This window comes from Cylas formicarius, unplaced genomic scaffold (genome assembly GCF_029955315.1).
Source record: "Cylas formicarius isolate icCylForm1 unplaced genomic scaffold, icCylForm1.1 PGA_scaffold_4__25_contigs__length_36172078, whole genome shotgun sequence".
NCBI lineage: Eukaryota > Metazoa > Arthropoda > Insecta > Coleoptera > Brentidae > Cylas > Cylas formicarius.
The window spans coordinates 23,319,495-23,441,390 of NW_026844334.1; the positions used below are offsets into that span (position 1 = coordinate 23,319,495).

General features: G+C 32.2%; 11 protein-coding genes and 1 long non-coding RNA gene across 16 annotated transcripts; 5 read left to right on the forward strand and 7 right to left on the reverse strand.

Moving 5' to 3' along the window:
* Positions 1–29,818: 29,818 nt before the first annotated feature.
* Positions 29,819–36,316, reverse strand: LOC132700663 (trypsin-1-like). The gene is made up of 7 exons (XM_060668139.1): positions 36,070–36,316; positions 35,155–35,200; positions 34,904–35,066; positions 31,845–32,056; positions 31,586–31,791; positions 30,545–30,602; positions 29,819–30,471 (listed from the first exon to the last, which is right to left on the reverse strand). Exons 1-7 carry the CDS (start codon positions 36,163–36,165, stop codon positions 30,335–30,337), a joined length of 918 nt encoding a protein of 305 aa, XP_060524122.1. The 5' UTR covers positions 36,166–36,316; the 3' UTR covers positions 29,819–30,334.
* Positions 36,317–48,964: 12,648 nt separating this feature from the next.
* Positions 48,965–50,393, reverse strand: LOC132701225 (uncharacterized). The gene is made up of 4 exons (XR_009618737.1): positions 50,128–50,393; positions 49,539–49,818; positions 49,328–49,480; positions 48,965–49,085 (listed from the first exon to the last, which is right to left on the reverse strand). It is a non-coding gene; the product is annotated as an uncharacterized LOC132701225 (long non-coding RNA).
* Positions 50,394–51,525: 1,132 nt separating this feature from the next.
* On the forward strand, positions 51,526–53,555 carry LOC132700676 (snRNA-activating protein complex subunit 3). The gene is made up of 6 exons (XM_060668157.1): positions 51,526–52,232; positions 52,315–52,525; positions 52,578–52,826; positions 52,879–53,022; positions 53,092–53,222; positions 53,280–53,555. Exons 1-6 carry the CDS (start codon positions 52,033–52,035, stop codon positions 53,521–53,523), a joined length of 1,179 nt encoding a protein of 392 aa, XP_060524140.1. The 5' UTR covers positions 51,526–52,032; the 3' UTR covers positions 53,524–53,555.
* A 10-nt stretch (positions 53,556–53,565) lies between these two features.
* LOC132700678 (exodeoxyribonuclease) lies at positions 53,566–56,342 on the reverse strand. The gene is made up of 4 exons (XM_060668158.1): positions 55,068–56,342; positions 54,188–54,845; positions 53,776–54,085; positions 53,566–53,724 (listed from the first exon to the last, which is right to left on the reverse strand). The coding sequence occupies exons 1-4, from the start codon at positions 55,098–55,100 to the stop codon at positions 53,607–53,609; spliced, it is 1,119 nt and encodes a 372-aa protein (XP_060524141.1). The 5' UTR covers positions 55,101–56,342; the 3' UTR covers positions 53,566–53,606.
* A 128-nt stretch (positions 56,343–56,470) lies between these two features.
* Positions 56,471–57,590, reverse strand: LOC132700680 (large ribosomal subunit protein eL24). Its single transcript, XM_060668160.1, has 4 exons — positions 57,436–57,590; positions 57,236–57,311; positions 56,903–57,150; positions 56,471–56,657 (listed from the first exon to the last, which is right to left on the reverse strand). The coding sequence occupies exons 1-4, from the start codon at positions 57,438–57,440 to the stop codon at positions 56,522–56,524; spliced, it is 465 nt and encodes a 154-aa protein (XP_060524143.1). The 5' UTR covers positions 57,441–57,590; the 3' UTR covers positions 56,471–56,521.
* A 190-nt stretch (positions 57,591–57,780) lies between these two features.
* Positions 57,781–58,865, forward strand: LOC132700679 (signal peptidase complex catalytic subunit SEC11A). The gene is made up of 4 exons (XM_060668159.1): positions 57,781–58,030; positions 58,120–58,379; positions 58,431–58,608; positions 58,659–58,865. The coding sequence occupies exons 1-4, from the start codon at positions 57,980–57,982 to the stop codon at positions 58,707–58,709; spliced, it is 540 nt and encodes a 179-aa protein (XP_060524142.1). The 5' UTR covers positions 57,781–57,979; the 3' UTR covers positions 58,710–58,865.
* A 138-nt stretch (positions 58,866–59,003) lies between these two features.
* LOC132700938 (N(6)-adenine-specific methyltransferase METTL4) lies at positions 59,004–60,193 on the reverse strand. Of its 2 annotated transcripts, XM_060668537.1 has the most exons (3): positions 60,129–60,193; positions 59,323–60,053; positions 59,004–59,274 (listed from the first exon to the last, which is right to left on the reverse strand). In XM_060668537.1, the coding sequence occupies exons 2-3, from the start codon at positions 60,032–60,034 to the stop codon at positions 59,018–59,020; spliced, it is 969 nt and encodes a 322-aa protein (XP_060524520.1). In that variant the 5' UTR covers positions 60,035–60,053; positions 60,129–60,193; the 3' UTR covers positions 59,004–59,017. The 2 variants fall into 2 exon arrangements, with proteins under 2 accessions (XP_060524520.1, XP_060524519.1); XM_060668536.1 differs by having other exon boundaries at positions 59,323–60,174.
* A 474-nt stretch (positions 60,194–60,667) lies between these two features.
* Positions 60,668–66,536, forward strand: LOC132701415 (putative esterase F42H10.6). Its single transcript, XM_060669296.1, has 5 exons — positions 60,668–60,843; positions 60,906–61,093; positions 61,217–61,394; positions 64,032–64,219; positions 65,910–66,536. Exons 1-5 carry the CDS (start codon positions 60,772–60,774, stop codon positions 66,070–66,072), a joined length of 789 nt encoding a protein of 262 aa, XP_060525279.1. The 5' UTR covers positions 60,668–60,771; the 3' UTR covers positions 66,073–66,536.
* LOC132700711 (acyl-coenzyme A thioesterase 13-like) lies at positions 61,397–62,596 on the reverse strand. Its single transcript, XM_060668206.1, has 3 exons — positions 62,280–62,596; positions 62,036–62,223; positions 61,397–61,962 (listed from the first exon to the last, which is right to left on the reverse strand). The coding sequence occupies exons 1-3, from the start codon at positions 62,349–62,351 to the stop codon at positions 61,797–61,799; spliced, it is 426 nt and encodes a 141-aa protein (XP_060524189.1). The 5' UTR covers positions 62,352–62,596; the 3' UTR covers positions 61,397–61,796.
* Positions 66,537–66,543: 7 nt separating the features above from the next.
* Positions 66,544–120,405, reverse strand: LOC132700710 (xaa-Pro aminopeptidase 1-like). Of its 3 annotated transcripts, none has more exons than XM_060668203.1 (11): positions 120,195–120,405; positions 77,062–77,279; positions 76,739–76,929; positions 75,142–75,362; positions 73,041–73,308; positions 71,094–71,373; positions 70,543–70,756; positions 70,237–70,467; positions 67,025–67,099; positions 66,799–66,974; positions 66,544–66,748 (listed from the first exon to the last, which is right to left on the reverse strand). In XM_060668203.1, exons 1-11 carry the CDS (start codon positions 120,244–120,246, stop codon positions 66,554–66,556), a joined length of 2,121 nt encoding a protein of 706 aa, XP_060524186.1. In that variant the 5' UTR covers positions 120,247–120,405; the 3' UTR covers positions 66,544–66,553. The 3 variants fall into 3 exon arrangements, with proteins under 3 accessions (XP_060524186.1, XP_060524185.1, XP_060524187.1); XM_060668202.1 differs by having other exon boundaries at positions 70,237–70,470; XM_060668204.1 differs by having other exon boundaries at positions 70,237–70,470; positions 77,047–77,279.
* Positions 95,615–98,731, forward strand: LOC132700409 (catalase-like). Its single transcript, XM_060667711.1, has 7 exons — positions 95,615–95,683; positions 96,325–96,596; positions 97,112–97,285; positions 97,369–97,583; positions 97,638–97,940; positions 97,992–98,256; positions 98,316–98,731. Exons 1-7 carry the CDS (start codon positions 95,615–95,617, stop codon positions 98,545–98,547), a joined length of 1,530 nt encoding a protein of 509 aa, XP_060523694.1. The 3' UTR covers positions 98,548–98,731.
* Positions 99,459–109,257, forward strand: LOC132700384 (catalase-like). 2 transcript variants are annotated; one of them, XM_060667658.1, is made up of 8 exons: positions 99,459–99,490; positions 99,785–99,871; positions 100,776–101,047; positions 103,430–103,603; positions 103,654–103,868; positions 106,205–106,507; positions 107,509–107,828; positions 108,399–109,257. In XM_060667658.1, exons 2-8 carry the CDS (start codon positions 99,797–99,799, stop codon positions 108,582–108,584), a joined length of 1,545 nt encoding a protein of 514 aa, XP_060523641.1. In that variant the 5' UTR covers positions 99,459–99,490; positions 99,785–99,796; the 3' UTR covers positions 108,585–109,257. The 2 variants fall into 2 exon arrangements, with proteins under 2 accessions (XP_060523641.1, XP_060523640.1); XM_060667657.1 differs by lacking the exon at positions 99,459–99,490 and having other exon boundaries at positions 99,725–99,871.
* Positions 120,406–121,896: the final 1,491 nt, after the last annotated feature.

Sequence of the window (121,896 nt, forward strand, 5' to 3'; positions counted from 1 at the left end):
TATATTTGGACCAAACGGCATCATGAGACCTGTATAGCTAATAAATAAGTACCTCAAATTTAAAACATGTTGCCGCTAGGCTGAACATGTGGATTTTGAGAATTTTTCTTATTTCATATTGAAACTTTGCAAAATTATTTATATAGTTACATTAAAAAGAAAAAACTGTTAGGTTGCTAAATGTATGAGTTACACGTCTTTCCCTATGTCACATTTTCAGTCAGTGCTTGGTCTATGTGCCAGCGGTGTCGGATTTTCTGTATTAAAATAAATAAAAACTAAAAGTTCAGATTTTCACGAGATTATATATTTTGACATGACAATTGTTTCCACAACACCGTGTCTTTATCAAATGTCACATCAATCAATGTTGCATTTTATTCAAAAATCAATTCTAAGAATAAGTAAATTTTACTATATTGATTACAGTGAAAGCTAGGATTTTTGCGGAACATGTATAAACAACCCATTGTAAGTACATTTAAGTTTTGAGATTAATTTTAACTGCTCTGCTACATTAGTTAATGTATCTTATAGTTTAAGTAGGTCCTACTTAAAACAATGTTAGTTTGTTGCTAAATAATTGGTGGGACATGCTGTATAATGAAAGTGTTGTTGCCCATTTAGCAGAAACTAAAATAAGTTTTCTAATCCTAATTTTGTTTTGAGTGGAAATCTAATAATCAAATTATTTATGTTTACAAGTCATTGAATGTTTAAAGTCTATCAATGTATACAATTAAAAATTGAAATATAAAAAAGCATAAAAATTAGTTTCACGGAGTGATTTAAACATTTACATTAAATTGTTCATCTTTGCCATACTCCGTAACGGTTAGGAGAACTTGTCTACAGTTTTTTTTTTTGTGAAAAATTGTGCATACCAGAAATAAAAGCAAAAAATATATATTTTTCTACTCCCATCTGTAAAATACCTAATTGCACACCTTTCTAGCATGCGGGAAGCGTCACTTGACCACGTCAGTTTCGTTTCCGACGGATCCGACCCACTTCCGACATTTCCGCGATTTTATCGTACGCGTTTGGGAGTAATCGGATGTTTTCGGAGATATTTCCCACGCCTTGAATTTTCACGTTTGTCAATTCTGACAGCCATGTCAATGAATGTATTCGTGTTGTTTTGCGAAAATATACCCAAAATCTAACGGTCGTAGAAAAAGTATAATATGGAACACGTTCGGCAAACTTTTTAAGTCACTCGTTTATTAAACACTCGCTCCGCTGCGTTCCGCTAGTGTCAAATAAATTCGTGAGTCAACCGCACTTGTTGCATAATATACTATTACTGAAAATCTTGGCCAATTGTAATATCTAACTAACCCACTAATCAAAACTATTATTATTAATATCTGGAAAAAAACAAAAAAAATTTAAAGCATATCTACAAGAAGTAGCTCCAGTGAGTCTCGTCAGTAAATAACAAGTTATTTCGCTCTGCTACATTAGTTAATGTATCTTATAGTTTAAGTAGGTCCTACTTAAAACAATGTTAGTTTGTTGCTAAATAATTGGTGGGACATGCTGTATAATGAAAGTGTTGTTGCCCATTTAGCAGAAACTAACATAAGTTTTCTAATCCTACTTTCGTTTTGAGTGGAAATCTAATAAACAAATTATTTATGTTTTCAAGTCATTGAATGCTTAAAGTCTATCACTGTATACAATTAAAAATTGAAATATAAAAAAGCATAAAAATTAGTTTATTATTTTATTATTTTTTATTATTAAGTGAGTCTCGTCAGTAAATAACAAGTTATTAAACTTTTATGGGACTTTATTTCGGTTTCATTAGAATTACATAATTCATACATTAATACATTAATATGTCAAGTTTTCACACCGACATAAATATTGTTATTATTATTATATGCTATGAGAAAAAACAAATTTTCAGGACGGGCTGATAGATGCACTTTATGAATTCATATAAGAATAGTTTTATCAATTGAAATGACGCTGGGATTTATAATAAAAAAAGTATACTTTTGAAGATGTATTCACTACCTGCTCCTCCAGATTAAAAAAAATAGTTCTTTTTTTAGCTCACAGTATACAAAAAAAAATTCACTTCGAATTCTGCGAAGAATACGAAATATCTGAGTGGAGGCAAATTTAAACGAAACGTACCCTACTCGAAACATTTTATTTCCGACGCTCGCACGCTTGAAAGCCCTAAGGTTATTTGTGCTTAATATATTGAAAGGAAGGATTAATTGCACACTATAGTGGCATCCATATTAGGTCGAGGAAAAGTAATAAACCCATCAAAGAATGACGAAAACGACCAAATTTATAGTTTTTTTATTATAAATTTTTAAAAATTGATCGATAAAATTGTCCAACATCTTCTCATATTTTGTCGCACGTTACACAATTATCAACTTTCATTTTAAATAATACTGTTTATTTAATTCGTTTATACTACCCAATTGTGACTGGTAGGCTAATACTAAATTAAGAACTCAGTAGTAAGCACCCCAAAATTAACTTTAAAAAAGATGTATCCATGTCTCCAAAATGTATTAGAACCTTAATTACTATGAAGTAACTTGATATTGGAACAGCAATTTAAATTTTCTATTTCTTCGAATTAAAAGACTAATGTTGGAAATACAAAAGTATATGAACCTACCGACAATGGTCCAGGAAGTTCACTCCTTCTATTTTAAAATGTAAACAATCCCCCTATAAAGATTTTTGTTGGAGATTGGACAAACAAAAAGCTACTATGGAAAATCCCTAACGATATGAATGTTGTCTGCGAAAAGCATAAACGCAATTTTTGTTTACTTCAGATAAAACTGTTTGTTCGTAAAAAAAATACTTATAAAAACGTAGTACGTGGAAACGTTCTACCTACTAGGAAACAAATTCTTATCTCAATTAGTGGATTAATGAGGGTTATGTAGTATCATAAATGTATCAAAATAAAAATATTAAAGTATCATCGGGAAAAGGCAGAATAATTGAAAACTGTATACACATGAAATTGTATATGGTCCCCAACTTCATTTAAAAATCAGGAATTGGATTTCAAGAAAAATACTAGCACACGTCCAAAATAATTTTTCTTGCGCATTCTTTGAGGTAAACAGAAAAAAATACGGGTGGTACAAAATGTTGACACCAAGTTCCTTTTTTTTGAATAAAACGCCACTTTTTGAAATCCATTTTCGAATTCTGCGTCAAATTTCATTCGTAACAAATTTTTGTCAGTAAAAAAAGTGAATATGGCTCATCTAAATATAACCCGGAGAATTGATTTTTTTTTTATTAGATATGGAAACAAAAGACGAAGTTTGCAATTTGTTTAACACAAGATATCCAGAAAAATCCTTAGAAAGATCCACAAAAAGTAATATTGAGAGAATATCTATAGAAACAGGCCATGTAAAGGATGGTCTACGCACAGGTCTTTTAATATGTAATAGGAAAACAAGATTAAACATGTTATTAGAGGTGGAGGATAATCCCCATCGTGCATCTGCTGAAGTAGCTTCGAACAATCACGTTAGCCAACGAATAGCTTTGTATCAAGAGAAAAAAACAAACCTGTAGGTAGTGGAGTACAAATAATTCCCGATCGATCGATTAACCGATTAACGTATTGTCAAGAAGTTAATGGTGGACATTTTCAATAGCTAATGAAATAATTTCTTTGACATATCCTGATTCTATAAATTTACCCTCACTCACTGTGGATCTTGTAATGGATCTTTCTGGATATTTTGCGTCAAACAACCAACAAACTTCTTATTGAGTTCTCGTTTTCACTTTCCTTACTGGCAGAAATATAACAATGCCAATTTAAGGACCAGCTACTTACCTGTTCATTTTAACATTTTTGTTTTTTATTCTTTTGCTCATATAAAGTAAGGGATAGGTATAATGCATGAAATTTGACGCAGAATTCGAAAATTGATTTTAAAAAATGATGGTCCATTTAAGAAAAGGAAGTTGGTGTCGACATCTATTTTTTGATCCACCATATTTACTGCAAAAATGCACAAGAAAAATTGATGATAGATCTATGCGCGCATTTTTCTTAAAATCCAATACCTGAGTTTTAAATGAATTTATTCTATATTTTAGCCGTTCACTGTTTAAAGCGCTCATTACTAATAACTAGACATATCACGGGTAAGATGGATTTGATGAAGCAATAAATGCTTTTCCAAGCTAGACCCCGTTTGTTCAAATCCTTTTAGTCGTTTAGGAGTTATTTATTTAAATAAAAACATTTAATCAACCTACACCAGTTTGTCTTAGTAGAACTGTTAATTTGTACATTTTCAAGACGTAATAAAAGTATTTAAAAAATTGAAATTTCTTGGTTACTATTGAAAATAGGTGTAAAACGTCTAGCAATAATTTTAGGTTTTTAAATCCTAAATGAATTGCGAATATTTCTTAGCGAAGTTAGATATGACCCTAGTTTGCATTCATACCAAATATCTACAGTATTTCATAAAACATTTCAATTTCATGAAAATGCTAAATGTTACCGCAAGATTCGAATAATTTAATAATTATCAATGAAATCAAATCAAACGAAAAATAAATGAAAAACAGTATATTTCATTGGGAAAATCATACATTTCACGTAAATTCATAATTTCGAAGCAGTTAAGGCACTCGGTACGTGAATAGACACTCCCTCCTAAACTTGCCCTACTTAATCGGATCAACATGAGTATGAGCTAACATAAGAAAGCGATATTTAGTATCATTTTCCAAAACCCCGTATAACATAAAGGCAATTTTAAATTTGTGCGTTAAATGAATTGCGCAGTGTAGTCCAACAATTAATATTTCAAGTATTCTGAGAACAACAGTCATCGAAATCAAATTTGTCTAATTTGTATTGCGATCAAACACATTCAAATCGCTGGGACCTTCGCAACATTTTAAGTTCAACGAGGACTATAAATAGCCAAAAAAATAACACGACGGGGTCAATTCCGTTCTCATACACCACCTCTATCATTAGCAATTCAAGTGACATTTTTAAAATTGGATTTCGCTATTTCCTTTATCTGGGCACCAGATCTTTAAACTCGTTTCGTTTTGCTCGCAAAAAATTTCTAATCACATAAATGGCCGAGGCGCACCCTGAAGATGAATGTCAATCTAGTTTTACATCAGCAAAAATGGCGTGTCTACTCCATTTAAATATCCTTAAATTTCTCGTTAATTCGTTTGCGTCAATATTTGTCAATTCTCATTAGAATTTCTGTAAGTTGTGTAAAAAATTCAACGGGCGTGCTAAAAATTCTATTCCATTTAGTCGATAAAATTTTTATTATACTGAAAGCTCACGAATTTTGCCGCAAGACGTGTTACATAAACTTCACGTGACGTTATTTCACTTATCCGCTCACTCTCCCACACCCCTTATCACCCGTAATCCCGTTTTTTTCATCTCCTGCTGCACGAACCTTCTGCAGAATTTATGTGCCTCCTGCGCGTCGCGTCGACACGTCCTGCAGGCTGTCAGTCTGCCACCGCTCCTGCTGTCTCCTGCGTAATTCGATACCTAGTCGCTCTCGGTGCTGCCTCGGCAGGATCTTTGTTGTGCAGGACCTTCCCGAGAATAGAGCAAAAATTGCAACGGACAGTGGTGGACCAATTTCGTCTCTTTTTTTACTCTGCGTTGATAAAATATTAACGAGAGGTGACTCTTCGCATTGGTTTATTTTGAGGAAAGTTGTATTCAAGGCGATATTTGGCAAACTGTGATTGTTTTAAACTGAACTAAATATCAACCATCACATTCAAAACGGAGGATTATTAGATTTTTGACTAATAACACAAAATAGACAAAATGTAAAATCGCGTTGAGATTCTCCTGAAAATCATAATATTGCTAAGTAAAAACATATAGTTAGATATGGACCTGTTTTCAGGGAACAACTAAGAAGACAGAGAAAAAACCATTACCGAAAGTGTTTTTTGTAGATTATTTTTATTCTATTTATTTTATTCATTTTTCGACTGTATTTAGGTTAAACTTTCTACCACTATTATGTTTTATATTTTTTCTGGATAATTATACTCAAAATTACCAGCGAATTTGTCAAGTCACGACTTTTACAACCAAAGGACATTAGTAGTATATTTGAATCACGAGTTGATTTGGCACAAGCGGAGCGCAGCGGACCGAATGTTTAATAAATGAGTAACTTAAGTTTACCAAACATGTTACATACTATACTTTTTGTACAACCGTTAGTTTTTGGGTACATTTTTGCAAAACAACAGGAATACATTCACATTCACATGACCATCAAAATTGACAAACGTCAAAATTCAAGCCGTGCGGTAAAGTCTCCGAAAACATTCGATTGCGCCCAAACCCATGCGGTAATATCCCAAAAATGTCCGAAGTGGCTTGAATTCCTTGGGACAAAAAACTCACGTGGTAGAGTGGTGTTTCCCGCACTCTAGATCAGGGTATAATTAGATATTTTATAGAAGGGAGTAGAAAAAATAAGTTTTATTATAATGTATTGCTACGGTTGTAGATTTTTACATTGTTTTATCTATTTTTGTCACCACAGAGGACTCTTCACTCAACTGGTCATTGATACTTGTAGTTTGTTTTCTATTCAAATAAGTGAGAATGACTTCCAATATAAGAGACCTCCACACGATCAAGGAACACTCAACTATGTGCTAAGATAATGAGTTATCTGGATCTGTGAGAAAAAGACATTGCTCAAGTGTCAAGGTAAAATTCCACAATGAATTTTATGGTTTCGAGTTCTTATTTCATCCATCCCTGACGCTATTTTATTAAAGTTTTACGTATTTATTGATCATTGGCATTGAGAATGCTTATTTAATTTTATATTGGATATAGTTTATTCGCATTAGAACTCTTAATAGTTGGTTTACCCATTTTGGAGAGGAAATCTTTGCTACAATCAAATAATAACTTCCCATTAGTTGCGGACCAACTCCTACCGATTGCAGTATATGTGACCCGATAGTTTAAATTTTTCTCCGCCTATGATATCCTCGACGCGTGTTCCACCGCACCCGGAGAAAAAGCTTAAAATGAAAAAAAAAACGGGGCGTTCGTGGCCTGCGAGCGAATTGATTTATTTGGACGATCGCATCATTTCGCCAGTACGTACAGGCGCCCCAGTTCATTGCAGCTCGTACGAAATAGGTTTAGGAGTTTGTCCCGAGACAACATTATATTGTATATATTATATTTATTTAGCCTTAATAATATGCACATTCGTAGAAGTCACCGAAATAAAATCAAGTCAGTCATATTTAGTTAGTTTTGGTTAGTTTTCTAAATCAATATACGCCCCAACTATTCATATAAAAACTGCAGAAATTTTGGTATAGAAAAAAGAACTAAAATCGAAAGAATTATATCACTCCAAACATCGAAAAAAAAATTTAGCCTATTGTTTTGACACTTTCCGACATTTCTTTGACAATTTACACATGCTAGGACACTTTAAATACAAGCAACAGTGTTTGCGTTAGAGATATTTTCATTTCAATCTTATTGCTAACTTAACATGATTGTACCTGTACCAATTAAGGCCATCCTAACCGGCTATATCCTAGTTACTACGTACAAATATTTTATATAAAAGTTGATTTGAATGATATGATGGAAGATTCGCAACAAAGAGCCGTCTTTTAGTCTAATTTAATGTAAGTAAGGCCATACCCGTTTTATTATTCAGCACAGAAAAAGCCTTTTCGAAGAATTAGTTTTTCACAAAAAAATGTGAATGTTGAATCAGTTAAGCTATAAGTAATAAGACCCTAGCGCCATATGAAAGGGCATCTATTCCACAAAACCATTTAAAATGGAAGTAGACTTTTGAAGCCTTTGGAATAGTTGTTCCCTGATTATGAAATTTTCCTCAATTGGTAGATATAAATTACATTACATTACATTCTCAAGCATCTTTGAGACTTAACACAAAAAAACAAAAATTTCCAGCTTTTCTCAATTCTGAATTATTATCGCATATACAGTGTAATCGCTTATTCTCTCTAATATAAAAATCAAAGTTTTGTTAAGTTAGGGCCTACAACCTCTTCGTTTTTGAACACCCTGTTTAAGGCCTGAACAATATTTTTGTAAATATTTTCTAAACCTGTAAAGACATTTAAACACTGAATATTTGCTAAACTTTTTAGACTTTGACAAATGAGGTGAAACTTTGTATCGGATTGTCTTCTGGACAGTCTGACTGAACTTCCATTTAATATGGTTTGGGAGTATTGAAATTAATATAGTAGTTTTCATAGTAAGTGCTAAAATCTAAAAAAGTTTCTTACTCCAATAACCACCGACCATCCTGTAATGCCTGGTAGTATTATCTCCACAACTCTTTGCTTCTCGTTAACCAGTGTCAGAGTGGTAATAGTTGACTGTGCATAATTTTATGCTCTTACGTTGTTTTAGGCCAACCCTAATAGAAAAGAGTCAGCTTTAGTAGACTTTTATTATAGCAGCTGGCTTTTGTTTATTTAATAGATTCTTGCTTCAAAATTATTTGAAATCCGTATTGACTGAAAAATGTTGAACACGTCACTGGAATTATGGACATGTGATTATTTAAACTCGTTTAATATTTTAGTACCCGGTGTACAATATATTAAAGCAAAACCACGGGCAGTCTCGGCAATAACACAACTAATCTCCCTCTCTAACGCAGACCTGTCCCGAAGTACCCAATTCTATGAAAATTTGCGACCTAACCCTCGCTCATCTCCTTTGTGCAACGTCGTTCGGCGCGACGCCCGACGCAGATAAAGCGACGCCCGACGTCGTTTTGCACCCGGAAGAGCGTCTTCGACGTAGGAAAGAGCCATTCGAATGCGCCGGAGGACCCACTCGTTCGGAATTAACGACGGATTTAAAAGAGATAGCTTTGGCTCGGCGTCGGTTGTTTGAAAATGGAAATTTCGTTGGGATAGGTTTTACAAAAATTACTTTTTTTGTTTGTTTAACCTACCATGAGTTAAGTTCAATCCACCTAGATGCAGTTTTTTATTAAATTTAAATATTGGAAATGCAATTGCAAATGAAATGAAATTGCAACTTTTGCTGTACTAAGCAGGAACAAGGGGCAATGTTGGTTTCCATAACGTACATTCCAGAAATAAAAGCTTCATAAATCCAGAATTCAGTCATCTGAAATTAGAAAAAATCAAGTTAGTAATTTAAAACGATAGTTAAGGTTTTATTATCCTGATTTTAAATTAAATTTTTCTAACGCAAAATATAGTAAAAATAAATAAGAACTAAAAGTTCCGATTTTGATATTTTGATAAAGAAACGGTGTTGTCGAAACAATTGTCATGTCAAAATATATAATTTCGTGAAAATCTGAACTTTTAGTTCTTATTTATTTTGATAAATGGATTTTCATCAAGTAAAAGCCACCTCAGTTCAAAATATAGTAACATGGCGGAAATAAAAGTACCCATCTTTCAATCTGGGAGACAAAGTTTCGTTATTGAACCTAAAGGAACTTCGAACTTCCTTCGAACTAAAAGAACTAACCGGAGAGTAACACTTTTTTAAGACTTTTTTAAAAATTAATGATGTTTTTAGTTTTTAATGAATCTGGTAGACAATAGTAAATTTTCGAGTTCTAATGAATGAATCATCGTTTCAATGTATGTGCCTGGAAAATATTTTTGCATTATTTCTGAAGTCACAATTATAAAAATTAGCAGTAGAATTAATTAGTTATTTTTGTATTGTATTGAATTATGTGGGTTTAGAGACTGATTATAACTGATTAGTTTTTCATAAGAAACACTGCCAGTGGGATTAAGAAAACTAATTTTACCTAACAACCTCTCTAAGCTAAGTGACGCATTAAGTCTCTACAATAAGGGCGGTTCCCTTTCTACTCTGTAACCCATAGAGACGCTTTAGTGTTAAAGTTTGATGTACTTCGATAGGATCAATAATTGTAAACTTAGATACAGTTTCTAGTAAGTACACTTCTTAAAATACCTTAGCGAGATTTTCACCATTCTCATAATGTTCGCAAAATTGGTAACCTCATTTTGGATGGCAGATATTATCAGTCAATAGCGCTCGGGATGTGACGTATGATAATCTAGAGCAGCAATCTAGAGGATCTCCAGCATCGTTCATGCTACCAACAATAACGAAGATAAAATTATAGGAGTACTAGGAGCATGTCCAAAGGCTAGTAGGGCTAAAATGTTTGTCTTAAATTGTTTTCAAATATTTTGAAGTTGAAAAATATTTTACTTCAATAGTTTGACACGCATGGAACATTATTTAATGGATGGTCAGAATCTTTCGGTAATTGTACAACGGCTATAAATAGAAGGAAACCCGGATTCATGTAGCTTTCTGCAGATGGAACTAAATACTACGGGTGGACCATTTGAATTAAAGTCGAAAATACTCGCAGACATCGCAACCTATAGACCACCCCTTTATAACACATATACGGGGAGTGGGCGTCGTGCTAAGAGATGTGTATCGGATGGCAAGCAACGCTGATTTGCATGCGGGGGCTTCCTTCGTGACTTCGATACGCGGTACAGCCACTCGCCACAGAGGCATAGAATTAAGCGACTACCGAGGATAATTTTTTCTCCTTTGAATGTGTAGAGCAAGAACGGTTAAAAATATACTACCATGTACCAGGTCACATTTTTTTGCATTAAAACATTTTGCTTTTGCTGCGTGCTTTATAAACTCCGATTTGTTTGCAGTTAAATAATTATAATTAATCTATTTCACAAAAGACAATAGCAACAGAAGCTAGAAAGCAATTGAAAAAACTGCAAGCCTATCCTCTAGAAAAATTATAACAACTTTTCTGAATGCAGCGCTCTCTATATTCGGCTGCTAGAGAAAAAAAATGTATGTGCTACCTATGGGGTTGTAGATTAGCATAATCTTCTAGAACGCGTAAATGTTATATGGGAATAACCCTTTAAAATAGAATATTTGAAGTTCAGCTTATTGCAATTGTTCATATTTCGCCATAGCTAGTTAATCAGATTATGTGAGACTAACTAGTGCCTCCTTATGCCAAAAATCATTTGATCACTCGATACAATCAAAACTCCAAAAAAAATCAAAATGACTCAATACCGTGCGAAACTATGTGTCTGCAAGGACATAATAATTTTAGCACCATATTTTTTTTATACAGTTGTTCACATGTTGATGAAAGCGCCAATAAACATCAGAAATTTCTGTAGTATACATTTATACCGCAAAACATCTACTACAGATAACATCTTATTAGTATAACGTGATGACCGGAAGAGGAAAAATTCCTGACAGAATCTGTATTATGTTATATTAAAGAGAAAAGTGTGTGAAATAGAAAAGTAACAAATAATTGACCTGTATACTATCTTCTTTTCATAAATATTATGGCAGAAGATAGAGAATCAGTCCGAAAAACAATTTTTGATAAAAAAAAAACAAATTGATCATTAGAGATTTCAATTGATTGAATAAAATTTATAATTATAACCTGTACATTTTATCCGAAGAAAAACATGCTACATAAGTAATTTTCTAGTTATATGTCAGCTTTGCTAATAAAAATTTGCTTTTGGAACTTGAAACTTACTTGAAACAAAATTTAATCTATGCTTTAAATTGAAGGTGTACATGTAATTATTTAGTTACTCTTTTAATTCGATTTTTTTTAACGGAATGATAACGAAAGATTACCCAAAGAAAACAACAAACGATATAAATACCAGAAACCTACTTCCCGACATCACCACTTTTCTACTTGAAAGAGCGATAAATAATGTTATTGTTCCATGCTGCTCCTTGCACAGGACTGGATGGCCAAAAGATTCAATCTTCGGGCATTAGTTTCTTAGAACACAGAATGGCAGAAAGCAGGATAATGGAGATACGACGGGGTCATCAGATATCGCACAGCAGTACGAACGGTAGGTACCACTTGAACAAATCATATTAATGGTTATTCAGGGAGAATGCAAATCTTGTTAATGGTGTAGCTTTATGACTCTATTGTTTTTGCATTATACTGATGCACATAGGAGCGCTGTTTTGTTGGGGAGTTTACGATGTTACTTGGTAAAAATTCTCTATTGCTGTTTCGTCTATTATAAGTAAATTTTAAATTCTACACGTGGTGAGTTAATAAAAAGTGAAACATCAATGTAGTCAAATGTAATACAAAATACAGAATGCGTCTATATGGCAAGAGGTGATGTGAAACTTTGGAAAATATGACATGATCTAAAACACTCGTGCTCGTCATTTTCTCAACCGTAATCAAATTTAAAAAATTTCGATAGGTCTAAGTTTGAAACCCAAAAGTTTCCGGAAAAGGGAGAAAAGCGACTTTCTCTGTTTCTCTTAGTTTAATAAAGAATAAATATGCACGGAGTAACTGGCAGGATTAGAAGATTTATCATATAAGGGTTTTTAACATATTTTCCATTTTCGCAAAATTCATACCAATACGCTTCTAGGAAATTTCTTGAAATTTTCTGTTTTTTAAGCTAAACCTCTGTATGTACACTTTTTGCCTGTTATAACAAAATTGAATAACATTTCTCTAAATATATCTGAGTGTATCTGCTCTCTGCTCTTGGAAAAAAAAAGTCTAGTGTTAACTAGCTGTTTAAAAGATATGCTACTAATGACCTATAGAAAAGCATTGAAACAGCTTCGTGGACTTTTTAACCATTGAAAAATTTTTAGTTTTTAATTGATAAGGAAGGGACATCTAACTATTTATACAAAACATTTTTCCTATTTACTAGTAACAATATTGTTTCGGTAATTAAGAAAAGCGAAATTATTGATTGTGCAGCCAGAGCAAGTTTCGTTTTGCAGTCCTACTTGAAACATTTTGTGTTCCTTGTCATATAAAGGGTTTTTTATTGAGTGTAAAATATTTCACATGGTTATTTCTCAAGTATCTTTTAAGTTAAATTTGGAAAAAATTCAAATTCCTCGTGTCAAAAAGAAACTTTATCAATTTTAGGGATAATTTTGAAAACGCATAAAACAAAAATAAAATTATTTAGCGTTTTATTGAAAAAATATTATTTGAAAAATCACCCTGTGAAATATCGGTCGCTACGTAAAATAAATGAATCGGTGGAAGAATTGCTTGCTTGACCGTGGGCCTTTTTATCAAATATCTCATATTCATAAAAAAAAAGTTAGAAAACAGACGACAGCATGAATAACCAATAAGCAATCTTCCTCTATTTTAACGCGCATGCGTTAACTTGCTACTCAGATTTGCCAGGTCTCTCGAGGAACAGACTAAACCAGTTTTCCAAAAAAATCCGAACAATATTATTATTTCACGTCCAGTTCGCATATTCGTAAATTTTCTGCGTAATTTCTTCGTCGAACTAGTTTACCAGAAACAAATAAAACGCAGTGCATTGCAGTGCCCGATCCTCCGAAAAACAAATCGACTTGTTTGTTGCAGGATAACCTGGGTGGAAAAGGGTGTTAGGGGAGCAAGCGGGGACTCTGAAATTAATGGATTCCGATTACGTCCCTGCAATTCGGGCAATTGCAACGTCGAAAAAGGCTTTTTGCCACTTTCGAAACGGAAGCTGATTTATTGGGCTCCAGTCCGACCCGAAAATTTATCGATCCCCCCGTTCCGACTCTGTAATGGTCGTGGGAGTCACAAATAAGACACGACACATCGTTTGACATGTTTAGTTTTCTGGAGGAAGATAATGCATTGCGGAAAATATCAGAAAAATAGATCGAGCTAAAAATATTGAATGTCTTTGTATTTCACCCACACGAGAAACCGATAAAAATGTCGCGTAAATTTTACGTATAATAAAAAAATATTACCGATGTTTGAAAGTCGAGTGTTATAGAAATAGACGCATTCAAAAAATACAGCATGCTTGCTCCCGCTTAATATTCAGTTTAAGACGGTTTGACCATACTTTATATACATTCCGCGAGCTGATTCGGTTGAAAATGAACGTTTTGATATTTACACATATAATTCTTAAAACACTTAAAAAATTAAAACCGGAATCTCAATATCATAAAAGAAATCTTAGATTTCTTCATTTACACCATCTACAAAAACATAAAACCACATTTTTTAAATTAAGCTTTTCTATGGTGCACCTAGTCTATATCACTACTACTATTACTCGCAAAAAGGTATAATAGGAAAAGTATATTTCCTATTTTAAATGGTGAAATTAGTTTTTATTATTGAAATCATTACTAGTTATTCCCTTTGTTTTGTCTCACTATGTATTTAAATATTGTTTTGTATTTGGAAAATTACTCATAGTATTATAACGGGTGATTCAATTAGAGTTTCCACATTACAATCTGAAATATTTTTGAAACGTCCCTGCATTTGTTTATTATCCTATGAGATTTCTAACCTCAAAACATAAACAAAATTAGTCATAGAGCAATATACGACTGAACAACGTGTAAAAATTGTGCAAGCCTATTACGAAAATGGTGGATCAAGAAAAAATGCATTTCGGGCTCTATGTGAAGTTTTCGGTGCGCAAAATCGACCTTCTGAGAGGACAATTTGGAATGTGGTTCAAAAATTTGAGCAAACTGGATATGTAACTAACCTCAAAGTCCCTCAACGTGCTCGTGCAGGTCGGTCAGATCAAAATATTGCCATTGTTCGCGAAAGTGTAATGTAGTGTAGTGTAGGTCCAAGCACATCGATTCGTCATCCATCGCAGCAAGTGGGCCACGTATTCAACCACACAGCGAATTTTAACAAAACACTTGCATCTATACCCATATAAAGTCCAAATAACTCAGGAGTTGAAACCTCGAGATCATCAACAGCGCCGCGTGTTTGCAAAATGGATACGAGAACAAGGGGTTCATTTTTCAACGAAAATCGTCTTTAGCCATGAGGCACATTTTCACGTTGGTGGCTTTGTAAACAAACACAATGCTCGTATTTGGGGATTAGAAAATTCAAGAGAGATTGTTCAAAAAGCAATGCATCCTCAAAAAGTGATTGTTGCGCATTTTGGTGCGGAGAAATAATTGGCCCTTTTTTTTTCGAAGTTAATGCGGAGAACGCTGTTACGGTTAATGGTGTTCGCTATCGAAACATGATATCTGATTTTTTATGGGAGCAGTTGGAAGGTATGGACATTGAAGATTTGTGGTTTCAATAGAATGGAGCCACTTGCCACACATCCAGAGAAACGATGCAATTGCTGCGGGGCAAGTTTCCTGGTCGGATTATCTCACGTAACGGCGATATCAATTGGCCGCGGCGATCATGTGATCTTACTCCCCTAGATTTTTTTTGGGGTATCTAAAAAGCAGAGTGTATAGAAATAAACCAAACACTATTCCAGAGCTGAAACAGGTGATTAGACGCGAAATAGCCGGCATAGAACCTGAATTCTGTCAAAAGTTATAGGAAATTTCAATAAACGAATTACGTCATGCCAGATGAGTCGCGGGGGTCATACCTAATTGTAATACACTAATCCAAAATGGAAAATAAAAATGTTTGTATATTTTTATATTCTTCCGAGTTTTTTTTATTATTTTAATGTGGAAACCCTTATTGAATCACCCTTTATAAAAGCATATCAGTTGTTCTGTGAATAACAACTGATTATCGCCTTATTGATGGAAATTTATATATCAATCATATACAATTAAGCAATTTCCATTATACAATTTACTGAGTCAACCAAAATGCTAAATCACTTATTTCTTATCCTATCCATATTTATAAAGAAAACCATTTTTTCGAAAGTTTTATCTGGTCTGATCGACCTTACAAATGTTTCTAAGATTATGCGGTTATAGTTTAAATCACAAAACCGATTTCAATTAATTAGAAATCTGAAATTTTAACAAATTTTCGATGAATGAGCCAATATATTTTTTAATGTATTTATTATTTTAAATCAGTATCTGGAATTCAATTTAACCATTACCGGATACTTGCGTGTCTTTGTTTTTAACGCAAAATCAGTTTAGCAAATATTTGTTTCATCTGTTTAATTTTACTCTTAAGACAATTTTGTCGTATGTGCCTTATTTTCTTGAACTGTTTTGAGTTAAGGGTTTCTAAAAATGTAAAATCTAAAGCAGTGTTTGAAAAAAACACATAATTGCATAAGATACATCTGTTAAAATTAAAACTTTGCACTTTTTATTCTTCAGAATTATTGGTCGTACTTGGGTGCGATAGTCGACAGTTCCTTGCTATATTAAAAACTAGCAAAATTTTATTGCTGCTTTTGGAGTATTCTGTGTAATACCAGTATTGTTGTTCAATTTTTCATGGGTCGATAATTTCTCATACCAAAGTTAGTTGTGAATCTGGGTATATTGCAATTTATTTCAGTTCTGTCAATGATTAAAAAATCACTTACTGGACTATTTTGTTTACTACCACCACACCATTTCAATACGCGAAAAGTTCGTTGCAAAATAACGACGTATAGAAGAATTATTAGATCTAATTAATTCAGAGTAAATGTTACTAAAATAACAGTTTCGGTTGGTTTCCTAAACCAAAAATTCTCCTTACTTGGCTAGTTTATGAACTGACCTGAATAAATTATGATGGTTTTTATGGATATAATATTGCTTTCATTAAAAGAAAACTATAGTAAATTTGCATCTATTTTAATAAAACGATCGCTAGTTCTGATTTTCATCAAAACTATGAAGTTTACAAATTGTCTTTATTCCAAGAAATTCTCTTCATTTTGGTTAGTTTATGAATTGATCTGGATATGTTATGATAGTTTATATGAATATCACTTTTTATATCATATCATCTAATTTAATGCATGGAACTAATAGTGATTTGTACATATTCATTGCTTGCTTTAATTTGTTGTCATGTAAAAATATTAAAAATCCCAAAGTTCTATTTGGTATACGCCCAAAAATGAATTAAACGAAAAACAGAAAACCGCATTGTGTTGATCGCAGAAACTGAACGGGAGACAGGAGTGCGGAGTTTAAAAACGAAACGACTTCACTGACCCGCAGCGAGAACAAAGCAACGCATTGTGATGCGGGTGAATAAACAAATTCCTGCCACATATATTGTATAATATAAAATAAGAATTTATAAATTTATGCTGCCCGTACCTCATACTAATGGCAACAGCACAACAATCATGGAAAATAAAGTGCTTTGTACAGAGTGTTAAATAATAATACTTCAGCAATGCCTTTACATTAAAAATGAATATAAACTACGGTGCTGAAGAAATGCCAATAACTGAATATCATTAAGGCACAGCTTTTCACTGCCTTCCAAATCAAAATTTAATCGTGATAATTACTTTAGCAGCTGCCCTACTGTCGGTATTTTTTCTATTAAACTAAATACATTTTCTGAGATCGATAGAAGAAATTTTGACCACTTGTAAGTTAAGTCTGATTAACACCGCAATAACATGTATTACAAAAAAGAACAAAACATTTAATAGAAGTAACTTTTAAAATTTTACAAATTCACAAAATAGGGGTTCGTCTGTAGCACGCCACGATATGCCGTATACACAGCAATTTTTAACAAATATCCGTTTTTTAAATATTTTACATTGTTTGCAGTTTCCACAAGTCTAGTGGCAACTTCTCACCTATTGACATTTCGTTGAAATTGCTTTCAAGCAAGATCTTTTTGCAAAAAGTAACTTCATATTAAATAACAGGACACGACAAATTGACATATTCAGCTATTTTCTAAAACTACATCAAAATGATCAGTTTCCATAAGCTCGAGAGGTATTTACCGCGAATTCTGTGATTTAAAAATAATAATAAAATGTGAATAGCATATAGAGCGGCCCAGTAATGATTTCTACCAAGCTTTCTTATATTATTGGGTGAGTACCGTTTTAAAGCTGCGAAAAAAATTTTTTTTTGTTTAATGCTCTTTGCTCTATTTCATTCAGGTCTCGTTAATAACCCGTTAAAAAGAACTTTTCCTGTGCTACAACTGAGACGATTGGGATTGCGTTGCCACCAGATCGCGCTTTCCCCAAAAATGTTTTTGCTAAAAAAATATATTCCACTTTACACTTTATCTTTATCCTAACCTAAAATGCCAGTAAAAGATCTTAAAACTCAAAAAAAAGCTGCATTTTGGGAAGCATTTTTACTTAACCAATAATTATGAATATCTAATTTTTCCTAATTTAACATGTAAAACGTATAATTATTATTTAGGATGGATAATTAAGTAATCCTCGAGTATATCAAAGAATGAGATTTTAACAAAATTCTGATTCAAAATTTTAAGAACTTTTAGATACTTATAGGAAGATCTATTTAAAAAACAAAGCCTTCAGGACTTTTGATATAACCTGTTAGATTATCATAAAACAAATTGTATATATGATGCGAACATTTTGAAAGACGTTTTAAAGGATAAATATACTTTTATACCAAGGTTTCGAGTTTCGGGATCGAGAGTCCACTTTTCTGTTACGAATGTGAATTCTATTTGAAGTATTTAATAATTACACCCTTCTGGTAGATCTAACAAAACCCATTTTAGTCCCACCCACTTCTATTTTCTCGCTCTGGAATTATAATTTTCCGTTCACTGGTCCAAAAGTTCGTAATTTGATAATGTGAATATCTACACCACCGCAACTGACTTTATCTACAGAGCGCATTATTAATCGGTGCACGGTGCATCCCTAACTGCCAAAGTGCCTAACAAGCATAACCATATATACCGATTCTCAAAATCTAAAAAGCTGCTTGCCCATAGTCGAAACGTAATCGACAAAGCAGCGTTGCTGTCATCGCTTTTCGAAACGAAATTGCTCTTCAATCCAACCAAAAGTTTCCGACTCAACGACGTCGCGATGCAAATTATCAGCCGCGACGCCGCCACCCGCGTCCTCTATTCGAAAAACCGCGGTTTTCTGCTGCAATGACTCATCGGTCCCTTCCGCAGACGGCGCCACTGAAGCGAAGCTTGCACCTGCAAAAAAACCGTCATAGGACGAAAAAGTGTAACCGAGGCCATGTTTGATGCGATGCGCTCGAATCTTTTGTCTTTGTGCACACAAAGAGGCCTTTTTTACAGGCAGAAATTTGATTACGTTGTCGTCTTGAATTTGCTGAACTTAATTATAGGGGTAGTTAAAATCGACACAGTCCTTCCCAATCAACGAATACTAACCCTTCACAGGAAGACGAAAACGAAACTAACAGAAACGTTTAAATCTTGACGACAGAAATGTTCGATCCTGCTACTTGGTTAATATTTTGGTATAGTTTAATGGTCACCAAGCGAGGAGCTAAAGGAAATTATTGATTTTTCAAGTTGCATGTGTGAAATACCGTCGCTATAACCAAAACTAACTGGTCTGGATGTCTCTTTATTTATTTGAAAAAAAAAACAACTTATTGAAATTAAGTTAGTAAAGAGCCTTCTAAAAAAGTGTGAATTACTTTTTGTCTTAAATATGCCTTCCTCAGTTAACAATAAAGAATTAATTAAATTATATACAATATTAATTTTTACAAAACTTCTGGATTCCTCCTGCGTCGGTTTTTGCTGAGTCGAAATTGCTGATGTTTCGCCAATGTAAAAAGTATTACAGTAAAGTACAGTAGCCTGTGGAAGCTTCTTTGAAAAAAAATATATATACAATATTATTAACGTCACAGCTTAATGGTGCAAAACAAAATGTAACCAAATCAATAGAGAAAAACAACTGCATAATTTGAAATACTCCTGCTAATGTTTAGTCGTGCCTCCCTCATTATCGATAACAGCTTGTAGTCCTCTGGGTATTGATTCAACTAATTTTCTAGTATACTCCGTGGAAATTGTGTTCCATACTTCAGTAATTTTTACTTTTAATTCATTCTTGTTAGATTTAGGGGCACTATTTCCTTTGTTTTTTAATGTCAACCACAAATTTTCAATCACATTTAAGTATGGTGACTGGGCTGGTGTCTTAATAACATTTAGGCATGTGTAAAAAAACCAACTGCACTAGCAACCAGATGGTGTTTTAATATATCCAACTACACATATTGGTTCATATTACCTTCAATGAAATGCATATTACCTACTCCTGCAGATTCCATACAGCCCCATAACATCACTCTACTTAGACCGTGCTTTACCGGAACTTGTAAATTTTTCAATTTTAATTCTTCCTTTGGCTTTCTCCATAATGATACTTTTCCATCGGATCCAAATAATTTTATTTTGGTCTCATCGGCAAAAATTACTGAATCCCAGCGAATGCCAAGCTCACACGTCCATTTCTTCGGCTAATAAAAGGCTTATTTCTGGCAGTTCGACCATGTAAATTATTTTTTCGAAGGATTCGTCGAATTGTTTCGGGGTTACACCTTTTTCCAAACCTTTCACCTCGACACATATCTAAGGAGCACTTTTTTTTTGATAATTTGATACCTCCCTTACAATCTGTCTTTCCTCACGTTCATTGAAGATCTAACCTTGACTTATTCTTGAGCCATATTTTCGTTCGCTCTATGCTAAACAGTTGATGGACATTTATTTTCCATTTTGGCTACGTGTCTTTGGCTGTGTCCATTTCTGTGATGAGTAATAATTAAATTTCTCTCCGAAATTGTAATCCGACGACCCTTAAAATGTTTTACTGAACGAACACATGTTTTAAAATGTCAAACTAAACAAAAAACAATTGCAGTAATAAATAAAAGCCTTGGTAAATTTCAAACTGATAAGTTTTGTCCTGATTATTATTTTTGCATCATTTAAGCTGTGACATTAATATAATTTATTTAATTCTTTGTTGTTAACTAAGTACGGCATATTTAAGACAAAAAGTAATTCACACTTTTTTAGAAGGCTCTTTACTTACTTAATTAACAATAAGTTGTTTATTGCCAAATAAATAAAGAGACATTGGGACAAGTTAGTTTTTGTTATAGCGACTGCATCATTTAAGCTGTGAATCACTGTATATTCTGACAAGTACAGCTTGCGTAACAGGTCCCAGATCTGTTCTGACATCAGAAATTATCAAAAGAATCGAGGGCCAGAACCCTCAGATTTGAGAATCCAAGTAAGTCATCTCCTCACAGAATAACGGACTTTGTATGAGGGCTGAGTCTGATGGAGGAGTGAGCACTTAGGAGTGCCACAATAAATCGTCAAGTCGCAGCGGAAGGCCGGACCAAAGGGCACACACAATAAATCCTAAATACCAATCCTAATAATTGGGTTGAATGTCGATCATTGTTGAAGATGTTATCTACAACTGGAAATAATACACAAATGGGATATTACCTCTTATTTCGACAGTTTAGGTCTTCTAACTACAAGGTGTATGGAAAGACAACACCATGGAGCTTCTGAAGGGAATAGTTATAAAATATAAGATCAAGGGCTTTACTAATGGTTCTAACCAGCGCAGGTACTAGAAAACCAAGACTACTTATTACATTAGAAGCAGAATATTACTAACAAACCTTGCTACCATTGCATTGTAGCAAGCCGAACATGACGCTTACCGACAAACTAAAACGTGAATTTTACTTAATTGCGAAACATAAGAAAGTCAACAGATGCATTGGCCGAAGTATAGAACTAAAATATATTTCTAATAGGAAAAGGGTTTATACTTTGCAACAAAACCTGTTGTGCTATGGAGTCACAGTATAAATAATGAAAAATAATATATGTTTTATTTATTTTTTATTTTTAACAGACAATCTTTGCCGTGGAACATTGAGGTAGTGTTTTTAAACATTTCTATCACGGCTATTTATACAAATTAGAATAGTATCGATTTCACTAAACCACATTTCATAATTAATATTTATTCGAAAAGTAGACGGTCAAGTTTACCATTAAATTGTTTAAGAATATATCATGGGGTCCCTTGTCAAACATATGTATCTAGACGAAATATGGTAATGACACAATATTTAGCGAAATATTAAAAGTTACCTCAATCTAATTGAAACTAAGTATTTAAGATTTCATCGTCATCAAAATGCAAATAATCTGAATTTGACTAAAAGACACACTAACATTAATATTCTGGAACTGACAGGCATTTAATAATACATTCCATATAGACGTGATGTTTTTCTATGTCTTTGTGAGTACCATACCTTCATTTCTTCTAACTTTCTTCTTAGACCCTAAAGTGTGCAAATAAACCAAGACTGTTCTTTACTAAGTGTTATTGTTACTGTAATTTCGGCACACACAATTTATCTAAAGCGACGGCAAAAAAACAAAGGAACTAAAATTTTCACTAAACAGTTATGCCAACTTGCGCAACCATGGTGTCAAGAAACCAAGAGTCAATCAATTTCAAAATTGAAAATCAAAATGCCGTTTTCACTATTATCATCATTTATTTACACAAACTGAGTAAAGCTGGGCATGTGTCTCGGATAATACTGTGATTTGTATAGCATATATATTTTTCTTATTTTTTGTGAATTATAATCTATATGTACAATTAGGGACGCGATTGATATATCCTAGAGGGACAAATTGATAGCAGCTTATTTAGGTGCGAATATATACAAAAGCAGGGACGTGCCTTGTAATGCGGAATAGAAATAGGTCATAAACTACACAACTGCTTTAAATACATTATGTCAGAAAATAATTCTCCGAGATGGCACACTGTTTTTAAAGGATATAAAAAGGTTCGCCCTGGTTTTAAAAAGACTGGGTCGCGTACCGCCGTTGAACCGCGTAGGCGCCATATTTGAAAAATGGCGACTGCATTAGCATGTCTTGTGTGGGGCGCCCGTCTGGGGGCGGCGTGGGAGCGTCGAGACGCGCCCTGCAGGAAGCGAGAAAGACCTTCGAAGACCGTCGGCAAAGGAATAAATCACAAAAAAGCTGACTGTGAGCCGGCTTTATGTTGTCTTGACCTACCCTTCTCGTGTAATCCTTGTCTGTTGACCGGTTTGGATATAACCTATAGTGATGCATCTAAATTCGCGATAAGTAATTTTCTATCCGTGATTTAAAAGCTCCAACCGACATAATACGCGTTTCTACGTCCTTAGTACTTCCCTTAACGTTTAACTACAATTAACTGCGTTGGACAATAGTTTTTAAAAATCGAATTTACCAATCAGCCAGATGTATAGAGTTTTTCACGGTACATTAGTTTTGGTTCAAATTTAAATTTTTTGATCTAATATATTGTTCAAGATGATCTTTCGATTTAAAATATTTTCAAACAATTTCATTTTTGAATGAGAAAATTTAAAGGTAAGTTCCACCAGAGTTATACTTATCTTTATTTTGTATATATAGTTTTTTAAATATCTTGATTATTTTTGAAAATTTAGGAATACACAAGGATGATGCCAATCAATTATATCATATTCAAATCTGCAAAATTTTGTTTTTTAAATAAGACACCAAGCAGGAAAGCAATAATAAAAGTCATTGTCATATTTTATGAGCAAGACAATGAAAAACAATATATTGTGTGTTCTATTTGTTTTTTTTTCTCACCACTGTAATTTTTGCAATTTTGCATATATGAACCATTTCTCTCTATGATCCCATTAACAACATCGTTAATATGACATATCACAATGCATAGAAATATCAACCCCTAAAGTTCACATAATATATCAATTAGAAAAGATAGGCAATGGTGTTGTATATTTTCTAAAGCCCCTAAAGGGTTTCCTTCTCGATTATAATCTTGCTGATATATGCAGAAAAGCTCAAACATTTTATTACAATGTAAATTATAAGCTTTTATTTCCTGAAATTCCATAACTGTGGTCTTTCTTTAAAGTCGATAGCGAAAAGCATTGCTCAACCTCTCAGTATTTCGGGTCTCCTGGTCTTCAGGACAAGATGAACGCTACTACTGTTGGCTTAATATTATTTAAATTTTATAAATGTTATGCTAAAGAAGAGATGTAACTGATGACTAATGTTTTCAGCAGAAGCAAATGTCACGTTAGTAGGCATCAATTAATTTAATTTCAACAAAATGGCACATTTTGTATACAATTGAAAAAAATAGTTTAATCGCCAAGGAGCTAAAAAATATTTAATAATTTTAAATAATATTAAAAAAATATTTTATGCAAAAAAAAATTTTTTTTTTTAATTTTAATTATTTACAGCTTTGGCAAATGTCCTGAAACCTGAGATAAAGCAGGGTAATCCCAGCAATAGCTATACCACTACTTCGCCTTGTTGTATTTTTTACAACAATATAGCAATATCGGAGGACAATACCAAAAGCTACTTAATAGACTTATTTTTAGAGATCAATTGCTGTAACGCATTTTCCTGTTCAATAACCGACCGCCTTTGAGAGAATATTTTATTTTACGTATTTGAAAGTCATCGCCGAGACATACTTTACTAACAAAAAGTAAAATAAATTGCAACTTTGTTGCTAACAACTCGGCAATATTAAATGCAGTGGGAAGCGAAAAAACGCGTGGCCATCCAGAACCGAACTGGTTTCAATTTTTAACCAATATTCAAGGCATAGAATACTTGCCAACACGTGGGTTTACAAACGTATTCTTGAGGTTGGTTGCGTAAACCGTATCGCACATTGTATATGATGATTTTTGGTATTGTCAAAAATGATTTTCAAAATATTATCACTGAGATTTGGTACATTAAAAATTTAAATAAATTATAATATAGTAACGATGTAACAAGTTTCATACACGGGATTTAGAGACTGTAGAAATTTATCACCGGGTTGAGAGTAAAATAACACAACTACATGAGTGAGGTGTGACGTGATCATCAAAACTAACAAACCATCAATGGCTAAAATCAACCGGAAACATCCGATCGCTATCAAACCCGTGGCCAAAGTACCGGTAAAGTCTGAAGTGGCTAGTTGATACCGCTGGCGCCATCAGTAACATTTTGCACACGCTTGTCAATGCACAATCGGGTATATTAGATTAAGTAATAGAACAAAATATTTATTAAGGGATCATAGTTTATGTAGGATTTTTCAAATATTTCAAGGTAACGTTTAATTGTTCACAACAACCTAAGCGTAAACATCTTAAAATTATATCCTCATATGTAGTTAAAATTGCCAACCCAGAAATAGAGATAAAAAGGATTTTCTTCAGCTTCAGCTGTGCCTAAAAAGATTTGGGTTTAAAAAAATTATTTCATACCGAAGCAATGTTTTGTGCAACTAAAAATAAATATCACAGTAATGATTTGTAACATTGCAGTTGCTACGGTTTATCGCATAAATTATCTCGGTAATAGTCGTAATGTTGATAATACATTATTTGGAAATCATTTTTCAATTCGGAGAGATATCAAGAAAACAATTGTGTACCTCCTATTTTAAAATGCCTCTATTCTCTATTCTAATTATGCAATGGTCACTTTAAAATGTCAGTTTCGTTAAACAATTTCGCGAGCCAATTCGAGCATATCCGGTCCTTTACTCACGCATTGAAAGCAATGAGATGTGTTCGGTAGATATTTATAAGAGTAAAGGTGTTTTGATATTTTGATGTTATTTTGACGTTTATAAGTTTTGATGTTTGTCATAATATATTTTGCAAAATATTTTTTGAGACAAGTGACGAATTTACTTCGGTATAAATAAAAATGTAAGTAATAATGTATAAGGTCAAAGAAACAAAAAGTTGACATTGAGATTTGACTACAATAACAACAAAAGAATGTAACTTATTCCGAACCCCGTTTCTTGCTATATAGATAAAATATTTCAAATTCTAAAGAGTAATCAAGTAACTTAGACACATTAATTTTGTTACTTGCGAGATTCTCGGAAATTCTATATTTTTTTAACTTCTCATACTAAGAACAACGGCGAAAGAAATAATGCTGTTTCTGTAAATTTATAAAATCACTGAAACAGAAACTGAACAAATCGGTTCGATTTCTTCAGGATTCCCCGTCGGGTTTTTGCTAAGCTCAAATTAAAACTTTCCCAGTCAGGAATTGGAACTAAAAAAAAGTTAAAACAATGCGGGAAATACTGGTTAATTTCGATTGTCATACAACGTTAACTGTTAAAAATGGTCGAAGAACGGTCCAGGCGAAGCCAATGTTTGCCTAACACCTAGAATTAATCGATCAGTTTTGGTTAGTTAATTATCTATGCTGCAGCTATTATTTTCTGTATCAAAACTAGCTTGATGTGAGTATAATACGAAAACGAATACCGCGAGAACTGACTTAAAGACGCGGGTTTCTAATGATTTTGTTTTTAGATTTGCACTTTATTATGAGCGGATAGGCTTTAAAATATTTTGCAGTCGCTTCAACATAAATGTGACAAAATAGTTCATTTCCTTAAATAGCCCACCCCGTAAATCGTTCAATACATAATACACAAATACACAATTTAGTTAGTTTTAAGAGTAACTACCACTCACTGCAAGAAAATTCATTGATTTTCGAATTCTGTGCACTAAGCTAAAGAAATTTTGTTCAAATTTTTTCAATTTTTGGAATAAAAATCATGAAGATCTGATTCATTCGATTAATCCACAGTGTGCTTCACACATGCATGCGTTAAAATGTAGATCTTAATTTTCGTTTAGCTGCAAATTACGTCCAACTACAACTACCTCATCGGAATTTTTCGGAATTCACTTTTGAGTTTGAGAGGTAGCTTTTGTTATTGACTTGGAAACGAAGAAAAGAAAGACCTATTTGAAACGCGAAAGTAACATAACTAGATTTACCTAATACTTTGAGCCACATTAATTGGAAGTTATATGATTCGTTCCACTTCCATACACACACATACGTTATTATTCCAAATTGAATTGTTCTGTCTTCTGAACCAATAGCCAAAATATGCACTATTACAAGAGCTTCTTTAATTTTATTTATTAAATGCCCTATTCTATTATTAGGGTTTATATTTAGTGTTAACTTTGGTAAGTTATAAAAAGATGAGGTGAGGATAGTTACAGTGTCTTGTAATCAGTTTTATGAGTGTGCTTTTATTCAATTTTTCAATGTTTCTTGTACCTTGATTGTACTTTTTCTCTATGTTAATATGTTTACGAGTATTTTGTTCGGTTTGCATATTTTTTGCAAGATAATCTGGGTTTAGCGAAATATATTTTATTAATACGAACATTTTCACGCCAAATATTTTTATCTAAAAGGTTTCTACACCTTCTTACACTTACATAAATGAACCGATGACCGATGTGAGTTATTTATTGGTAAAGCCAAAGTTAAGAACAATCCAAAACTAACATGCATATCTTCAAATGGTGTATGTGTTGTCCATCGCCTGGTATTATTATTTTTCACTTTAAGGAGAAATCTACAACAACATAATTTGAAACTTTATTCTTACTTTTTGATTTGCCACTACGCAGCACTTATGTTTATAAATGTAAATATTTATGTATATGTAAACACCGGTACCGGTACGGCATCATTTATGCAGGATGTCCATAAAAACTATGGAGCAGTTTAGAAAAACCAGAAACTACAAGTGTGACATATGTCTTTGATTTAATTTTATTTTATTTTTCAAGTTTTAATTTTGGTAATGTAAAGAAAGTATTTGATAGTTGTGGCAAGTATCCAAATTATTTTTTAATTATTTTATTTCCTAACGTTATTTTGTGAATGTATAATTTTCAAGAATTAAGAAAAACCCCACAATGCAATGTTACCCAATCAAGTAAAGTCATTGCTAAAAAATGGAATATTATACAAGTGCGGCAAACGGCATTTGAGTCACGAGTTTATTTGGCACGGAGCGAGTGTTTTTTAATAAACGAGTGACTTACTATACTATATTTTTTCTACGTCAGTTAGTTATTGGGCACATTTTTGCAAAACAACCCGAATACGTTGACTGACATTATCATCAGAATTGACAAACGACACAAATTAAGCCGTGCGGTAAAATCTCTGAAAACATCCGGTTGCGCCTAAACCTGAGCGGTGATATCCAGGAAATGTCCGAAGTGACTCGGATCCGTGAGACAAGAAACTTAAATTTTCAGTAAAATGACACTTTCCGCAAGCTAGATTGGTTATTTTACGAAAGGAAGTAGAAAAATAGATAAAACATTGTAAAAATCTAAAACTGCATCAATCAATTATAATAAAATTTATTTTTTCTAGCCGCTTCTGTAAAATACCTAATTAAACACTGATCTAGCTTGCGGGAAGCGTCACTTTACCACGTGAATTTCTTGTTCCACGGCTCCCAACCACTTCGTAAATTTCCGGAATATTACCGCACGGATTTGGGAGCAATCTGATGTTTTCGGATATTTGTCAATTGTGATGATCATGTCAGTGTTGTGTTGTTTTGCAAAAATGTACCGAAAAACTAACGGTCGTAGAAATGCGCAACACGTTTGGCAAACTTTTTAAAGCACTCATTTATTAAACACATGCTCCTCTGAGCTCCGCTCGCTTCAAATAAAACTCGTGACTCAAATGCCGTTTACCACACTGGTTGCATAATACGAGGTGTGTTCAAAAAGTATCGCGAATTTTGAATTTTCGCGGGTTACGTATATTCGAATTTCGAATTTTTTGTGGCGTTATGTTGGTACTCATGTCTCTCATTTATGCCGACAAGCTCGACCATTTTGAATGTTCATTTAATTGTTGACAGCTGCTTTGCTTGCACGTGTTTTGGATCGTCTTCGATTTTTACCTATTCAAAAAAATGGATCAAAGAACCTGTATCAAATTTTGTGTGAAAAACGAAATTAAGTGCGCGGATGCATTCCGAATGTTGACTGTGGCATACAGAGAAGCTACCTTGGACCGAAGCAACGTTTATCGGTGGTACAAAATGTTCTCAGAAGTCCGAGAAGATGTGAACGACAAAGAGCGTGCCGGACGCCCGAGCACTTCAACAACCGACGAAAAAATTAATTAAGTGGAGAAAATGGTATTGGCCAATCGTCGAATCACCGTTAGAGAAGTTGCTGAGGACCTAAACATATCGATTGGCTCGTGCCATTCGATTTTTATCAATGATTTGGGCATGAGACGGGTTGCCGCGAAATTCGTACCAAAATTGCTCAATTGTGACCAAAAACAGCATCGCATGAACATTGCTAATGAGATGTTAAACTCTGTCCGCGACGACCCAAATTTGCTCCAGAGGGTCATAACTGGTGACGAATCGCAAGGCTTGAATTTTAACGTTTGTCAATTCTGACGGTCATGTCAGTGAATGTATTGGTGCTCCCTTGTTAAACACTGGTTTCGCTGCGCTCCACTCGTGTCAAATCAGACTCATTACTACAATGATGGGTATCAAACTTGTTGAATAATATACTATTACTTATATCTTGCCAACTATCCGTTCTTCCCCTATACCCAGACCAACTCCACAGTTTTTAGTATCTAGCTTGAACCTAATAAAGAAACCAAAATAAAAAAATTGTCTGTGTAAAGTAAATATAAATTTGTACGATATCACAATTCACAAACAAAAAACACCATAAAATATTAATAATTTTAAAATGTTACTTAATTAATATTAATATTCGCTCATAAAACTTCTAATTGCAATTTACAGTTTTCCGCGCCATCTATTTGAAAGTGGATAAAACAAATGGAAGAAAGCAACTGACTTCGAGCAGAAATTGGAAATGGTAAATCAATTGCTTTTTCATGTCCGCCTCAAGAGAGGTCGCCACAATTTACGAGATTTGCCAGGAGCCACTCATCAAGTAGATACTGAAACTACAAAAACCATAAATAAAGAACTTCATATTTTAAACCTATTTATTTCAATAAATAATTCATTCACTCATTCTTTGGCATAGATGTATAATATTTCTAATAATCTACAGCTAAAATGTTTGGCACAAATAGAATTTTTGGGTTTATAATAACAAGCAACTTAAACGAACGTTTAAACATTAAATAAGGGCGTATATATAAAGCTTCAAAAAAATAAAGCAAAACAAAACCCTACTTTGATATTCTAGCAATAACACTAAAAAGTACGCAGTTTGGTGAGCCCAATTTAATGTATTGCCAAAAATTAAAACAATATAGTGAAATAAGCCTTAAAAAAACAAAGTGTTAAAACATGGCCAGAATGCAAAAGAGAACTATAAAAAAGCGACATTGCAAACATAATGGTGTGATCGATACGTAAGGTATGCAAATTCAAATGAAAAATTTGGACTGATTGACCTTTCCTTGAACATATGGCAAAAAATAAATACTATGCATATAAAATGATTGGACAATACCGAATAAATTGTTCGAAGAATTATTAGTATTCACGAATAATTGAATTAAATAACATGGAACCGGGACCATTAAAATCTTCTAGCCGCGTTGCGACATAAACACTCGTCTTCGATACTTTCTTCTACCCAATGTAGGTAGTTCACCACTTTGGTGTAAACTCCAGGTAAATTCTTTCGAGCACACCCTCGTCCCCATGAAACCACCCCTAGAACAAAAAAGAATCTTCTGGTTAACAAAAATTATGTGGAACAGAATTTATTTTTCCATTTATTACCTACCTATAATTTCCATGTCTCCAAATGAGTTACTTAGTTGCAAGGGTCCACCACTATCACCCTGAAAAATACATTTGCTTAGATATTCTTCTGTTTCAAAATTGATTTCATTACTAAACTACAATACAATCTTTAACGAATTTTTTAGACTCACTCGGTCACTCTCTGTTGTTAAATTCCCAAATTGTCGAAAAGAGAACTTGCAACAGGTAACTGTCAAAAAGCCAACAACAATATGATATTTAAAGCGAACATAAATATCGTTGTTACTGAAAATTTACTGATATAACCTTCGAAAGATGCAAAGCTATTTCTTTCACGTAGAATCACGCGAAAATATTTTGAAAATTTTTATTTTTGGATGTGGTTGATAGCCAAATAGTTTTATTTTCAAAACGTTTTTTTTATGCTACAATTATTTCCACAGCCATAAGTTTTGTAAGATCTCAAACTGAAAAGGAATAGAAACGATTAAATAATAATGAAATAGAAGTTGTTTTTTATGAGATAACTTCAACAGGCTACTGTAATCATATTTACAAATCTTCTAGATTCTTTCTGCGTCGGTTGTTGATTAGTTTAACTTTATTTAAGTTTAATTTTATTACAGTTTTCGATTTCTGAGAAAATGTCATGATAGGTTTCTTCCTCCCTATGCTTAATCTCTAATTTTTGATTCGTTACAATCGCCTATAATACAAGAACCGTCCCTTAGAAATTACCATTGAGAATTTACTTATCAATTACATTATTTTCAAAGATGCCAAACTTCGATTGTTCAAATACAACCAACCAGCACAAAATAATAATAATATTGTATGGTGTGATGCACAAGTTAATTCTACAGCGATTGTTATCTCATATTTTCTATCAAAATTCAGTCAAAGTCCTTTCTAGTTGGTTAGAATTGATGTTGATCAAGACTCTGGAACATTATTTCAAACTCAGCAATAATCACAGAAGCACCAGAATGGCAATTGGTTTATCCTAAATACTGTACATATTTTGTTATGGATATATTAATAATTATGTTAATTTATTTACCTGACAGGCATCAATCCCACCTTCGGGGTACCCAGCGCAAAACATATTTTCGGAAATTTTCCTCTCGCCGTAACCGGAATTGTAGCAATCCCTCCTAGACCACACGGGAACAGCAACTTTCCTCAAAACTGTAGAAATCTCCCCCTTTTCCTTAGTTTTGCCCCAACCAGCGATAATACCAATCCTTCCGGCGTAATCTAAAAATTCTGCAAATCGCGAAAGTTAAAAAAAAATCATGCAAGCGGAACACGCTTTTCACCGTCGTTTGGTAGACAAACTGGTTGAATTCTGTGATTAAAATCGACAGGAGAATCCATTTCTAAAATGGCAATGTCGTTGTTAAAACTTGCTTTGTCAAAGTGCTCGTGTTTCCTCACGCTTCTTAGACCTCTAACCTCTATAGAGTAGTGCCGATCGAGATCTAGTCTATCGTGATCTCCCAAAGTTACTGTCAGTTCGTTAAAGTCAAATCTGCAACCAAATGAAAGTTTGGCGCGAAACACTTAAATCACATTTTAGATCTATTTGGATGCTACCGCTGTATATACAGTGTGTCCGAAATTGGATGTATTAAGATCTGAGAAACGACTATATTCACGACGATTCTGTAGGCGCTGCAGCCAACTGTTTTTTTTTTAACGAAATGGGGGGAATTCAATTTCAGTTACGAGGAAGACATCTTACATGATAGACAGCGCTGACTAAAGTTAATGTCGTAAACACTTTGGTTATTAGATTCCCAAAATTTTAACTCGATAACTTCTATGGTTCAAAAAATAAAAGGGGACTTAGTGTATACTGTCTTTAACCGGTTTGAAGAGTGTCTATTTGAATGTCCCACAATAATACATTTCATAACGACATTACATTTAGTAAAAAAGTTTACAACAACTCATAATAAAATTCTATAAACCTAACATTTACATTTATCCACAAAATATTCTAATAATTTTTCTTTCTGACGTTATCACTCTCTTCTAATTCTTATAAATCCCAAAAAAAAAAAGATTTTTTTAATTTATGTTGAATCAAACTTAATCCTTCAAACTTCTCTTGAATTTACACGAATTCGTCCTACCAATATTGATTTTTTAGAGACAGTTTCTTTTACACATACATTCAAAGCACCACCTGCATCATACTTTTTCAAGAGTACACCCATGACCAATTCCTGACGCGCTTTGTATGCCAGTTATATAATGTTTACCATTTGTATTAGTATCATTTGTGGAATGTGTTAACCTTATTTTTATTTGTTTGTACTTGTCCAGGTGTGACTTTCAACGTCTAACCATCACCTAGAATTTATTTAATTGTCTTCCTTCATCTCATGTATGGCAGCCATGTATGGCAAGATGGTTATTGCGTTAGTACCTATTATTCGATTTTCATAATTTACATACATGCACATCATTGAAACAAACGCACGAATCTAATGTATTGCAGAAAGACTTAATTTTAATACCTATGCTTAATAAATTTGTTATACGAAAAAGGTATCGGCAATTAAGGATTATTGTTTGTACTAGGTTGAATATTACACAACTATTCAAATGTTTACATTACTTTAAAAGTGGTTGCCTTTTTCTTCTACAGGGAGTTTAATTTTCGATATCTGTTATCTGCAGAGATAAAAATTTACCCCGCTTTTGTTTAAATATAAATTGTCCTCGCTTATATTAATTTTCACATAAGAAACTATATTATTACCAGGATAATTTTCCATAAAATATACATAAATATACATCTATTCCAGGTGTCGCATTTGAAGAAAATAACTTAACGTCATATAGTAAAATTGAAAACACGAATTAAATAATTCCCTTGTATATAAAAATGATTTGAAACAATGATCATTTCTTCTAAAAGCGGCTTTAGTGCTTGCTATCTAAAAATATTAAAGATTGGACGCCCCGTACACAAAAGAAACGACACTTCAATGATTTCTCGGAATCTGGAACTAACATGATAATAACCATTTGGTTTCTTGCACTCCGATCATGCGCTAACCGATCATTTTTCATTATTGCTGTCATTCTCTACGGAGATTTTATGACCTATGGTCATTGACAACTTTATCGCGCGCAACAGCGTGACAAAGTCTACACTTGATATTCGCAACCGCAGAAGTGCATTTTAAGAGGCTAACGCACCAGTTTTTCAGGTTACTCTTTGCAATGGTGTTGGGTAAATCTAACTTTTTACGCAATTTTATAAATACAAACCCATTACGTATTGTTACGACCCACTGCTCCTTCCTCCGTATTAATTATATTTTATTTAATTCAAAATAAAAAGAAACAAATTGAAGTCCGTCGCAATAAAACAGGAATTACATTTTAAACAATAATGTTTGAAAAATCAATTTTACAAAATAAGAATTAGTATCATAGTAAGTGACCGTAGAAGTTACAAGCGTCAATAGTAAATGGCCAAAAATTCTGAACAGGCATTAGAACTTTTGGTTTTTGGTGGATGGATTTCACGTTTCTCTTTGTGGGGGAATAAGATGACGAATTTAACACCATCGCTGAGTTAGCCACTAAAGCAAAATTCGTTAGAAATGATTACAAACAATTGTTTGAAAAGAATTAAGAAAAGTGGTAAATTTGCGGTATTCTAAGTTGTATAATTTTTAATGTACAGGTTGGAAAACGAGATACTAGCTCTTGGTCAAAGTTTATTGTCAGTTAAATAATTCAATCAAAACTGATAATCTAAATGTTATGTTAATTAAAAGTAGGTTTTTCTTCTTCATTTCAAACAGATTCCAGTCAAAATCGGTTTTTCCGAGACACATTAAAAAAAATGCCAGCCTAAATAATATCACCCACCAGATTTTAAAACGGATAAAAACATAAGGTACATACTTTTAATTGAAACATCAGGCGTTCCATTGAAATGCAAAAAAGAAAAGATTATTAACATTTATATACAGAAATCAATGTAACTTTTTGTACTTCCTACTCTAAAATACCAAATTATGCATTGCTCAAGCGTTCATAAAGTGTCACTTTAAGAAATCAGCTTCATTAACCACTGGTATTTGACGTCACACGTCATTGTTGAATATATTCGAAGTAATTCGCGACCATGGGTAATGGCGCCTCAAAGTTACATTTTCCGCAGGCTTAATCCATGTATGATTGGGTATTTTAAAGGAGAGAGTGGAAAAAGTATGCGTCACGTTTACAAACCTCTTCAGTCGCTCACGACTAAAGTGGTCTTTATCAAGATTGTTGCATTGCGCTTTTACAAATACGTTCACTATTTTCGTTTACCACTTTTAAGTGTTCAGCAGCTTATATTATTACTTACCCGTTAATGCAATGAGCGGCTGTCAATAAATGACGCCGTGTGATTAAGGCCGCTCCGCAGTGATAAGTACCACCGTGGCTGATCCCCGCAATCCAGGGAAATTCGTTTACTTTTGTGATATTGCCCCCTACTACCCGCTGTTGTCTATTCACCACACCGCATTCTAAAAAACAACGCATTTTTCTTTGCTGCTAAAATTATCAACAAATGCAAATCTGTATCTTTCAAAATTGAATAATAACGACACTTACGACAGTTGCAGTAACCTTTTAGATAACGCTTACTCCTGGATTTCACCTGCAAAACAATGCATTTAATCCTTAAATATTTAACTGATAATAGGTTTAGCAGTGAATAAATATAATCCCCTAGAAATTCAGTATCAAAGAGCTCAACTTAAAATAATTTTTATTATAAATTAGCCATGAAAAAAATATTTTTTATGGGTCAGTCAACAAAATTAAACTAAAGACAATCAAAATTTTAAACCAAAGTGGAAATTGTTATATTTTTTCAGCAATGCAAAAGTTGTTTATGTACGAGCACTCCTGTTATTTATGTTTAAAATAGTATAAAGCTCTAAAATGGCATTCTAAACACTTTTTCAAAAAAAATCCAAATTAAATTTTTCTTCCTATCTTATTACACACTTGGTATTTTCTAGCGAATGAACCAATAAAATATGCAGGCTGCACTAAAAAAAACTAACCAAAACTATTGTCGATAAATTATAGAGACTTGATTCAAGCACTCCTTTTGTAATACAAATAACCTTCGTGGCAAAATATATTTGATTAAAAATATTTTTGATTAATTTATTTTTGGCAGAACACTATAGGAGGTACAATTCAAAAACTCATTACTACAATTTGTCTACAAAATTGTATGTTACCATCACTCCGTGTCTTTGTTAAATTTCACTAAATATAATATAGGCCAAAAAAAAATCTTAAATACAAAATTTAATTATTAAAAAGAATTAAAAACCACATACCGCAATTAATTTTAGAATTCGTTTAATAATTCATCCCGGACACACTATATATTTAAAATGAGACACATTTTTATTTCCTCAGAAATAATTTAATGATCATTTCTTCATATGCCTCATCCCCGATAACATGAAAATTAAGCGAAATATATCGACCAAAAATTGCAATATTTACCTCTGTGGGAACAGCCCTTGCACTTTCCAAAACGATAAATACACATAAACTTAAAACTAATACAGAATCCAAACTAAATGCAACTCGCATCAACATTTTTTCGGCACCTTATATATTTATTTACGTATACGCGCGATTTATTTTCCGTTATTACGAGATCCAATTGTTTACGATTTTTTATATGTATACCTATACAACGTTTTTAATAACGAGCGGGTAGTAGAAACGTAGGTGTAAATGATGTGAATATGGAATGTACACTGATTAAAAACGTTTAAGGAAACTTAATTTTTATATGTATTTGGTATTATCAAAATTTTGGGAGAGAGGGAGAATTTTTCGCCTTGACAACATTTACTGTAGATGATGAACGGTTTCGTAAAAAAGTGTCGTCGCGTCCCTGAATTGCATTTCAAGGTGGGCGCATAGAAAATGCATACGTGACACAGTTTTGCAATTGCGACCCGTCTTTCCACAACGCATGATATATTTCCGACCTTTAGAGAGTTCCGGAGGTAATGAACAAACGATTTTAATGGATCATTTCCATTACTTGCTATAATTTACATTCATTCGTTTTCTGTTTTATCGACTTTGAAAAATAACCTTTTTAACTAGTCGAATTTTTTTCGATTGTAAAATGAATATTTACTTAAAACGAATGTTAAGAATAGCACGTTAGAGCTGTATACCAAATTTGGAACGAAAATAACAGGAGCGCTTAAAACCTTGCCCATCCGTTACAAATATATATTTTTTTATATGTAGTGAGCATTATAGAACATACCCTATATATATAATGTAGCGTTTTTCGTAAATTTTATCCTTTTGCGACTCTCTATGAATTAAAAAAAGAACCACAAAAATTTTAAAACATTATTAGGCATTTTCTGAAATTGTCATATACTGAAACACCCACAAAACAATAATTGCTTGATTGTCAAAAGGTAAGATTCAAAAACCATTTTCTTAAGCACATATGTAGGCCTATAATAACATTTTGTAAAATCTTTCTGTTATTTCTTTAGGTATTAAATTGAGTGCTCGTTTTATTTTTACTTTCGTTTATAATTAAATAGCAAAGTAAAAATGCATATGTGCAACTAAAAAAAGTAATTGATGGTATATTATGCAGGTATATTTCAGTCAAAGTATTAATTGGTACTTAAAAATTTGCCTTTTAATAGTCCATTCATTGTTATTCCAACTATCAAATTTAAAATACAATTAATTTTTAATTTAATTGTAGACGTTTTATAAAAAGAAGATATATTTTACGTAGGGAGACAAATTTTAACAAAATATAAAATAATTTTCGTAGCCCAGGCAGCACTTCCTTTCTGCCCTCAATAAATAACAGCATGGTAGAAGATGAAAGTGGCTCCGGCGCCAACTTGGTTATATAAGATCATTAAAAATTGAAACTCAGTAATGTTTTGGTGCTTTATTTTGTATTTCTTTGTTGTCCGTTTGCTTTTTTTAATACGGGCCGACTTATTTTAATAAAGTAACGGGAAAGTAATTTCGTTTTGCGTCCAGCCGACAGAATGTGCCATTTTAATTTGTAGGAATTAATGTCCTATCGTTATTTCAACCATTTATCCCTTATATCGTTAGATACACCAAGATAACCAAAAAAATGGTCGCAGAAGCCGTAAACTTAGTAAAGTACTTGGGATGTGGACTAAATAATAATAATATGAATGTGTATATTAACCCATTATCAATATTAACGGGATAAGCTAACCTGATATTCTTTACACATTGTTCTTGCCAACATTTCATAAAAAGATATATATTAACGACAAAGTTATAAGAACGAAATATTAAATTATATAGAGATTTTTTGTATTTGTTGCCAATTTGCACACCACATGTAATAATAATAATAATAATCATAATCATAATAATAATTATAATAATAATAATAATAATAATAATAATAATAATAATAATAATAATAATAATAATAATAATAATAATACCGTTGGCTTTATAAAATTTGCAGAAATTATGAACCTATTGACAAGACCATACCAGAAATGCTTAAAATTGCACATAGTACCAAATCAGTGAGAAAAGGAAAAACGTATTAATTTTGAAATTAATACAAACCGCTTTCTCTGCTATGATCAGAAAACAAAAGAAATATAAATTAATTGAATCGCATAACAGTGTAATGTATAAAATAAACGCCGAGATCAAACCGATCAGTTCCTCTGATTAACATATTTATCTGTGTGTATTACTAAAACTCATGTTAACAATTCGTCATTTAAAATTAGGCTAGCGACAATAGTAAATAAATCAAATGAAAAATCTAAGTGACACCTTGACACAGTTTTGAAAATGGCCCATATAAAATTCGTGATTGTTATTTTGCAGTTTCTTTTATCGATGAAACACCGGTAATATTCCTTCGAATATAATTTTAATTTTTTTCACCCACGTTATCGCGCCTTACCTACTTTAACTATGCATTTAAATTTACATAACTTATTATGTGATATACAGAATGGTTTAGATTTAAATCATGAATAGAGGGGCAAATAAAGAGTAAGAAACGAATCCAATTAGATTTTTCGAAATCTATATCACACATTTGCAACAGGAAAATTAATAACTAAATTTTAATTTGTAAATTTCTTTTTATGTATGCAAGGTGTGTGCGGTGTGATTATGTGTGTAATTATGGAATAGAATTTAATAGAATCACATATTTTAAATCCAACGAGCAACAACACAATTTTTAACGTCAGTTTAACGATAAATATTTTTGGATCTATAAAACCCATTTTTAAAATTTGTATTGTTAGCGAGTGGTAAAGCATTGAATAATTTATAATCCTTCTTCCTCCATTTTGACTTCAGTCACGTAATCAATGTCGTGACGATAAATTCGACCTGAAAGTGCAGCAAAAAAAAAGACGAACTTAGAATTTCTATGTTCCACAGAATTTACATTAATATACACATATGTAGAAACGTTGTTTCAAGAATATTAGTTTACAAGATTCTGTATACGATTTGTACCGTAATTCGAGTTATACGTTTTTGCAGCATTGTAATTTTCGATTCAAATAAATAGTATATTATACAGCAAGTGCGGTAAACGGCATTTGACTCACGAGTTTATTTGACATGAGCGGAGCGAGTTTTAATAAAAGAATGAATTAAAAAGTTTACTGAACGTGTTGAATACTATGCTTTTTCTACAACCGTTAGTTTTTGGGTACATTTTCGCAAAACAATACAAATTCACAAACGTCAAAATTCAAAGCGTGGTTAATATCTCCGAAAACATCCGATTGCTCCCAAATCCGTGCTGTAAAATCCCGGAAATGTCTGAAGTGGTTGGGATTCGTGGAAGACGAAACTGACGTGGTAAAGTGACGCTTCCCGCACGCTAGATCGGTGTGTAATTAGGTATTTTAGAGACGGGAGTAGAAAAATATGTATTTCACATTTCAATCAAATCATATGTAAAACACAAGTTGTATTTTCTTTGTTTGTGCATAGTTGATTCTTACTATTTCTTGATTCCTTCTTCAGAGCTTAACCAAAATTTCAGAGTTTAACTGAATCTGATTGATGATGATTGATTCTGATTCATGATTCCTTTCTTATCATTCCTACATTTTTAAATCAGCAGCAATGAGTGTAAACTTGCGTATTTTAAATGGCTTTGTCTGCAAGTACAGACTATATGCAGCAGGAAGAATTATAATATTTGAATCAAATTTCAATAAGTAAAGAACACAAGTTTGAGTCGGTTTGATCATTTAGTAACAGAAAAGACAACTTTGATGTTGGCAATGGCCAAGTTTTACACAATTTTCTATAAATTGTTCTAATATCTTACTGCAAGAGCGTACAGTTTTGTTTAACTTATACTAATACTTTACTACAACTTTTTAGGACTACTAGATTTTAGAATTTGTTCTTTGTAATCTAATTCACGAAAAATTCAATAGTAACAACAAACCGATGTAGCATTTTTTCGTGCAAGAAAACGATAGGCGACAGACTGTATATTGTAATGCAAAACGAGCGTTTATTACGGAATAATTTAATGTTATGCACATATTTACAAGTTCGGTTGTAACAGTCGCTTTTAATTGATCGAGCGTGTTTTGAAAGTATGATCTAGTACAGACGGGTGCTCATCTGCATTTTTGATAAATTTTGGCATAATAACAACATAATCGAAAATTTGCATTTAAATTTCCTATACTTCACGAAATAAGTAGGATATAATAACGATTTGTTTGGTTACACGTATGTCTTCAATATTTTTGTTTGATCTGATTATGACAATTATTACTTATGTATTATCTAATGGAAACTGCAGCCCATCTGCACAAATAAAGATCGCGAGTCCGTTGATACTGTACAAGGTGTCCGAAAAGTAATGAATTCATTTCTAATACAAAAGTATTATTAACATCCGCCTGTCCGCCTGTGCAATTTTCTTCGGTTTCTCTGTTAAGTATAGCAAGTAATCAAGTTAAAATGTCCTCCAAGACAGCAGTACCATACAAACGACACCTTACCAGTAAAAAATATGCTGATTATCAAATATCGAATAAGTTCTGATTTTCATAGGTAGACGAAGACAATCATAACTGTGACGACGTCTTACAAGAAATTGAAGCACCTTCATATATACTTCACATTATAAGAAACCAAGATCTTTGCTGTGTTTTAAAGCGTTCAACCTGTTAAATGTTTTTTTCCAGGAAATCCAGGTTTAAATATTAAAAGCAGTTCAAAAATGTTGATGAAATATACAAAGAGTTGTATATTAAATCAATATAATATACAATGAAGTAAGTGTGGCGCTTTCTTCTTTTGTGACGAGTCAAAATCAATGTCAAATTGTAAACAATTAATAATAATCATTGCCACAATTAAAAGATGAAAGTAAACTAATTAATGAAAATTTTTCAAAGAAACTTCCACAGGCTACTGTAATACTTTTTAAAAAACTTTTGTATTTCTCCTGAGTCGAACTTGCTGACGTTTCGCCAATCATCCTGTTGGCTTCTTCAGAGCTTGACAGAGGAGGAATCCAACAGTTTTGTAAAGAGTATTATTTAATCTAATTTAATTCAAAGTCATAATTAAAAAATTATATTTTTTGTATATAGTATGTATATCTATTCTATATACATCAATAATAATTTCATTGTTTTATAAATTCTAAAAATAAAAAGGACTAAAAAGAATAAAAAGAACTCAAATATGTATATTTCCGCGTAAATGTGATAAACGATCTCTAAATATCTCCTGCGCGAATGTCTTCTTCCAAGTCCTTTGTATTTGTATAACAACAAATTGTTGATTTGCATCTGTATCTCTATAATATATAATATTGAATAACTATTTCATTAATATACTCAAACAGGTATTCAAAGTTATACTTTGTAAAGGTTTATTCTATACTATAATATACTAACACAACTCAAATTTCGATACGCCGCCATAACCAGATTTTGAAAAATGTTTCTAAGTCTAATTCTTATTCCTTTATTTGTTGCTAAAGAAAGGTTTACCCTTAAAATTTGCTTTTCTATTCTACCAGCTAATGGCAAACAAAAACAAACAACATCACACTTGATTATTTAGTAATAATAAAAACGTATTTTTAAACAAACAACGAATTAAATCGATTATTTAAATTTAAAAAGTAAAGGTAACATTTTTATTTTATATTCATAATCCGTTAAGATAGCGATAGATTAAAGTATTTTTGTAAATGATTAATAAAAACGAATATCACGGAAAACTTGAATCAATAAGTATACGAGAACCTCAAGAATAGTGGTAAAGAGGCAATAGCTGAAAGCGATATTTAAAGAAGAAAAAAATTGTATGTTTTCTAATAATATCCACGATTCATAATAGAATAACAATACCAAAAGTGAATAATATTATATTATTATTATTGGTAAATAACTCCAAAACAAATAGATCGACCGTTTATTATTTTACTGACATTTTAAAGCGTTCTTGGCAATATCGAATAATCTTAACTATACAACCTATCCAAATTGTAGACACCCTCTTCCAAATGTGTAAAATGAAAATGTAACATTGAAATCGAGCACCATAAACCTAAATAAATAATTCAAACAACCTTAACAGCGGATCCCGTTTTATCTTCATATCTGGAATATCATCATACGCATACGAAGCCTTCACCTTCACCCACATTTTGCAAATAAAAAAAGATTATTCATTAGCACCATCAGGCGTAGTAGTTTTGTTAGTATGCGTATAATGCCTACCGCCATAATACGTCGGGATATCATCTTCAGAAATAATATTATTTCAGAAATAAATTTTCAAATAACGTGATAAATTTGGACGTTTATTTTGCTCCAATAGTCACCAGTAAAATATTTCAGAGAGTAATAGACCAGAAAGCCTACTTGGAATCCCAAATAGCCCTTGAGCACTCTAGGCTTGGTCAAAATCAGAGCGACCAGGGATCAGATATTCGACATTGGGCAACTGATGTGTGTGCTCCCGTACTTTCGGTACTTACAGAGTATAAGAAAGTGTTTCACAGTGTTCAATGAGATGATGCGAGTTCCAGCAAACTGGATGTCCCTCATAAGAAATCTGTAAAGAATCAGTAAAGACATCGTACAAATCAGAAGGCGTATGTATACCGATGACAAAATCCGCCATCTCAAAATCTGAAAAGATAGACAAATTACTAATTAAAAAAATATACTGCTCTCTATATTTATTGATTTTGATTTGTTTTTTGTTCAATTGGTCAGCTAAATTAGATTAATACTCCACTTCTAAGCACCATCTTCAACGCTTTACCAATGTATTCATTATCTAGGTCCATAGAAACTTTGTATACTATATTTCTTGAATGTGAACGCCCTAGATACAACTAACGAACTCATCAAAAATGGTACCTAAGTGATGAGCATTGTCTTAGTACAGGATTTTAAACGTAAATATTGTTTAATCTTGGTAGTTCAAAGGAGTCCGTTCTCACACAGTGAAGTCTTGGAGGTCAGTGCAAGTGCTGACTAATCTTCTAAGAGAAAAACCTAGATAAAGTTCTATCCCCATCAACCTGAAGATTAGTTGTATAGAAAATTTAAATCAATAAAATTAAACAAAATGCTGGCAGATTAATAACAAAACTAACAAATTAAAAAAAAACACCAAAATGCAATTGAATTTTTCAACAATCCCACTAAATTAAAACTGAATATAATTGTAAAATTTTGAATACCACACACACCCAGACACCAATAATTATTAAAAAATTCAAAGAAAACATATTTTTTAGAAAATTTGGCATATTTGTTTGCTTTGTTTTGTTTAAATTGCATAAGTTGATGTGGTGTTTATCTTCTTATACTTTCAGTTCGAAGAATGAATCGGCAACAATGAATTTAGGTGTTAATCCATTAAAAAAAGTGCATAATTTTGTAAACACCCTGTTATCATAATATGATCAGCCTCCTAATAGAAAGCTGTAACCGAAATTTCATTACGTTCATTCATTACATATTTCCATTTAAGCCAAATTTTCGAAAAAATAAGTTTCATCTTGATAATTGCTTAACGACATAACATATGTTCTTTTTCAGCATTTTTTATAAAATCTGTAACATTGTGTAAATCTATTTAAAAAAATGAAGTTATTATCTATAAATCAGATGGACTAACAAAATTATCAAAACCGCAAAATACTAAAGTTAAGGAGTGCAAACTCTGTATAAAAACGTGGAAACCCAAAAACAAGGCCACACATTTTGGGGCCTGGAAAACTATGTTCAGATGGGAGGTCGATAAAATTCCTGTAATACCGATCAAACAGGTCCAGCTTCATTTAAGTATGTATATTTATACTTATACAATATTTCTTATTATAAATTGTTTAAATTGAATTAAAATTAAAGTTAATATAATAATAATAATAATAATAATAATAATAATAATAATTATTTCCATTGACTTTTAACAAAAGTATCGGATAATGTCAACAAGTAAAAAAAAATACATTAGAACACTAAAATACAATCTTTAAAAACAGATACGTACAAACACACAAAGTATATTACAATCAAAGTATTCTTCGATAGAATAAAAAACGTTCTTATTCAAAATGAGGTTCAATTTTTGATTAAATAAATGGACAGGCAATATCTGTCTGACGGACAAAGGCAACTTATATAGCTTTATTGGTAAAATCATAGGGCTGTTAGCTACTTTGACTAACTTATGACTTGGCACCTGCAAATTAAGATTAGCTCTAAAATTGTAATCTTCATCAATTCTGGTCATGCAATAATTTGATTTATGTAAATTATGCTATTTAATACAAAGAGAGAGGGAAACGTTAAAATATTTAATTTTGGGAATAGGGTTCTACAAGAGTGACCACGAGACTTCCCCAACATTTTTCGAACAATACGTTTTTGTTGGACAAATCCTTCACTAGCTCTGGAAGAGTTTCCCCAGCATATAATAGCGTAAGATAAGCAAGATCGAACATATCCGAAATAATACCATAGTAAAAGTAACAAAAATAACAAAAGTATGCATAGCCATTTTGTTTAATACGTAGTCAATTTGGTCTGTCCAGAACAAATTGCTATCTATGAACAAACCCAAATACTTAACAACGTTAGTCTGATTAATCGATTTATCCTGCATTCTAACCAATAAGCTCTTGTTCAAATCCCTAAGCGAAAACAACATCATCTCAGTCTTTGTCAGGTTCAAACAAATACCGTTACGCTCACAATATCGGGTCATACCACTTACTGCCCTAGTGGCCAAGAACGTGAGATCTTCCAGACTCCTAGATGACACTGCCACAACAGTATCATCTGCATATAAGGAAACATAATTGTCTGGGAAAGAATCAGATATATCATTAATAAATATTATAAATAATAAATGTCCCAGTATGCTTCCCTCTGGGACACCGCTGGTAAGTTCTTTAGATGAGGATCTAATCACAGAAGTATCACTTCTAAGCACAACTCTGTGTTCACGACCCTTCAAAAACGACTCAATCCAGACCCCGTATACCGCAATTATTTAACTTATTCAACAACAAATTAATATCAAGCACATCAAAAGCTCGCTTGAAGTCAAAGAACATACATAATGTTTTATTGTTCCGAGGCTGAGGGAAATACACCTTCTAAAAAAGACAGATTAATCAAAAATGTAAGCGGTTCAACTATAAAATCTGTATCACGTTTTATTAATGAACAGGGTATTTCATCGTGCCCAGCTGACGAAATAGTGCATCGAAGTTCAACACCCATGAAAGGTGTTAAGAATAGACTTCGACTTGAGGTTTTTTATTAGTTGTTTGTTTTGTTTTTATATTATTTATTATTTCTCTAACGGAATTCACAAAAAAGTCATGAAATTTTTCAGAGATCGCGTGTAAATCTACATACTCGCTACCATCATCATCACTGAAGTAATCTAGAAACTTTTTATGTTTAGATAGGTTACTTTCATTTTTTATAATCGACCACGCCGTTTGAAATTTGTTAACAAAGGTTGTAAGAAGTTTATTGTAAAAACTTTTTTTAGCATTCTTAAGTTGTTTTTCATGGTACTTTTTTATAATTCTATGTTTGGTTAAAATTTCATTACTGTTGGTATATTTAAAATATTTGTGCAAGTCTCTAAGTAACTCACCCAGTTCCCTAATTTCAACGGAAAGCCACCCTTTTTTGGCTATGTATATGTATTATACTTGAAACTTTAATTTCAATTAAATTTAAACCTTATTTCTATTTGGAAGTGTCCAAATTCGTAAATTATGTTTTATTACGCAATGGTAAATAAGGTAAATAAATTTAGAATAGTATATTATGCAACAAGTGTGATAAACGGCATTTGAGTCACGAGTTTATTTAGCAGGAGCGGAGTGAGTATGTTTAATGAACGAGTGATTTAAAAAGTTTACCAAACGTGTTGCATACTGTACATTTTCTACGACCGTTGGTTTTTGGGTACATTTTTTTAAAACAACACGAATACATTCACTTCACACACATTATTACTTATTATTATTATTATTAATTAATTAATTATACTAATATAATTTTATATTTTTACATTCGTATTATACTGTCTATATCCAACACTTGTAACTCAATGCTTATAGAAATAAAACTATTTTTATCTTTATCTAAATTTTACATAGCGTTCGCATGAACTTTAGTGGTTTTTACAGTTTTTATATGCAATGCTGCCATGGCCAATTGAACTATTTTCAAATATCCATGTCTCATCAGTATAAACAAACCAAAATTGAAGGGCTTTTTTTTGCTTTTACGACCTTAAAAATGTAATCCTCTTAAAAGCTTTTTTATCCAATAACAGTCTTTTTCTTTAAATAAACTACTTAATGATCAATTGTCAAAGTTAAATAAACAACATATGACATATCCAATAATACATCTCACTCTGTCTAACGTACACAGTTAAAAAGATACAACAATAGCAGAACAGATCGAAACGATAAACGAATAGGTTTAATGGCAACGAGTTTATCCATGTCTCATCAGTATAAACAAAACAAAATTGAAAGGCTTTTTCTTGCTTGTACGATCTTAAAAATTTAATCCTCTAAAAAGCTCTAAGTGTGCACGGCATTTCAGTCACAAGTTTATTAATAATAAACGAGGGAATTAAACAGTTTACCAAACGTGTTGCATACTATACTTTTTCTACGACTGTTAGCTTTTGGGTACATTTTTGCACAACATGAATACATTCATGACCGTCAGAATTGACCAACGTCAAAATTTAAGCCGTGCGGTAAAATCTTCGAAAACATCCGATTGGTCCCAAACCCGTGCGATAATATTCCGTAAATGTCCGAAATGGTTCGGTTCTGTGGGACAAGAAACTCACGTGGTAAAGTGACACTTTAGGTATTTGACAGAAAGGAGTAGAAAATAGTGCAAATGGCATTTGAGTCACGAGTTTCTTTAACACTAGCGGAGCCAGTGTTTAATAAATGAGTGACTTAAAAAGTTTACCAAATATGTTGCATACTATACTTTTTCTACTCCCGTCTGTAAAATACTTAATTACACACCGATCTAGCGTGCGGCAAACGTCACTTTACCACGTCAGTTTCGTTCCCCACGGATCCAAGCGACTTCGGACATTTCCGAGATTCTACCGCACGGGTTTGGGAGCAATCGGATGTTTTCGGAGATTTTACGGCAGTTTTAATTTTGAAATTTGTCAACTCTGACGGTCATGTCAGTGAACGTATTTGTGTTGTTTTTGCACCAAAAACTAATATACAGAAAAATGTTATGCGATATATCTAACAATTTAAATACTACGTGCTATAAGCTGCAATTAAAATCTAGTGGACTACTCGGTAAGTAAAGTGACATTTTTAATTCAAGTTTCCCACAGAAATTGCATTGCAACCAAGACAACTGTTGAGCAAATGAAATATTATACACAAATTAACAAATTGATATTGAATGAAAGTAAAACTAAGATAATCACCTTTTCAACACAGGACTTAAATGAGAGTTTATTAGTACGCTTTAATGAAAGCACCATCCAACAGAAAAGTGTTGTAAAATTCGTCGGAGTTTATGTAGATTCGAGACTCTCCTGGCTCGAACAGGTGGACCATATTTTCAAAAAACTTTCTGTTTACTGCTTTGTCATATGGAGGCTCCGCCATCAGGTTTCTTCCCTTTGTTAAAAATGTACTATTTTTCCAATGTCTATTCCTGTCTCAACTACGCCTTGGTTTGTTGGGGTTCTCCACATGTGGAGCAAGTCTTTAGGATGCAGAAACGCATTTTGCGGACTATACTGTTTAACTGTGGAATTTTTCATGTAGAGACCTATTTCCACAACACTCTTTATTGACACTTCCTAATATGTACATACCAAATTGTGCCATGTATGTAAAAAGAAACTCAGACATTCAGTACAGTTTAAGACCGAATATTAACATAAAAATACCTACACATCGACCGTCTCTTACATCAAATAGTCCCTTTGTTTTGACCGTAAAAATTTATAATAAATTGCCTATCGAACTGAAGGAGATCATTAGTCAAACAAAATTCAAATGCACTCCTAAAGACAAAATACTACGCCTCGCCTATTACAGTATTAAGGATTTTCTTTCTTGTAATATCTTTTATATGTATTCATTGTTTTTGTTTATATATTTGTTATTTATCTAACATTGATACTTATTATTATTATTAATTAATTATACTAAGATAATTTTATATTTATACATTCGTATTATTATTAACACTTGTAACTCAAGTCATATAAAAATAAAACTATTTTTATCTTTATCTAAATTTTACATACCGTTCGCTCCCAATTCCCTGGGGTATTATCCCGGAAATGTACGAAGCGCCTCGGATCCCTTGGGAAACGAAACTGACGTGGTAAAATGACACTATCCGCACGCTAGATCGGTGTATAATTAGGTATTTCCCACATAACAATTGTATGTTCTGCTTTAGAAAAAGAAAATATACTTACAATGTCCCTTATTTCAATTGCCCAGTTCTTTAGAATATGCTAAGTACATGTTACTGACCCCAACTTCATATTCCAGTTATCTACTCGGTATATGCTGCAGAATGTATGTAGTACATTCTTAGCATATATTTATTATATAGTCTAAACATGTTGCTAGTATAAGCCACTATAAAGTACATAGTAAATTCCAGGTATTTCACTGGAATGTGCATAAGGGTAATTGTCTTCTAGTGTTGTTACATTGCATTTTTTGTCAAAGAAAAAAAAAGCTTCTAGAAACAAAACTTTATTTAAGTGAAATTAATTAAACAAATTTTCCAGAAAATAAATATCAATTCTATAACCAATTTGTAAGTATATTTTTTTCCTTTCTTGAAATTCTCTCTTTAGCTTTAACAAGCCAGTATTTTATAATATCAATTATATCATTCTCAGCTGCCTCCCTTCTTGCAATTTGATTGAATCTAAAAAAAAATAATATTACTAATATTATTTTCAATAAAATGCAAGTTTGTAATTTCTTACATATAAATACAGCAACATATAGGAATGAGTAAAAATGAACAAATTAATTCAGTTTAATTAAATTAAACAATTGCTTGATTTTTTGGTACCTTTATGACACAAATTAGTTTCTATTTAAGCACATACATACAACACTCTCAGTTTAAATTGAATTCAAATTACGAAAAATAACATAAGTTACCTAAAAGGCCAGTTTCAAATTTTTAAATGCTTTCTTGCTTTTGGCCCCCTCACACGAAAATTGAATAGCAATTTGGTTTGTCAATGTTCTATACATAACTTTTCTCAATTTTTGGTCAACAGAATTTCCTCCAATTCTTGCTAATTCAGACACCTAAAAATAGTAAGTTATTCTACTATGTGATGAAGGTGTTGAGAAGTTGGTTCATTACTTCCGCAGTGGTACATTATTATGATTCCTATATTTAATTTTAACAGCTAACCATGACTTGCCTATTCTTGTCATCATCCAACCTATGTTCCATATCCATTAGTTCACCTTCATCCTTAATAGGAATTTTTTGATACAATTTTTTTACATTATGTTCCAATGAATATGATTGTACATCAGCTTCAAATTGTCGTGTCTTTATCAAACTTCCTATGTTGTCAATTAAGGTATTAATTTTCAAATTTATTTGACTCACTTCATCATCATTATTTTTTTAAAATCTAAAACAAAAAACAATGTTGCAGTGTAGGATCACTCTAAAGGTAAATTAAGGTGATTTATTAAAAAGGTGTTTATATTATTACAGCAAATGATATTCTTTGAAAGAATTCGACAAGTGTTTAAATTTACACCTACCTTTATTTTTTAGTGTTTTAGATAAATCAAAATTGAAGGGGTTGGAACCATAAAAGTCTAAGTGACATACAAGTTAAATATAGTGTTTGTTTGATAGCAAAGAGATGCAAGTGACTCTGGGACGTGGTAAACAGCATACTTTTTCTATATATACCCTAGAAGACTTTACTTACTTGAAAATGTCAATTCCAAACAAGCACAAACACTTAAAATGAAATTCGGCGCGACAAAACTGAGGTTATGTCCATAATAAAACTATTATCATTATGTTGGTTAGTTGTTATGCCTCAACCTACATAGATAAAAGATGGTTTGTTAAATTTCTTTGAATGAGGGATAGCGATAAAGGCGCAGATTTTATAGTGGTAAAACGATTGGTATATTACAGTCTGTTAAGTTAAATATGTTACATTTTCACAACATTTTAAATTTAATTCTCTTAAAATGAATACTTGAAATTTGAATTATGGTTCATTTCGATCATTGTCGAAAGAAGCTCGACAGTACTTGATTATCCTCTCCCAAATGCATTTTCTCCCAAGAACACATCACGTGACACTTTTTTCGTTTGTAAAAAATTAAATATGCTAAAAATCTATTCTAAGGAATATTCTAAGTAGAACATTTGGAAATATTCTTAAAAGTATATTCATAGCGCATACTTTAAAGTATAAATTTAAAATATTCTTAAAGGTATATACAGGGCACATACTTTAAAGAATATTCTTTTCTCGTATATTAAAAGAATGTATTTCGCTGTTCCGGAAAAATATTTTAGCGGTATATACGCAGTATATGTAACGTATAATGATGATATGTGGGATTACAGAAGGAAGTAGAAAAACGATTTTAATATCCAATAACATGAAAAGAATGATTCACACCAACTAATAGACTTTAGAGTTTACTACCCAATAAAGCAAATAATACCCAGCAGATTAAGTGACTTTAAACACAAATAACAAGCATCGGAGTAATAAATAATGATAATAATGTAATTGCAATACAAAATTAAACGTCAGAAGTATATTATGTTACAAGGGTTATAGCACCAACTACCTACTTGTGTATTATGTATATTAAGAGACGCTTTGAGCGAGAAGATTGACGCGCGACGCAAGAGCAGCAGTGTCACTTTTGTAATTTTTTCAACAATTTGTATAGTTTCTTTTCGGTATACTCAATTTTTAGTTATTTTTGCTGAAATCCCAACTATAGGTGTGGTGGTAAATGACGGTGCAGTCCCTATACCAGAGTCCAACTCAACTTTACTTTGCGTAGGCGTTTTGCCTTTCAAAAACAATAGTATATTTTATAACAGTAACTATTGCCGCCATCTTCAGGGTGAGGTCAGAAACTTTTTAAGTGAGCCTCATATTTGGAAGAATATAATTATGAAATTTGACGTTTATATTTACAGAAACAAATTTTTAACCATCCTGATGCAATTAAATCCCCTTTTACATCTAATATTATCTTACCCCGTACATACAAATATAGAACATTAAGGTTAGCGGATAATAAGCAAGACCAATCTACCTGTTTTTTAGACTTTATCTTCAATTTCACAAAGCAAAGAGGTTCTGTAATCCCTATTGGAATCCCTAAGTTCATTAATATTCAAGGTAGATCTAAAATCTTTCCCCAGCGGGAAAAAAGCTTTATTCAAAAGTCATATTAAGTAGGAAAACATTTTTTTTAGTTATTTGGTAATTTTTAACCAGCGCCAGAATACCGTGATCAGTTTGCCGGTTTTCAGTTTGCATATTTAGATTTGGCCCCTGTCATCAAGACCCTCCATAGTTACTCTAAAGTTATTTTATATTCATTAGAACTGTCAAAAAAAAATAACCTCACTATTTTTGAAATTAAAATTGTGGAAATGCATAGTGGCAAACATTACAAGGTGCAAATAGCAGAGTAGAAATCACATAAAACTATTAGGTACAATCTAGATCAAGATATATAAGAAACCATTTGTGACCTGTGATGCACTTGTAAAGAAATATGTAAACAAAACAGCTAATTCTGCAAAAAGACTGTCATGACTATATACAAAAATTGTACCACAAAAAGATATGGAAAAAGTTTATGCCACAGCAGCCGCCACTTCTACAGATCCCATAAATATACAAAATTATTTTCAAGAATATAAAGCCATATGCCCTTTATCAAACTCCAATGTCGAAGGTGCTGAAGAAATAAAAGATTTATTAGGAAATGAATTTGACTTAGATTTAAGTAAAGAAAAAATCGCTTCATTGGAAGAACTTTGCAGGTCAGAATTCTGTAATGAAATTATTTCTTGCAATATTTAATTTTAGATTTGTGTTGTATTTATATATTATTTAAAATTGTAGTATTCACAAGTTGAAGTTATGTTCTGAACCAAAGGATTTACCTTTAGATAATATGCCTCAAAAAAATTACATTCCAGTTACCTATCCTATAACAAAAGAGGCCAAAATTTTGGAGACTGTAAAATGCAAAGAAGGATTTAATGTACTAAAAAATAATTTCCTACTTGATTTTACAACCAGGCCCAACAAATCAAATGTTAACAACAAAATGGTAAGTTTTCTTTCTGGTTTTAATTTATAATAATTAATAATTCGATTTTAAGATAACCACACCTCAAGATATTGATCCTGGATCAACTTTTATTTACAACATCTTGGTCTATCAGCCATTTAGCACCATGACAGGACAAAAACTTAGTATAGAAAATCTCAGGATCATGTATGAAATTGAAGCAATTGGATTAAACACATTATTGGATATAGCAAATGCCATAAAATGCATCTCCGACTTGTTCTGTTTTAAAGAGGTAGAAAATACAGAAGCAGATTTATCAAAATTAGTAAATGCAAAGGTTTGACAAGACAATATAATTTTTAAGTTTTGCATCCAAATATTATTTTTAGGAAATTTATCCTTCAAGGTGTTTTTTTATTGAAAATGTTTTTTATAATGATCCTCCACACGGAAATGCCTCAGTGTATTCCTCTGTTGTTATAAAATGGGCTAAAGAAAAACATATAGGAGACTTCCATGATGAAACAATGGATGTGAGTAAAATTTATCCTTTTAGTGTGTTTATCAACCGAAAATATCTATTAAAATGTGTAATTTTTTAGACACCCTTAAATAACCTTAAACCAAGATTAGGCTTTGGTTATGTTTACATCCATCAAGGCAATTGCGAACATATCATTACATTTTCAGATGCTCGCATGATACAAAACAATGACAGTTTAATATCCTCTGAGTAAGTACTGTGCCATATACAAGTATCAAAGGAACTTCTCACAAATGTATTTATTAGGTATCCAAAAATAATTTCGGCTAAACAGCATGCAAATCATTTATGCTTTATTTGTCAGTATAGTCATTCCTCTTGGATGGTTATGGACAGTGATCGTTTACCAATTAGAAATGCATTTTTTTGTACCAAATGCTGCAAGTCATATATGTTTGTTAATGGAAAGAAGCTTGGTAGTTTCAGATTGTATCCTTATTATGACAGTGAAGTACTGGCAAGATATTCAGTGGAAGACGAAATAAAGTGAAAACAAAGCAGCAATACAATAAAAAATTGAATAAATACTAAAATATTTTATTTACTCAAACACCAGGTTGATAATGGCATGAATTAAACTGCAATAAATAATGAGATTGGACAATGATCTGAGCCCAATATTTCAGATCTGACTACAACATCGCAAACGCTGTCCTTTAGCTTTTTGGATAAAATAAAATAATCAAGTCTCCTAAAAAAAAAAGTTTACCAAAGGATACTTGGACAGAGACCACTAACTTACCAGCCAACATTTTTAGTTCTTGACTTAGACATGTATGACCAAAAAGTATAAACATCTTTCTTGTCTGGATACAACATTCTAAATGAATCAAAATAGCCATCTTCTAAAAATTCTGTCATGCCATCCCGTTCTTCCTGGGTAAACCCGGCATTTTTTTTGTTAGTTTTTGGATTGGCCAAATCAATCTCGTTATGTGCGACATTCATATCCCCGCAAATAATTATTGGTTTCTTCTCCTCCAATTCTTTTATAAAACTTTTAAATATTTTATTCCACTCCAGTCTTTTTGATAATGTGACCAAGCCGCGACCTAAAACTCAATTTTTAGGGTACATAGGCACATGTTTAAAAATGGTTATTTACATGTTAAATCATGTCAAAAAATGATATTTTGAATATTAGATGTGCTTACCTGCATTTGGGACATAAACACATATCAAAAAAAATGTGTCATATTCTAATGTAATACAACGACCTTCATTATCATGATCAGCATGATCAATTCCATAAATTACATTGATTGGTTCAATTTTAGTGTAAACAGCTACTCCAGCATATCCCTCTTTTTTACTAGAACACCAGTAGGCCTTATATCCTTCAATATCTTTTACTTCATTCGGTAATTTTTCATTGCTACATTTTGTTTCTTGCAAACATAGAATATCGGGATTGTCATATTTAACAATTTTTAATCCATCTTTTTTGAGCCAAGCTCTTATTCCGTCAACATTCCAGGAAGTAACTTTTAAATTAGGTTTCTTACCTTTTGCGTTTTTTTGAGAACATAAAAAATTGATTTCTTCCCATTTAGTTATTGTATCATTCAATGGGGTTTTCTCTTTTGAATCTTTCTGAGCTTTCTGCTTAGTACCTTCAGTTTCTTTGACTCTCTTTGGTGCTGTTTTCTTTTCTGTAATTTTTTTTTTTTTAGGCTCATCACCACTTTCCACCAATTCCTGCTTTGCTTGGCGCTTTCTCGTCACCCTCTTTGTGATATTCTCTTCTTGTTCCATGATTTTGTTAAGCTTTGGAACTACTTTCTTAGACTTTATATCATTTTCAATAGTGTCCTACAAAAGTTTGATTGTGACTTAGCTAATCAGATCCATTTCAGCAAAACATTTTGTAATACAATTCTTTTAGGAGATAGCTCCCCTGCATTAATTGTATTTTGCAACAAACTACGATTCATCCCACCTAAATTCTGGAGATTCAATGACTTAAAATTCTGGTTTTCAATAAATATTACTATTACTACCAACTAGTTTCTAAAAATTAAAAAAAAAACTTACTGTTTGCTTAGCGGGCTTTCTTTTAGGAGGCATGCTAAATAGCTGCAAAGGATGTACAAAATCACAAGTAAACCGTTGAGATTAAATATTTGTTACGGCCGATCCTGAAAATTAAGCCAATTCCAAACAGCTACTTGGATCAAATGGATGGGAAGAAGCTTGTTTGAATGAAAGAAAAAAAAATCTTCTTCTTTTCTTTTGAAGTTGGCGCTGCTTAAGAGGCAATTTGCTTGCACAGTTTAAGACTACCTCAACTCTCAGGGGAAGTGTCTACTATTTGTCAATCCATGACAATCTCATCGAACAACAGATAGCACAAATATCACGAAGAAAACATTACAAACATAAGAGCGACAAAAATTAACACAAAAACTATACTTTGAAAAATAGTCTAATTTAAAACGAAATAGTAGCTCAAAGATCAGGATGGTCCATCGACCTAAAGAAGACACGCATAAGCGCATAAACTACAATTTTCTAGTAACATAAAAATTTTAAAATGGTGTTCGGTGTTTAGGAATTAAGAACAAAAATCAAGAATCCTGATAACACTACCAATTAACAGGTCAATTTATTTTATAGGTATATTTCTTACCACATTCGATCCCGCAGCAAACTTCTTCATTTTGACCAATGGTGATCCATCACTTTACTTAATATCTCTGTAGAAATACATATTTGTACATAATTTCTTAATATTGCATTACCAAAATAAAAAAATGTACTTATTTTTAACCCATTCTGCTTTACTGTCTTTTTTACTTTTTTTAAAACGTAACACATACAAAAACCTTTCTATATAAAGACATATATATACACCAAACAATTATAACCCCAATAGACACTCTATAAAACTGAACTCGCATAAGAGCTCATAGTATATCTTTTATTTTCGGTTGTTACCAATAACAAGTGCAGAACTCAAATTTTTCTTGTTCCTTCTTTACTGAAACTACTTCAATTGTATTTAAACTCTAGCTATTTTAACACTCCCAACTACCAAATAATTTGTAGATAGCATTCTTTTATAGTATGCGAACCAAGTTACCTCATCCTGTATTTATCAATATCTACTTGCCATTTTTGTCCAGCTACAAAACAGAAAATCATTTGACCAAAACATTTTTTATAATTTTTGAAAACAGGTATGGACTAGAATTAGTTTTTAATTAAAATAATATGCTTCAAACTGTCATTTTTGGCCAGATTTCTGAAAATTGCCCTGGCAGTCAGCATGTCACCAATAAAGCACATTGCAGATAATGATGCCCTGGCAGTCAGCATGTCACCAATAAAGCACATTGCAGATAATGATCTTAACATATCTTAAATAGTAAACCTAAACATTGAATACTAACCACAATTTTAGAAATTAAAAAAAAATTATACAGGAAGCGCAAAAATACACAGTATATTACCACATTTATTTTTAGAAAATTTAAACAATAAATAAATTATCGTTTGCCACCAACTCTTGGAGCAGCCTTCTGTACCACTTTTGCTATTTTCTGTTTAGGGGCTGCTTTTGGTTTGGCTGGTGCTGTAGCTTTCTTTGCAGCTTTTGTAGATTTTTTTGCTTCCTTTGCAGCACTGCAAAAATTAATTTAAATCATAACTATATCAAAAAATCAACAGTTAATCCACATTTAAATGTAGTGATGTTAAATAAACTATTAGCTATTGGATAGCAAACAGTTGGTAAGTAACCACTTTTATTTATGCAGTTTAACAACTAATAAAATGGTTTTTTCACCATTTAATCGTACCAACTGCAATAGAAAACCACTTTAATTTGCAAAGACGACAGCTCTACAGAACATTTAATTAAAACTCACCGGATAGCTTGTTCTCTTTGTGCTTCTCTAATTTCTGGTCTTTGGTTCCGCTTTGCTAAGATATCATTTAACGAAGCTCCCACAATTGCACGTTGCGCCTTTTGAGTCCTTCGCGTACGTTTCTTGGTGGTTTCTTCTTCCTGACCTTTTTTATGCTTGCGTCTATAAAGTACAGTCCACGTAACTTTACGTGGGTTCCGTCTCATTAAGTGAGCCCGCTCGCATTTCGAATTCAAAAACGTAAAATTCTACAACAAATTTGCCATTTTTTAAATTCTTGCCTAGGACGGGAGAATTGCCATAATCTATAAAAAATAATTAGATAGCCATTACCTTTCCATCGACCTTAACCATGGTTTTTCCATGACCAGGATAGATTTTGTAGCCGCTATAAGCGCAAAGCCCGATCCTAAATCAGAAAATTCATTAAAATATGTTTCAATTTCGATTTGAGACGTAACAAAACACTATAATTATAAAATTATATAAACTGATGCCCAAGATAATAGGCGATGTATATTTCCGAAACTTACTTCATTTTGCCTAAATCTCAACGTCAACAAAAAGAACCCATAGATAATCGAATTTGGTTGGTTAAAATGTTCTAACAAAAAATATAAAGCAAGGAACGTAAATAAGTCATTCAATTTTAGTACACGAGTTTCAAAGCGAGAGCTAAAAAGGAGATATCAAAGTACTTCAAGTTCTTCTATTTACCCTAGGTTAAGCTACGGGCGTTTACTTTTTGGGAATTTTGATAAGTTATAGAACTGTCTGACAAATTTGACAAAACCTATATAACAGACAATGGAACCAGCATGAAATTTTTGTTATTGCTAAATTAGCTTCATTTTCTTTTGTTTTTAATTAGAAAAAATTCTCATTGTAAATAAGCAGGCGTTTTGATCAATAAAAAGCAAGTACGTTATTTGTATAATTTGGACCATCAGTAAGAACCACCAACCTTACTTGCTATCATCTTTTCTATGCAACTTAACCTTTTGACTGACGTGGATTCATCGACACGAAAACATTTTGAATTGCGGGCACCCAATAAATACTTATTTTTATACTACAATGGATATAGCTACACTGTTCGATGACGTTAAACGAATGAATAAAAGACAGGTAGATAAAACATACTGTTATGTGCTTAGTGTTAAATATTCTGTTTGAATTTGATGTAAAAATATATAGATAATACTTACCAATTTTAGTTTCTCTACCAAGTCCTAAGTTTTGGAATGATTGTGTCTTCTGCTCTAATGATTTGGAAAGGTCTAATGGTTGTAACAGGAAGTGAAAGCCCCATTGTTGTAGTTTTATCGGGCAGTATGGAACCTGCATTTCACAGAGGAGATCTATTGTTCTTAACCAATTATCCTGAGGAGCCTGTTAGAGTTGGAGAAATTGTAGTATTTAAAGTCGAAGGAAGAGATATTCCAATAGTACATCGTGTGTTAAAACTTCATGAAAAGTAAAGGTTGATATTTCTTTTATGTTGTTGTTTTTTCAAGTTTATTTTTAGGAACAATGGCACTGTTAAATTTTTAACCAAGGGAGACAATAATAGTGTTGATGATAGAGGATTGTATGCCCCAGGACAGTTATGGTTAACAAAGTCAGATGTTGTTGGTCGGGCAAGAGGATTTCTGCCATATGTGGGCATGGTAACAATTTTGATGAATGAATATCCAAAGTTTAAAGTAATTTAGGACTATACAGCACTATTGTTTGCTTAACAGTTATTTTTCAGTATGCAGTATTGGCGTGCTTGGGGATGTATGTGTTAATTCATAGAGAATAGTAGCAATCAAACTTCCTTTTACTTGAGGTAAAGAATTAATTGTATAATTTTGTGTGTAACTTAAAAAACTGGGTATCTACTGTAACTAGTGTTTGAGATGTTTTTTGGCATCTGCGAGGTGTATAATTTTTGCTAATAAATTTCTCTGAAATAAAACCACTGCTTTTATGTTGCATTCTAAGACAACCCAAAAATCTTTTGAAAAACTGATGTTATGGAAAGTGGGTTTTCATCAATTATGGTTGGTTTTTTTTTTATAAAAGTTGTTGGAAACTAAATCAAAAAAATAAGAAATTGCCAAATAATATTTACTTATTTTCAACACAATACAAGGATTCATGTTGAAATCTTAACGTCTCATTTCCATAGCTTGTCCAATGTGGCAAAAGATTTCTGGCAAAAATTTCTAAACATTTTGGATCCTTTGATATAATTTTTTTAAAAATTTGATGTAAAATTGGTTTATGGGAATGTATCGCACTAGGGACACTCACTATCAATTTTTTCTCTTTTGGCAAACAATTGTTTCTGCTTCCAATAATTATTCTCTCAAATGGTTGTTTACCTAAAACAGGCATTGTCAAAAAGTAAAACATATGTGCAAATGGCTCACCATTTGGTTTGGAAAAGTCACATACAGTTTCCCCACTCTTGGTGACTTTTACCCAATACCAGGTTGAGATATATCCAACCTTCCACTTTTTAAAAACAATGTCTTTCAAATATGTTATATGTTTTGGAGAATTTGTACACCAAACCACAATTAGTCCATTGTCAGTTAACATATTTTCTAAAGGTATGTTTTTTAATTCTTCATTGGCCATCATATTGTAAGCATGTGGACTTTTTTTTCTTTTACGTCTTATATATTTATTGTACCAAGGAGGATCCAACAAGATCAAGTCAAATGTTTTTCCTTCTAAATACAAACTGATACTTTCCACATTTTTTACAAAAAAAATAGAATTCCTGGGAAAGAAAAATCTTGAGTTATTAATCATTTTATCAACAGGTGGACCAATATTTGAACCTACTGCGTCGCTTATTAAATATTTCCCTGATTCTTCATATACAAAATCTGCTGTGTTCAAAGCTGCTGTGTTTTTTGATTGAACCAGTTTGCTAACTACACAATTGGTTTCTTTTAATTCTTTGTTAAATTGATAATAATTCTTTTTAATGAATTCTATTTCCTCTTCTGAATCACAATTATTTTCCAAGGAAATGTTTTTTTTGGCTTTCGGTTTTGTCTTCAAACAGTAAGGGGTAAAAATTTTGTATAGGTTGGGATTGATTTTTGGTTTAAGATTAATGTCTTCATACATGTTATTGATGTAAGTTTCACTGCAAAGAAAATATCCTAGTTCGTTTTCAAATAGAATACTCATTGTATAAACTTCGGTATTATTATTCAATTACCCATTTTTTTTCGCTTAAAATGCTAAATGGCATATAGAAAGACTAAGGTTATAATACAGTTCTTCTTATTTACATTCCCCTGGGGCCCGTTAACAAGATTTTTGTTATTCAATTATGATAAACCATTTAAGAAAGACGAAGATAAATTTTGTTACTCAAAAGGATTCTGTGGTGGAGCATTGCACGCGGCGGTTTAACCTCCGTTCGCTCCCGACAGAATCCCTTGTATTCGTCCTCAAAAGTGTGATATCGGTTTCCACTGTATGGACTTAGTGTTGTTAGTGTTCAGTGCATGTTTTAAAGTTATAATCGTCGTCGGCCCCGTCGTTTTTCCCCGTTCACGCCGGTATGGAGGCCGGATGGGCCCGGATGGTCCGCGGTGGAAGCGGGGGGTGTCGGTTTTTTTTGGTATCGGTCAAATTTGTTTTTTTGCTAGTTGAGCAAATGTTGGTTATATGTCTTCTTTGTACGTGTTGGTCAATGACCAAAAGCGAAGATCCTCGACGGAAGTCGGCAATGGGCGAATGATCCTAGCAGTCGAGCCCAACATTTTTTGTGAAACGCATACTTGAACTTGTTACTCAAAATTTACACAAATGAAAAAATTCGTAAAACATATCACATAGTAGTGAAATCAGTTAAAATGCCTGTCACAGCTACACAGTTATCAAATCTCTTGAAAGGAACTAAAAGATTTGATCAAGTTCTAAATAAGGTGCAATATTTTTGTTTTATAAATCACTTTGGTAAGAAGAAAGTTAGAATATTCTATTCTAGGTAAAAATATTAAAACTTGAACAGGGAAAGTGTGAGGCTGAATTAACACTTGATGAAGAACATACAAATATATATGGAGGGCTTCATGGAGGTCTGTCTGCTACATTGGTTGATTCAATATCTAGCTATGCCTTAATGTCACATGAACATGGACAAATGCCCAATGTTTCCATTAATCTGAATATAGAGTAATAATTGTTTTTTGCACTAAAGTGTGCTCATATGCAATAGAACCCACCGTACCTGAGTTAGCAAGTTGCTTTATTCATAGATTTAATCAGATTTAGTAAAGTAAAATAAGGCTTTTTTAGATTTTTAAAAGCTGCCAAACTGGGGGATAACATCAAAATAATTGCTGAAACATTAAGAGTTGGAAGAACAATTGCTTCTTTAGAAGTTCTAATTAAAAATGAAAGTGGAGATCTCCTGGTAAAAGGGTCTCACACCAAGTTTCTGAAATTTGCTGAACCGGAATTCAACCCATCTAATTAATTAGAATTAAATTCACTTGGTGGGACTTTTTGCCAATCAAGCTAGTATTCTTCTACTGTGCCCTTTCTGAGAATGTACACAACCTAGTAAATAAATTTACTACAAGTGTTGCATGAAGTGTTTAACCAAAATTTTGATACTGATATTAAAAAACAAAATAAAGATTTTATAATAAAATTTTACTGTTTTTGTTTCAAGTCAATATCTGCTTAAATTGAGTGCACAAATTACCAGTTTGTAGAACTACAAACTGGTTACAAACCTATGTAAAATTTACTTTACAGCTATATTTGTCACTTTGAAATTACTAAACTGACCAAAACTATTGACATCTTCACTTATTTATTACATATTTGAAAGAATAACTCAATATAAAATTTAAAAAATAACATCAGTAGTTTACCATGAATGTCTTGTGATATAAGCTGTATGACTAGCCTTAACTATTAAATCACTTGTTGATTTGTTTTTTATGAGCACATCTAAAAATGCCAAAGTTTGACCAACACTAACTGCCTTGGAAGTAATTTGAATAGTATCTCCCAAATTTGCAGTTCTATAGTATCTAAAAGTAAAACACCAATTACCTATATTAGGTGAAGAATAAGGTGACAAATTGTTTAAATTGAGATGCTTACGTCAAGTGCATATTAATTGAAACATGTGGGAAATCTCCTGCTTTATGGGTTGTTAGCGCAAAACTAGATATATGATCAACTAACAATGCTGAAAAACCATTATGTAAAGTACCCATTAAATTTGTATGTTCCTCGGCTATTGTTAACTCGGCCAAACCATTGCCATTCTCCATTGACAAAATGTTCACCTGCAAGCTTTTAATGTTTATTATTTAGACGTTATAATACCAAAACCTAGTATTACTTTCCGCAAAATTTTGTCGAATCCTTTTGTACTCTTAATATGTTGCATTAACGACAAAGGTTTAAAACCCATTTCTATCCCGGATATTAAACCATTCTAAACCAGTTACATCAATAAAATATATTAAAAATGATAAGACGTTTTTATAACGATTTTTATATACGTGGGATCTCCGATTGTTTTGAATGAAACAAAAAAATAGCTGAAGTGAAATAATTTGCAAGAATACAACATAAAATCAGATTGTCCATTTAAAACAAGACATATTTAATCCAGACAAAATCTTGAATCTAAAAAAATTTATGGCAGAAGACTGAGTTTAGTCACAGACTACGAAACAATTGTTGTTGGTTGTGGTATTCTGTGGATTAGTGTTTTCCATAGAAGTATCCCTGAACCTTAGTCCTATTTGTTTGTCTTCTCTATTGTTTTCAATACCAGGAGAATCATAGATCCAATTAATTAGTAAAAATTAAACTGATTCCGAATGGTTGTGGTACGATTCATATACGCGCATTGCGAAGTTTGAAATTTATCTGCGCATGTTGGGAATCGTACTAGAACTTTCAAAATAAGTTTCAAAGTGTACCAAATCAAGTCTAGTTTTAAGAAGCCTACGCCGGGAATGTGGACTTTCCAATAATTAGCGTGGTTTAAAGTTGTTCCAAACAGATCTGGGAAAACTGGTACATTAGCATGGTGTTAATTTATAGTAATTAATACTGAGCAAAAGGGAAACGTCAGAATCAATTCGAAAATGAAACCAATACAAGGCTAATTTACAAAGTCAATGCCGGAATCGATAGTTTGCCCATAGAGAATGGAAAAAAGAAGAGCTTTTAATAGAGTTTTTAAATGATAATCCGATTCTGTGGTGGAGCATTGCACGCGGCGGTCTAACCTCCGTCCGCTCCTAGCAGAATCCGCCGAATTCGTTCGAAAAACCTTTGGTATCGGTCTTCAATTTGTGTGACTCTGTTTCGGCAGTGTTTGGTGTTTGTTTTAAGTGTAAAAGTTCCGCCGGCCCCGTTGTTTTAACCGTTCACGCCGGTATGGAGGCCGGATGGGCCCGGATGGTCCGGGGTGGAAGCGGGGGGGTGTCGGTTTTTTGGTATTGGTCAAAATTGTTTTTTGCTAGTTGAGCAAATATTGGTTATATGTCTTCTTTGTACGTGTTGGTCCATGACCAAAAGCGAAGATCCTCGACGGAAGTCGGCAATGGGCGAATGATCCTAGCAGTCGAGCCCAACATTTTTTTGTGAAACGCATAATTGAACTTGAATTGAAATGATAACCCTATGCCCAACAGCTATCTGTGAAACGCAATATTGAATTGAATTTCAAATGATAACCCTAATTATTTTTTGAAATTTAGAAATTTTCTTTTGAATTTGCAAACACTTCTTCAAACTTTTTTGTGTACCGTGTATGATTTGGCAAAAATGTTAATCCTTACGTATATTTTGATTGCTGATGTTGTTGACCTTTGGATCCCTCATATATCTAAGCAAAGCAATGAGATATAAAGACAGATATTACCTATGTTCACGTGAAGTGATTAGTTCTCGCAGACGAGACGACCCATATTTAAAAAAATCATGTCTGCTTCAAAAATTTGTAATTTTTCCAAAGTCTTGAAAGAGATGAAAGGATTTGACAGATTATTAGCAAAGGTGAGCATGTATTTTTGAATTATGTAAACGTCTTGTTTTTGGATGTTTCTGATTTTACATCCTAAATTTTTTGTAATAGGTAAATTTTCAATCAATTGACCACGGGAATGCATTAGCGGATTTCATAGTTGAAGAAGAACACACCAACCCTCTTGGCACTTTGCATGGAGGATTTTCTGCAACTTTAGTTGACAGTGTTTCCAGCTTTGCTCTCTCAACTCATGATAAAGTTGGCTGTCCCCATGTTTCAGTTGATATTCACTTAACGTAAGTAAACTTTTGTCATCGTTTTTTTAGATCTATGTGTCTGTGTGTAGGATTAGAAAATTTTAATTATAGTTGCAATATGATTGTTGTTGTGCATTGTGTATATATCTAACTGGACAAATTGAATATTGGGTCCTTTTACGATGTGGCAATGGCATAATATTAAATCATAATAACTGAGTTCTAAATTGCAGAGGTTTCTACTTTAACAACTTAGACATTGCCTTTAATATTTATAATTAATATATATGATGCGTTTCAGACACTTGACAAGAATTTCAATAGGTGATTCACACATATTTTAATAACAATTTTTCCAATATTACAATTATTTTTTATTACATTAAATATTGAAAATTGCAATGTGCGGCAAAATCTTTTAAAATATATAAATAATAAATATATACTATAAAGGCTATTTAAAACTAGAAACATTTTCTTACAATTTTGAAAATTAACTTTAATTCCTGATTATAAATCTAGTTATTTTTTATTTTCTTATATTTATAATAATAATTTAAGATGATGTGTGTTTATTAAGTTTATTTAAAAGTCTAGAATCAATTTTTATTCTAGTTCACACATCTTAATGTATTTGTTAAGATCTCAGAGTCATTATTGTACAGTGTTAAGAGACTTAGGTACTATATAATATATTTAAAGTCAAATCAAATTTAAAAACATTAAGAAAAAACAAAATCCATAAAATTTAAGGTACAAAGATTTTTTTTGGTTTAAAGAATGCAATAAAGAAGTTTTAGATATAGGATCTCTCAAAAGTGGGAATTTTTGGTTTGGTGATCTGCAAAGGGTGATTTTCCTAGATATAACGTCATTTGTATTTTCACATAGATCAGTTATTTACCTACAATATTTTTCTATTTTCAAAGAAACCCACAACAACGGCAATTATCTGTTAGTATCATTTAACTGTTAGGAAGAATTAAAACAGAACTTTCAATCATTTTTTGTCAGTCATTTAATTTTGTATAGACCATTAATTTACCAACAATATTTTTCTATTTTCAAAGAGCTACACAACAAAGAAAAGTGTCTGTTAATATCAAATAACTGTTAAAGAGTTAAAACGAAACTTGCATTTATTTGAATCTATTATGGATTATCTGCTTTTTATATATAATAATAGAATAATATAATATTAATACAATCTGTATTTTCAGAGATTCAAAAAAAATTAAATTTTTGATAAACCTGTTTGGCTCATAATAAACTACGTTTTACTTAGTTGCGGTTGTTTCCATTAAGCTAATTTGGCTCGGAATCATGTTTGGCTGGTGTACAGGGTGTCCCACAATGAACATCGAGATGGCGGTACCTGGAAGTTGGTGTCAACGTATCTTGTTTTGAATAGAATACTATATATTTCATTTATTTTTTCCTCGGAATGTGCTGATGATGTTTAATGTGGAACTTTTTGCGAACCATTTGCAATATTACAAGCCTCTTAATTAATAAAAAATACTTAATTCTTTCCCATAAAACTTTGTTATATATGGTGGAATGAACGTAATCGAGGTAGCTTGGATACTGATAGTATATGATAAAATTGTAAAATTATTAAAAAGATCTTATGTGATGGAAGATCTAAACTAGAATACTGTTTTTTAGATTTAGTATATTTTTGCCATGATGTGTTGCATCCCAATGAAGTGTTTATTCCGTTTTTCAGATATTACTCTTCCGCAAATGTGGGAGATCATGTTGAAATCGAGGCAAATACAATAAAAGCGGGTAGATCGATGGCGTTTTTAGAAGTACTTATTAAAAACAAAAACACTGGTGTTCTTTTATTGCGAGGTCTACATTCAAAGTATTTGATGCGCGGAAAGTAATCTAGAATAAATTAACAGTTTAGTTGTAAAAAAACTTATTCGAATTTTAGTAGATTTCACTATATTTAGGTATTTCGTGGTATTGATCACGTCTGGTGATTATAAGAGATATCATTTTCATCAACATTTTATTTTAATCAAATTTAAAAAAATAATTTAAAGTAAAAATACCGACGTTATTGCGAGGATTGAAAGTATGTAATATAATTATTTTTTTTTTATCGAAAAATTGATAACCAAAAAATTCATTGAAATTATAATAGATTTTGCCATATTTAAGTATTTTCTGATGTTGATCATGTCTGGTGATTCATTGATTGGGTAATCATTCTTATCGACATTTTGCTTTAATTATCCGGCAGCTAGATAAAGCATGACGTAACTTAAAATAATGACACGACAGTCTCCTTTTATTGAAATTTTATAACTAAAATACCAATTAGTAAACACAATGGTTACACGATAAGTTTTCAAAGCTATATTATTCGAAAATAAAATACAAGATATTTAACATTAGCAATAACGTGTGTGGAACGAAGGCATCGCCAGAAGCTGTTTCAGGAATGTATTTTGTATTTCTCATCATCCAATAAAAACCATCCATTCTATGCTGGCGTTTTAATTCGGCCCCCACTTGCTGACGTATCTGTTCGTTATACCAATTCAGCCATTTTTTCTAAGCGAAGAAATGATTAATATTTGCGTACAACAGAAAACTTATATTACCTGATCTATGGTGAGTAATGTGAAATTAATTAACTTGACTTCATAAGGCACCAGTGAGATTATTTGGAATCCAAGGAACGTGTGACCGGAAGATCTTTGCAACCAGGGTTTTTCGACAACTTCTAACACGTTTTGCAGTCTCACGCCAAAGTAACCTTCTCGGTAGTATCCTGGTTCTAAAATTATCTATGCAAGCGGGACGTTACAAATTTTCTTTTTTACCAACCGTTCGTGAGAAAATATCCAGGCTTGAATGTTTGCTTTGCACTGGCCTCGAGATCGTACTGAACTACTATGGGAGCTAAAACAAAAAGCAAAAACCGCGTGATGCAATCTGAATGGAGGAATAATAGAAATGGGTACATAAGAGTTTGTCTTCAGAAAATTTTGTTTTCCGAGTGTAAAATTGAGTCGGTTTTGTTATTAATAAGCCTTAATTATAAAGCCTAATATAACATCAAAATTATTAATATTATTGCAAAAAAGGTTGGTATTCTATTCACTTCCTGTACCTAAGAAAAATCGACTCCCTAGGCAATAGTGCCGGTCATTTCATCGTTCTGTCCAATTAATTAATTGAGAATAATTCAATAAATAATTTTTAAGTTCGTCGGGTCTCATGGCCACGGCACTCTAATCTGATGGTCATAGAAAAAATATATTATGCAACTGACACTTTAGTTACAAGCTTGGTTAATAAACTAGTACCTGGAGAAGTATATAAAAGTGTAATATACTTTTTCTAATAAAATATACTATTAATTCCCTTTAATGATATATTAATATATATAGCATGTAAGAAAATATGAATATATTATGACACGTGGAAAATTTTCGTTATAAAAGTTGAGTTTGAGTTTAATTGGATGCAAACAGGTTTAATGTAGTTAAGCAAAAACCGAAATTTGTTTTTTTCTGGCATTATTGAAGTCCAAAAAATACGAGGGCAGTACCAAAATTTCCAGGCCTGAATATGAAAGAAACAAAGCAGAGTAACAATTTTTTATTATTTTTCAATATAATCCCCCTTAACTTCCAATACACTTATTACATCTCTTTATTAAGAACTCAATCCCTTTAAAAAATATTCTTTTGGTTTGTCTGCAAAATGAGCTAAAACAGCCTCTTTTAACTGAACTTCGTCGTTAAACCGCAGTTCACGTAAGTCTTTTTTCAAATATCCAAACAAATAATATCTATCAAAAGAATTCCTTCAAAATTCCAAAAGGTCGTGGCCATGTCCTTTTTGTTGACAGGCAGACTCTGAATTTTCTTGGACGTGCTTCACCCTTACGACGTCACTCCATTGATTTTTTTTCGATAGAGTCATAATAGAGAACCATAGTTTCATCTCCCGTCACAATAGCTTCTATCACAGGCTTCGGTTCCGACCCACAGAGTTCCATAAAAGACCGCGCACACTCGACACGGCGTTGTTTTTGAATATCCGAAAGGTTTTTAGGAACCCATTTTGCACTAACCTTATGCATACCTAAATGATCATGCAGGATTCGACGAACACTTGTATCAGAAAGCTTAATAATTTCTGAGATTTCCTTGATTTTTAAACGTCGATCATTCAATACCACCTCTTCCACAATCGCTACAATATCTTCCGTTATGACCTCCACTGGTCGACCAGTTCTTGAATCATATTCAAGGGACTCCTGCCCCATTCGAAAATGTTTTGCCCATTCTTTCACTACAGAATACGAAGGAGAACTTTGGCCGTACACACCATCCAGCCTTTCTTTAATAATTTTAGGTGCTAACCCTTCTTTTGTCAAAAACTTAATGACTGCTCTATACTCAATTTGCGTTATGTGCGACATTTTTTCGGACACGTCTTGTTTAAAATGCTGTCAATAAAAAACAATTTGACGCAAGACAATTTTTTTTTGCAGCCTACTAAGATAGATATTTAAAAGAAGACAAAGTTTTATCGTGATACTGGAGCTGCATCTATGTCAGGCAGAGAAATTTTGGCGCTAACCTCGTAGTCCGTTCTGTTCTGATCTCATTGATGTATAATTTATCATATTTTGTATTTTTGACTTCAATGGATTTTTTTTAAACATTACTTTTCATTTCTTGACAAATCAAATTAATCTGCACAGAGTTTTTAAGAAAATGGCTTTGTAAAATTAAACTTTCTCACTACAAATTACAACTAAAACATCCCACAGATGTTTTTATTTTACACATTTGTCTGAGGTTATTCTTTTAATACTATTTACTAAACTTCTGGATTCCTCCTGCGCCGATTGTTGTAGAATCAAACTTGCTGACGTTTCGCCAATCATCCTGTTGTTCGACTCAACATCAACCGACGCAGGAGGAATCCAGAGGTTTTGTAATAATATATTATGCAACAACTGCGGTAAACGGCATTTGACTCATGAGTGACCTAAAAAGTTTACCTATCGTTTACATGTTGCATACTATACTTTTTCTACGACCGTTAGTTTTTGGTTGCATTTTCGCAAAACAACACGAATACATTCACTGACAGGACCGTCAGAATTTACAAACGTCAAAATTCAAAGTGTGGGAAATATCTCCGTTTTCTTCCCGATCCGTGCGCTAAATCCCGGAAATGTCCGAAGTGGCTCGGAGTCATGGGAAACGAAACTGACGTGGTAAAGTGATGCTTCCCGCAAGCTAGATCGGTGGGTAATTACGTATTTTGCAGACGGGAGTAGAAAAATAATATTACAGTAACCTGTGGAAGTTTTTTTGAAAAGTTACTCTTTTAAATTCGCCGTTGTGCATAAGCTTAGATTTTTATTCTTTATATAGGTGCCTAATACAATTTCTGTAAATATCATTTCGAAGTAATGGGATGAGTAAGTTTCCAGGTAAGATGAATCACTTTATATTGTTTCATGTCTATGAGCCACTATATAAAGGTTGAGGTTGTCACAAAATATAAGAACCTAAAACCATATTTTTAGAACTAAGCCGAACTTTTGGAAAAAATTGATATAATAATTAAATAAAGTAAATTATAAAATAACGGATGTATAAAAAGGAAGGGTTTATTAAGTAAAAAATAAAGTACTCCCGGTCTACCTTATAGTCCAATAATAAAATGGCCATATACAGTGCCCGAGTAAATGATAATGAAATGATGTTTTTTTGTACCCTTATACATAGCAAGATGTCTAATTATGGACATAAAAACAATATCTCAGATTGTCAAAATGACGGCATCATTTTAAATATTTTTTTTAAATAGTAAAGGTGATACCTCTTTTTAAAAGTCTTTTCACGTTCTATTCTCATACTAATTTTGAAAACATTTGATTTATCAGTTTTTGAAAGTATTATTCAACCGTAGCTTAAATTAAAAACAAAAATAGAATCCTCATGTTATCAATTATTTTTTAGACGTTAAATAAGAGTTATTCATTATGTGAGGGTATAGAAGGCTCTTACATTCTCTAACACCAAGAAACGAGCCCACTCCGTGTCCCGTCTCGTGCAAATAGTCCAAACCGATTTCCCAGAGATGCCTTCTGGCCAAAACGTCGGCGTCGGCCATTTTGGTGTTGTTGGGAAAGGTCAAACTAGAAAACTTTATGTTGCCGATCAGCACCCTAGTGTAAGCTTCGACCATGATATCGTCGGGGGTTCCGAAATGGAGAGTGCGAGTTACATCCGTGGTGCCTTCTTTGAAATTGAGGTGACATTGCAGGCACACAAATGGGTAATCGAGATTCGGTTTGGCAGTGGGTTACTTACCATAATACTGTCCTCCAGATTCTACCACAACTGTGCTGTTAGTGTAAATCACAGCGTTTGTATTTTTTGTAGGAATGTAACGTGGTTGGGCTCCGTTTGGCCCAAACCCTACAATAGTTCGAAAACTGTTACCGAGACTAAGGTTTTGCTCGAATCTGTACGAATTCACTATTTCAGCTATTCTTTCTTCAGTGATTGCCTGTTCGACCTTTAACTACAAATAAAAAATATTGTCAAACAAATTACTCTTGTGCTGCACCGGTTGTTGGTATGACCATTATGAATATTAATGAAGATGAAAGGTGGGCGATTACTGCCGCTGTCTCTCCTTAATCTTCCGCACTCTTCAAAAACCCTTATTAGCACTTGGAAGAGACATTAAGGCTGTAGCGCGTATCGATCCGTAATAGAGGTCGTTTGTTTACTAATAATTATGGTTAATTCGCGTAGATTGTCTTGGCAATACAGAGACAAGAGTGGCACTACTTATTGTAGCTAATGTTTGGTGGTGGTTCCCTTTGTTCTGTTAATAGTACCGCGGTTGTACCTACCCTGTGCTGGAAGTACTTTTCTATATATGCAAAACAATCGCAGAGCGCGGCAGCGTCTTTAATGTGAGCTGTTCTCATTCCTTGCCTCTCCACTTCATTTTTGATAGCTTTGAGATAGATGATAGGCGATTGTTTCGGCAGCCGTCGGTCCTCGAAGATGTGTTCGTAAATGGCATGACTAGCGCCCTCGCTATAGACACAATGAGACGGTACCAAAATTTTTTTGTAAAGTTGCGATTTGGTGCGTAGGTCGGCCCATATATCCGAATAATTTCTTAACCTAGAAAAAAATATTAATTCTCACCACCATCATTTTTTTATGATGATGTTGATTCAACACCACTAAGCTATGTGGGTTACGTTACATATATATATATATATATATATATATATATATATATATATATATATATATATATGATGACACTATATTCCGGGATATCATCCGTTCGCTTGTTGAACTCCGACTGGAATCCTGGAGACGTTTCGCCAAAATCTCACTTGGCATCTTATATATATATATATATATATATATATATATATATATATATATATATATATATATATATATATATATATATATGTATGTATATATATATATATATATATATATATATATATATATATATATATATATATATATATATATATATATATATATTCTCACGTATTGATTCACGGATGGAAAAATGTGATGACACTATATTCCGGGATATCATCCGTTCGCTCGTTGAACTCCGACTGGAATCCTGCATCCGACTGGAATCCTGCAAATCCTGCATCCGACTGGAATCCTGCAGACGTTTCGCCAAAATCTCACTTGGCATCTTCAATGCTCGCGCTCCAAAAACAGTTCGAACACTGGCTGTAAAGGTCTCCTTCCCCTTCCCGTAAAGGTGTACGATATTCTCACGTATTGATTCACGGATGGAAAAATGTGATGACACTATATTCCGGGATATATATATATATATATATATATATATATATATATATATATATATATATATATATATATATATATATATATATATATATATATATATATAACTTTTTTCATCTTTTGCATTCAACTTGAAATTATCCTGCAACTGCGAAGTTGGTGACGTATCAGTCATTAAATTTATCATAAAAAAGTAATCCAATAATACCATGTGTTCTCAAGAGGATAACGAATTTGCCTTACAATACAGTTTAAACATAGAAGGATACGATTTTAAATGAAACGAAAGGCGACAAACTTTTTTACTATTAAGATACAAAACGTTTTCGAAAATGTTACGCTACATCTCGTACCATTTGACACCTTATGGAAAAGCCAACATCTATTCCAGGTATAACGTTTTGCATAAAAAATCAATGCCGCTCTCAGAATGGTTGTCCGAGCCTATGCTTTTCAAAAATATATAGTTGCATGAAAATTAATGAAAATTTAGCATTTTCCAAAGTCTTTTTTTTTAATGCCCTTATGTGAGGATAATACTTATTTCTCGTTATCTGTCATCACCTAGGAGTCGATTATTTTAAATTCGAACATTCTGCATATCATTACCGACTTGCAAAGTTTGCATAAATAAAGGTGACTGCAATAAACAAGGCAATATACGTCTCTTGCTGCGTCTCCAGATGGGCCCGTTGTGCCCCCAGGCCGTTCTAGAGGGCGTCCAGAATGCCGCCCCTCCTATAGAAGGTCAGCAACTCCTTTAGCCCAATACCGTGCACTGAGTCCGGATCGATCAGGGCCGTTCCGAAGACACAAAGCATTAAAGAGTCCTAATAAACCAAACCAGAAACTAAACTAAAGTAACTAAATATTTGTAATTGAAAATATTTACATCATCACTGAAAAATTCTAATCAAAATTATCACTGTACCGGACAAAGTTCAACATTATTCCCTTGGGTAAAGTCGAATGACTGTGGTTACTAGTCAAAACTATCTACTTACTGGACGGAGTCATGCCTTCTAAAGATATTGTCCGCTTGGAGATAAGACATGACGTTAAATGACTCCAACTGACTTGAATTAACATACAAGGTTATGCTTGTCATATCGAACAAGACGTAACTTCTAACAAACGGCGAAAAGGGTACGTCTCGGCCACGTAAATTCAAAAGCCACGCAACTTCGTCAAGAGAAGTGACCACCATTGCATCTGCCCCAGCCTTCTTGACAAGTCTTCTGGTTTCTTCGAGCTTAATTGTGTAGTTTTTGCCTGAAATACTGAAATAATGTAGTTTTTACCTGAAACGCATCTACACTGAATTACGAAAAGTTAGCACTTAAAGTCTGTTCATATATATAAGACAGCGACTAACTGATACGAATTAAGGAAAGACCCGGGCAAGCTGTAAGAATGAAATATAGCCGAACAGGTCCGTACTTTACGTATAATTTATTTATTTGGAGTTTTGTTAGGAAAGATACTAAACAATATTTATTTATTTATGTATGCATTTATGTTTAAATCTCAAATGAAATTAGAAATTATTTTTATTACCTACTTAAATTACTTAAAATTATTCACATAATATATCAGTATCACTATCGCTATCATCGCCTGTTCTAATTATTATTTGTTCTATATTATTAGCAATATGGATATACGATTGTTCTACTTTTTGCATATGTTTAATAGAATTTGCCCAATTTTGTGGAGGGATGTTAAAAACTTCGGTTTCTATAAGTTTGAGGACATTGGAGTTAACACGGGGAAAAACATTGTTACGACGAATGGCAGATTTCAGTTGGTGCCAAACATGTTCAATGGGATTAAATATACAGTGGTAAGGTGCAAGCCTTAAAACTGTATGCCCTAGATTTTTTGCATAATAATTACAGATGTATTCCTTTTGTAGGTTCAAGCTTTGTAGAACCTCAATTAATTGCTTTTTGGTATAATCTTTAAAATAAATGACGTTATTATACATGTAGTTTTGGATTGTTGTTTTTGTGTCACATAAGGAAGGGATTTTAGTCAACTGTCTACTGTGATAACTTGCATCGTCCATTTTAATTACGCTATTAGGAGGAATGTTTGGAATTAATTTGTTTTTAAACCAACTTTCAAATAAATCAGCGGTGGTGTCTTCATGGTAATCCAGAGAAGAATCTTTAATATTTTTCGCAGACAGAGAAAGTCCATTTGGAATAAACCATTTTTAGAACCATCATGCAAAATAGTTATTCTTTTACCTCTTTTTGATGGCGCATTAGTTTTACACTTATCAGTTGAGTAAACCCAACCCTTTTCCGCAGTATCAAAAGTGTCGAACCAGGTTTCATCTAAGTAAATAATTGACCCTTGTTGTTCTCTGTAAATCCTAATGTTTTTTAGAAATTCCATTCGCCATTTCCGAATTCTAAAAAATTCCATTAAAACTTGCCTTTTGTCAATTTTAAATCTAAAACCCATGTGTTAAATAAGGTATTTCTGTCACATTTAACACCGGTTTCATCTTTTACAAGCCGGCGCGCTTTGTTCCTCGTATAACTGGTAAATTGTATGCCGTATTATATCACTTTCATCTGCACTCGAGAAAATGTCAGCATCGCTTGTTTTTTTCGTAGCTGAAATGGGATTATTCACAATTTTCCTTACAGTTGATGTTGGAATTTTCGTCAATGTGGCCGTTTCTTCTAAAGATGCTTGCTTGCTGGCACCACGTTCAATGAGAGTAGTTATAAACATTGCTTATAGCTTCCTTAGTATCAATAGAATAGTGTTTTCTACATTTGGGCGGGAGCATCTCTTGAGATACACTAGACTCGCACATATTTTGCATAATTCGCACACGATTCAACACACGCTGTATTACACACGAAATAAGAATAATTACTAATAAAGTTAAACTAAGTAGTACACCAAACCAAAGAATATTAAACACAGGTAGGTATAACATTATTTTCTATTACGGACCACAATTTTACCTGAATTTAAATTCCGAAACTTTAAGTAATAATCTTGTTGCATTGTATGTTAATGATGGATGGATAATCCCATTCAAAAGCAATTGGTCACTTTCTTATATCTATGAACAGACCATACCTGCAAATTTAACATCTAATATAAACGCGTCCTTGCTGCGCTTTTCGCCCCTCTCTGAAGTGGGCCATATCACGTCTATTAAGCTGACGTTAAGAGCTATTAATTCGATTCCGGAACCGCTTAGTTCGGAGCTGAGCTTATTCCACATGTATTCCGAGATTAATTTTGGATTTACACCTACTCTGGCACCATTTGGAAATTCAGATTTCAACCAGTGTGACCTAAACAGAAGTAATATTTTAACAAAAACGCATAGTGTTGGGAAATAAATAATCCGTAAGAAAATGGAATGTTTCGTACATTGCTGTTGATTCCTTATCTGCAACAAAATTTAAATAATATCTTTCTTCCATAAATTAACCGATTAATTCCTGTTTGTTTAAATTTTACATTTTTGGATTTAAATGAATACTTGTACGCACTGAATATGTACTTATATATTCTTAATATATTTATACAAAGCTTATAAACTATATTATTACTTTAATAATAAAATGCCTACTTAATTTTTATAATAATAATAATAATAATATCATTTATTGCATCTACGAGAAATCTGACTTACAAGAAGTAAGGTTACTTACAAAAAAATGCAAGAAAAATTACACTATATGAAAAAAAAGCCAAAAAAACATTTTCGTTTAAAGCCTTTTACATTTTCAGATGAATTTCATAATATAACCACAGCGACTCGAGTAACTGAAATTAAGATTGGAATCATACCATTAAGACTCTCGGAATTTCTTTAAAAAAAATATAGCAGAGGTCATTTGTCTTGTTATTATTTCTTTCAATCCCTTTATAATTTAATTTTTATACTAAATTGTTTAATAAAATATTGAACATAGATTGTACTATAATCAGTTCTTTGGTTGAGAATAATTAAATAAAAAAAATAAACTGTAATTATTACCATTAACATCAACAGCTTTAAAATTAAACGAGTCTTTTACTGAAATTACATATGCAACATATTTTTTTCCAGCTATGTGCAGGAATATCAATATTTCCACCACGTTTTAATTAAATCTAACTATCTAAATTAGTTCGAAATATTTAGAAAAAGGAAATTTGGAAACTGTATCTTGATAATACTCCAGAGTTCAATTAGCTACTTATATAGGGAAGGAAGATAGGGTTGCTACTTAAACCCATCTTGAATTAGCATTTGCTAAGTAGTTAAGCAATGACCAGCTAAACTACTTCCTATATGAGTATAACATAACATTATCATGATAATTTTCATTTTCCTTTATTTAAGAGAACTTTCGTTTCACATTTAGTGGATGAATTACTCCATCATTTTTTTATGGTGTCGTCCAACGTAGGTGGCTTTACAATTTTCTTATCTATGTTATTTTATTGCATTGCCTTTTGTGATATGTTCTTGTAATGCATTTGCAATAAAGTCATATTATTATTATTATTATTATTATTATCATTATTTTTATTATTATTATTATTATTATTATTATTAAAATAATAAAACACACGATTAGCCTAAATTTGCATTTTGATTTAAGTTAACCTATTTATCAATTGTTTGAAATATTTTGAAAATATTTCAAACAATTGATAAATAGGTTAACTGCATTACCTTGTTGGAATGTTTCTCAGTCCTTCCCTAAATAGCAACCAATGGCAGTGCATTTCTTCGTCCGCCTGAAGATGGTATCTCCCGTCAGTCCAGAGCGCAGCTTTATCCAGAGTGATGATGGCGTCACCGTAGCTGCCGCTAAATCCTGAAATGTACTCCCGTCTCCTTTCGTATTCTTCTATTTCAACACTCTGCAATTGGAATCAAGAGTAACCAGTCAAAGCATCATTTTCCATTTAAAACAATGCTACATTTACTTTCAACGATCGCGATATGCGAAATTACGCAACAAACATCCATATACTTACCCGACTTCAACCCACCTGATGTTCGTCACTTGACGTGACTATGTAACCTTGTATTGGCTGAGTGCCTAAAACAACTTCCGACTGCATTTTTTCCCTCAAAGTAGACAATCGCTGGGTCGTGTCTACTCTTCGAGTTGGCTGAATGGCGTTACCGCGAGTGGAACACGCTTTACGAAGTCTACCTTTGAGTAGCAACTCTTCATCATAAGCGATAGTCAAAGTTAATATGGAATCTAGAAATTGCAAACAAAACAATACTTATCAAAATGAGCAACTTAATTGTCAATTATAAATTATATAAACGAAATATTACTTTCAAATCATACGATTTTTAGAATATTTTTTGACGTGAACCTTGAATGAATTAAATGAGTCACCTGTTTTAGTACAATATACCAAGAAACTTAGTTTTATCAGGCTAGTTGCGTATGAAAAGCTATCATTTTTCAGTTGTGGAAATAATTTTAATCTATTACACCTCTTAATATACCAATTAATATTGACAAAGTTCGAGATAATTATTTGTTTGTTTGTTTATAAGAAACCCCATTTTTTCAATTTATCACCCTGAATTTTGAAAACTCTGAATTTCTGGACTAAAAATGTTTTTAATATTTTTTAGCAAGTAATCGCCATTATAAAAATATCTCAACACCCTGTATGGGGGTTAATTAAAGCGGTGAATACGCTTTCTTATTATTCCAGAATTATTATTTTTTACTTATATCCACGATATCTTTCTTCTATAGTTTAAATTATTCATATATTTTTGTATTTAAATATTAATTATTTATTAAAACTCAGCATTTCAAGATATTTACTCAATGTTTTATTTTGCTTGTTATGACATACGTAGTAATGCTAAATTTATGACGCTTAATAATTTCACATATTAACATAATTATTTTTTTTAATGGATACATATATTACTTATTGCAATAAACCATTTTTTGTCCTTTTTTGGTTTGTTGACCAAATTCTGACAAATATTGAAACGCGAACAGAATGTGCGCCTCACCTTTATCGTTCCGCTTGCCTAAAATGTCGAAGGGAAGCCGGGTCGAACCCCACTAGCAATTTTACGCATTTGGATCCGTCGACAGCCCTTAAAACGATTCAAGGGTGCTTTTACCTCCTTGTCGTTATGGTTTCTTGTCAATTTCGCCCTTCATGTCCTAAATTTAGACTCCTACGCGTTGGACTGAATGGCATTTGCCGAGGGGTAGTAAACCCCCGTGGTCCCTCTTGGTAATTTATCCCATGGCAAATTTATCAACTCAAAATTTCAAAAGATTATTTTTTAACAGAAAAGCTTTATTAAAAAAACTATACCTTTTTTTCTATTTTTTTACTTTTTTAATATTTTCTTCTGACGCATCTGATACTGAAGAAATGTTAATTCATTTTTTCATTCTTATAAGAAAAATAATTAAATTCAATCATTACAAATTTAAATAAATTAAAACAGAAAGATTAAATATTTATGTAGGACTAATAGAGAAATAAAACCTCACTAAAACTAAATGGCCTTTTTTATTTTAATTAAGATGATGTACATGACGGTATTTACTAGCTCCTATTAAAAGGGGGCTCAATATAAAACTGATTGAGGTTTTTCGGAACGTGTGGATCGATAAACTAGTAGCATTAGCACGCCTTGACGTATGGATCAGGACATAACCAAATTAAATGCCTACGCAAATGATTATATGTCTAAAATTCAACGAATAAATGATCAAACATTAGATACAGTTTCGGAAGGCCCACTTTTGAACATTGATTTAAAATTATAACAAAATATCTCCACGATTTGAAAGCGCTCTGGAGAAAAGCGAATTCTGTCGCTACCAAAACGAGCGTAAAATATCTTATCCGATAGTAATGGACAAAGTAAGATATTGGTTTTGCGATGAAATGAATTTTATCAATTTACAACATTTGTATTTGTGTGTGTATTTTTTTGTAAACGAAAAAAAAGTCTAGGGACTCTCGTCATGTTACACAAAGGAAGTTGACAATAAGCTTTATAAATTCATTACAGTAATAAAATACAATTTTTTTAAATTTGCATTTAAATTTTCTACATTCCAGATATTTATAAAAACGGCTTATTCTGGTTTCATAACTTCATAACGAGCACTTTTTCTACGTAAGAAAAATCTTCACACTTTTTCATATTCCAATCTCTTCAATAAAATAAATAATTTGTAACTGTCAAAAGACTTACAGAACCACGAAATTTCAAGTTTTAAAGTATGCATAGTTGGATGTATGTATTTCTCAATATGTTTGCTCAGGTATCCACAAGCTTTCTATTTTTCTTGAAGATAGGTTTGAATTTCTGAAACCTATTTGACACAAGTTATAACACATTAATGCTCAATGTTAAGAATAATTTCTTGTATAAAAAAATGTAAGAAAATAAAAGTTGAAGTATGAACATTTAAAATTAAATTAAGTTATTAAAAGAAAAGATAAATCAATTTTAACTTAACACACCATATACAAACACGGTCATGATGAGAAACGCTAAAATATCGCCTTATAGAAATCTTCAAATGCTATCAAATATCAGAATGCATCCAGCAGACCAACAGCCTAACGATAGAACTACATGTTTAACTGTGTTTCTACAAGAGACCGCGTTAATGGAAGCGAGATCGAAGAAAAGACACGAGGGAACACTAGTTGCTTGTAATGCCGCACCTCCCGCCCTTTCTGTCGTCCTAGTAAAATGTTACGTCATTCTATTGTTCTAAGTCTCAACCCTTTCCTCCTACGAGCTAGAGACAGATTTGAACCACAATCAATCAATAAATAAATCCCTTTGCTTAAAGTTGATTTAGATTTAATTATTTTATTGCAGTGTTATCAGCGTTGCAATTCAAAGCACCATAAAGTGCAAAATTATGGAGCCCCAATAATTCAAACAACTAATAGTAAATTATTTTTATAATTTGTAATTTTATTTATTAATTTTCCTTATCTTAAGCGGATAGATCACGTTCCTTTTTATGAGTATTTTAGTTTCATGTGTCCAGCATCTATTGGACAACACCCTATATAATATTATACATAATGGTTTTGCCGTTCCGCACAATCAACACGGGTCAAATTTTGAAATTTTCTTTAAATGTGACACCGAAAACTGAAAATGTAGGTCAGCCAAGATTTACAGCAGCAGGCTGAAAATCGACGTCAACAACATAACAGGAAAACATGAGATACGAGACGTGAAAAGTAAACAACTGAGGGGGTAAATGGAAATTAACGGAGTTGTTTCTGCTAATCAAAATGTATTATTTTAATTGATTACGCTCGTAGATTTACAGTTTACACATTAAACTAAAGAATTTCAAAACTAAGTGAAAAAAAGATAAAATTATAACTGAAGTAATTTACTTAATTAAAAAAACTAAAAATCGTGTAGCAATACAAAAATAAACGTAGAGATATCTGTGCTTACTTCTAATGCGCATTTGAAAGCGAATTTTGTAGGGCAAAATCAATAATTATGTTTAGGTTGTTTGTGTCATCTTTTGTAGAAAAATGCGACTTCCTGTCCTAAATTACCTACCGATATTTATTCCAATGAAAAGAAGGTATAATAATTCTCCCTTTGCTATTGAACGAATCAGTCATTGTTTTAAATGTATAGAAATGTAAATACAAGGATTTCCTGTCAATGTTAGTTTTACTGTGCAAGAAAATGATTAAAGATGTTGCAGAATGATCTCTTTCTATTTTAAAAAGGAAATACCCACCATATGACAGAATTTTGATGCAATATGGACAAAATTAGTTGAATAAGGTGAAAACAGCAAGGAAAATCCTTGATCGGAGAAGCAAAACTGCCATGTCCTTTTAGTTAAGAACAACGAAATTGTTTGTTTTCTTTTATGGGAAGGCATAACCGCCAAGTTCATTTACTTGAGAGCGATGAAATTGTTGGAGAAGAAAATACTTGAAAAGTATAAAACAGTACGCCACAGAGCAGAAGAATATTTTTGTGTCTGGATGAGACGTTATGTAGCACCAGCAATGTGACAAGATGAAAATATTGATAGAGCTCGTCAACCTTTCATCGAAGGGGGCCCTAATTAAATGCCATCGGTAAAAGGAAGAGGCTAAGTTGTACACGTTGGAAGCGAATTTGGATTATGAAACTATTAAATTTAATGTAATAATAAATTTCGTTTACATTTTTTTACATTCCATACGCAAACCTTTCGTATATTTATACATATTATTTATATAATTAACCTAAAATTAAGTGGTCCTGCATTTGTAAAAAGGGTCAAATTTCACTGCCAAACTATTGAATTAGAATAAGTTGTTGACATTTATTACTTACTTATTTACTAATTTATTGTTATGGGTTATCTCAATTATGTTTCATGAAATTAAATATGCCGTCAACAAAATGATCATGGCCTGCTTGATTTTTGAGATACAGAGTGAAATCCAAAACAATTGATTTTAGGACCACTCTGGTATCTCCGTTGTCTTTTTAAGTTTTTGAAGCGTTTAAAAAATGTTTTTATATGATTTTCCCAAAATCCAAAAATGGATAGGTACCAACGGATTTGTAAGATGGATTATATGCAAATTAAAGTATATAAAACACGATACGAGTCTGTAGCAGAACTTTGAGGGACAAGATTTAACTTTAGAAACTCTACGAAGGTGGCCAATAATTTTTTTCAATACCTATTATAAAATTAGAAAAATGTGCGATTTTTGCATTCGAGAAAATGGTTTCCAATTTGAACAACAGTTTTAGGTATAATAAATATTACGTTACTATCCCTTAGATATAGTAAAAACAAAATAATAAAATTATTACAAATAGTAGTTCATAACGTATAAAACCGTTTTAAATAATTGAATTTTAAAGTATTAAGTTTCTTGTATGTTAATAATTGAATACTTGGATATTGTATTTAATAGATTAGTCATGGCCTACTACTACAAATTAAATAAAATTTGAAAAAAAAATTAGGGTAATTTTCAAAACAACTTTATACTAATATATATTCCTGAAAAGCTTAAATGATTTCCAATAAATGTAAACAATAATATATAGGGCGTTCCATTTAAAAAATACATAAATTTGCTTAAAAACTAAAAAATGGTTAGAGCAAGTAAAAAACAAACTACGCCACTGGATTCTACGAAAAAACTCCTACATAAGCATTTTTTAAACTCTTCAATCACTCGTAAGATAACGGAGATACGGAGGTGGTCCGAAAGTCAATAGTTTTGAAGTTCACCCTGTATCTCAAAAACCAAGAGATGATAATTTTGTTGACGGCATCTTTAATTTCACAAAAAAGTAGAACAGTGTCTAGTAAACTACGATTTTAAAAATAAATGAGATACATCGTAAAAGTGTCCAAAATGGGATGCAGTGTACAACTGTAAATAACTAAATAAGATGTTTTAATAATATTTTCACTTAATAGTAAACAATATAAAGACTGAATAAACAATAAACACACCGGAAAAGTATTTTATATATTCAAATAGAATCTACATAGCAGAAAACGATCGTTTACCAATATTTATGAATTTTTAATAGCAAATAACATGAATCTATTACTTCTATTCAAGCACAATGTTAAATTTAGTGAGAGGCTGGAAAATGAGCTGGACTCATTACGGTTACTGGGACCCTAGCTAATAATGTTATTTATTATAGGTGGTATTTGGAAAAAAATCTTTTTAAAATTTTAACACTTCTAGTGTGTCATTTTCTTCCACCAAAGATGCTTCCACAAACAAAATCACACCAAAGATGCTTCCACCATTCTATGAGGATTTTAGTTAATAAATATCATATTATATCTACAAATAGCCTATTTAACTTATAGGATAACTGGAGGTCAATATCCGCATGAAAGTTATGTTCCTGTTGGAAACTAAATATTTAAGGTAGGTAATCCGCCACAAATTCATTTCACACGTTGTTATCGGTTCTATAAACAACAGAAATGTTTTCGTTGGGATGTTGGTTGCGGTATGTTGTTTGTTTATACATGACTTACATCCCATGCCGTTGTACAAAACAATTTAACAGGAAAATATAATAATTCAGCTCCGGATAATTAGACCGGTTCAATATAGAAGTGTGGTGGAGGGGCAGTGCCATTTTCTCTTTTTCCGAAGACAGGATAGCAGAATGAATGGGGACGTTTTAAGGATGGCATTATATTAGGGGAGGAAAAATGTGTGAAGGTGCTACGTTTATTGGAAATCGTTTGGCGAAAACGTTTGAGCCCACGGCAGCTGCTGTAGTATTGGAAAATAACAGGAAGGCAAGAATTATAAGAGATTTTGGACTGACTGGTGCATACTCAAATTTATATGGGCGATTTTATTCGAATTTAGTTTTACACTTTTTTTATTATTATTATTATAAATGAAATACATAATTAATGTTAAAAGAAATTTTGCTTTGCTTTTGATTAAGATATCAAATCAATTTAAAATTGCATATATTATATATAGAGACAAAGAAATACAAACCAAAGGCTCGTATTATTTTCTGGTAGTTATTTGTAAATTAAAATGATCAATTGGACCCGCCTTCATAATTGTTATACAGAGTTTTAAACTGTACATATTTCGGGTGCTAAGCAACACTCTGACAGCAGCGGTTTATTAAATAAATATAACTAATATAAAATTGTTATCAGGGAAGCTGTAATTAATTAAGTTTTTAATGACTTTGAATTTCGAAGTTTTTTGAGGGTTCGTGAATAAAATTCAATTTTAATCCACTCAAAATACGTTGATTGCTGTGCCACAATAAAAAAAAACTTTTCCTTAACTACAAGTTATACGGGGTTACGCACTATATTGCATGGAATATTGCGACATTCAAAAAATTTTACTTTTTAAAATAAATTTTAGATTATACAGCTCATTCAAAAATTGGTAAAAGTATATAATTCTTAAATAGTAAAGTAATGAAGTATGTCATAATAAGATTTGTGATATATGTTTTAAGTAATTGTCGTTTTCAAAATTATAATCTAATTTAAATGTTTCAAATACGTAATACGTATGTATATAATAATATGTATTACGTATTACGTATTTGAAACATTTAAATTAGATTAAAATTTTGAAACCAAAATGACTTAAAACATATATCACAAATCTCATTACGGCAGAAACTTAATTACTTACTTACTTTTGAAAGTCACAATATTCTATGCCATATAGTGCGTAACCCCGTACAACTGGACAGTTAAGGAAAAGTTTTTTTTTATTGTGGCAGTAATCAACGTATTTTGAGTAGATAAATTCGAGAACCCTACCAAAACTTTTAAAATCAAAGATATTAAGAACTTAATTAATTACCACTGATTATAATTTTATATTTATATTTGACAATTATGAATGCAGGTTGTCCAATTGATCATTTTAATTTTCAAATAATTGTACCAAGAGAAATATAATCCCATAAAATGATACTGCTCTGTTTGGGGCTGTTTCGCGCTATTTTATTGCATTTAGCTCTTTTTTTATGTATATTGTTACATTTTTCGACTTCCCAAAAAATTCGGAAATTTTCATTTTATTGTTTTTTATTTTGTTTAATATTTCTTTTTATTACACCTGCCTCCATATAAGAGTGAGCATATTAGCTTTGCACAGCGTTATCATTTTTGTAGAAGTATTATTATTATTAATTGTTAGTATCACCTACACTTGATATTGGATTTTTTTTTATATCGACAATCAGCAAACATTTTTAACTTACAAATTTTCCAAATTTAAGTCTGCTCAGCAGCCATGTTTTTTGAAATAAATTTTATTATTTTTCAATACTGGATAACACAAAAAAATAGGAAGCCTCTATAACTATTAAACAGTTGAAGATAAAGATTTAAAGTACCCCTCACTTTTCATATGCAAAATGACTTTCGTATAATTTGAAAAAAAATTAATATGTTTTTTATTGTTATATGCCTAATTCGATATAACGGTACTCAATGTTGGACAAAGAGAAATTTTTATAATTTTCCTGTCATTTTAACAACATTATCAATAAAAACCTAACTTCTTTGACAAAATTGTTATGCAAAAATTTGTTTATTGAATGATGTTTTAAATGTGAGATTCATTTGCATAAAGGGTGAACCAAAATATTTATATAGAGATTTACTTTATTATAATTGAAAAGTATGCAAAATTATTACCCTTCATTTTGGACCGATGTTATAACAAAAAAAATAAATAAACAAAATTATATATCGATAGCCAAAAAAAAAAAGATGCAACATAACATATTGTTTGGACCGTGTAGGTATTATGGGATGTGATGGAGATTTTCTATAATTTTGTTGAAATTTTGTCCAAATATGCAGAGACTACGTGCAGAATTATTTTGCGCTAACCTGTATGTCAATAATTAAAGAGTTTTCTTCTACTTATTTTTTCTACAAAAAATGCATACTTTTTAAATATAAAGGTTTATAAAAAATATTTCATCAACATAAACAATAATATCTTTTATAGTATAGGTATTATTATTATATTATGTATTTTATAGTATTATTAATCCTTATGACATTTAATTTTAATAATAACAATTACAAAAATACTATAAAAAAATTAGTTTGTTTTCAAGATACACTTTCAATGAAAATGAAAAATGAGTTTTACATTTTTTTAATCAACATATAATAAGAGAAATGCGTCCATGAAAATTTGGTCAAAAGGTAAGGTTTTTTTTTATAATGGGTGGGCTATTGTTAAAATTACAGGAAAAATATTAAGACACTCCTTTGTCCAATTTTGAGCACTGATATTTCGAAAACTGGATATAGGATCGAATTGGGCCCATGAAGAGTTTTGCTCAGAACGTTAAATCGGATATCCATTTTGCACCCTTTTGCATTTCTTAATTTTAATTATTATTGTATCTAGATGGATTTGTCCTCCACAAATGTTTTGTAATAGGATAATTTAGTGATAGGAAAATTTCTAAATGTCGAAACTAGTTCACTTGGTCAAAAACATGAGCTGACATTTTTTTAAACCGCGGTTGTTATGATTAATTAACAGCCTAAGCTGATATTATTGCCAATGTGTAAAAAAAATAGTTTGGTAAGTATTTTCTTGTTTTCGTAAATAATTTATCCGAATAATTAGTTAAAACTGCAGAGACCAACGTTTTAACAAATTTGCGTGATGAGTATGTCTTTGGAAATTCTGAAATCTAATTGTAGAATTTAACAATAGACATCTACAGTAAGACGTCTTGAAGTGTGTGTTCAAATTGATCATAGAAATTGCATTAAAATCGGTTAAATCGGTTTAAATATATTAATAAAAAATTCATATATCTCGGAGATGAAACATTTTCTCATCCATGTTCATATGAACTTTTTGTCATATTGTTTTGAATTGCCATTGTCCCTTCAACTCTTGATACATTCTGTAGGATCGTAGCTAAACAAAGATGCTTTAAGTTATCTTTTTGAAATGAGAAATTTATTGTCGTCGCGATTGTTTGCAATAACGCATTCCTTTAAAAAATGTGAACGAGTAAATAATCTATTTGCACCAATAAGACGTAACAAAATATTGCGCTCAATTTTGATGGCATGCGTGGTTGTAATTTGGAATAACGTTTCGTCGTTTCGCTTATTTTTTGACATAAATTAAAGTTTCTGACATGAAAATCTTACTCTTATTGTCTATATAAAACTGATATGCAATTATGGAAATTAAGGATGTCGAACTTTTGTATACTTTTATGAAAGGAATAGTAAAACTCGTTTTTAAATTTATACGCAGCGCCCTTTTGCCGTTCAATTTCACAATCCACGCCAACGGCTGTTCTCCTGATAAGGGAGAATCCCAACGTTCATCCCGAAGGGGCCCCATCGGCAACACGACGCTGCGCGTAGAATCAACTCCTTCGCGACCCAGAGCAAAACACAACCCCACACTGCTTTGCATTCTACGAAGGCGACGAAAACCGTCTTCCGGTTGTGAATGCCGTTTAAAGATTGGGCCATAAACAATTAGCCTTTTTAGGAAATTTGGGTGTTATATTTACATTATATTGTTAACGTCGATAAACAAACGTATAGGTCAAAATTCCTCATCGGCGAATTAATAATATTTACTCACTATTGTTATTGTTATTGTGCATTTTAGAAATGTTGTTAAGACTTTAAAAAGTCGTGGAGGATTTTTATGTAAATACACTCTACTGACCAATTGATTATCACAACTGATATACACTATTTCAAAAATTCTCTTGTAAAAAAAGAAAGAACAAAAACTTTAGTTGAGTCGATGAGTACATGTGGTTCCGGCATGTTTATCTAGTTAAACTTCCTAGGGGTTTGCAATAATTTTATAGTGTTAAAACAAATTTCTAAAAGTAAAGGTTGCATGGCAATCAATAAGCTGTCTGCTCTGGGAGGATAATTTTGTGAAAATTATCTTAACATTTCAAAAGAAAAATAAGGCTTATTTATTTAATGCCTTGTTTATAACAAGGTATAGAGGAGTTAAATGTCATTAGTTTATAACAAAGGCTACCGGGTGGCCCACCAAGTATTATTGACAAATTCTTTCAGAAAAAGTTTACCCAAGAATCTGTTCTCCGCACTTTGGTTTTTGTATAAAATTAATAATAAATTTTAAGTTTAAAAAGTTTTACTTCATTGATTAATTTTCTTGTTTGGAAACTAGGAAATTATTAAATTCTTATCAACACTTGCGTAGGCCTATGCATTTTGATATTTTAAACATCACATAGCATGTCACACATTTTCCCCAGCTATGTAAATCTAAAGTGGTTTTTGCTAGTTCATTCACTGGCTTAATAGTTTGATCAAAATTTTTTGAATACAATTTTATTCATTTGGGTTCATATAAGTTCCATATGATGCGGCGGCAAGTATTACAGAGTGGTTTTTAGATTAAATTTGCTTTGCCTAGCAGTTTTGTCTTTGATAAATTCAAACTTAATTTGTAAGCTAGTTTTGATGAGTTCATTGTCATCTCAAAGTTGCACTGTGCGAATAATAACTGCACTGTCATAGCTATTAGGTACCGAATCAACCATCAATCATTTCACCATGTTCAAAAACATTCAAATTTATGTCCTCACGGAAAAACAAAAGAAATAAACATTTTTGTTTATAACTTTCATTTGCGCTATTAGTTTTTTTATAGCAATAAAAATAATACCGCTTCGCGCGCCGAGCCAACATAATAATAAATCCCAATGTTTTGGGCTCTCTCCCCTTTCAAGTTAATTTGAGAATGAGGCACAAGAAGCTGCAAATTTTCGATATCTCTTGACAGACTATGCGGCCCTGGTAGCTTGTTGACGTCATCTGCAAGAATTCCTCCGACCGGGTTTCAAAGGGACAATGACCCGCGCATTGTAAAAAAGGCCCGAAGGTAACGGAAAAAGGATGTCAAAATTCAGGAAATTATGACATTAAAATTTAAAAGTAGGGACTTATAAACAAAATTTGAAAGAATCAACTTGTTTCACTATTCTGAAAGTGCACGCACATTTTTGAATATTTTTATAAAGATAAATTATTGATATATTTTTTAAGATAATTGCGAAAAGCTGGACAATAGTTTTAGAGTTTAAATGATAAATTCATTCCATAGATGTTTTAATCGAAATGCTTTTATGGATCAAATGTTTACATTATATGACAACAATGTTTTACTAATTTTGATCGTTCTTTCACCTGCGCTAACTAATTAAACATTAATTAATTAGTTAAATCCGAATAAGTTCCTTAGGTTTTGTGCATACACTGCGAGTAAGTTATCTTATTTTATATGGAGTTTCACTATACTAACTATGCTTGCGAATCTTTTCTAGATATTTGCTTGGTCTAATATGTAATAGTCAAAATTTTCAGTCCTCATTTAAGCTCGTGACTTAAAAAAAGGGATTTATTGTATTGCATGTATTTTTTGTAAAATGATTATCAATATAAATAAATCAGTATAAATCAGCTCTAATACTTATTGCAATTATTGAGGACCGTGTATCTAATCTTAATAATTATTATATGATTATGATAATTATATTATGATATGAAAAAAAATAAGGTATGGAAAAAATAATATTCACGTTATCAAAAAAGAATGTAACCCAGAAGACTTTGTTTTCGTAAATTAAATTTTTCTGTCTCAATTTAGTGCAGTATTTACTGATTTTATAGTAGTTGAGTAGTTTAATACAAAATAAATTTAGAAAATTTCCGAATGTCATTATGAATTGCTTTAAACTGTATGAAAATTATCACTCATAGTTATATAGTTTAGTAGGTACATATATGGTTTTGAAATTTTGTAGTTAGTTTACTTTCTCATAAAAAACTATAAAGCCATCAAAAAGTTTTTTTGCAGAATCTTGCCAACTTGTTGTTATATTGTGAAAAAACGAAAAATCATTTACTGGTTCCAATTTATTTGTGTTCTGAATTTCTTGTTTGTCCTTTAAGGATGTCACAGGAAGAGTCGCAGTGCATAACTTCGCGGTTTTAAAGATACAGCAAAATTAATTTATCTTGTATCAAAATCGACAAAAAATCCTTGTTTTATTCGATCGATTTCACACGATTGATTTAGTAATTTAATATCAGAAAAGTTTCATTAATTCCTTTTTTATTTGTTCCTGAGTAATCCTAGAACTGAACACGTACATCTAAACTTAAATTGAATGGAATAATATCTTAAAAACATAAAAAAATCGGTATCCAAAGTGATGCATAAATCTTTAAAATTCACAAGGGCCTTATGTCTCTTCTTTTTGCTGTTGCCCTGGTAGCTTGTTGACGTCATTATCCATTCTTACTCCCACGCGTGACGTTACCCCTAGAGCCAGTCGACGACTTTACAAAGCAAGGTCGAGTCGTTGACTGCTCCCTTTGTCCTCATGTTCATAATATTTCATTTATTTGTTAAGGGTGTGTCATGATGCTCGCCATGGGCGTAACGAATTTCATTTGACGCTAGAGTGCGGTGCTTAAAAAATAGTTTTATTCGCTTAATAATTGCAAGAACCAAATTAAAGGGTAAAAGTTCAGTCTGTTTCCAAATGGTTAATTTAAGGGTACGTCCATAGTAGTAGGTAGAAAATTATCTAAAAAAAAGTAAATTGGGCACTGTGATTATTCAAAATTTTCATAATTGGTAATCAGTGATCAACAAATTCATTGATTTAAATGTTTAGCCTTACACATGATAATCGCAGTTAAAAGATGTTGCAGAATGAGTGGAATTGGAATTTAAATCATTGCGAGAAAAAATTCTTTGTATTTTAAAATTCCCTATAAAAATTTGAATAGAGTTTAGACAAGACGACATTCAATATGAACGATATGAATTTTTCCTGAAAAAAGCAAAACCGCAAAAGAACTATGAAATTGTTTGTTTCCATTGAAAAATATAAAGTACCACAAGATTTCTAAATTTGAGTCTCCTGGAACGAAGACATGAATGCCGATATTTATGAAGATTACTTTAAAAAAATAGTGAAATATCTTGGGATGGCCTGGGATGGATATGAATGGATATCCTTCACGACGCATACGAAAAACACCAACTTCGACTTATCAGTAAAATGAAGAACTATTTGCTAAAGTGCATTTACGTATTAATATTTAAAATACGATGGTATTTTAAATATTCTCTGGAAGATAGCAAAAAATCGAAATATTGTAATCCTGCGGATACTACTAGATAGAAAAAGATGAAAAAAATCTGCGATCTTGACAAAGTAGTTGATCGAACGGCAGGTGGGTATTGTAAATTTTACAGGCGTTACAGCATACAGGGTTTATTATAAGTTATATCAAAGTATAGTAACTGTGCAAATTGTCGAGTTTATACTACTATTTCGATGGTTTAATCTAACAGAAGGTCCTGTTGATTCGGAATATACCCCATACTTTTGAGTTTACCATTTCTTAATATAACCCTCTTAATAAAGCCCGTAGGTGTGTGTTAAAATATGGCCGCACACACTGTACATATCTTTAATTTTTATTATCCGCGAATATTAAATCTAATTAAATTAAACTTTAATTCAATTTGTTTTTACATCCCATACGCAATTCTTTCATATATAAAACAATATTTGAAACAAATTAACATATATTATTATTACTCCGCGCTGTTTAGAAATATTATTAGAAATATAGATGCTCACTATCTATAATTCTAACAATAATGGCGAGTCGCCCTCGTTTACAATCGATTTAAAATCTGGGCCCTTCGTCAAAGCTTTTCGCCAAGACATCTCCTTCGTATCTCTGCGTCCCGGGTACAATCTTGACGTCATTTTAGCACACCTTTAAGGCGTTGAAGTTCTTTCAACTTTCGGCCTTCTTCTTTATTTTCCATCCGTATGCACGCACCACTCTGCAAGACATCGTATGGTATTCGTTATGCCGAATCTTTTCCACCATATATATACCCATGCGTCACAAACGATAGTTGAAAATATTCATTGTTCGCTGTTCTTGTTAATCATTTTTGTGTATGTAATTAATTCTCATTTTTGGCTGCCACTGTAGTCACTCATATTCCCCCATTATACGTAGTAGGAATCATAAAGTACACTTTATGAGGTCAATTTATGATTATATATGTATTATTATTATAGAGAAATGTTAATATAGACATATTTCTTGTTTGTTTACCTTCATCAATTGCACGTGGCTTCTAGTCAGTCGCTCTGCATTTGTGTTGGTTTCATTAGTCCGCACTCCTCTTTATTTGGTTGGTGCTGATTTTGAACAATATAAAATTACATTGATTATTCTGGCAATAGATTCCTATCGCCACAGCCTATATGGTAATGACTGGGCCCAGGTTTTCAGAGGCAAAGCTATGATTAAATAATTTCTCACTTTACACTTTATTCGCCTCTCGACTTACATTATAGGTGGGAATTCGGGTGTCACTGGAACTGGAGAGATCAAAAAGGGAGAACCCGGAGTCCAAAAGATATACTTGTCGATATGCGAGTCGAGGTAAGGAAATATCTATGTAATTTAACAAAAGTATCAATGCCACAAATATATATAATTTTTAAATATTCTTGACTAAAAATAAATGGTTGTAACTTGTAACCGAGCATTATGAATTCATTTTTCTGTCTTAAAAAAACTTTATGCGCAAATTGTCTGTTTAATACAATGTATTGTATCGATGCATCGATATTTAGATGTATATCGAACATCTTTTTTCAGGGTTAAAGTAGACAGTCCGCAGACAAGCCAGCTTTAAGACACGTGAGTTCTAGGACAAGAAGTCAGCCAAGTCTTCTGTTAACCTCTGTTAATCAGAGAGAGATCCTGTTCGTTTGATTGCCGCATCCTTAAATAAAAAATGCTTGGTGTAATTTTTATAACATATGTAAATTGATTTTAAGGCGATTTTACTGAGTTATTTTGAGTGGGATGCCAACCCCTAAAAATCCGCCTAACGGCGTCGTATCTGTTGGTGTATCAAAAATTAATCGCGATGTATGGCAACGTGTGTCGAGGGAAAGCGTCCCGTGACGTATAAACCGGCGGCTTTCACGACGACGCAGACCCTGTTAGCAGGAGAATAGCATAAAGGAAGCGTAGACGTCGCGACGCTGAACTGATAGCAAATGTTCTTCTACTAACGAGTGAAATGTAATGATTTTTGCGGGTTTATGCAGAGATATCGACGTGGGACAAAAACTAGGGTCAAGGATATTGTGCTGCCTGCTTAATAAGTTCCAACAAGGCAGTATCAATCTAAAAATGTAAATAGTGAGATTTAACAGCTTGAAAGGAGTTGGATGATAGTTCAGCTCATTGATATTTTAGCTGGGCAAAGAAATAATCGACATATGGTGCATTCGAATCTGAAGGTATTGTCTGTCAAATAAAATAGCACCGTTCAAGATACCACAAACAAAAGCTCATATTAGGTTTATCATACATTTTCTAAGGATTTGGAAATGTTAGTGACAAGCGAATATCGGACAAACAAGAGTTATGCCTTAATGATCTTTATATATTAATATGTATTAATAACATAACTTAAGGACAAGTTTCGTTACCTGTTTCATTGAACACTTTATTCCAAATTTAAAGTTATATAATAAAATTGTTATGATTTTTTTTGCATTGTAGTGGTTTACATATTTATTATTTGATTGTCATTGTCGTTTTACTTAGTCGAAACCAAAATAAGAGCGATGTGATTTTTACTTTTGAAGCATGTCATTAAAATTGTTTCTTAACTCTTGCGTAATCTGTAAATGTTGAAACTTAATTTCCTACATTGTTTCCCTACCCCTGGCGGGCGGCATTTACAGAGCTGCGCAAGTACTTTCAAGTTCACAGCAATTTTTCTCGTTGAAACGCAAAGATCTTAATGTACACTCAGGTACAAAAAAACGCAAACAGTTATTATTTGATAAAAGAATGTATATATTATTTAAATTTTTAGTCTAATTTTTAAAATTTTTTAGCAAAAAAATCAGATCCACCGGATTCTCACTTCTATCTCCATTTCATAATTATATTCATTTTCATTACGATTAACATTCTTCAGAAGCAGAAAAAAACAACAATTTCCTTATAGTGAACTCACTCACTCTTGCTCTTAATAGCGAACTACTGCATTTAAATAAGTGAACCGAACAACAAATCGTACTAACTCGCTCTTAACAAAAATTAGTATTTAAAGTCCCTGTTAGAATTAACAAAATGCTGAATATGTAAGTCATCTTATCCTCAGTTTGGTACAAACTTATATATAACATTCACCCTTCCCGTATTGTCAAAGGATGAGGTATTCTTTTTAAATTGGTCAACTTATAGTCGCTTCGATATCTTATTTAATTTATGCAATTTTTAGACACTCTGTATAATTTTGTTATCCTTTATTTGCAATTTCACACAATCACCACTCTTTTATTGATTGTTGACTATCGTATATTATTATTTCTGTTTCAATTAGCAATTTATTAAAAAACCTAAACCGTATTAAAAAATTAGAGGCACGAGACGCATATGAAAAAAGCATCTGTTTATTCATCAAGTTGACGGCGACGCTGAATAGCGTCATGAAGCGTCTGGATTTCGGATTAAGGATGTCTGTCGCTAACCCATAAATCCAGGCGGCGTGGGAGCTCAACTCTGGCTCTCACCGCAAGGAGAGCAGAAGACACAAAGAAGTATAAATCCAGGATTACACTTATCCCTTTAACGTTTCGCTAGCGTAACATCTGTATGGAGGCAGTTAAACTGGCATTCCATGCAATATGTTCAGTGCATTCGACTGTTAAAAGAAATTCCACAGCGAAACCGGTTAAATTAATTTCTGCCATACGTTCAAATCGTGTTTTATGCTTTATTTAAGTGTAAATATTGCCCTCAGTTAATTTAGAACGTATCAACACGGCAGCGATTGTAAAAAAAATATATTGGTAACCCGTTTAGAATCGAAACATACCAAAACTATTGTGGATTTAAAAATTATACTTTTAATACCTACTTACTTCAGTAATGGTATGATTAATTGGAAGTCCGAATAGTGTTTTCTGCAGAATGACATATAAAAAAGTGGCACAACGTCTTAATCGAAAGCCAACGCTAAGCAAGTTCGACTCAACAGCGGACGCAAGAGTAACCCAGAACTTTTTGAAATACTATTACAATACTCTGCGGATCTTTCTTTGCCATATTGCATGCAGTAATTTAAAAAAAAATGCATTTTGGAATTGGTGAGTACTAAGCTATGAGGGTGATCTATTAAAAGTAGTAAATCCGTTTTTAAAAACATACTAGACTTGTCAGAGTGTAAGGCGAGTTTTTCAAAAAATCTTTACTGTATCTAAAAAAAGTGTAGTGGAATATTAAAAGACAAATAACTCGCTAACGGCATAAGATATAGATATTGACCAAGAAAGGACTACTTTTTTACAGTTAAAATAATATTAGCTCGTAGGGTTAGAAATTATTATAGAATTATGTTGGATCGAGGTTTAAACGAATATCGAATAGGATTTCTCGAAAGAAATGTCTCCACCGATCATGAAATTGTTGTAATTTGTCGAAAATTCAGATTCACTTTCAAAACTATTTTAGAATATACCTTTTCAACGACTAACTTTTGCCACCAAATGCATCAAATAATTCGTTTTACATTGTATTATATAACCATTATCAAACTGTCATCAATCAATAATTTTTAAAAAGCCATTTTCAACTATAAAAAAACACAATAAAATAGATTAATTTTGACAAAATATTTTCGGATTCGTGGTAGTGCGTCAACCAAATATAAAGTAAGGCCCATTTTGATTTCCCTTTGTACGGCTTGGTCAAGTCCGATTAAAATTATGATAAAAGTCACGATAATAACGCAACAAACACCCGCTTCAACCACAAATTTCGACAATGTGGTTAAATCTTTTGAGTTAATTTTGGTAACCGCATATATTCGGCCTTATATTTAGGCGTTTGTCGATCATACTGCTCTCAGTGAACTAAGCAAGTGTTAAAGTAACGTCATGTCACACAAAAATCACCATAGAGATCCGGCATCCAATCAGCTCCTAAACTTTGCAAAAGAACATGAGGTGCGTTTATTATGTAGCATTAATGTTAACTGTCTTTAACAGTTTTTTTCTTAATATTGATAACTAACCAAAAACTAAATCTTACAAACATAGTGGTAAAATCTCGCGTTTTATTGTGTTTTATAAAAGATATAAAATTTTAGAGCTAAAATTGTTACTAAATATTTGCCGAAAACGGAATTCTCTGCTGTCTTATCAAGTTATTCGCTGTTCTTATTACTTTGATTTAGAAAGAGCTTTTCTAGAACTAGAATATTTAGGATGGTTCATCTTTTGCGCTAATTATCAGGAAGCTGGCGACTACCTGCAGTCTAGCATATATCTTTTGACTTTTGGTACTTCTACAATACTGATCTATTCTATTAGATTATGTGTTGCAGACATTGTTCCAGAATTGTGATGTTTCATATTTAAACCGTATTATACAGAACATTATTTCTCAAGTTTAAGATTTTAACTTGGGGAACTTTTTGTTTGTTTCTTATTTTGTAGCATTTGTGCCATAAAAGTTTCTAGCACCTTTTAAAATTTGTAATTTTAATATTTATTATTTATACATTGTCTGTAGATAGATTTATTTTTATTCTTGAAATGAAGCGATCAATAAAATAGTGAAAACTTTTTCTTTAACCGTGTTGCAGGATAAAAAGGACTCAATAACAACAAATGGAGGCAATCCGGTCGGTTATAAAGACGCCAGTTTGACAGTCGGATATCATGGGCCTATTTTGCTTCAAGATATTTGGTTACTTGACGAAATGAGTCATTTTACCAAAGAGCGTAATCCAGAAAGAGTAGTCCACGCCAGAGGTGCAGGAGCGTTTGGTTATTTTGAAGTTACTCACGATATAACGAAATACACGGCAGCCAAGCCATTTGCTCATATTGGAAAAAAGACGCCAATCGCAATCAGGTATCACAGATTTGCAAAATTTAATCAAAAATGAGACGGAGTGTTCCTTTATAAACAACGCCACTTTGGTCAAAATGGAAATTCCGAAGTCACAATTTTGTAAAAATAGAAAATGTTCTAACAATACTAAAAATGAATAAGCACTAATATAAATATATTATGTTTAGTGCAGTGTCCTTTGTTTTCAATTTAGCGAGACATAAACGTAACCAAACACCTGCTGACAGCATATAATGATAATTAAAAGTCTTTGAATTTTCAAAATCATTGCTACAACCAGGACTCTCTTAACAAACCGCAAAAGAAAGCATTTGTTATGGAAAAAATCTACAATATGTAAATATAAAGCTAAACTAGTTCGTTTTAAGGTTTTAAGAAAATCGCTATACACTATTTTTGAAAAATTTAAAATTAAAAGGGAATATTTTTCTGCCAAGAATTTTGTAAAATCTTTCCTGATGGAAGGCAAGAGAAAATTATTTTTATTTTTAAAAAAATTATATTAATTATTACAGATTCTCAACAGTGGCTGGAGAACGTGGATATGCTGATACCGTTCGAGATGTAAGAGGATTTGCAATCAAGTTCTACACAGAGGACGGTATTTGGGATTTAGTTGGAAATAACACACCAATATTTTTCATCAAAGATGGAGCGTTATTCCCGAGTTTCATTCACATCATGAAAAGGTAGGCTAGAGGCTGGAGTGCACTCACACCAAAACAAAATGTTGAGTCTATAAGATCGCATGCTATTTCCAGTGTTATTTCAGAAATCCAGTAACAAACATTCGTCCAGATTACGATATGTTTTTCGACATGATATCTCTTAGACCAGAAACGACACATCAAACCTTAATTACTTTCTCCGACAGAGGTCTGCCGAGATCTTTCAGGCATATGCACGGGTACGGCTCACACACTTACGGATTTGTGAATGAAGAAGGAAAATTCAATTGGGTGAAATTTCACTTTGTTACCAATCAAGGTACATTGTCACCGACTGACGGATGAATTACCTGTATTGTATCGTATATTGTAGGAATTCAAAACATGTCTGCTGAAGAAGCTCAAAAGCTCGCTGGTGAAGATCCCGATTACCACACGAGAGATCTCTACAACGCCATCGCCAAGGGTGATTATCCTTCGTGGAACATGTATATCCAAATTATGACCCCCGAACAGGCTGCCAAAAACCCTTACGATCCTTTCGACTTAACCAAAGTTTGGTTGCACGCTGACTATCCGCTGATCCCAGTTGGAAGGATCGTGCTCAACAAGAATCCAAGTAATTATTATGCAGAAATTGAGCAGATTGCAATGGACGTCGCGAATATGATTCCAGGTAAGTATTGTAAACAATCATTAGGGCATTTAAAATGTGATAAATTTGAAGGTATCGAGCCGTCCCCAGACAGGATGCTTCAACTACGTCTCTTCGCTTACAGAGATACCCATCAATATCGCTTAGGGCCCAATTATCGGCAGTTACCAGTAAATAGTCCGGAAAAAGTGAGTAACTTTTCGAGAGACGGATATGGTACTGTTAACAGTCAAGGTGGGGCCCCTAATTATCACCCAAATAGTTTTTGTGGGCCTGAAAATGATGAAAGGGCACATGATCTAACCCCTACTATTCCTTTACACGGAGATGCTAAGAGGTACTATAGCTTTAGTATTCAAGATTTTGAGAAATATTATAGATGAACTATATTTTCAGAATCGACAGTGGTGACGACGACAATTATACGCAAGCACGTTTGTTATGGCAAAGAGTGTTGAAGGACGACGAGAGAGAAAGACTTGTTACCAACTTGGCAGACTGGTTGAAGAGGACCACCACGAAGATCCAAAATCGGGCTATTAAAAATTTCGCTCAAGTTGACCCCGAGCTAGGGATAAAGTTACGGGAGGTTCTCAATGCCGACGAAGAATTCCATGTGGAACTCTAAAGTCGAAAATAGACCATTTACTTTTTTTACCCATCTTTGCTAATTGATAACGTCAGAATTGAAATTCATAAAGATTTAGATTATGTATTGAACGATCGATTAGATGAAAAACAACTAAGCTTAAGTTTGCACAATCTATATTCTAAATAGCAACATTTACTTGTTTGTACCTACAGTTTGTACCTACTGTCAACTATAGCTTCTGCAAAATGTAAAAATTTTATATGTTATATGTTATATAAATTATATTACATTATATTTAGGCTTTTTAACAATAAAAATAATTTACATAAGTTTTTCCCTGACTATTTTGATATAAATGTTGCATTAGTTAGATATTGGCCGAAATTAATAACGTATACATATGACGTAAATCGATTTGAATCGCCCATGAAACCGCACTTGGGTCGTATAGATATCGTATCTAAAATTCCACGACTTTGACGCCAGCCTTAATTTGATGCCCTCCGCCGTGGAGTGGACCAAAAAATTAAAAATAAATAAATATAAAATTTTTAGTGGGGAAATCTAAAACGCAATATCTGCGAGAGATTAAATCCTACTCGTTTGTTTTTAAAAATATTTGGTGATAAAAAATATGCTCCATTTGTCAATATAGAAAATTATCATTATTAATAACATAAATGATATGAGGGTCAAATGTTCAAATTTCAAAACGTCTTTTAAATGGAAACGATTAAGAACCTCTAATCAAAAACGTATCAGAATTTAAATTTAAAACCAAAAATAAGTACAACAAAACTAATAAATATAAAACAGAGCCCATGTCTTGAAATATTTATTTATTTCAAGTATATTCGTTGCATCATTTTTAAAATTAGAAAATTAAACATGCCCAATAAAAAATGGCGATCAAAACAACGAATTTGTTATTCCAATAACAAAAAAAAAGTGAAAACATTTCAAAAAATAGATAATTTTGGTAAGATTTTTTTTAATTTCTAAATTTCGTATTTCCGGCTCTTTTCGTTGCATTTGAAGAAAATATGTATCTTAACCACAGAAAACATGTTTTCCTGCGGTTAAGCCTCATTCACGCACATTTTTTTTTAAACCGGCTATCGCCACACCACTTTTTAAAAAGTGCGTTGCAAAACAGATAACAAAGCCTATATAAAACATATTCTTTAAATCAAGTTCTTTGTGACGTCGGAATTTTAATTTGCCAATACAACCGCGCAGTTTGGGGTTGATCGCTTTTCAATACCGTTTTCAGGAGTGCTACAAAATGTCTCATCTCGTGGCTTTCAGCGCACGGGATCCTGCATCCAATCAACTTTTGGATTGGTCTAAGAAGCATGAGGTGAGTTTTCTGATCAATTTAGAAAAACATAACGGAGTTCATATCCTTGCTTATTTTAAATTAAATTATTTAAATATATTGTATATAACTACTTTTTTGTTATTCCTCCCAACAATCTAGAGATATTTCTCGATTAATATTGCCACCTATAGTATATGCTATATAGTAAATGCAATTTCTATTTCGAACAATATGGTAGTTTTACATACACTTAGTCAATCAATTTTGCGTGTGTCCGACATTTCAAAAACTAAAAGAAAAAAAGGAACGTAGGAAAAACAAAAAATATTTTAATAAACAAGTATCATACACAAAAACTATTTCAAGCTATGCGCAATGCACCAAACTATCTTTTGCCACATATGGAAATTTATTTCCACGGTGTAATTCATTCAGTCTAAATGGCTATAAAGTTTTATAGACAAGACAACTGGGCTCGTGGCCATAATGAACAATTCATGACTAGGCTTGTAGCTCTTAACTGTTTTTATAGCTTAGAATTTCGAAGTGGTCAATATGGCATTCGGATTCGTTTTAACATTCATTTCAGTTAAAATTTAACACTTAGGAGAGTTAATATTATCATATTACGAAATAGCCGCGACAAGAAAAATGCCCATGTTTAAAAAGGTTTGGTGCTTTTGAAATTTAAAAACTTATTATTTTCGAGAAAAGTGTGAGGTTTTCAACGAACTTACTTTCTGTTGCTATGTAGCGTATAATTATATACTTGAGTGTTGCGTTTAGGGTTGCCAAATTTGCAAATTTTATTCAAAATATAGGTATCAAATCCACGTATCACATTGAGTTATGATAACTACTTTTAATTTTTCAAAAATTTCAACGTCATTTTGTGCGAGTTTGTCCAAATTAAAAATTAAGAACTTTCTGCCTGACATAATAGGATGAAAATCGAAGCATGACAACCGACGCAGGAAACCCAATAGCGATGAAGACGGCCAGTGAGACAGTGGGTTTCCACGGTCCAACACTTCTGCAGGACTGGGTCCTCGTGAATGAGCTTTCCCATTTTAGCCGAGAAAGAATACCGGAAAGGGTAGTACACGCTAAAGGAGCGGCCGCATTTGGTTACTTCGAGGTTACCCACGATATTACGCAGTATACGGCTGCCAAGGTTTTTTCCGAAATTGGCAAAAGGACGCCAATTGCGGTGAGGTAGGTATAGCCGGCCCAGAATTACAGATGGAAATGCAATTTTGCCAATTTAACTCTCAGATGCCCTACAGCTAATGACATGTATTAGTAAGAAATTTTAAATTTATTAAAATTAAAATTTTAAAAATTAAAGAAATTTAATTATTAAGAAAATTTAAATCGCCGTGTCATTGGTAATTTTTAATTTCTAAGCTTAGTCTGTGGTTAGTTTAGGGTTTATTTTTTATTCTTTATACTAAACTGTTGTTTATGCTATTTCAGAAATAATGACACTGTATGAAAAATTAGATTTATCAAAACCATTTTTTTACAATTATGCATGCGAGAAAAACAAAACGTAGGGTTAGTAGTTAAGTTTTTTCCAAGTGACGTATAAAACAAAACACCATCAATTTTCATACATATAATCCTATAACATATTTTTTTAAATCGAACACCCTGTATATTATATATGTGTTTAATAGAATATCTTATTCCGATTACAATAATGTAACACACTTTATATTTTAGTCCACTCGTTTTTGACAAATCGGCAAAAATAGGAAACTTTTATATAAATTCAAAGAGTGCCGTGACTGAGTGCAACAGCAATAATTATTTACAAATTAACATAGAACAAAAACAGTAAAAACTGACAGACATACTAAAGTAGAAAATTATTTAACTATTCCAAATACTGCTGTATGTGACCACCATTTTCCTGAACAAATTTCTCATACACTCTAATTTTTCCGGATTGTCTTTTAACTGATTGATTGCGTCTGAAATACTTTATTATTTCAAGGAGTTCTGTGCACGTGATTTTTTGTGTCCCCAAAAGAAAAAATCCATTAAAGTTAAGTCCATAGTTCCGCTATTCCCTATCCAATTACTGGATATTTCATGTTAAGAAAATTTTTAACTTGCACAATATTGTGAGGAGGGGCACCGTCTTGCTGCCATATAATCGGCGCTGATATATTTAAGGTTAAATCTTCTATATATTGTTCTATTTGCCCATTTATGACACCACAGCATATGTACACTAATTGATTGGTATTTTGTGTATTTGTGTAGGATTATTTAAAGAGCAATATATCGTATTTTGTCTATTACAACCCTTTCTTGTAGTGAACGAACATTCATCAGTCCATAAAGTATTTTTCAAAAAAATATTCTCACTATGTCTATTTAAAAAATCCAAAAAACACTTCATCCTCCTTTGACATTGTTCTGCTCTTAGTTTTTGATTTTGACCTTATATTCCTTCAAAACTGAGTGGATTGATCCCCGAATAATACCTGTCTCTTCATATACTCTAGTAATAGAGAAAACTCGATGAATATGTTTGCCTTATTTTCTTCACTTAACACATTATGGTCCCGCCATACCTTTTTAGTATTTAATACGTTACCCTTTTCTGCAAATTTCTTTGCCAGTCTTAGAAATATCTGTTTTGAAGGAGCTCGGCGCTCTGGAAAAAGCCTAACATACTGACGACGAGCTACGGTTGCACTTTTATTATTCAGAAAGTATACTTGAAGCATATCACTCCGTTCACGGATGCTAAATTCATGAAAAACCATTTTTTCTACTCCCGTCTGTAAAATACCTAATGACCCGCCGATCTAGCGTGCGGGAAGCATCGCTTTACCACGTCAATTTCGTTTCCCACGAGCCATTCGGACATTCCGAGATTTTACTGCACAGATTTAGGAACGATCGGATGTTTTCGGAGATATTTCCCACGCTTCGAATTTTGTCGTTTGTCAATTCTGACGGTAATGTCAGTGAAGGTATTCGTGTTGTTTTTCGAAAATGTACCCAAAAACTAACGGTCGTAGAAAAAGTATAGTAAGCAAAACGTTCGGTAAACTTTTTAACTCACTCTTTTATTAAAAACTCGCTCCGCTCATGTCAAATAAACTAGTGAGTCAAATGCCGTTTATCGTACTTGTTCCATAATATACTATTAACAATAATGACTTGGACAATAATTCAACCATCAACGTTGTTTACTCATATGTCAAACATAAACATATTTTTATTTGTCCGTCACGGCACTCTTAGAACTTATATAAAAATTTCCTATTTTTGCTGATTAGATAAGCAATTCATTTGTTTTTGCTTCAAGAGAGCCATTCGAAAACTAGGGAGATCCAAAGTCGTTTGATTATAACAATATAGTATTTTGGAAAAATTCAATTTTTATTTCAATATTAAACTCTATTAAACCCCTGGCGTTAGATTTCAAACAAACAAAATATATTTGAATGTAGATTGTAGACTGTAGTAGAAATGTCTTGCAGGTCACAATATGCCGATTTCGATGGATTTTAAAACAACAAAGAAAAACACGAATTCAAAAAGTATTTCACCGAGTAAATTAATATTAAATTTCAGATATTCTCAAGTAGCTGGCGAGAAAGGTTACGCAGACACGTACAGAGACCTAAGAGGTTTTGCAATTAAGTTCTATACAGAAGATGGTATTTGGGACCTTGTGGGAAACAATAGCCCGATATTTTTTGTGAATGACGCTGCGAACTTTCCCAGTTTCATTCATGCCCTTAAAAGGTAAGTCGATTTGGAATTTTGGACCAAAACCGTTGTGCCTTATACTTCAGGAATCCCGTGACCAATATCCGACCCGATTACGACGCGTTTTTTGATTTCGTTTCTTTGAGAACCGAGAGCGCCCATCAGACCATCCAACTGTTTACAGACAGAGGCATACCAGCAAGTTATAGGCGAATGCACGGCTATGGCGCAAATACATTTTCGTTTATAAATAGTGATGGCAAATTTTTCTACTGCAAGTTCCACTACTTGACTAATCAGGGTGAGCACATCTCTAAACAATAAGTCGGTGGTAGACATTCAACCATTTTTTTTTCGTATTTGACCTACATTAACAAAGTATCGATAATAAAAAACAAATTTAAATCAGTTTTAATATGATTTTTTTTCAAAATTTAACATTTTTCGGTTGTTGATATTATTTATTTATTCATTCATTCCTTAATTTAAACATAACAAAACACAATATATATATATATATATATATATATATATATATATATATATATATATATATATATATATATATATATATATATATATATATATATATATATATATATATATATATATATATATATATATATATATATATATATATATATATATTCTCACGTATTGATTCACGGATGGAAAAATGTGATGACACTATATTCCGGGATATCATCCGTTCGCTCGTTGAACTCCGACTGGAATCCTGCAAATCTTGCATCCGACTGGAATCCTGCAGACGTTTCGCCAAAATCTCACTTGGCATCTTCAATGCTCGCGCTCCGAAAACACTATGTGTGTGTGTTCGAAGTGTTTTCGGAGCGCGAGCATTGAAGATGCCAAGTGAGATTTTGGCGAAACGTCTGCAGGATTCCAGTCGGATGCAAGATTTGCAGGATTCCAGTCGGAGTTCAACGAGCGAACGGATGATATCCCGGAATATAGTGTTCTCATATATATATATATATATATATATATATATATATATATATATATATATATATATATATATATATATATATATATATATATATATATATATATATATATATATATATATATACTAAATTAGTTAGAAGATTTAACGAAAATTTAAATTACTGGTTTACACAGTGCATGAATGAAAATAAGAGACATATACAGCAACAAATACAGCTCATGCCATACCTACCTAATCTAATTGTGCGGTGTGTACTAAGACTAATCCACATATTAATTTGATTTTTAATGTTTTTTTTTCAGTTCAACTAGCAAAATATTTACAATTTTGGGAGCCACAAAAGATATATCTGTGTAGTACTGTTACAATTGAGTTGTGGTATTGTGATTAACACTAGCTTAACGCAATTGTGAAATTACAAAATATACGGCGCACTCTTTGTATATAGATAACTCAAAAATTTCATGGGTACGTAACAAAGATATGGAATCAAAGGGAAAGTCGAGAATTGATAGACGCATTTGTCAAATTTCCTATAGATTTTCTCTTTGCAAGCAGCAAGCATCTGATCTCAAAGTATATTTATTTCTTTATAATACGGATTTTATAGAGCTTAATAAGTTCTTCAATGTTAATTTTGACATATTTAGTATGGATATTTCAAAACTTTAATTTTCAATTAGAACCTATCCATGGGGTTGGATAAAATTTGCTGTCATTTTCGAAAAACTAACCAAAACAGGTTTAAATCTGTTGTTTTACGGCTTGAAAAAGATCATGAATACCTTAAGCAAAAAATAAGTACAAATACAATTTAAAGCAATAAGCAAACGCACATTTTACCGATACCTACGATTACTGTTTCCTACAAGTAATGTTTACAAAATGTTTATGCCAAATCACTAATTGAACTGATGATGTTTTCGGTCAAAATGAATTAATATTGATGATAGTTTACAAAGTGTCAAATTCATGCCCCTCCAATTTTTTTTAAATATGTTAAAAATCTCTTGAATTTGTTTCGCATAATATTGGTCAAACAAACAAATTTGTCATAGCACTCGTAGTTTCCGAACTACAGTGGCGTAGTCAGTCAACCCACATATTTTTCATAAGTAATTTGTCATTCTACAAGCTTCACGGAGATTTACAGTCTGATTCATTAGTGTAGGATATCTCCATAAACGTTCTCCACATATTTCAAATAAGACACTCTGTATATTATTATTATTATTATTATTTGATATTTTCTACCAAAAGTTAATTCGAACCCAAAGATAGAAGTGATTTTGATCAAGTTTGAAATGGTTTTCTTTTTATTTACTTTATATCAGGAAGTTAAAAGGAAGGAAATTTTGCTATAAAATAACCGATTAGTAAAGTATTTTAATAAAGTAAAATGAATGTCATACTGTTTGTAGCATCGTTTGTACAACAAGTGTTGGAGACTTTTTTTATTTATTGCAAGAAAAATTTTTATATGTTGTCGAAATAATTTCGTGGCTAATTTATGTTGCGAACTAATTTCAATAATGGAAAACAATTTAATTACTTTTTTAAAATAAATTTTTAAAGAGATATAAAAGTGTGCAGCAGTAAGTTACAGTATAACAGTATGTATATATGTATGTGTAACAATTATATCTTTTCTTATTGTTCTTCTTCAGGAATAGCCAATTTAACGCAAAGCGTAGCGGATAAGTTGGCGGGAGAACAACCGGACTTCTTAGTCAGAGATTTGTATAATGCCATTGCCGGCGGTGATTACCCGTCATGGTCATTTTACGTTCAAATTATGACTCCAGAACAGGCTGCAAAAAATCCGTACGACCCATTCGACAATTCCAAAGTTTGGTTGCACGGCGATTATCCTTTAATTCCGGTTGGAAGGTTCGTTCTCAACAAGAATCCTAGCAATTACTTTGCGGAGGTGGAACAGCTAGCTTTCGATGTATCTCATTTGATTCCAGGTGAGTTACTAATTGTATACTAACCCTATATTTAAATCGGTTGGTAATTCACATTTCTGGTAGAGTTTTTAACACCTCTTGCGAAAGGGGAATTATTTTTAGAATTTATGGTGGTTGCCTATTATAACTTATCCGTCGTTAACTGATTAATGATTAAGTACTCGTTAAATTTTTAAATAGTAACGCGTTTATTATCATTACTTGAGATATATCAACACTTGGTTATTTGAATTGTGTTGATAAAATCACGTCTACTTTTATGATAAGGTGTTACCTCATCGAACGTGTTTATAGGATTTCTTATCTTTCTATAGTTCGCAGCTGCAGTTGTTTCTCTTAATACTTGTCAACAACGTCGGATTTTACCGATTTATTAGCAATTTGCGATTTGTTGGAATGGAAGATTAATTTTTTTTTTTACTTTCCGTTTTCTGTTTATCATCGACAAGTAGACTACTAACTTAAGTTAGGAAAACTGGATTATTTTGGGTATATATGATTGCACAAATATTCATTTGTTTTTGTTTAGCTAAAAGAAGGTTACAAAAACTTTTTTTTTAATTTTTATTTGGAAATCCGTTTGGTATAGAAGCCACAGAAACAAGTTTCAATTATCTACTTAAATACACAAAATGTACAAAATGTTTATAAAATTATGACTTATTTATATGACAAATTGAATTAAGTTGAATTACTAGAACGTAGACGCAAATATTAAAAATCATCTTTAAATCTTTTAAATTATCATTTATCATTTTACCCTTTACCTTTTTCTAATACAGTAGTAGTTCTCGTATTTTGAAGATACTTTTCGAAACTCTATATAAAGTTATAGTTGTTTCATAGTAGTAATAACAATGGAGAAATTTTTATTTTTCATGCGATTAAATGTTAAGATGTATTTGTTTTGTATCTAGCTCACTCGATAAAACTGAATGTCGATTTGATATTAAGGTTTGATTTTAAGAATATTTTTTATTTACTTTGGTCCGTACTTTTAGGAATCGATATATCTCCCGATAGAATGTTGCAAGGTCGTGTTTATAACTACGGCGACACCCAGCGCTACCGCTTGGGTATTAACGGCAACCAGTTACCCGTGAATAGCCCTTTCAGGATGGCAAATTACGAGAGAGACGGCAAAACAACCCTGAACAGTCAAGGAGGGGCTCCGAACTATTTCCCCAACAGTTTCAGGGGACCGGAGAATGACAAGCGCGCTCAAGCTTTGTATCCCACAATACCTTTGGTTGGGAGCACCCAGAGAACAGATAACGGATTGACTGATAATTACACTCAAGGAAGACTCTTGTGGCAAAAAGTAAGTATACGAAAGTTATTCAAATGATTTACTTTAAATTATACAGGTAAACATAGTGCTTCAAATAAAATTTGGGGAATTTTTTCCGTAGGATTATACTTTAGATCGACGTTACGGGGTGTGTCACAAGTAGGGCTTTGTAGGAAAGTTCTAGAAACACTATTTATAGAGTTTTTCAAGTTCCTGTATATTACCTTCGAATTCTATGTAGGGAGCTAGTCCAGTTTTGTTTAAGTTTTTTATAAATTTTTGAAACGTTCAAAGGTAAACTCATCATGAGTTTTGTTCCGAACAATAACGTGTAAAAACTATATTCATTACGTTAATTACATTTCATTAATTATTATACAGATAACCGTCCAATATTATTTACAACAATTATTTAGAAATATTTAAAATTAATCCATTATTTAAAAGAAAACCTTTTGGTTTGTTGCCCAAGTTGGATATCTTCTGTCAGTCCGCTACGCTTGATACGTAAATTTTGATAAGTTTTCGTTAGTTTTGAATCTGTGTTGTTTTTACATTCTTCGACGTTAATATCTATTCTTGTAGTGATAATGATTACAGGTTCTTAAAGATGATGAACGTGAAAGAACTATCCAAAATGCTTTAGCATGGTTGAGACAAACCAACAGCGTCATAGCTGAACGTACGATCACCAACATTTTCGAAAAGACCGACCAAGAATTAGGAAGAAGATTACGAGAGGGATTAAAAACTCCGCAAATTTTGGATACACATGTCGCGTTGTAAAACTTTGTCACTTAGTGCATTGACTTAGATGCTATGAAATGTTTTATAATGAACTGAATGAATTATATGTTAATTCGTTTATTAAAAATTGTTGCATGAGAATACGAAGTCCTATTATTCTATACTTAAAGAAGGTTAAAAGTAAAGTTTAGGAGCATAACACCATCAATGCGCCATTTTCTTCTGTACTGTGTATCCTGTGTATTGTTGTCTAGTTTGCATGGCTTCTTTTACGATCTGTGTCCATGTACCTTCCTTCACCCGGTTCAGACGCCCTATCATTTCAATCCATTTTTCTCCACTCCACTTATTGTATTGCTTGAGATATTTTGCAGTCGTGAGATTCTACAACTCGGAAGTATCGCATCCATTTCTAAGGCCTGTAATTTATTGCTTTATTTTTTTGAGAGGTCCCATGTTACTGTTGGATCGGGGTATTATTTTCTTTGTGGAGTTTTGCAAGCTCCTGGCCACCATATACCATTTGGCTTCATATTCTTTAAGCTTTCATATTATTCTTTGACCAATTTATTTAGCACTAGCTGACCCAGCAGACTTCGTACTGCCTCAATCGATAAATAAAAGACCTAAACTTTTGTATAAAATAATCTTAAAAGAACAAAATGAATCCGTAAAGTTAGGTATACACCTATATTTCTTAGACAACACTGAGTGATTATAATTTTATACGAACTTTATTGAATAGCAATAAAGTTCATATTTAGAAAAAAACGCTTACATGGGAAAAAGAAAAGGGCTGTTTTTAAGGTTTTCCGGCAATTGCTATAATTTTTCTCACCTTTTAAACTTTCCCTAGACCTCCACGAACATTTCAAGACCAAGATAAGATAAATCCGTTCTGCCGTTCTCGAGTTTTAGCGAGACTAACGAACAGCAATTAATTTTTATATATATAGATGAGATACATATACATATAATGAAAAGAGTAAGTGCTATGGAGCATCCCTGGAACAAGCCTTTTGATGATGGGAATGCATTCGACAGTTTCCCGTTTATCTTTATTAAAAATGTTGTTCTTACATAGTTTGGTTTATGTTTGAGCTAGCAAACATTTTAAATATTCTGGCGTGCGATAGGTACCTTGTCGGTACGCTATGCCTTTTTTAGAGCTATAAACACTAGATATATTTCCCAATTTCTGGATTCGTGTTTTTCTTCAAAACTTCGTTCCATTAATAATTACGTCATGTAACGTTTCGTTCCTTGTAATATATGAACACTTGGTTAATTGAATTAAAGTATTGATAAAATCATGTCTACATTTACGATAATTAAAAGTGTTTATATGACTTCTTATCTGGTTATGCAGCTGCAGTTGCTTCTCTTAAAACCCTTGAATAACGTACAGTTTTTACATATTTTTAAGCGTGTGTCTTTTCAATTTTTACAGTTTCAGTAACAAATTTTTGGGGATGTCTCCAGAAGTTTGGCCCCTGTGTTACAAATGAAGATTCCTTTTTCATTTTTTTCATTTTCGTCTTCTGTTCATCATTCTCTATCAGGGTTACGCTGAACGCAATAAACTGAAAATTTATAAAAAACAAGTTCAGAGGAATAAATAAATTTTACAATGCATTGATGAAATTCCAAATTGAATTATCCAAAACAACGTGATATGAATCAAAGAAATGTAAATATTATAAAAACACACATTTCCCTTCTTGTAAACATAAAAAAGGTGATACAAAAGTGGGAACACTCATTTTGTGAGACAACAAATGGAATTCTCGAATGTTTAGGGCAAACCCTTTATTTTATTTCATTGTATTTTTTTACTTCGGGATGTTACTAACGGTAACAATGCAATGTTTTTGTTTTACTTTACTTTTAAAAATTGCTGCTGAGAACGCCATAAAAATTTATTTTGCTGCAGTATTTTTTATTTTCGGCCTCTTTGGAAAATTACAATAGTAGTACAATTATTTTGTCACTGCCGCCTTTTTCATATAATTCACATATAATTGCTTTGAACTTTTTTAAACTAATTGATTTGTCATTTTTCTCATGTATGCCGTATATGCAAAAAAGTTAGTTCTGGCTGTGGTTGTAACGAATTTGATTTTGTTTGCACATAGTTCAGTTATTTTTAATATATTGTTCATATTGCAATCAGTTGTATTTTTGTTGTATCAATTTTAGACTTATACACATTTTTGTAAAAGCCTAAATAATATTACAACATATAACTTACACTATCCAAGAGTTTGATTTTTTAAAAATTATATGAATGTTTTGCTATTTTTACTTGTTTAAACAAAAAGCACTAAAGAAATCTGTAATAATAATAAACTATTCAAAAGAAACGTATTTGACGGAAAATAAGCTTTTATGAAAAGCAAGCAAAATGCAGTCCAACAAATATTCTAAATATTATAATCGTATCTTTAGCTTTCCGATTTTCCAGAATTAATGCATATTACTTAACATTCAATGTTAAAAAAAACGACCATTCCTTCACACGAGGAAGTTTTGTTGTGCCGTGCCATCTATGTATTCGTCTGGCCACCGAGTCTGGTCGACCCACCGAAAAAAGCAACGGTAGAGGTTATTAACCCTTCTCAACGATGACGATACGTCAGATGCACTTGCTGCAGTTCGTACCCCTTATGCACCTCAAACCTCTACGCGACTCTGCTTTCCTGGTGGAAAAACCACGTGATTTCAACAACACTCCCACGCCTGAGGGGCTTTACGCAAAAGATGCATGCACACACGAAAACAATAGGAAACCTTCAGACCCGAAAGTACTCTTTTTTCGTTAAGTCCAAGAATTTGTCCGACTTTATTCCAGCCAACCAAATCGATTAATGCTTTGCGAAACTGTCATTTTAAAAATTTATAGAAAAATGAGAGAGGATGGTTAAATAGATATCTTCATTTGATTAGATGGAGAGCTCTAAATCTGCTTCATTGATTTGCTGTTTTCAATACATAAACTACAATTGTCTAATAATATAATGATTAAATTAAGTTGAGTGTACTCGCTTTGGCGCGCGCTATTTCTAATCTGGAAACTGAAAAATCTATATCCTCGTATGTGTCATGTGTGATTTTCCTTATCGACAACTTGATTTCACCCGCAGTAACATTATGCTACCCTAATACTCATGTGGATTTTATTTCCAACAAATTCACGCATGATCGCACACAGGGCTGCTCCAATATCGGTCACAAAATTCAGGTGGCGAAAGGGGGATAATAATAATCGTTATTGTTTAAGCGAGAATGTTACCAATTAATTTAATTAAATGCGTTTTGTTGATGAAACGCGTAATGGCGGGAGTTACGTAGTTACCACACTAAGCCAAAGAGGCAGCGCGTTTTTCAAATCGGATGAATATTTTTTGGCAATCAGGGCTTTTTTTTATTTTGTACATGAGTTGGTGTCAATTGCATCGATTGACGGATACGCATGCAGATGTCAAATTTTTGAAAGAAGATCCACACGCTGTCGAAAGTGCCAGAAGCGATATCTGCACAACAGGAGAGCAGAAGCCGGTGAGTGTGTTCGTTTTTAAGCAGCTAGGAATCTTCTGTTTACATAATATATAATACAAACCAACCACCTCTAATATCAAGGCAACATTTCTATTAGTTTATTATAACTTAGTAGGAGAGAACATTCTGTATCGGCTATTCTTTTGTGACCATTAAAATATGAAAAGAAAGCACTCACCAAATGTGTCACAAATTACAAGGGCATCATGTTTTTTATGATAAAACAAATTAAACAAACCTTCGCAGATGGCCGGCCATCTGCTCGAAGTTAGAACAAAAATGTCTTCCGCCATCAGGATAACATAACGTAAAAGTGATCAATTGGTTTTTCCGTTAATTTTATGCAACGTATCGAAATTTAAGTAGAATATTTATCAAAGGAACAGAAGCAAGCGACAGGTTACACCGTAGCTTCAATATTCTACCCAGGCACAACTTATTCGTATAAAATAATGCTCAAAAAAATCTCCAACATTATACGTTCAAAATCAAAAGACGCTCGCTGATTGCAAAACCATTATTGTAGTGGGGGTCTCGAGAAAAACTCTCAAAAATTGTCCCACAAAGGGGTAAGATAATAGTGAATTTCTAATAACAGGGGACTAGTAAAATAAAGGGGTCGAAAAAAATACGTTTAAATAATAAATTGTTAGCGCAATTATTGCCGTAAACATCGTCAGAGTATGCGCCATTATTCACTCACCTGGTTAATAAAATAAAACTAGATATTTCACAAGTTAATTAATCTTTCCGACGCCAAATAATTACTGCAACATGTTTTCTAGAGCCCCTGTCGCATTCGCCATAAATTAATCGCGGTTGATATAATCAGAAATTACAATACACGGAAAATTAATGCTAAAGTATAACTAGGCATGAAAATGAATGAACGAACTGTAATTAAACATGGTTTCATAGTTTACAATAATTTTAATGCTAAAGATTATTTTACTCGATACGGACAATGGAATGCGTAAAACCCTAAAAATATTTTTTTGGAAAGTATTTGGCCATGATTCTAACTTTAAACTATTTTTTGACCGGCCCATTTATACATCTAATTACCCAAACGATTAACTGACCCGGCTAGGTTTTTGTTTACCTTTGATTTATCTACCACGACATGCAACTTCACGCCAGAGGCGTAGAGGAATAGTTCTTTCGAAGCGCATAAAAGTAGAAATGACAGGTACACCAAAGTCAGAAATCAGCTCCTTTTAATGATACTTCATAATAATATATATAGAAATATAGTTATTTAATTTAGCTCAATAGAATTTTTTCATCCTAAGGTATTGTTTCTTGAGGATTCGCCAAAATTTTGAAAAAGTTTCACAATGAAATGGAAAATCGCCGGTTTAGAATTCTTGGCTGAAGTTATGAATGATTCAGATTTATTTAAATTAAAAAAAATGACGAAATCGATGTAAGTGGTTGGCGGCTAAACCACTCATAAAGCCGAATAAAAGACGAAAATAGACTTCCTACTAAAAAATACCACAAAATTGATCATCAAATCCAGTTGATGAGAGTTTATCGTGAGCGTGGTTGGTACTATAAAATACAATGTTGCACATGTGCAGTGTGGTTAGTTTGGCAATTATATTGTAAATATGTGAACCATAATATGGTATCTGTATCTGTACCAATATATGAACAAAAATGAGCATTTAGTTTATACTCGGTCATTTGGAGTAAATTATGAATATAATATGAATAAAAGGCAATAGCAGCAAAGATTTGTTTTAACCATTCAATGTGAGAATCTAGTCCATAATTTTGGAGTTTGATAGGTAGCACTAATGTTGATAAACTAAAAAACTTTTTTAGATATGTTGGTAACCCGAGTCGGAGAAGATGTCAAAAATTGTGACGACAAGTGTTGCCCAGAAATTGTAGAATATTTAATAAGGTACTTAAAACTTCACTTCATTTTACCTGAACTCGCTATAGTGAGCTCACTGTTTTCTGGAAATAGATGGTGACTTGTCAGTACGACGTATTTTTGGTTGGCTACACGATGCAAACTATTCTGTTTGTTTTCCAAATTCCACTTCTTATTTTTTCAGTCTAGTGACTATTATGAAGATATTGTAATTATATTATTATTTCGAACAAATTGATAATAATAAGATACATTTTATGTATATTTGCGACATATCTGTGTTTCTTTAATAGTTCGGTAAGTATCCAGAAAAATCCTGAGTAACGTCGCTGTTTCAATTTAAGTTAGTAGCGGGTGCGGCATCAGAATTGGGAGCAGCTGATTCGTAATCCTTCCGTACAAGCGACCCCATTATATCCAAACTAACCTACATTCGCCCAAATCCGAAACACATTCACTTTTTTTATTTGTTCTCAGCCAGGATGGGATAACTTTTTAATTTAATCGACAGTACCGTAATATAAAGCTTTTGGAATTTTTCATGAAATTAGAATATATGTTACTTTCAAATAATGGTAAAAAACAGTTGGAATAACGTCTACAAATATATTTACTATTGATGGAAAATATTGCGCATATATGTAGAGTTATAGTAAATATTTTATTATAAAATGTAATTCATATAACCTGAACACTTATTTAGTCCATTGTTTCGCAATAACAAATATTTGTTACCAGTTTTTAAGATTTTTTTTTTTAATTTGATATTTAGTAGGAATTTTAAGTTCCTGAAACATTCGCTTTTTTGAAATTTTGAACTTGAAATTGATTTGAACTGAGGTGACTTTTACTTGATGAAAATCCATTTATCAAAATAAATAAGAACTAAAAGTTCAGATTTTCACGAAATTATATACACACGGTGTTGTCGAAACAATTGTCATGTCATAATATATAATTTCGTGAAAATCTGAACTTTTAGTTCTTATTTATTTTGAAATAGATTTATTAATGCTTCATGCTGATTCCACACATGATATACAGAATCTGTAAAAGCTGGTTGCCATTTATAAATAACAGGTTTTGTTTTTTTTTCAGATTTTACAATATTTTCTAAGAAAATTTTTAATTTTTCAAAATAATACATATAGTATTTACCCAAAATTAAGATTTATGGAATATATAGGTATTAATAATAGGCACGTTTAATTGTTTATAGCTTATGACCAGCTATTTTTGAGAAATAACTTTGATTTAATGTTATGGGATCATTACTACCCTACTGTATAAAAATTTAGTTATGTTATCAATTATATATCAAAAATAATATTCTTTCGCAAATGTTCAGAAAGAGGATTCGTTGATAATGTATTATTTGATTTGTTTAAATGAAAGCTGTTACATCAAAGGTTTCAAAGGGTTCAAGTAATATGAAACAAAAAAACAAAAACGAAAATCTGATTAGCTCAAGCCGTGAGGAATTATACCGTTCGTCAGTTGAATATCGAATAAATTGGGACGTAAGAAACTGGTTAGTTAATTTTAATATTAGTTTTCGTGTTTTATTATTTCAACCAAACAATTTATGTTTCACTATAACTCCCAGTTTTATAAGAATCATATTGGCGGTAGTATATTTCTAGAAATGTTTTTTAAGCAACCACTAAGTACAATCCTGCTTAGTTGTACGATCTAATTTAGTGGGTTCGATTTGTGACTCTAGGCTAGAAATTTATGAATATCAACGCTAATGCTCGCTGACATCTGAATGGTAATAAATTGCGATGGATGGATGCACAGATGTATTTTTGGTACATTATTTATAATAATTTATGACTCGAAAATGATTCAGTTAAAATTCAAATACATTTTACACGGTCATAATGTTGAAAATAACCCATGGATTATCTCTCGTTTAAAAAAAAACTTCAATATGGCACTTGCATATTCGATGTACTCGCAAGTCAATTTCCGATATCAGTGTTCCATTGCGAGCGCGGAAATGTAATTACATGTTAATTAGTTACTTCCTTTTATGCGATGCTCTGCCCATTACATTTTGATTTATTCTCGAAGTTTATTATGCAGAGCGCTCTAAATAGGTGTTTTGCCAAACATTGGCAGAGCACATAAAGGACCATTGAAACATTTTTGGATATACTTTTCGCTGGTGAAACTGATTTCAATTCTAAACTAAAATGTAAAGGGCATTGCAGCATGGCGACAAAGACTAAAATCTCAACTACATTTTAAGTTATTGGAAGAATTAGCTTTACTCCCTCTGAATGAATATATATATTTATATATATATATATATATATATATATATATATATATATATATATATATATATATATATATATATATATATATATATAACTCTATTTTAGCTTTCGAATAAAATATAGTGGTGAACATCATATATCACGCATCCTAGCCAAAACAACGAAAACCAAAGTCAAGTGAACATTTTTTAAATGAATACGAATTTCCTTATTTTAAATGATACCCAAGCTTTCCAAATTTCATCAAATAAGGAGCGATAAAGATAAAGGATCAGAAAATATGTTGAATGTCACCCTCCAATCGTTTTGATCTCATGGTATTTAATTCTTTTCGCGGTAAATATATAATAAAAATATTAATCTTTGAGGCACAGGATCCAAAACAAAACGACCATCAGATCGACGAATAGAGCCTGTATTAACCTTTGTAATCATAATCGAAACTTTTATTAGTAATTTTCGTAGACAATGCAATCAAATTTTTATAATGTGTTCGACTATTCACTTGGGAAAAAAAACTGTAATATTAAAATAAAATCAAAATCTGAACTCCACAAACTAGGCTTTACTTTTGACATCGATTCAAGAATCTTCTTTGAATGTTTTATCGACTGAAAATTTATATTTAGTAACTTACATTTATTTTGTATCTGTTTACTGTTAACACTTCAATGCGGTTCCCATCAAAATTGAACTTTTGAGCGCGGTTAAATTAAAAAACCACTTGAAAAGCGATGTATTCTGGTGCGCACTATTTATATAGGAAACTTTATGGTACAGGGTGTTTATAATAAATTACAGTCGAGTGAGTACACAAACTCTCACGCAAAGTTTTTTTTTGGGCGTATCTTAAAGCCCAGTTGCCATTTGTGTTGTAATTTATGAAAAACCATTTATCAATTTTTCATTTCGTATCGGTCGCTAGAGCGACCCAAATTCTTCAAAAGAACTATTTCGCAGGTTATTTTTACACTGGCGAAATACTAAAATGAAATATTTATTACAATGTAACAAAGACCTGATGACATTTTTATTATTTTTCAAATCTTAAGTGTTTGTGTATTTATATTAATGTTATAAATTCCTTCTCAGTTTTATTTTGCCAGGTAAAAATAATACAATAAAATATTCAAAATCTATTATTAATTTTCTCGTAACAGAATCACATATTGTGTAATATGTTACTAGTAAAAAATCGAATGTCACCAGTGAACCAAAAGTATGTGTTCTGCACCAAAAAGAATGGCTAAATTTATTCCTCGTAAATGAAGTTCATTGCTTGTGTTTGATTTAGCAAGATGTGGCAAATACTAAAAAACTTTTTTGTCCAAAAACTATATCTAGATGAAGAGGTGTACTATTTTAATTACAATGTAATTAGTCAGGGCTCCTAGAAAATGCTTTGAAAAATATATTTAAATGTTGATACATATTTCCACAAACCCTTTACTAATTTAAAAGTTAATATTTCTTAGTTTTGCTAAGTATTTTACAGAATTAAAATTTCATTCGATAGCAAAGCTAAAAATATACTAATCGAACATTTTATATTACATTTTACAACGGCATCATCATCTGGAGGCATATTTGTTGTACTATTTCCATGGTCTATTGATAATGAAAGAATACATATAAGTGTCATGAGTTCACTTTCTTCTGAAGACGACATTTCTTGCAAACCAGAAGGAGGGAAAATTTCTATTTAAAAAAAAAATGACGATTTTTTTCCAATCTGGAGGTCGTGCAATTATTCATAAATAAGACAAATTTTACTTAAATATATTTTTTTAGTTTCACTCATTATACGAAAAGCATTCTGGAACTTTATATTACGCAGTAAATTATTAATACGGTGACAACATAAATTGAAAAAAGCATGGTAGTCTTGAATGGCAAATGGAATAACTCGCAAACTTCGACATCTCGAATAAACACTCCGGTATTATATCAAAGAAAACAATCCGTAGAAAACAAAAGTTTTGGAACTGTTTCAACAGGTGCCAGTAATTTTTCATTGAATGAGTAACGGCGTTATCGTTGCTTTGGGATATTGAATGACGAAAATAGATAGGATTCTAACCCGAAATAAACGATATAACGTAAAATTAGATGATTATGTAAATGTCTCACCACGAAATTTGTAATGCAGCGAAAACCTGCGCCTGACTAAGACTTTTGGGAAAACTCCATTTTTCATATTGCACTAGTTTTAATTTTGGGGAGTACAGTACAGTGACAGTTAACAAATTAGGCGACAAACAAACGACAAAACGACAACCGTACATTAAGTGAGAAAGTGTAACTTCAACTTCGCCTTTTGTGATATGTGTTTTACCGTATTACATGTTATAAGATAGAAGTGCGCATTGCGAAATTATTCCAAAATACAAATTTGGCGCAAGGTCTACTATGCTCGTCCAGTAATAGGATGAATTTCCTTTGTTATCTAAAAATTTTAACTCACCACTCAATGTAAATATATAACACCGTTCCTAAACCATTTGTTTTGCTTCATAAAGCTCAATTTATCAATTAAGACCCTCCGCACTCTCTCAAAGTTTTATTTTATAATAAATGTACGATACACGAGAGATTGCGTGAAATGAAACTGAACTGTGTTTGCAAGTCAAATATGTTTTGAATGGCTAGACCTACACAATATTATCTTTTTTATATATTTTTTCATAAAAATAGCAATATCAAAGGCTAATAATAAACAAACAATTTTTATTTTATGTACGCGGACAATATTTAAATATTTATGTTTGCACATACTACAAAAGAAAGAAGCCGAATGTAGGTTATGTTTTTAATGCTCAAAATATAAATAAATAGCTAGCAGATAAACCTACCTAGGGTTGTTAAAATTCTTATTTGCAACATTATACAGATTATAAAAACCGTTGAGGATCTTAATCTACCTATGTATATTTGAAACGAGGGAGTTTAACTATTAGGAGATCCATTCTGCAAATAACTATTGTCTAAAATTTCTTATAAATATAGTATTGTTGTTGGTTCTGGGATTAAAACTAACCAAAACAACTGTTTTCCAGATTCTTACAACAAAGAAATAACAATAAATTAAATAATATGTAATATCGTATTTAATTTTTGGGCATGCCCGTCTTGATATTTATGAATATTAGATACTCCGCACATCATCTTAAATTAGAAATTAACAATGAATTCTATATAATAGAATCAAATAAACTATAGTACAACATTTAGAAGTTTAATTCGGTGAACGACGATGAGAGGTTAAATACAAAATTCAATTATATTTTTTTTTATAATGTTAAGAACCCGAGCTTTAATTAAATTTTTATATCTCCGGTAATACAGATACAATACAGATGCAATAGCAATTTCAAATAGCTTGTGCATATGGTACAAACTTTTTTATTCTGTTTAAATTACTGAAAACGCATCCTCTGAGGACCATACAAATTTGTGTGCTTTGTCACCATTTTCCCAGCTTTGGATATAAAGTGGTTCTCTTATTCTCTCTAAAAAATTTTTTGGACTTTAAAAAAGGAAATAATAAGAAATTGTATGAAAAAGCATGGTCACAGGTAACCGAAGGATACTTTTATAAAATAATAGAACTCATTTTTTATCAAAACCTTCAATACGCGAAATGTATTGAAAGTTCTTCTTCTGGTTCTTCTAATTTTATTTTATTTTACAACTGGTGATGAAAACAAAAAACAAATTACAGAATCAAGAACCATAAAACTTTTAAATTTGGTTAACGATTTAAGTAACTTTTGAATTTTTGTCACTACTTGTACACTTTTTAAACGTTTTAAAAAATTGCGTCCATTTTTAATAATTTTGTGTACATGCATTTTTTTATTTGGTGTTAAAAAATTGACACCTAACATCCAGAACTAACTTAAACTAACTAAAACAACTTACAAAATCCAAATATGGTCAATTTTTTTACACAATCCATAACTAGTCCTTGCATTCACTAGTTTAAGTCACCACATAAAGTTAAACGGGGAGTTAATAACGAGAGGAATCGCTCATAGCTTGTCCAAGTTTGACAGTTCGGTTATAACACTTTCAAAAATGTCCGTTCTAATTTTAATCTGTTCCCGCGCGTCGTGTCAACTGGCGTCGCCGTCGCGAGCGTCTGCAAAAATGCCGCGCACCCAATTAATTCAAGATTTTGAATATATACCGAGCGCGCGCGCGCACTGTGACACGTGGGTGGAAGAATAAAATGTTGTATGGTATAATAGAAATAGAGACTCTTTGTCGGTTATTACGTAACAATAATAGTATCTGGTCTTAAAAAATTAAATCGGAATGCTTTGATTGCAATAACGTATGTCACCACCACTGTTGCCAATCGGTGTCTAATTGTGCACTTTTCATGTGAAAGTGTTTAATTTGCTCATAACCTTGTTAAGATTAATGCTATTACTAAATTAAACTAAAGAGCCAAAGACGAACAATTTATCAAAGTAACCGTTTTTACACTATCAAGATTAAGGATTTAGAAGTAAGCATACAAGGAATGTCAACAAGTTCAAATAATAAAATTATAGGAATTTAAAACAGCACATAACAAACACATTTCAAGAGACGATATTTCACCATAGGCACCTGTTACTTCAATTTGCTACTAATTGGTTTTAAGGCATGCCTGAATTTAAAATTCCCAAAAAAATCCTAGAATTCCTTTCGCGTTTCTAAAACTGTTCGAATAGCAGTCCTAAAATACTGTTGGAACAGAAAACTTCAAGTTCTGATCCGTTTCTAACTCGAGATTGATGTTGCTGGAATATGAATTTGCTAATGCATCCTCAGTACAATTCAAAATTAGGTGCTGGAACGAACCTTAGTATAGATAAAATGCATGCACTAAAACATATTGTATTTATACATAGATGGCGTACCACATATACATCTCTAATGGTCGAATTTATAGTCGTGCCTAACACCAGTTTCAACCTCAACCCCCACTTCGCATCTCAATTTGCCGATTTTATATAGTTGATTCTACACCAGGAAGGTTAAAATTGTGTTTGGCAACGTTGTAAAGGTTTACTTAAGCCTGCCTCACAAGAAAACGAGATAAAATGTTGTTTATAAAACGTAATGCGGGTTTTGAAGCACCCTCAATTACAAGAACGCCTTCAGGAGCGTTCGAGGAATTGTAAATACGACTATAATACGCACGCTCAATTAAATGTGTTAAAAATGATAGAACGGACTTCTTCTAACTGAATCTTTATTACTAAAACATGTTCACCACCACCACAGTTCTATCTTTTCTGTTTTTCCTTTTTGGCTTCTTTTCAAACAAAAATACAGACCACAACCAAAAGGCACAGAATACAAAATAGACATTGTTAACTTAACTCTAAGATATAAAATCATAATTTAACAAAATGTAAAGTACTTGTAATCTTGCTCGAAACACAAGTTTGTTTGAGAAAAAGTCCGAAAATGAGATAACGACATAAAATGCATATGCAAGATTGTATTTACCACGAAATGTATTAAACATTTAAAGATAAATGTTTTGTAAATAAATAAGCGACATCTTTTTGTTGAATAAAAATAAGATTTCAATAGTGGTGGGAGGTGTGCCAACATTTTCGAAAAT

Coding starts and splice junctions, on each gene's coding strand:
- LOC132700663 (XM_060668139.1), bottom strand. CDS start 36,165: ATGTTGATGCGAGTTGCATTTAGTTTGGATTCTGTATTAGTTTTAAGT. Junction 35,067..35,154: donor AAAAGGTTACTGCAACTGTC/GTAAGTGTCGTT, acceptor GTTGTTTTTTAG/AATGCGGTGTGGTGAATAGA. Junction 30,472..30,544: donor TGGAGACATGGAAATTATAG/GTAGGTAATAAA, acceptor TTTTTGTTCTAG/GGGTGGTTTCATGGGGACGA.
- LOC132700676 (XM_060668157.1), top strand. CDS start 52,033: ATGGAAAAAGTTTATGCCACAGCAGCCGCCACTTCTACAGATCCCATA. Junction 53,023..53,091: donor TCCATGATGAAACAATGGAT/GTGAGTAAAATT, acceptor GTAATTTTTTAG/ACACCCTTAAATAACCTTAA. Junction 53,223..53,279: donor GACAGTTTAATATCCTCTGA/GTAAGTACTGTG, acceptor TGTATTTATTAG/GTATCCAAAAATAATTTCGG.
- LOC132700678 (XM_060668158.1), bottom strand. CDS start 55,100: ATGCCTCCTAAAAGAAAGCCCGCTAAGCAAACA. Junction 54,086..54,187: donor TGTTTATGTCCCAAATGCAG/GTAAGCACATCT, acceptor ATTGAGTTTTAG/GTCGCGGCTTGGTCACATTA. Junction 53,725..53,775: donor AGAACTAAAAATGTTGGCTG/GTAAGTTAGTGG, acceptor TTTTTTTTTTAG/GAGACTTGATTATTTTATTT.
- LOC132700680 (XM_060668160.1), bottom strand. Junction 57,151..57,235: donor TGGTTAAGGTCGATGGAAAG/GTAATGGCTATC, acceptor AATTTGTTGTAG/AATTTTACGTTTTTGAATTC. Junction 56,658..56,902: donor CAAAGAGAACAAGCTATCCG/GTGAGTTTTAAT, acceptor TAATTTTTGCAG/TGCTGCAAAGGAAGCAAAAA.
- LOC132700679 (XM_060668159.1), top strand. CDS start 57,980: ATGGATATAGCTACACTGTTCGATGACGTTAAACGAATGAATAAAAGA. Junction 58,380..58,430: donor GTGTTAAAACTTCATGAAAA/GTAAAGGTTGAT, acceptor GTTTATTTTTAG/GAACAATGGCACTGTTAAAT. Junction 58,609..58,658: donor ATGAATATCCAAAGTTTAAA/GTAATTTAGGAC, acceptor GTTATTTTTCAG/TATGCAGTATTGGCGTGCTT.
- LOC132700938 (XM_060668536.1), bottom strand. CDS start 60,097: ATGAGTATTCTATTTGAAAACGAACTAGGATATTTTCTTTGCAGTGAA. Junction 59,275..59,322: donor TGACTTTTCCAAACCAAATG/GTGAGCCATTTG, acceptor TGCCTGTTTTAG/GTAAACAACCATTTGAGAGA.
- LOC132701415 (XM_060669296.1), top strand. CDS start 60,772: ATGCCTGTCACAGCTACACAGTTATCAAATCTCTTGAAAGGAACTAAA. Junction 61,395..64,031: donor CGGAATTCAACCCATCTAAT/TAATTAGAATTA, acceptor TTTTTGTAATAG/GTAAATTTTCAATCAATTGA. Junction 64,220..65,909: donor TCAGTTGATATTCACTTAAC/GTAAGTAAACTT, acceptor TCCGTTTTTCAG/ATATTACTCTTCCGCAAATG.
- LOC132700711 (XM_060668206.1), bottom strand. CDS start 62,351: ATGGGTTTTAAACCTTTGTCGTTAATGCAACATATTAAGAGTACAAAA. Junction 62,224..62,279: donor TCGACAAAATTTTGCGGAAA/GTAATACTAGGT, acceptor AAAAGCTTGCAG/GTGAACATTTTGTCAATGGA. Junction 61,963..62,035: donor TCAATTAATATGCACTTGAC/GTAAGCATCTCA, acceptor TTTTACTTTTAG/ATACTATAGAACTGCAAATT.
- LOC132700409 (XM_060667711.1), top strand. CDS start 95,615: ATGTCACACAAAAATCACCATAGAGATCCGGCATCCAATCAGCTCCTA. Junction 97,941..97,991: donor CGTCGCGAATATGATTCCAG/GTAAGTATTGTA, acceptor ATAAATTTGAAG/GTATCGAGCCGTCCCCAGAC. Junction 98,257..98,315: donor TTACACGGAGATGCTAAGAG/GTACTATAGCTT, acceptor CTATATTTTCAG/AATCGACAGTGGTGACGACG.
- LOC132700384 (XM_060667658.1), top strand. CDS start 99,797: ATGTCTCATCTCGTGGCTTTCAGCGCACGGGATCCTGCATCCAATCAA. Junction 103,604..103,653: donor TTCATTCATGCCCTTAAAAG/GTAAGTCGATTT, acceptor CTTATACTTCAG/GAATCCCGTGACCAATATCC. Junction 107,829..108,398: donor GAAGACTCTTGTGGCAAAAA/GTAAGTATACGA, acceptor TAATGATTACAG/GTTCTTAAAGATGATGAACG.
- LOC132700710 (XM_060668202.1), bottom strand. CDS start 120,246: ATGCAAGGACTAGTTATGGATTGTGTAAAAAAATTGACCATATTTGGA. Junction 77,280..120,194: donor ATTGACCATATTTGGATTTT/GTAAGTTGTTTT, acceptor TGCAATTTCTAG/ATTCCATATTAACTTTGACT. Junction 71,374..73,040: donor AGAAGGCATGACTCCGTCCA/GTAAGTAGATAG, acceptor ATTTTTTTCTAG/GTTAAGAAATTATTCGGATA.